At 45.5% G+C, this 144,179-nt stretch overlaps 1 protein-coding gene across 1 annotated transcript; it reads right to left on the bottom strand.

Annotated features, from left to right (window-relative positions):
* Positions 1–75,034: 75,034 nt before the first annotated feature.
* GPR50 (G protein-coupled receptor 50) lies at positions 75,035–143,601 on the bottom strand. Its single transcript, XM_075007791.1, has 2 exons — positions 143,427–143,601; positions 75,035–75,891 (listed from the first exon to the last, which is right to left on the bottom strand). The coding sequence occupies exons 1-2, from the start codon at positions 143,599–143,601 to the stop codon at positions 75,035–75,037; spliced, it is 1,032 nt and encodes a 343-aa protein (XP_074863892.1).
* Positions 143,602–144,179: the final 578 nt, after the last annotated feature.

Genomic DNA, 144,179 nt, shown 5'->3' with positions numbered 1-144,179 from the left:
AATTATCTTTATGCTTACAAACCGAGCACCTTTGACATGGGTTATGCTGATCCACAGTAAACACGGGGTGTCATCCATAGGCCCGATTTTACAGCCATTTCAGAGAAGAAACCCACTTTGAAACCTTCACAACTATTCTCATTTCTGCTTCCTGCCAACTCCCAGCCTATTTGAAAGGACAAAAAGATAAATTACAAGCAAAGTGCATGGAGCAGTAAAATATTAGGGTCTCAGTTTCTGCTATACATAATTTTCACTGTGCTTCATTGATTGAGGAACATTGATACATCTAGTCTCATGTAGCGTAGGCGGTGAGCTGGAGTTCCTATTTCCTATGAAAAAGGAAAAAGGACACCCGGGTTTTACTGAGGTCAATCACCATAAGTACAACTGAAGTCATCTCACCTGAAATTCCCAGTGAGATATCACCACATCTGCAAAGGGCTGATCGCACCTGGCAGAATGTCATTCTAAGTGATGAGGGAAGGAATTGGTACTGATCTCCGGAGATAGAAAGGAACAAGCTAATCAACACCCACTGTCTGCTTTTCCTTCAGAGACAAGCAGCACCTGACAAAAAAATAGGCACTGATCTCTGAATTTCTAGGAGAGAGAGTCAAGGCACAAGACCAAGAGTCCTGCTATTCCATAACAAGTTGTTAGCAGTCTCTTCTGATAAGAGGTGTCCCTTAAATGAATCCATAGCATGTCTGTCTCCTCTCTAGCATCCCTTGCTCCAGTGCTAAGAAACACCATGAACTATATTCCACAGAAGAGGCGTAGGAGAGGCATAGAGACATTAGCCTTTGTAGCTGTACTTGAAGGGTGAATGAGTCTCAGTCGCTAGCACAGGGGTGTGCAAAATGGGAGGCAGTCCCCTTGGGGGGTGAGCTTTTGAGAGGGGAATGCACCATAATCAGCTGCTGGTCTCCAGCTCATCCATCTCATTAAAATGTTGAAATATGTTACTGTTTTTACGTCTGGGTATTCCCATTCATAGACCAATTAATAAAGTTTTACATTCTACGGACCTATTTTCTTACCCGTGCCAAAAGGATTTTTCCATATGAACAGAACCAAAATCTGTCCTTTTGGATTACTCTAGCCCGCTTGGGTGGGGTGGGGGGCTGTGCTCATTGCAGGGACAAAAATGGGGCCCGAAGTAAAAAGTTTGCTCATCCTTGCACTAGAAGACAAGTGACAAAGCAGCAGGTGATAACAACGACAGACTAGTCCGCATTTAAGTCTTTACAGATTGCCTTGGCAAGTAGGATAGCACTCCCCAGACATCCATATGGAGAATGATGTAGTTAGTCACAAGGACCATGGCACGAAAGCTTATGCTCCAAAAGATCTGTTAGTCTATAAGGTGCCACAGGACTTCTTATTGTTCTCGAAGATACAGACTAACACGGCTACCTCTCTGATACAAACTCCTGCTGACACTCAATTGTCCTCAAAGCAATTGCAGAGAACCACACACCAGCCTGAGGCTTGTATGCATGGTTTTCCCTGCAAGCTGAGGGCTTGGGCAGCCACCCAGGAGAGATTCGGGTGCAACCCAGTTGATTAGCAGAGCACCCACGGTCGCCCACAGCCAACAGTTTCCACTGGTGGTGCACAGCTGCAAATGCCTTCATGCACATAAATTGTATTCCATGGAAAAAGTTACAGGGACAACGTTCTTGGCTTTAGCTGCAAAAGGCAGAGGTGGCTCACGCAAAGATTCCTGCCACCACCCACCCGCCTAGCTGCGGTGTCTGCTGAGTTAGACCGACTTTGGTATTTACTAACCCATGACTTTGTTAAACCTTCTACAAACCCTCAGGTCCCCTTTAAACCTAGTATCTTGAGCAACACAACACCACAACACAAGACCAAAACCTGGGGACGTGACAATACCACATGGTCCTATGGCTCAATCCTGAACAGTGCTGAGCACTCTGAGCCTGACCCAGCAAAGCCCTTTAGCAGATTATGGGAATGCTCATATGCTTAAAGTTAAGCATGTGCTTAAGTGCATTGGGGCTGGAATTCTCAGTAACTTGTGGGATGGTGCTTTAAATCACTTCCAGGGTGATCATTTTAGCCTGAATTTTTTTTTTTTTATATACCACCATACTGATTCTCAGTTTTGTTTTCTCTCAGTTATCCTCCTTTTATGGACCAATAAACAATGGGGTAAATTCAGCTGGTTTTCAGCAAGGCTCTTAGGCAGGACTTTGCTTCTGCTGAAACCATTCCACTTGAACTTCTCCATGTGGATAGGGTCTTGACCCTGGGAATCTGCAACACTCAAGTGATCCCAGGGGCTTCCTCTGCTGGCCAATAGAACACCATCTTCCTCTCAGCCCCAAGCTGTAGGGTCAGCTGGCTGGTTGAACAGGGACATTTTGTGAACCTGAATGTTGCTGAGGTCGTGTTGTCAAAGCATGATCTGTTTTGCTTCCAGCTTCATACCAGTATGTCAGCACTTCATTTTTTTCCAAACTGATAATAAAACAATCATTTAAGTGAGGAGAATAAAAAGGTCCAACCAGGTGTCCTTTTAATTTTTGTTTAGGATTTTAATGACGTTGTGCTATTGGTCCCTTGCAAACCAGCCATATTGGAAGCAGAGGAAATCATCTGTGTACAGCAGTTGTGGGCTACTTGGGGCCTATCAAGTAATCAGACTGCAGGCTGTAAGACCAGGGGCAACACATGGGGTGTACAGGGGTCCCATGCACCCCCTAATGTCCCCCTGCCTGCCCCCCACCATCAGGCCACACCACTCCAGGAGAGGGACTTCCCCTGCACTTACTGGAAGCAGCAGCACAACACTTCCTGAGGAAGAGGCAGTCGGGGACAGAGAAGAGGTGGGGTGGGGGTGAGGTATGGGTTGAACAAGGGCAGGGCATTTGCAAGTGACCAGTTCTCCCCTGCCCACTGGAACTCCCCTCACCGGCTGCCACTGCATAAGACATTTTGGGGATGCTGACTGTCCGCAAGCACCATCCCCTGCAGCTCCCAGGGAACAGAGAACTGCGGCTATTGGGAGCCGCTGGGGGTGAGGAGCATGGTGCCCACAGACCATCAACATCAGCACAATGTCTTGCAGCCCACAGTAATGTGACCCTGATGGGCTGCATGTGGCATCACTGCTGGAGAGTGTTGCTGTCAAGTGAAAGGAATAATCTTCCTAAGCAACTTCAAAAGAATTGAATTCAGCTGCCAGGCACTGCTTGCGTTAATCTCCCTTTTAAAAGAAAGAAAATCCTTTAATTAAGCACCACGACAAGACTGCGGATTTACTAAATGGTTCAAGCCCACGCGAGCTGGAGCCATTCAATCCAGGAATATATAACTCAGTAGAAAACTTTAAAGGGTCAGTTGCACTTCAGCGCCTGGTGTCAACTGACAGCCCTGCATCAACAGCTTGGGCTTAGCTGCCCCAGCTGAGGACATGGCTCTAAAAGTAGGAAAACAACATCTTATTGAAGTGGAGATTGGGGATAAATCAACACATTATGCCACGGACTTGTATTAAGTGAAACCGCAGAAGGAGGTCGGATGGCTGGAAAACCTAAAGACAAGATTGTGACAGCAAAGAACAAATATCAGAGGGGTTGCCATGCTAGTCTGTATCTGCAAAAACAACAAGAAGTCCTGTGGCACCTTATAGACTAATGGAATTTTGTAGCATAAGCTTTCGTGGGCAAAGACCTGCTTCAACAGATTGAGAGGCCGGTGTGTACCCAGAAGCCACCTGCTAGAAGACAGGCCTAAGAAGGAAAATAATAGAACATCACTGACCATCACCTACAGCCCCCAGCTAAAACCTGTCCAGCGCCTCAGTTATCTACAATCCATCCTGGACAATGAGCCCTCACTCTCACAGACCTTGGGAGGCAGGCTGGTCCTTGCCTACAGACATCCCACCAACCTGAGAGAAATTCTCACCAGCAGCTACACACCACAGTAACTCTAACTCAGGAACCAAACCTTGCAACAAACTTCGGTGCCAACTCTGCTCACATATCTACACCAGTGACACCATCACAGGACCTAACCACACCAACCACACCATCAAGGGCTCTTTTACCTGCACATCTGCTAGTGTAATATATGCTATCATGTGCCAGCAGTGCCCCTCTGCCATATACTTTGGCAAAACTGGACAGAAAGAGTTTATTAAAAGAATAAACAAACACAAATTAGATATCATGAACGGTAACATACAAAAACCTGTAGAACACTTCATTCTCCCTGGACACTCAGTAGCAGGTTTAAAAGTAGCCATCCTGCAAAAAAAAAAAAAAAAAATTAAAAACAGACTCCAAAGAGAAACTGCACGGCTGCAATTTGACACCATCAGTCAAAGACTGAACAAAGACTGGGAGTGGCTGTCCAGCTACAAAAGCAGTTTCTCCTCTCTTGGGGTTTACAGCTCCACATCAGCTGCTGGAAGAGGGCTAATATCCCCAATTTCTGACTGAATTGACCACGTCAGCTCTGGCCTTGCTCTTGATTGGAATTGCCTCCTTTACATGAGCCTGTATCATTAGACCTGCCTCTGGAATCTCCATTCCAATAGATCTGACGAAGCGGGTCTTTGCCCACAAAAGCTTATGCTCCAAAGCTCTCTCTATAAGGTGCCACAGGACTTCTCGTTCTTTTCAAGGAAAAATAGTCAAAGTGCACAATGAGGCAGAGCAAGGAGGAGGGAAAATTTCATTGGCCCATGAGAGGTGGTCTGACAAAGATATTTAAATAGCTGCTTCACAGTAGCAGTCAAATGACAGGCTCTGCTGGAAATGCAGCTCACATGCCTCAGTATCACTTGTGTTTTCCTCCTGCCCACTGGATAACTACTCCTGCAGCTAACGTTCTGCAGCCTTTTTTCAGACACACTACTCTGATACTTCAGATACACCTAGATGCCTTCCCCCTTATGAGGATGACACTAACACTCTACTTTTACAGAGTCACATTTCCTAAAGGCTGATATAAGGTTGAGATTTCTTCTGAAGATGGGCTTGAAACAAAGCCCTGGATCTGAATATCCATCCTGTGAAACTTTCAAGGTGTTTGAAGTCCAAACCCCAGTTCTGATCCTGAGTTTGCATATAACCTCTATCTTTGTAACAGTCAAACTGAATCCCTCTATCCATCTACCCCTGGTCCAAGTGAGTTGGAAATGCAAGACCAAACTACCCCTTCAGCTCAGCTAATTTCTCCACAGGCCCATACATTTTTATTTATGGTTTAATAAATATAAATCAAATGGAACTATTTGCATGCTCATAAGGAATAGGCATGACAGTGAATTCTGATTATTGCACTCCACTACAACTACGGTCCTATGTGTCCTATGTAAACAGACAGCATAGTAGAGCAGGTGTCAGCAACATTTCCCTGGCAGAGACCTGAAATTTGACCCTTTGATCTCTACGTATGGGCCGAGGGCTGGTGATACTTTATAAAGTCACTAATAGTTCTACTTACAACAGCTTCATTAATACATAAAGATGCAGAGCTTTACCGTGCAGGTGGTGGTTGGTAGCCTTAGCTGGTCTTTCGTTAATCCACAGGTGGGATGGCTTTGAGCAAGCTCCATGGGGGAGGAGGGGCAGGGCTGAGCTCCTGCCTCATGTGCCGATGAAAATCAGCCCATGTGCCACTCTTGAAATATATTCCTTCTCATAACACAGGGTGGGGTCCCTTGGCTCTGTTTGTCAGAAGCTGGGAATGGGGCGACAGAGGATGGATCACTGGCTGATTATTGCTTTCCTGCCTGACTTATAGGTCAATGACATGTCTTATTCCTTCCTGTTTCATGGCTTTGTTTTGCCATACATTGCAGTCTCAGGACTTAGCCTCTAACCCTGGATTATGCTTGCCTTTCTGCTACTGATGGATAAACTCACCCAGGTCAAGTAAGACTTTCCCACTGACTCTCTTCAGTCAAACCCTAATTAAAACTTTCCTGCAGTTCACATGTTAAGGAATTCCCCAGTTCCTCCTCCTACCGTCTATCCATTCTCGATTCCTTGCTGTAGGCTTCCTCCTACTCCAGTCCCTCCCCTGCCAAACTGTTCCACAGGCACAACCGCCCACCTGGTGATCCCAAATCCCTCTTTAACTGCATCTTGGCCTCTCACCCACACTGAGAGGAGGGCCCAGGAGTCCCGCCTGCTCCCAACACACTCTCTGCACTTTGGGCCTTACTAGGTCCATACTATGGTCCAGATTCTGGGATTCCCCTGAGCTACACTTAACTTATACTAGGGCAGAAAGCAAAGGTGGTTTAGCACCAGATTTATGTCCCACTTCCCAATCATTGGATTGCCTGACAACCGATCCAGTCCTCAATGCAGAGCAGCCTTTAGAGGTGCTCTACTGTACATCCTACATGATGGCTCCCAGGGGCCATTCTGACGGCCAGAGCTCACCAGGGCACAGGAGTTACTCACTGGTGCCTGAGCTGTGACTCCTGCTCCATCTGATTATACAGAAATGCCTTTCCAACAAGAATGCAATACTACTGGGGGAAAAAAAAACAAAAATTAAATTTCAGATTAAAAGCTGTCCATATTTTGCATAGATTATGGAATGATTAAAACCCGTTTGTTTTCCTTAATGACAAATTTCCTGCATTCTGTCAGTTTATTTAAATAGAAAAGGCAGGGAAAATAACTATAGTAACAAAATCTTAAGTAAATATTTAATCATTCTGTATTTTTTCAGGCATGTCTCCCAGACCTTGTGTTCTTTTAGCATTTCTAACAATCAGTTCCTGGTTCCCGAAGTCAGGAGATATTTTTGTTTATTTTTCTTTAGCCTCAATGGATACAGCAGCCATTGATATAATCAGATAAAAGAACTTGCCTTTATGTAATAAAAGAAAGAGTTCTTATTTGTTCCAAAAAACACTCAGAGTAGTCCTTCAAATGCTGTTGTCCATAGTTTGGGAAGCCAGAGAAAGAAATCTTCATAAAGTCACATGTGTGAGAACTCTGACAAATAAAATTGACATGCAATTCAGAAAGCCACAGAAATCCCAAAGACTCAGCGATATTGGAGATTAAATTATAAAGATTAATGTCCTACTTTTAATTCATCCATTAGGGATCCATAAAACAAAGTCACAGCTACAAAACAACTTTTCATAAATAGACCCCAATCCTACAAGCACCTACGTACACACTCAAATTTAACACACACACACAAATGGTTCCAGTAAATTAGAAATATTAAATTAAATTAGATTAGAATTATTACATTCTAAATTCTTAAATTAGAATTCTAAATCATTAAATTAGAATTATTGAAGTAAAGGGGACTTAAGTCTTAGGGCATGTGTAGATGTAGCCTATTTCGGAAGGGGCATGGTAATGAGCGAGTTGAGAATGTGCTAATGAGGTACTACCAGGAATACGCAGTGCCTCATTAGCATAATGGCGGCCACATGCAATTAAAAAATGACACTTTCCTAAAACAAAATAGGAAGAAGGGGCTTTCGAAGTCTGGGGTTCCTTTCGAAAGGCGGCATGCGATTCAAAAGCAGCACTTTTGAATCATGCATGGCCACCATTATGCTAATGAGGCACTGCATATTCATGGAAGCACTTCATTAGCATCTTTCCAACTCGCTCATTACTATGCCCCTTCTGAAACGAAGGGGCTAGGGTAGACATAGCCATAGTGCCTAGCTATCAGAAAGGGAAATATGGACAACCCAGGGAATTACAGACCAGTCAGTTTAACTTCTGTACCAGGAAAGATAATCTTGCAAATTATTAAGGAATCTATCTGCCAACATCTGGAAGGTAATAATGTGACAAATAACTGCATGGATTTGTGAAGAATAAATCTTGTCAAACCAACTTGATAGCTTTTTTTTTTCTTTTTTTTGACAGAGTAACAAGCCTTCTGGATAAGGGGGAAGCGGTACATGTGCTATATTTAGACTTTAGTAAAGCTTTTGATACAGTCTTACATGACCTTCTCATTAAAAAAAACCTAAGGAAATACCATCTAGACGCAGCTACTATAAGGTAGGTGCATAACTGGCTGGATAACCATTCCCAGAGAGTAGTTATTACTAGGTTGCAGTCATGTTTGAAGGGTCTAACAAGTGAGGTTCACCATTCTGTTCAGCGTCTTCAACGATTTACATAATTGTATACAGAATGTGTTTATAAAGTTTATGATTGATACCAAGATGGGAGAGGTTCCAAGTGCATTGAAGAAAAGGATTATAAGTCAAAATGATCCGGAAAAACTGGAGAAAATGGTCTGAGATAAATCAGATGAAATTCAATAAAGCACAAATGTAAAGTACTCCACTTAGAAAGGAACAATTAGCTGCACACATACAAAATGGGAAATGACTGTCTAGGAAGGAGTACTGGAGAAAGGGATCCAGTGGCCACAGTGGACCACAAGCTAAATATAGGTCAAGAGCATGACCCTGTTGCAAAAATACTAAGCACATTCTGGGATCCACAAGCAGGAGAGTGGTAAGCAAGATACAAGAACAGTCTAAAAATCAGAATCATTCTGTTCTCAAATCATGAAAGTGCTTGGGTAGGACAAGCAGCAATGGGCTTCAGTTGCAACAAGGGAGGTTTAGGTCAGACATTAAGAAAAACTTCACAACAGTCACGGTAGTTAAGCACTGGACTAAATTGCCTAGGAAGCCGTGGAATCTCTGTCATAGATTTTTACAAGCAGGTTAGGCACCTGCTGGGGTGGTCTAGAATAATACTCAGGCCTACCAAAAGCTCAGGGGACTTGATGTGGGGTCGGAACAGACAGCCTCTGCACCAAAAGATGACTGAACATAACTACCACCAGGAATGGGAACACACACAAACCTGTAGGGGAACACTTTAACTTCCCCAGACATTCAATAAAGGATTTGAAAGTCACCATTATCTACAAAAAGAATTTACCACAAGGTTACGGAGAGAGACATCTGAAGTGGAATTCATTTCCAAATATGACACATTCAAATGAGGCCTTATCAGAGATCTCTGATATCTTATGCTTTACAAGGGCAATTTCTCAGCCTTTGTTATTGGCAGGAACGGCACACATCCCACTTAATTTGCTTCATCTACTGGTCCTATTAGTGACAGGTAACAGCTTTTTACCCCTCCTTCCCCACTCCCCTTCTATATAAACCCTGGATTCTAACTAACTGGCTGCACCAATAAGCTGAAGAAGTGGGTCTTACCCACAAACACTCATGACCTGATCAATTTGCTCGTCGTTAAGCTGCTACAGGACTGCTTGTTATTTGTGAAGCTACAGACTAACATGGCTACCCCTCTGAGAATATTTAAATAATTAGTTAAGGAAATTCAGAACAATATTCTTTCAAAGTCTCCTGCTGTGAATTGGCAAGGTATTCTTCCAATGCAATTGTTATAAACTCCCAACTGACACTACATTTTGATTTGAGCTGTCATGTCAGAGTCTACCCAGTCACGTTGAGTTGCATTACATCACATAGTGCACCTCGCAAATGAAACATGTTTTCCCATTTGACTGTCAGAGCATGATGCAGGTATGTCTGTGCATGGCCAGGAGAGTGATGTACAGAGCCCTACATTGGAACTCGAGAAGCAGTCAAGACACACCAATAACTAGGACAGCCAGTACATGATGCTGTGCTTTGCCATTTGGCTGGCCTACAGCAAGCAATACATTACACAGAGGATATATTTGAAGGCATGACACAGGACAGCCTGTGGAGTTGAACAGAATCATATGTTCAACATGTTACAAGGCTGTTCCTGAAATGTTGAACTTGGTGTCGCTTATGTTTCAGAAAGCTGAAGACTAATTCCTGATAACTTCAGAGGAAGATGACAAGACCCAGACCACAGCTGGACAATTGGGAACTGGGGGTAAAATTTCCTGCCTGACCCCTACAGAAGCCCTGAAGCATGAGACTTGATTGCATTCATTGTTTTAATGCAGAACTCCAAGTGTTATCAAAAGGCTGAAGGCACTGCAGGCAATCCTGTTCTTCACTTGACTTCTGGAAGAAGAGAATGAGACAGGGGGTATATAGAGTCACACATACCAAGGGACCACTACAACCATCCAGACTGATCACCCACACACACAGGCCAAAGAGTTTCTCCTATGCTGTGGATTAAAGCCTCTCTTTTAGAAAAATCTCGAGTCTTATTTTAAAGACTCCAGGGGATTATGAGTCCACTGTTCCAATTCTTAATTCCCCTTGCAGCTAGGAAACTGTATATTTGAATTTAATCTTACTTCATATACCAGTCATTAAATCTGGTACACCCCTTCCAAGAAGGTAGAAGAGCTCCTTATTATCAACTCTTTTTTCCCCACCTGAAAGTACTTATGCACCGTGAACGAGACACCTCTCAACCCTCTCTTCGATGAGATGAATAAACTGATCTCCTTAAGCCTCACTTTGTAGGGTTATTTTTGGGTCCCTGGCTCATTTTTGTGTCTCTCCATTGAACTGTCTCCAGTACCCCACATCCTTCTTGAAGTGTAAATTTGGGGCAAAATCCTATTCCAACTTACATAATGGGATTGCACAACTTTACAGCCTGCAAGTATGAGTTAAGCCATGTCAAGCCACTGCACTGTCTAAACAGGAGATCTCTGAGGAAGCCCTCAGTGATATCCTATAAAGAAGCTGAGAAAGCTGCAAATTTTCCTACTGAGTTCATTAAAATGGAGTGGGTATTTCCCACTGGCTACGTCTACACGTGCAGCCAACATCGAAATAGTCTATTTCGATGAATAACGTCTACACGTCCTCAAGGGCCAGCAACGTCGATGTTCAACTTCGACGTTGCTCAGCCCAACATCGAAATAGGAGCAGCGAGGGAACGTCTACACGTCAAAGTAGCACACATCGAAATAGGGATGCCAGGCACAGCTGCAGACAGGGTCACAGGGCGGACTCAACAGCAAGCCGCTCCCTTAAAGGGCCCCTCCCAGACACAGTTGCACTAAACAACACAAGATACACAGAGCTGACAACTGGTTGCAGACCCTGTGCCTGCAGCATAGATCCCCAGCTGCCGCAGAAGCAGCCAGAAGCCCTGGGCTAAGGGCTGCTGCCCACGGTGACCATAGAGCCCCGCAGGGGCTGGAGAGAGAGCATCTCTCAACCCCTCAGCTGATGGCCGCCATGGAGGACCCAGCAATTTCGACGTTGCGGGACGCGGATCGTCTACACGGTCCCTACTTCGACGTTGAACGTCGAAGTAGGGCGCTATTCCTATCTCCTCATGAGGTTAGCGACTTCGACGTCTCGCCGCCTAACGTCGAAGTTAACTTCGAAATAGCGCCCGACGCGTCTACACGCGTCGGGCGCTATTTCAAAGTTGGTGCCGCTACTTCGAAGTAGCGTGCACGTGTAGACGCAGCTACTGTTCTGCAGTCAAGCCTGCAGGCCGACACTGTGCATAGTAGAATGGGCTAGACACTGTTAAATTTTGGAATATGGAGAATTGCCTTTCAGCCCATCCAAATACGTCAATGACGTCTTTGAAACCAGCAGCATGTTTCATCCTGTCTTGCTGAGGTTCTGGCTTCACACTAAAGGAGACCTTAGCAATCACTGAGGATTTCTCTTTTAAGAATTAAAGTTGCATTTGCTACCCTGAAAACAGAATTTTTTTTAAAGTGAATGTAATTGAGCACCCCGGGGTGGGGCGGGGGGAGTTGCAGTGGCAGCTACTTCACCCCACCAATGGCCAGAGAACAAAGAATCCATCATTGTAGAGAACTGGCCTTGGAATGAATGAAGAGAAAATGGCTTTGATGCAAGCTGTGTCTGCTGGAATCAAGAGGAGGGACGGAAGCCACCCCAGGAGCAGATTCTCTCACTACACTGCCGACCGCACAAGAGGATAAGGCTGGGTCTACATCTAATTTTGGGCTCCGTCTTATATGGACTGAGCCCTGACTCCTGCTTCCACTAAAGCTAACAGGACCCCAGCCTTTCAGTGGTTCTTTGTCAGTTGTCATCAGTGACACTACAGGGACACTTTAAGAGAGGACAGGCAGAACACGGACTCTAGCTAGAGTGAATGTTATTGGATTGAGTGTATGAGTGGAACAGGCTTTTATTGGACACCACGCCACCCTGAAAACTGAAGGGCTTACAGTCATGCCACCCCGTAACTATAGAACATGAGCACTCCGGCTGTTTGCTCTTTACAGAGCTGATCAAAGTACAGATGTGTATTACAATTCCCCACGATACAAGCTGAACAACTTTTAGCCTCTTTGGAACTTTATTAACAGCTGCTCAGACACGTTAATATCGCCTCCACTTAAGAAACTGTTCTCTCAGTAGACAGCCCTGGGTTCTTCTTAGCCTTGCAACTTTGGGTTTGATACTGTAATAGCCAGCTCTACAAGAGAGAGTGCACCTGCTGTCCTTGGTACGCTGACTGATAGGTTTTTTCTAATTTATTTTCCTTGGGAATTTCATTGTTCTGTCCCCTACTGGAGTGGGATTATGAACAATTTTCAATAAACAATTTTTTTTGAAAGAGCAAGTTGTGGTGAGGACAGGACTGAAGAGAGGAAAGGAGAAAGTACTGGGTTTGTAGTGGACAAAGATAAAAGATGATAATGCAAATTGATCAGAAGAGCTATGTGGGGGGGAGCTGTTTTTCTAGAGGGTGTGAGTGTAAGAATGTGGGTCACCCCTTGCAAGTTTGACTGGGGAGATAAAGTAATAAGTGTGTGGTGCTGATGGCAAATGAAAATTAACATTTTATAATGGGATGAGACATTTTTGCTTAAAATGTACTTGGGAGGGGCCCTAACATATGCAAGTTCCCACCCACCCACCCACCCACACACACACAGTGTGGCTTCTAATCATCACACACTCCCAGTGTTCCCTCTATTTTTTTCCATCCATGGGCAGAATACGTTTTATGTCCACCGAGACGTAAGCGGCTGTGCACCACCAATAGACATACATGCTGCCCTCTCTGGGGGGCTGTGGGCATTCTGTTAATCAGCTCAGCAGCGCCCCAATCTCTGCTGGGGGGCCGTCCACGCACTCAGCTACCAGAGAAGAGTGCACGCTATGTTCAGCTTTGCTCTAAAGGCCTTTAAAGCACTTCAGATCCCATGAGAACAGACCCAAGGGCTATAAAATATTTCAGTTCAAATAAGCCCAGTCTGCAGTGACTCATTCCAAAGTGTCAAAGCTGCAGAGAGCCTCCCTTCCTTATCAGCAGATAAGAATTAGTCTTATTAGTCTTCAGGATCTCGGTGCAGAAGGATGCAGTACTTCATAAATAAAACATTGAGTCTTTGGGGACAGCTGGGAAAGCCAATTAACAAAGCTAAATCTGCACATTAATCGCAGCTGGCGTATCCCTGCTTCAGCCACCAGGCGAAAAGCATCTCAGAAATCCAAGGTGTAATGTCCTCATCCTTCCCTCCAGAAGAGCAGTCGAGTGGGATTAAGGTCTGGAATGGAAGAGAAAAAGGTGGGCTGAAGTCAGGCAGATCTACAGGAGAGAGGGATGCACAGCCCCTGTCCGACCAGTGCACAGCTCAAGCCAATGCTCCTTGTCCAGCTCTTCAGGAGCACAGGATTCAGCCACAGTTTAAGGGTGGAATTCATGTATTTGCAGATGGTCAGCATGAGACTTTCCAGGCCATATTAGCACTGCAGGGCTCCAGCAGGCATGAAGGGGGAGGATCACTCCAGCTGTGAGTGTTCTAGGGTGAGCCTCAGGCACGTTATTTCTGTACAGAGACCTGCACAGCGACAGCAGAGGGCTGTGCTGAACCGTTGTCCTATCTGTGGGCCAGGAAGAGGAATTTAATCCACTCTGGCCCCTGCAGAATTCTCCTCACAATGCCAGCTGGTGACTCAGCGTTTACTGGGGGAAAGCTGGACCTAAAGAGGGGGAAAAGCCACCTAAAGACACTGCCATGGCTCAGCCACGTTGCTTCAGATTCACACTGATCTCAATGTAATACCCTGTTATAACTATTTCCCATTAGCACGTCTGCTGATCTCTATCCTTAGGGATCATATTTACAAGTATTTCATTTTCTTGTGCTTCAAGCCACCACTATCTTGTCCCCAGCGCTGGTGTCATCTGGAACCTGCAAATACTCCATGTTGTCCATGCACTTCTATACAGGATGGTCCAATGTAGGTCTTTTCCTATTCTCATTGACTTCAGTAGAAGTGGGATTGGATCAGATCTATACTGAGCATGTGTCAGAAGACCATTAAGGGAGGATTTTCCATGGCAGAAGCTGAAAGCACAAAAGTCTCCCTAGATTTTTTTTTAAATCTGTCCTTATCTTAGCCAGTTTCCACTTGTTCTTCCTTCGGTCCACGTACATCTCCTCTCTGTTTTACACTCACAGTTTTTCTTCAGGTGACCTCCTCTTACTGCAACTGTATCCAGCGATGCAATAACAAATCTTAGAATGCTAGGGCTGGAAGAGACCTCAGGAGGTCATTGTGTCCAGCCCCCTGCCCAAAGCAACAAACACAAATGAACATTTTGCAATTTCCTATGTGAGCTAAAACCATGCCTGCTATCTGAAGACCCTGCATAGTGGACTCCAAGTTACGCAAGGGTTGTGTTCTTTGGCAATCTGGCGTAACTCAGATTTTGCGCAAGTCGGGGAGAGCCAGGAACCAGGTGGCAGCCTGGCTCCCGGCTCTTCTGGGGTTGTGGGAGCTGGGAAACTGACCAGTGCACCATGCTGGTTAGTTTCCTGGCTCCCGCAGTGGTGGGGAGCCAGTGAGAAGCCACACTACTGTGGCTGTCTGTCTCCCGGCTCCCCCAGCTGGGGGAAGCCAGGAAGAAGCTACACCACAGTGGCTGTCTGCCCTCCCAGCTTCCCCCAACTGGGGGAGCCAGGCAAGCAAACAGCTGTAGCAGAACAGCTTCTCCCTGGCTTCCCCCAGTTGCGGGAGCTGGGGGCTGGAGCGGGGAGCTGGCAGAGGAGCTGCACTTCCCACCAGCCCCAGCCCCAGCCCCAGCCTCTGGGAACTCCAGGATTTCAACTCACGTTAATGCAAGTTAAGCGCAAGTCGAAATTGCATATATCGGGGTTTATTGTATTCCTACATCTGGTACATAGGGGCTGCTGTAATGCTCTGTGTAGGACATGACATCGTAATCTTATGTATATATATATTATGTATATTACTACTGACCATTAGTGATAGGAAAATTAACAAGCCTATCAAAACATAGATTTGGAGCAAGGGATTTGTTAGGATAATTGTCAAGAGCAGCTCCCTGAGAAAGTTTTTAACTGGCAACATAATTTTTGTTTATATTGATGCCATGTCTGCCAGCACCTCAACCTACTTCCAATATCTGATGACTTGAATACTTAGAAATGAGCCTGAAGAGATCATGCAAACCTACTGATTATGTGAAAGTCACACATGCAATAGAGGAAAATCCTTATTCCTTCACTGTTACTTAACTTTTGTAGCATCTCTCTGTAGTGGCTTACCTTTAGGTTCTCTGAATAATGCCACCAGAAGCCTTTACTTTCTACTTTTTAATGATTTGTTCTCAGATATTCATTTGGGCAAACAAAAGATGAAGCTGAGATACACAGAGGTTTTTTGTTAATTTCACTTTTGTCTATTTTTAAGACTTAAAAAAATTTTGCCAGGTTGTGATGGATGCTTGTATTTATAAGTTTTGAAAATGGCTCTGATTTGAAAGATGTGCCATTTCATGGTCCGATGAGTTTTACTCTTTTGAAAAAACAATGAAAACAAGGAACAGAGCTGTTGCAATTTAAAAGTTGGCTGCCCTGTTTAACCAGTAAACAACATCTATGAAATTTCACAGGTGATTTGACTATGAGCTTAAATATATATTTAAATTTTAGAGTTGTTCCAATCTATTGAGTAAATAAGGATATTTACAAACATCTAAAATACAGAGTTCATTAGATATTCTGGAACATGACTGTATATTAAAATGCCATGGAGGGCACTGGTGTGGGATTTAAAAGACCTGGCTTCTATCCTGAGCTTTGTGTCTGACCTGCTGCATGAATTCCTTTCTTGGTCTTGTTTTAGAACATGTCTACACTTCCCCACTTCTTTTCTTGGTCTTGTTTTAGAACATGTCTACACTACATGCGGCAATCAAGCCAGTGGGAGTTGATTTATCATGTCTCATATAGACCTGATAAATTGACTGCCAAGAGCATTCTCCCATCGACAATAATATTCCAACTAAATGGGATTGCATCATCTGTTGAATTACCGTTCTGAAGATTCCACAGTAAGCAGGCCTAAGGATATTAACTGCAGCTATGTTACTGAGGTAGGTGGAGTTGTGTAACTGAGGTTGATGGCATACAGTAGTGTAAACAAGGCCTTGGACTATAAGTTCTTTGGGGAAGGCACTGTCTGTTACTATGAATATACATAACATCTAGTACAATGAGCGCAGCACACAGAAAGCAAGAGGCGCTTCTGTAATACTGGTAAGTTTTGTGCCTCTGGCACAAAACGTCTAACCCCATAAACCCTTCTGTATGAGAAGTCCTATGACACCCAACAGTATTACATCTGTGAGGAAGGGTTTCAGGATGGGGCTTCTTGAAGACACTGAATTAAAAAAGTTACTGGAATGGTTCTGCTCCCCAAAAAACTTACATCGACTTATAAGGGAGCAAGATTGGACAACCTGCTCGTGTGTGATTTGTCCTCAGAGACTAGAATCTATGACAACAGGACTTGAATCAGTAAAGTCAACTACAAAGTCTCCGGTCCTAATCCTAATAAAGTGCATGGGATTTAGGAGCAGATAAACCCCAAGCCTCCTTTTTTGGGTGCAATGGTACAAATGCCCATGCACAGGCAGCTTTTGGGGAGCTACTTTTGCAAACCTCTGTTCCTATTAGTTAAAGCGGGGCACGCACACTTCAACAAACTGGTCCTGGATGCTGGTAAAATCCACAACACCAAAGAAGAAAAAACACACAAAAACAAAACAAAACAAACCCCATCAGAACCTGAAGAAGAAAGCAAGCTGATTTTGTCTATGCTGTTTTTGTATCCCTGTTAACTAAGGAAACAAGTGTCAATGCTCAGAACATCATTATACTCTATACAAATAAAGATCCCCAGGTCTCACTAACATCAGTTCTGCCCACATGCAAAGCACAGGGGTATGTGCCAGATGATCTTCAAAACACTGCCACAAAGGAAAGAGCAGAACTAGTCAGGAAGAAGCAGAAATATTTTTCAATCAGATTAATTGCCGTACATTGCTTGAAATGTACAAACTCTGAAACTGGTAGGTAGGAGTTGGACTGGCTTTCTGCACCAGGGTGAATTTTTACCCTAAGGAAAAACATAGTTATGTATGTACAGAGAAAAAATAATTTTGTGGTTGAGAGAGCAGAACAGAAATCAGGGAAAGAGTTCAGATTAGGGAATCCAAATCCCAAATCTCATTGCTCTGTTGCAGAGGGCGAGTGCACTTAGACATTTTCCCACTAAAATCTCTCCTCAATTAAAAAAAAAAAGAGGGATAGAGAAATATACAACGATTGCAGCAATTCAGAGAATTTTTAGAACAAACATGGTACGTTTTCAAGTCCCATAAGCCAAACTAAACTACTGCCTAAATAGTCATGGAACCATGGTGCTGGAAGTACCTCATAAGTACTGCGGCAAGGCCAAGGGTGCAATACATTGGAGGTGATTAGCTCCTGGCCAGTCGCCGGCACTATATTTACCTGGTTGTCAGCAGGTACAGGTGCTTGCAGATCTGTCACTAGAATCTAGTAATCACTAGAGCTAGCATCAGCAGGTAAGTCAGAAACCATCAGTCAACAGGGTGGAATCAGGAGTGGAGAGTCAGGCTGGGGTCAGAGACTGGTGATCAGATGGTAAGGAGAGGTCTGCAATCACAACAAGCCAACAGCCTGAATGTGCTACCCAGACAATTTTCTGGCCCACTCTCCAGGGTTAAACAGTGGGCACAGGCCAATCAGAATGCCACAGGGCCTTCCTTTTGGGCGGTACTTCCTGTGGCATATGATCCTCACAGTACTCCTTGACAAGCACTCTACAAAGACCCCTGGTGGCCGTGCAGGGACATCAGCTATCAGAGTTGCTTGAGACCCTAGTTCTAGTCCCATGGTTCCTTACTCATCTACTTTATTTTGGTTCTCTGTGCTTTAAATATTGAGTCTGTTCTGGTCTGGCTATGGTCTGAAGAAGTGGGTCTGTCCCACGAAAGCTCACCTAATAAATTATTTTGTTGGTTTTTAAAGTGCTACTTGACTGCTTTTTTGTTTTGATAGCATTTACTGCTACTGTGCTTAAAATAGGTTGATCCTTAACTGCTGTATAGTTCAGTTTGGCCTATTATCTCAAAGATAAATAAATGAAGGACACATTTCAATATATTATCATACTGATTACTGGCCAAATACAACCAGGTACCTAGAAGATTTTATGAACTTTTTGAGACCTTGAAAATATGGTTACAAGCATTACATAAACTAGATAGATAATTTTTTAATGATCTGCAAAAGAAACAACATTTCTGGAGAAAAACATCTTGAATCAAACAATTATAGATTCATGAAAACAGCTAACAGATGGTGTATAATTATTATAATTTACAGATTTGATTGGTGGCAGGGGTAAAAAGTCAGGTTTATCATAATTAACTCCTTACCGCTGTAGGGACTATTTAAATATATTTAAGTCAATATCCAGGCCTGATCTGTTTCATTAAGGAGGGGGAAAAAAAAAAAGGCAAAGATTAGTACTAGCGGTATTGCTCCTCCCTTGTAAAAAGATGTTCTGAGGTTCTATATTTCTTTTAAACACAGCCTGCAGCCAGGGAGTAGCTTAATTTTAACTGGATTTAACTGTCCCCCAAGATAGCTAATACCATCAAATCAGTGACACGTGTTGAAAGCTTATGTTAATGTGCTCAATTCCTTTGTAAAGGGCTTGAGAGCTGCTGATGAAAAGCACCATTTAAGAGCTACTATTATTGATACCACTTTTCAATATCACTTCTACTGAAACTTAATCAGCCAGGTCACCTGTAGAATTTCATTGGCTTTGGACTGTCTAGGAGATGCACAGCGCTAGGGGAGCTGACATCCTCGCTGGGCCCCAGGGCAAGGAGGGGGCTGGTTCTGTACTCCCATAAGGGGCAGGGCCTTGGGAGGAAGGGGTGGGGGCAGGACAGCCAGCCTCCAGTACTGCCCAGACCACAGTGCCCCCATACCCAGCCCGCAGCGTTGCCTGGCATGAGCTGTGCAGTACTCCCGCAGCAAGTTAAAGGCCTGACGGCTCCGGTGCGACTGCTGTCAGCCAGGAGCCTGGGGCTCTTTGGAACTGTCAAGCCCTGGGGCAGTTGCCCCTTTTGCCCTCCCCCACTTTGATTGGCAGGCCTGACCAGCACAATGCATTCTTCTTCACTGGCACAAAGGCGAGTGAGAGTTGCAGAAACCCTTCCCTTAAATACAGAGAAAACAAGGGGGAATTCTGGGGGACAAGGAAGAAATTCTACCAAATTATCCTACTCATGGCTCCTGTTTCTGTGATTAAGGGCGGGCGTGGTCGGACCAGCCCAGGGCTTGCTTTCCCTAAGCATGAGGTAGATTTTAACTGAGAGGTTTTCTACGGAAATTTAACGATCCCATACCCAGGCTACCTCTACACTAACCTGGAAGATTAATCCACTCAGGATTGATCTTCCAGGGCTCAATTTCAAGAACCTAATATGCACACGTGAAACTGACCTCTCGGGGGCCGCAGTCAGCCCCTGCACTCCTGGCAAGATGTGAGGAGGAAGGGAGGTTGATGGGAGAAACTCTCCTGTCACCCTTCCCCTGTGTAGACAGAAAAGTTAGCCGAGCACAGATACGTTGATTGTAGCTATGCAATTAGTAGAGCTAGATTTGCATATCTGAGGTTGACTTTTTTAATCTAGTGTAGACGTAGCCTCAGAAATTTTGCATATGTGGCGCTTGCACCTGAATCCCTTTGAGGAACACTCTGGAAGCTGGATAACAGCTATGGTAACATTTATACTCTTGTCTCTATCATAGAGCTCACTTTCTTCCTTTCTATCTCCTCTTTCTTCTGTCTCTCTTCCCCACTCTATCCTGGTGGATGGGCTGTAATATAAAACTCTGGGTGTGTGGCAGCTGAGTAAGGAGATAGGTGGGTAGGGAGCTGTTTGCCTAAGTCATGGGAAGAGAGAAGCACATGTAGTAGAACTGGGGAAGCCGTGTCTCTTGCACCAAAACCACAGTCCCCCCTTACTGTTGAGTCAATGAGAGCTACAAAAGCTCAGCGCCTTGAAAAATCCAGCCCTTAATTCCGATATCTTTCGGATGCCACAGGCCCAGTTCTTCCCTCAGGCCTACAGAACCACATCTGCATCTCCAAGAGCCAAACAGGACCTGTACACACCTCTTAATCCATGTTGGAAAAGTGGACTTCATTCCCCTGGGCATTTTAGGTCTCCACATACATTTGAGTTTGCAGCAATGGTTTGCTCGTTCACAATATTCTCCATATACTTCATTCTGAGCTGATAATGGTTACAGTCTGACATTAAAGACATTCCTCCAGGAAAAGAGCAATATCAGCACCCCAAGGCTCAGGCTTCACTGCGTATGAAGCAGCAGCTTTATCCAAACTCAATAATGGCAAACAATAAAGTGAACAGATAATTACCAGCAGAGAAACTGCTTTGTAGTTTTTTTGGAAAGGTTCCATTAAAGTAATTGTTATCCAGTGTGACACTCGAATACATTTGGAATGGTTTGTGAATTTTATTTTTATGTAAAGATTGCCAAAGTGCTAACACAGAGATCATTGTATTAATGAGTATTAACAAGCCTTTGGATGGGACTGTAATTTTTCATATGTAATGGCATTTTCACCTATATATGTGACATACCCAATGTGCATTTAACAGGGCTGTTTTGCAGCTCAGGATCCGCTAATAAGAATAACCTGGCCAAACTTTGCTTGTGAGTTTTACCCTGGTGTGAACCTAAGACTTACCCCAGGGTTAGACACATTCAAGGGACGGCAGAGTTTATTCCAAAGCAATCACAAAGGTGACTATTGCTTCAGCTCTACACCCAAGTTTCCCTTTATTTCTGATGCAATCTTTCCATGCTTTACGCCCCAATGATCTAGGGTTGGCCTGGGAACCCCACCTGCTCTGCTCACAGTTGTCATCAATCCTCACAAGGGCTTCCTTGCAGCTTATCCCTCTTTCTGCAGGAGCCTGTAGCTGGAAGTGCAATTGTTTGTCCTGCAGTAGCATCTAGAGGCCTTACTCAGAAATCGGGGTTAGCATAAAGCAAGGGCCTGTCCTATATGGAGAGTTTTCAAGCGAATGGTGCATTTGTAGCATCATGTGGCTAGGAAATACTTATAAGTAAATGTCTGCAGGCTCAGGCCATTACACAAATGCTAGAGAAGCTGAAGGTAGAACTACGTAGATTTTTCTAAGGATACACCTCTACATTGCAGCCTGTGGTGTGAATAGCAGCTGGCATAGATAAAAATGCTCTAGCAATACCTCAGATAGCTCACTACATGTACAGGCGTTGCCCCTCTCTCGGCCGACACTCGCAGGACCTGAGCAGCGCTGGATGAGAGAATTTGCCGGGCCATGGGAAGTCAATATTGTCTAGCAGAGGCGTCAGCAAACAAAATAGCAGGAAGAGCCATTTTTTCCAATTTGATTAAAAAACCTCAGTAATTCGAGAGCTGCAATGCAGGTGAATATGAGACGGCCCTTAATAAATAACGTCAAACCAGACTCTTTGTAACCCCCTATTTTAGGAAGGGTGCACGCACGATGATTTGTAATGCGATATATGTTTACAGCAGGACCTTCACAAACCTTTTACAGATTCTATTTCCTCACACTTTATGTGTGTGTTTGTCCCACTGTCTTCCTGACTTTCACTCCTGAGCCCTCTCTCTCTCTTTCTCTGGAGGATGCTAGGGAGAGTTATCCAACATTTCGAGATCACATATCGTTTGCTATTTAGATATTAGTTGTTCACTGTTGGGCTTTAAAATGTTCATAGTTTAGCGAAAATTATCAGGAGGTTTTGGGTTTTTTTTTTCCCCTTTAAAATTATAACATCAGGAGCCTCAAAGAAGTCGTTAAAGAGCCACAGGTGGCTACAGAGCAGCAGGTTGAAGACCCCTGGTTTTGCACATTACCAACACTGCCACTGCTTACTGAGCTCTTAAAAAACATTCCAGGTTGAATTAGAGCTAAATAAGTGCACAGAACACTGAGCCAGGACTGGTGGTTGTAAACAAACTTTATAGGACCATGGGAAGCTTGCCCACGCCCATGACAAGTGGTCATCTGGCTAACTAAAATCATGCTGGATTATGGATGTTACCGGATGAGAGAGTTCTGAATCAGAGAGGTTCAACCTCTAGCAGTAAGCATGCTAGCACATGGGCTAGAGCTGTTGTTCCCATCTGTGGTTCATGAACCCTTGGGGGTTTGCCAAATGGCACTGTGGATTCTCAGGAAAAACTCCATAATGCAGAAGGAAAAGTGTTTGCACACCAAACCAGATCAATGTAGCCAGAGTAGGCATGTTCTTCAAGTAGTCAATGCTCAGTCATTCTCTGTGGTATGCTGGTTTCCTCCAGTGAAATATGAATGAATCTTCTCATTTGCTAGATTTTTTCATTTCTTAGGGTTCCCAGTGCCTTATTTTTATCTGACCTGTGGTACACCCAATAATGGACAAGTGACTGAAAGCTGGAGATGAAAAGACACAAGGAAAGTAACAATTGACATCAGCTAGCGTTTTGTGAAATCCAAAAGTGCAGAAAAGCTAAGTCAAATGACCATGATGGTCTTGGAAAGTCACACAAGAAGAAAAGAAAACATGATGATTATGTAAAATAGGGCTTTACACACACTGGTGATCCAGAGTGTCATTTGAAATCTTGGCCGAATATTGCCATTTTTATAACTATGAAAAATTAATAATGTAATGAGAAATAATGTAATAGTAAGGAGTGTGTAATAAGCATGCCACAAAAACACATTTCATATTTCCAGGATCACTGCTTTTATAATTTATGGTAAGGCAGAAAAATCCCTAGAAATATTCATTTTTAGTGGGGTTCGCCAAGTTTGACATTTTAATGAAAGGGTTAAGTATCAAATGTTTCTGCCCTTCCACTAATGAGAGGGGAGGTTGCTCACTCAAACAAGAATTCACAGCAAATTCTGTCATTTCATAACTAGACCATAAAATTTTTTCTGTTCACAGAGTTGCAGAAAACAGGATTAATGCTGGGAAGATACCAAGGGGAAGAGCTCAGTCCTAAGGGTGTTATTACTCTTACTGTAAAATTATCCAACACATAAAAGCTGTCAAGCCATGAATGGAAAATACATCTGGAACAGTGCAGGATCCCACCCCGTAACGCTGCCCAAGCTGATCACGCAGGCACAAACTCCTTCTAAACAGGATTCCTCCTCTTTAGGAATCGCTGCTAACCTTAGTCTGTCACAGTTTGAATTTGCAGACCTTCAGACCATACTGCAAAGCTCACTGGTCTAGTCTGGCACTGGGGATAGCCAGGATGTTTGGGGGAAGCAGCATCTTTGGGAAGGTTCTTTTTGGTTGACTGTCCTTTGGGACAAAATCTGCTAAGGGCAGGGACACTGAGTGGGAAGATAAAGGCAGTCATTACCCTGGGCCCAACGATATAAAAGAGCCCAGGGCTCCTGGCAGCTACTGCCACTACCGCAGCAGCACTTGCCAGAGCCCTGGGCCGTTTAAATCACCACCAGAGCCTGAGGCCTGGCCCTCCCACCTCTCCTGGGCTCAGAGCTGAATCACCATCTCCTTCCCACCCCGCCCTGCCCAGAGCCTGGCGATGGAAGTAACTTGTGCTTTTAGCAGTTGTTTAGAGTCCCCAGCTGGATGCTCTTGGTACATAGAGATCGAACTAAATAAAAGATGCATCAAATAAACCTGGGGGTGGTGGGGAAACAGTGTAAAGTGTAATAGAGGTTTGAAAAAAGAAGAGAATTGGCTATACAGAGCGATACCCAGGTTAGAGTCCAGGTTGGAAACTAAACAACCCCGCCCACAAAGAACCCAGCTTGGACCACAGCTCACCTTCAAGAGAAAGAGCAGCCTGCACTTCAAGCCAGTGATCCGCAGCCATATTTTTATGGTGGGACAGACATTCAAGAGTTTCGCCCCAAGCGCCTCACCAAACAGAAGCCGGATCTGTTACTTATGTTCCATAACATAACAACTGAGCGCCCATTCCAGTACCACTGAAGTTGATGGGAATCTTTCCATGATGTCAGTGGGTACTGGGTCAGGTTTTAAATAAATAAACCTGAGGAACCAGCCATCCAAAGATCCGTTTTCTGCATCAGGCTAAAATAAGACTGCCAAGGCTGGCCAACACAAGGCTCCGTGACACCAGCGTGCTCAGTGCCTCAAACTGCAGTAGAATTCCCCTCACTGATGATGAGCAGAGTCTAGAGCAGTGGTTCCCCAACTTCTCGGCGTCACACCCACCCTTTTGATTTTTGAGAAACCCTCACGCCCCCACCAACTCCTTTTTTTTTTTTTAATACCATGGGCCAGCCACCCCAGCTGCCTGTGATCCTCCTGCCTGACCCCTCCCCTCTCCCAATGCCAGGCATTGCCAGCCCCTCATCTAACACATCCTCCTCCTTTCCCCCCCACGCACACTCACCTTTGCAGGAGGCAGCTAGCTCCATGTGGGCCTTTGCGGCTGCCTGCTTTTTATATTGGCTGCACTGGGTCGCCCATGTGAAATAGCAGGGGCTGAGAGCCAGCAGCAAGGGACAGCTCCTTCTTGAGATGGGGAGAATTACTGGGGCGGGGGCTGGGTTGCCTCATACCTCCCCCCACAGAATTTCTTCACACACCCCAGTTTGGGAAGCCATGGTCTAGAGGAATGCTCTCAATCCTTCAGTGAGTAGTTCTAGGGATCTCAGTATGACTTTGCATACAAGAAAAAGCAGACAGATTTGGTTCAATAGCAATAAAGCGTTCAGGCCCTGCTTCACAGAAGATGATTAAGCATATGCCTAAAATTTAGCATATTCACTTGCTTAAAGTTAGGCACTTCCTTGAGTATCTTGCTGAATCAGGGCCTTAGAGATCCTTGGAGGAGGAAAAGACACGTACATGTGTTAAATCATACATCAACTCATTTTATGATTAGTACTATTCCGAGATTCATCTGACTGCACATTTACTATTAGACTCACAGGTAGAAGTGGTGAGTCCATTTACCTCTAAAGTCCAGAGACTGCTGAAGCTGTTGGATGATTAAATCCTTCATAGGATATTTATTAAAAAAAAATAATAATTAGTAGTTCTGGAAGATGTAAGAAGTCTTTTCTAAAGTAAAATGAGAGGACAGGCCCCGATGCCCAAGCAAACTATTCAGAAAACTCCACAAACCTTTTCCCTAAGACCCTGATCCTGCAAACTCTTACACGAGTAGTTTCAATGAACCCATATAAAAGTTACTCAACGTGAGCAGAGGTTGCAGAACTGACTGAATGAAATGGGATAAGTCAAGTTATGTGCGTAAGTGTTTGCAGAACCAGGGCCTAGCACTAAAACATTAACTCAACATGGAAAATGTCAACAGTTTCCGGTTTTCACAGCAAAATACAGAAGCCCGAAGCAGAGGAGCACAAACACTTTTGGTTGGCTTTGGCCTGGGATATTGCAAAACAGCTTTGTTAGTTACAACTGCAAAACAAAATTCTGGCCTGGGTCTCTGACTGTGCTACTTTGTGGCTAAACTGCCAGAGCAAAAGGTAACTCACTGCCTGTGGAGCAGCCCTGAAGCCAAACTGTTGCTCAGCTGTGATTAGTTCCTTGATTCTGCCCCTTTCCTTTCGCAGAAAGAGAGGGGAAGGGTGGGCTGGGAATTCTGCCTCATCTTCACACCAATAGCAGATCTCTTCTTCCATCACACTGGTACAGCCGGGCTGGCCAAGTGCATGGAGAAGAACACAGTGGACAGGACTAAGGTTCCACCAATGCCAAATCCCAGAACGGCAAGACGCTGCACCACAAAAAGCTCTGTCCCTGGTACAGATCCCAGAAGACAAGAAGGGAGCCACAGATTCCAGTGGGCTCTGTTAGTCCCCTTTGCAAGTGCTCAGCAGGCGTCACAATCTGTGTCAACTATACTCAACTATTTGGTTCAGGCACAAAGCTCCTTTTTAGCTGGGAGCTGGATTCTGCATGACTGGTCCAACCAAATCCCCTTCTCTGCTTCTTGATGGGCCTCCTCGAATGAAATTTGTTATTACTATCACAAGTGATAAACCTTCTGTTGAAATGTCATCTCCAGGTCATTTTCACCCTAACAGGAGCTAAGAATGCCACCTAGAGTTACAGTTGCCTGACACTTCTGATTCGAAGACCAATTTGCTTGTAGCTTTTCACAACATCAACCATTTGGGCTGAATTCTGCCATGCAGTGGTCTGCTTCAGGATGGATGTTTATCACCTTTCCACTAAAATGGTTCAGAAGAAGGAAATTAAGGAAAAATAAATTGTTCTGCCCACGTTAAAACAATTTTGTTAAGGAGCTTTAGTTCTTCCAGGGCTCTGATATTTGGCAGGTAGGTTGCCTTGGGATCAGAGATGTGCCTTTTGTGGTTTCAGGGAATTTCACCCAAATTTGGCCAAGTTAAGAGCTGCTGAAAAGTCTATACAGGCTCCAGTAGAAAGACATTAGACAGACATCTAAATTCTCTTCAGCATCTTTCTGCACGGAGCATGCGCCAACCTCTCTCAGCTCCTACATATAAAATGGATTGTCCACAGGGTAACTGAGGTTGCTCCATCCACAGGAACCAAGAGCCAGGAGTTTTCTACTCTCAATGACTGCCCCCAGGCAACACAGAGAAAAAGGGGGCAGCACATTGACTTCAATGCAGACGAGTGAAAAATAGAAGGGCCTAGGAGAAGAGGAGATTTTAAAAGCCAGACAGTAGGAGGGATCTGAGTGGTAGAGGGACTCAGGGAGGGAAATGTTGAATGTGAACAGAGTGAGAAACTCCCACAAGGAAATTCATAATTTTGTATTCCATGCCAGGCCTGGACTGAGTGTGATGAATAAATCCTGGGACCATACACTGAACGAGGATCATTAAGAAATACTGAAGAACAATTCACTCATTGAATGAGGCACGAGACCTGTGGCACAAAGGTAACATGGGATCATCCCATTCAAGACTGTTTCATAATACGGAAGCATAAGCACACAGAGGCCGAATTACTTCTGGCATTTCCTCACTTTGGAGCGCTTGACTTTGCAAATTGTTTGCATTAACGTTTTGATGTAATAGATGGCATTCCTAATCACAGGATCATTAGAGCAAGAATCCTAGATAAAATATTTATATCATGTCCTTCATTATAACAGAGGCATCCCTCAAGCCCCCCTCCATTATGCTTCCATTCCTGCACAATCAATACTAATTACATCCACTCTGTCATTGCTTTAGTGATGAAGAAAATTACTATAATGATAATGGGGTAATAACAATATTTTTCTCATGCACATTTATAATTTGTGTTAATTGGTGTGTTTCAGGTGCATTAGTGTAGATGCTATCCAGAAACTAAGGATTCCTATGAGTATCCAACATCGACGGGTAGAGATTCTGTCCTCAACCCTAAGCATTACAACATCTAATGCTTCTAAAGCTCACAAAACAGTTCAAGAGCAAACTCTTTGATGAGTGCTTGGAAAACTGATGATGTATCATTAACAAAAGAGCTCTTGTACATCTTTCTGTAAATATTTTACATAGTGCAATATTGAAATCTGTATATTTGTTAGAATTTCAGTACAATCCTGTCACCTTTCTCCTTCCTCTTCTTTTCACTAGATTTTGGTTACTCTGGCAGCGATAAGTTGGAAATTTAGCAGTTTTCTATGCTTGGAAAATGGAGGATTAAGAGGTTTAGTTATTAAGGCCTCCGTTCTAGTAGGTGTTGAGTACTTTGAATGATCTGCCCTGCATTTGCTCTTATCACTAGATCTTCTTAATACATGTTGAACCTCTCTGGGGACCTGACCGGTGCAGGACAAGAGAATTTGCCAGACCACAGGAGGTCAGTATTGTTTAGCAAGGCAGGGCAAGCACAGTGGGCACTGTGACAGCTTTGCTGTCCCTTGCGGGGTAGGCAAACCCACAGCAAGGGCAGGGAACAGCTGTTCAGACGAGTTCCTTAAGTGCGCATCTCCACGGGGCTCAGGCACTAGCATTCGGAAGGAACTGGTGCCTTGCAGCCCTGGCTGATGTGGTTCCGGGTGGTCATTTTGCTGAGAGAGCATCCTCTCTGTCTGGCCGCTCTGTCAAGAGGGCAGATTGCTCTTTTGGTGGGCTTTGGGCTCTGGATGCCCTCTGTCAACAGGAGTTTTGTCAGACAATATCGTCCGAAAAAAGCATCTTTCAACGAAACCCCGTCTTACTGACGCTTCCTGTACTTCCCCTCTCAGTCAGTCCTCCAGGCTCCGGCACCGCTGGAGTCAAAAGAAGTTTTGCCAGTGACTCCAATGGAAGCAGGATCAGGCTCCTCATGTTCTAATGCTGAGCATGTTTTGCCTGTGTGGTTCTGTGCATTGGGTTGCTGGCTGCTTTGCAGCCCAGAGACAGCATGGAACTCCGTGACCTTCCTTCTTCAACATAACACCCCGCTGCAATGCCACTGAAGGTAGTAATGCTCCATTGCCACCTACTGCATTCCTCCCGCCATACTCAAGAGCAACCTGCTCAGGCTCGATCTTCTGGGGTTCGGTTTCCTGTGCCTGATGCAGACACATGAAATTGACCTATCGGGGTCAGCAGTCGAGCCCTGTACTCCTTGCTGCCACACGGAGTAAGCGAGTTCAACGAGAGACACTTTCCCATCAACCTCCTTTAAATGAGGACGGCCAGGTAAGTCGATTGCAGATAAGTTGATTTTAGCTCCACAACTGCCATTGCTAGAATTGCATATCTGTAATTGATTTACCTGCCTAATATAGACCAAGCCTCAGCAGCTGCTGTTCAGGCTGGCATAGCCTGTTATCCACCTCTGCAGAAGCCTAGTTAAAAATCTGATGTATGGCCGTGAATAGAGAGTTCAGACTTTTCACTACTGCTGAATGAAGATGTCAACGTTTTAAAAGGGAACAAAGGTAAGGACATCACGCTCCGTGCATAAATGGCATAAAAACCCTAAAGATAATCACAAAAGGCTGTGAGCGACTTCTTGTGACATATTTATCAAGATTATGTAGCACACTTGCATCCAGCATTATAAGCAGCAGGAAGCGTAACTTTACTTGGCATATTCAGCCGCAGGCCCGATGGCTGTGCATTGAAGCTCGGGTGACCGAATCGCAAGAGTGAAAAATTGGGACGAGGGTGGGAGGGGTAATAGCTGGCTAGATAGAGACCAAACGCCTGATATTGGGATGGCTGGTTGCCTTCTCTGAAGCCAGGCCAATCCATGCGTCTGTAACAGAGAGAAGTACGGGCTGCCCCAACATGGAATAGTCTCAGTTGCCTCAGCCTTGCCTTGCCTGCTGCTCCTTCCCTGAAAGGACAAGCAAAAAAAAAAAAACAAAAAAACCAGATGGTCCCTTCTGGGCAGCCCCCTAGCACCAGGGCCAACAATTTGATATCTAATTGTGGAAAGCAGTACAGAATACAACAGTCAAAATGCAATGCCAAAAGCAGAGAGTAGTGAAAAAAGCTGCGGATCCAACACGGATCATCTGATAGAGCCAACATACTATATTCATTTCTATATTACTGCTGGCCCTCTGCTGGAAAAGCCACGCCAGCCATTGCTGACTGTCTGGCTAGGGTGCAAATGGTGTGAGAACCATGTGGCAACCACCCAAGTCTTGCTGTAAAATATGTGCCTATGCCAAAGCCAACAGGAATCTTTCTACCTAAAGAAAAACTGATCCATTGGTTAGGGTACTAGCCACAGTCAGTTCTCTGCTACAGATTTTCTGTGTTCCTTTGGGCCAGGCACTTTGTCACTGTGCCTCAGTTCCCTATTTCACAGGCGTGTAGGGAGGATAAATACATTAAACATTGTGAATTGCTCACAGTAATAGGGGTCACAAAAGTATCTTAGATAGGTTCTAATGGGCTTTGTACAGGCCTGGTCTCTCTCACTACTAAGGCAGGAATGTGCTCGCTCCTTCGTGACAGAACAGCAGCTATTCTCTCACTAGAATTAGCCAGATTGCCCTGGAAAAAGAGGCAGATGAAGAAACATTTAAAGTACATTGTGTGCGGATGGTCCCGTACAGGCCATGCAAGCAGCAGAAATGGATTCTTACAGTCTGAAAGGAGGAGCAGTCTCCCCCCTGGAGGCTGACAGACACCGAGAAAGTGCCTGAAGAAGACAATAAATTAGGAACAAAGGGAACTTCTGAAAAATCCAAGCCCAGCTGTCCATAAATCCGATATTTTTATTAATATTTTATTTTTCATGTAATGGGATTTTGGTCTAATCTAGCTGATTGGAAAAACATGTCTCTCCTGCATTCTGAGAAGCTTCCCTTGGAAAAATCTTTGAGCAATAATGTTTTGCTCATTAAAAGAATTTTCTGGGAAAATTGAATGGGACCCAGGGCGCCGACTAAAATAAAGAGGAAGAACGACATAACTGTGCTCTGTATGCAAAGTAGAAGGTATTTATAGGCCCTGTATGTGCAATGGCAGAAATCCTCCCTGAAATCCATGGTGCTGTGGATTACCCTATAACAAGTTACAAGCAGTTCTGTAGCAACTTAGAGGCTAACAAATTTATTAGGTCATGAGCTTTCGTGGGTAAGACCCATTTCTTCAGGTGATTGGAGTAGAAAAATAGAATCCAAGGTTTATATAGCGCGGGAGAAGCGGAGAGAGAAAAAAGGGATTATCTGTCACTAGTAGGTAGTCACTGATAGGTAGTTATTAGTTGTTACTGCAGACTAACATGGCTGCTCCCAAGCCTATAGCAGGTTGTATAATACGACACTACCACCATTTTTAGGGGAAAAGAGTGCAGTCTTCACTGATTGGCACAATTATGCTTAACTGTCACCAGATTTGCTCTTAGAGCCATTTTAACTACAGACTGGGTTTAGTCATTTTATATGTTCTCCATTCCCAAGACAGGCCATGAATATTAGCCATTTATAAAACCATAAAAGAGGAGCCGCAGTAGCATAATGTTTGCCCCAGACACATCCTGGGCACCTTTTTTATCTTCATTGCTACTGTGCTGTAAATTAACTACTGTTCACCTCTTGAACAGGCATACTCACTGGCAAAAAAAAAAAAAAAAAAATCGACGTAGCCTGCTAATGCAATTAGGCAATGCTGAGCATTTAATTACAATGAGACTCATCCATTGTGCACGCATCAATTCCCAGTGCTATGAATCGGGGTGTGTTGTAAGAAGTAATCAGATCTTGTCTGGGGAAAAGTCATTATGAGGTAATTAATAAGTGCTAGGGCTGACAGGAAAGTTTCATTTTTAAGAGGAGCAATATGGAGATGGTAATTTATTTTCTCTGGAAAATAATGCAGGTCAAAGAGTATCATTATATTAATTAAATGGTTAAATTCACAGCCTAATGCAGCATACTGCAGACTGATTAGCCTATTGGTGGGCATGTACGGGGGGGGCCTCGTTATAAGTTGCTTCGCTAAAAGCCATTTTGCATATACTTCGTTAAGTAATCCAGGAAAGCAGATTCATTATAAGTCGCACAGATCTGCACTTATGTCATTTAGTGGCCGAGGAACCAGAAGCCAGGAACATAGCAGAGCTTTGTGGTGGCCAGGCAGCAGGTGCTGTAGTGCAGGGGTCCTGGGAGTGAGCCCTGAAGTCATGGGGAACTGGCTTCTGATGGCACAAGCCATTAATTAGATGTTGGGGGAATGATGTAGCCACTATCACAGTGGCCGCTTTTGGAGATGTCGGACACTTCCATCCACCATCAATGTGGCAGAAAGCAGAGGGCAGACTCTCTGTCCTTGAGCGCCAATGAAGAGGAATAGGAACTTCTCGAAATCCCAGCGGTAAATATGTGAGTTAAACCACCCCGTGACTACAGAGCATCTTCTTGTTAAAAGGAACAATCTTTCACTTCACCTGGTTGTGCTGAGAGACACGCAAGAGCTGATCTGGAGAGACGGGTATTTTAATCAAAGCAGGATAATTGTTCTTTGCAGGACTTGGTGCAGGAGGTAGGCACTCAGAGTCGAGTAAATGGTTTCCCAGATTGGATAGCTCCTTGGGGAAAGACTTGGCATCTTCAGCAAGAGCCAACAAGAAGGGTCTGTTGGCCAAAATATTTTCTCAAGCTCGGATGTCTCATTTTTTGAAAATTTATTCAAATTTTCTTTTGAGTGCGTGGTGCCTGTGATCTGCATTTACACTTTTAGTTTGGTTTTACACCGGGAAGAACATCCAGGACCTATGCAGAAGTGCAGTAGATTAGAACTGAAATGCAGCATGGGGAAGTACACATGGTACCTTTTGATATTATTCCTGGCTTTATTCAAGGCTGAGAATCTTCCACTTTTGTGAGCACTAAAACAAATCAAATGCAAAGTCTCATAGTAAACCAGCATAATAACCTGTTTGATGTGCTGGCACAAGATGCTGGATGAGCCAAACAGCTAAACTTCAAATAATGACATATTTTCCTTTGCTGTTGGCAGTGTAGTTGCAGCCAGTTTGATCCCAGGAGATCTGGAGAGCAGCAGTGTATGGCTTAAAAGCTTACAACTTCAACCAACGGAAGTTGGTCTAATAAAAGTTATTATTTCCCCTGCCTCATCTTTCATAATTTCCATTTGATGGATTTAAATATTGGGGCACCAGCATCATTTTCAATTTGGAGCAGCAGAAGAAACCAGTGAAAGCCTAGAGGAGTCACTCTGCCAGCAGATACATACACAGTAATTAATATAATTATAATATAATCCCTCCTCAGGCAGCGGCGGCTCCGCTGGCTTGGCCATGTCCATAGGATGCATGATGGAAGGATCCCAAAAGACATCCTGTACAGCGAGCTAGCTTCTGGCAAAAGACCTCCCAGACGCCCCCAATTGCTCCACAAAGACGTCTGTAAGGGGTACCTCAAGGAGGTAGACATCAACCCAGATAGTTGGAAGAGCTGGCAGACGACCACAGCAGCTGGAAGCAGGAACTACACAAGGGCCTTCAGAAGGGCGAGATGAAGATCAGACAGCTGGCAGAGGAGAAGCTAGCCCATAGAAAGGACAACAAAGACCTGCCAGACACCCACTACATATGCAGCAGATGTAGCAAGGACTGTCACTCTCGTGTGGGCCTCCACAGTCACAGTCAATGCTGCAACTGACGATCTTAAATGGGAGTTATGAAGGGCGTGATCCATAGTCTACGCAGACTGAAGGATGCCTACTTATTAATATAAGCTAAATAGACGTATGATTCCATTGGCAAAGGTACCTTGAAACTGGGGCACAAAAACTAGCACCACAAAGTGCACAAAAACTACCTGCAAATATATGTGCTCTAGTCCCAAATGAGACTCCTGCATAAAGATCTATAAATATCCACAGCTTGTGGGGTAACAGGAAGATATTCTGGCTCCCCAATACTGCCAACTGATTCAGGGCGTCTCTGGTGTTTACAACCAGAGTAACTATATCAGTATGTTAAGATCATGGTTCCTTGATTCTGCAGCCTGCAAACTGAACTAGTAGAAAACTAAAAAGCAGTCCAGTAGCACTTTAAAGACTAACAAAATAGTTTATTAGGTGATGTGCTTTTGTGGGACAGACCCAATTCTTCAGACCATAGCCAGACCAGAAACAGTGGGGTTTTTAAGGCTTAAGTGATGGTCCCTTCAGTATAGTTAGAAGCCCTACTCCTCTGTTACTACTAAACCACTCACCTGCGTGAAAGCGATCCCAGTCTGTGTCCATAAATGCTCCATGCACTGGCCTGTGCTACAGCACATTAAGCACAGCAAGCCAGGCCCGCCTGGGGATTTAGCCATTTTCTGACCACTTTGCGCTATGTTTATGTTGTGTCAGTTCTGCAGTTTGCTTTGAGGGGAGAGCTCGTTACCGTGCATGAGTGAACAGCAGCTAGCCGCGAAGAGCGAACACAGAAAGGGAAAGTTCATACGGTAGCTGATCGGATGTAGGGCCTCTATGCCCCGCTGTGGTACAAGTTACCAGCGGTACAGATAACAAGCAGTCCTGGAGCACCTCAAAGACAAACAAATGTATTAGGTCACGAGCCATTTTCTCACTTCGGCGCCTCTCAGACAGGCAAGAATGACGCACAACCGGGCTTTCCCCTGCCAGCCCACCATCTCCCAGAGCTAAGCAAACATTACATAATTAAGCTTCACCATGGCCCTTTGTGCAGGTAATATCTGCAGTGAAATAACTAAAGCACAGAGCAATTAAGGAGAAGACTGTGCCTGGCTGTTTGGAAAGCAGAGACAAGGGCCAAAGGAACCGATCTTTGTATCCCTATATGGAAGCCTGCCATAATATGGGTTTTGTGTGCTCCTGATTGAAAGAACAGCGTAAGACTGGCCACTCCAGCATCAGTGTGGTTTGTCCTCCATGCCGCCCCTCCAACCAGGACTCCACAGAAGGGAGTGGTTGCTCTCCCTCCTTGGGTAAGGATGGGACAAAATAGCAACATTCACCTGCATACCCATGGAGCTCTGGGATACTTCGTCCTTGAAGCACAATACCTCTGCTTTAAACTGAGGACACCATCACCCATTGTGAAGCACAATGCATCCCAGCTCTGTGATATATTAGATCAATGAAAACAGCTGAGACTGAAAGACACAATATAGCCCTAAGTATGTAAATCACTCCAGCTCCCACAGCTTGTCTGAGGCAAAGTTGGGAATCAACCCTAGATCTCCTGACTCCTGTTCCGATGCAAGACCACCTAATTCACTTGCAACACAAACTGGAAACTTCAAACTTCAAATAAGACCCCATCAACAGGGGTCGACGACAGGACCATGACAGTTCGATTTAGCATTTCCCCACAAAGCAAACCCCAGAAGATCAACCACAATGATGAGACTCAGGAATTATGGGTTCCATCCCATGCCATGAAGGAGAATATGTTCAGGGACACAGTCCTTTTCCCAAGGTGCATCCTTTCTGTAGCACCGCTTTCCATCTCTTCCTGTCCTGTCTTTCTGGTTCTTTTGTCACCATTCTGTTCTCCTTGCCTACCCTGTCCCATGACCCACTATACGGCCTACATCTACACTGACCACAGAAGATTAACCGCTCAGGTTCAATCTTCCAGGGTGCTGTTTTGCTCATGCATGAAACAGTGCATTCTGGGGTCAACACCAGTCCCAGAACTTCTCACGAGTCACAAGGATTAAGGAAGTTTGATGGGAGAAGCACTCCTGTCAACCTTCTGCTGTGAAGACAGGCATGGAAGTTGACAGCTGAAAAGTCAATTTTAGGTATGCAACTGGTGTACCTAAAATTGCGTATCAGCTGTTGACCTTCCAAGTGAGTATAGACACAGTCTCAGTTTCTTTGCCCAGAGAGTCCTAGTTCCACTCTCTGGGCTTGCTATGAAAATCCAGATCCTGCCCCCTCCAGCCCCACACATTCCCATCTCCCCACTCCCAGCTGTTTGTCCAATCAGCTGTTCCCTCCCTCACCACCAGTCACTACAGTTGGGTCCAGGCCCTCTCAAACTCACCTCCCACAAGCTCCTCATCTGATTCCAGTCTCCGCTTGCCCTGTGTCTCCCTCCTACCTTCCGTTGCCATGGTGTGAAATAGAGATAATTATTTTTACAATACCCATTTCCTGTGCACGATCTGCAGCTAAGGCTGCATCTACACTTACCTGGAAGGTCAACGGCTGCTGCACAAATTTTGGTACACCAAATGCATTCCAAAAAATCAACTTTGCAGCCATCGACTTCCATGCCTGTCTTCATGGCAGTAGGTTGACGGGAGTGCTCCTCCCATCAACCTTCCTCAATACCATGCTACTCAAAAGAAGTTTGGGGGTTGACATTGATCCTGGAATGTGCCATTCTGCACATGCACAAAACAACACCCTGGAAGATCAAGCATAAGTGTTCCATCTTCCACGGTGAGTGTAGACCCAGCCTAAGTAAATTAGTTGAGTGCCCATGAGATTCTTGGCTAAGATATTCAAAGGGCAACTTCCAGCTGAAACATTGGTACCTCTCCTCTTCCTAGTTACCTTTTGAAAAGCGTTATCACACAACTGTTGTATTTCAGCGTCATTTGAACTTCCCTGTATTGTTCAGTTTGTGCATGGACTGACTGTGTAAATGGAGACCTGCAGGGGAACACAGTCTTTCAGTTTCCACTGAAACAAGAACACTTCACAGAGAATTGATTAAATATTTATCACTGAGCACAAATGACAAATTTCCAGAAACTTTGATTGGACAAAATGTTTACAAAGAAACCCCTCAAAAGTTTCAACTTTTCAAAAAGAAAAAAAAAAAAACACTAAACCAAAAAAAAAACCAACCCAACCTACAAACCAGGACATTGTTTGAGCTCAGGATGGGTCAGTAAACTGAGGCTACGTCTACACTACATAGCTATTTTGAAATAACTAGGCAAGCGTCTGCACTCTGCATGCGCTATTTTGAAAGACATTTGAAATAGTGGGTGCATTATTTTGAAATTGGAAACCCTCAGTGTGGGAGGAATAGCTGTAGGGTGAAAATCCCAAGTTCCTGATTCATATTATGGTTTCTGTTAAGAACCCTCACTTTTATGCCTACATTTCACAGTCTGGTATAAGACTTAACCAGACTCATTGCATGTAACATGGTTCACAAATACAGCTAGTGTGAGAAGGAACTTACAAGCAAGACCATAGCTTTCTCACAGTCTGGAGAAAGAGGAGGGGAGGCATAGCTCAGTGGTTTGAGCATTAGCCTGCTATATCCAGGGTTGTAACTCCAGCCCTGGAGGGGGCTGTTTAGGAACCTGGGGCAAATAGATTTCCATGCTAGGTGTGATAGAAGCCTTATTATGAACACAGATTAAAAAAAATCATCTCAGAGACTCATCTAGTCTTGCAAGATTTGAAGGAGATTTCAGCCCTTCCCAGCCCCATTCTATATCCTACTCCAGTCCTGAGGTTTAAGCACCAATACTTGTGCAGGCCTTTGCTAATTTTGAACAATATTTATTATTATCACAAAAGGCAAGAAGAAAACTTGTTAATTTTCACTCATCACATAGAAGACTAGTCCCCACTCTTAAAGGGTGAAAGCATAAAACGCCTGATGGAAAAACAAAGAGAGAAGGAACAGGGGAGACATTAGCATGAGTTGAACAATATGGAAGAGCAGGATCAACCTTATATCAGATGCACACCCTCACCTACCTCAAGAGTTCATCACTTCTTAGGTAAGCTGATTTGTTTTTAAACTTCCATGACTGGTTATCACAGTGCTCCATGTGCAACCACCACCTTCACAATGATGGTTCCCAACGTTATAACTGTGGTATGCCAGTAGTTCTTATGTTCTCCAGAACTCATTTCCATTCAAAACAAACCAGCAGTCCTGTAGCACTTTAAAGACTAACAAAATAATTTATTAGATGATGAGCTTTTGTGGGACAGTCCCACTGCTTCAGATCAGTAGCATTTCCAGTACAGTCTGACTGTTGCATAGTACAGACATCAAAAAAATTTGAAATAAAAACTGACAAATCAGACACGTAAAGCTGAAGGCGGGGTGAGGGTTCCAAGATATAAGTGTCTTCCCTGAGATCCTTATGAATACCACAAGAAGGGACACAGTCCTTGCAATGCGTGAGATAATTGCTATCTCTATGGAGACCGGTTCAGAGAAAAATGTAACATTTTACTTCTTCATACAAGACTAAGATCATCTTTTTTGCTTCACTACCCATAAAATTAAGTCATGCTGTCAATTTCTCTTCTCAAGAAATGCTAAAATTGAACTCTGCTTGTAGTGCAGGAGCCGAGCAGGTGTTTGGACAGCTCAGTTTTGTCTCAGTGGACACACACGTAACAGATTAGTTTAAGATTCTATTACCCTTTCCATCTGTTCAACGTTTCTAGCCTATAGGTCTTCATTCTTCCCAGACACAGGAAAGAGACTCCTGTGGGACAGAGAGGATTCCTGTGGGTTAGGAAGCTAACATCAATCCAAAAATGAAACACAGGCTGAAGCTCTCTCATCCGGCACCCTCAGGACCTGACTGGTGTCAAACTAGAGCATGTGCTGGACCACAGGAGGTCAATATTGTCTAGCAGCATTACCAACATTTCCTCTGCTTACTGGGCTCCTAGAAGACATTTGGGGTAAATTACGGCTAAATAACAGCACATAACTGCACTGAGAGCCAGGACTGATGGCTGTAAACAAATTTTATGGGACCACGGGAAACATGACGACACCCATAAGTGGTCATCCATCTGACTAAAATCATGCCAGATTATAGACGTTGCTGGATGAGAGTATTCTGAATTAGAGAGGTTCAGTCTGTACGGTTACACAGGTTGGAAAACAGCCACAAAACAGTACAAGGAACTAACCTCAAAGCTAATTTCAAGTGATAATGGAAGTCCCATTGGGTATGACCTGATGAGCAGAAAGGGTGCACTTTTCAAGTCGTTATCTTGAAAATCCCCTTCAAGACATCCAAACGCAGCTTCAGATTTTCAGAGCTGTTGCCCCATATTTCCCTGCAGTTCAGACCGTGGGGACGTAAATAGCAGCAGTTTGTGCCCAACTGCTGCCTTGTAACTTCTTCCTGTGGACACTGTAGGCCTGTACTAGAAGGTTCCTAGTTCACACCAATTTAGTTTGTGCTCCCAATCACTGTGCACCATGCAGGAAGCAGCGCCCCCTCTAATTCACTGTCTACCTCCACTGAGGCTATGTCTACACTAGACTAAGAAAGCCAACTGCAGGGACGCAATTTAGCTACACCAGCTGCTTAGCTAAAATGGATGTATCTGCACTCAGCTTACTTGGCTGTCTGTGCAGGGGAAGGTTGATGGGACAGTTTCTCCCAGTGACCTCCCTTGCCACATGCATCTTGCGAGGAGTAAAGGGGTCAACTGTGACGTCTGAGAGGTCTGTTTCATGCTTGTCTCAGACATAGGAAATCGAACCCCGGAAGACTGACCCTGAGTGGGTCCTCTGGGGTAGTGTAACCTGCCCTGATATAACTGTATTAGCCATGCACAAATATAAAACTGCTGAATTTATAAATTTTGGGGAAAAGTCCAGTGGAAAAAATTGATGCGAATGGGGCAAATCAAGGCAGGTTTTACTGTGACATTCAAGGATATTCATGGAGCTATTCCCTTGCCAAATTTACATCTGTGGCCCCCACTAGTGTTTGGTTCCAGCTCTGTACTTAACAAACAAAACATCTGATTCGAATGACCACATGTCCCCATGGCAAATAAGGGATGTCAGCCTCTGGGGCTGGGGGGGCTGCTGACCTTGTCAGGACTCTTTGGTAATAGAGGCAGCTGTCCGACAGTGAGGCACTGGAGATGAGGGCTCTGCAGCATACTGATGAGAGGGAGTAGAGGACGTTAGCTCCACAAGCTCTTGGCTAGGGCATGTGCCAGAAATAGGGGCTCTACAGCCTCCTGGCAGAGGGGGCCAAGGAATGTGGCAGGGGATCCCTGGCACCAGGAGCTGCTATGCTGGGGAACAGGGTAGCTTCCCCACAGCAGGCAGTGCGTCCCTAAGGCACAGGATGCTGGGGAATGAGGCAGCCACCCTGTGGCAGACCTTGCCAGCAGAGGTGGCTGCCGCTATGGTGTGCTGGGGAATGGGGCAGCTGCCCCACAGAGGAGCATCCCTGCAGCAGGAGCTACCACCCCATGGCACAGGGCACTGGGGAGCTGAAGCTGCTTTGAGACACCTGGTGCTGGGGAACAAAAACCCCTCAAAATACAAGACAATTTGACATTTTCATTAAAAAGTTTGTGTTCTGTTGCAAATTAGCAGCTGAAAAACAACTGACTTTCTGAGGCCAGGTCTACACTAAGCAGATAAGTCAACTGTAGATACTCAGTTCTAGCTTTGGCAATTGTGTAGCTAGAATTGACTTATCTGCAATTGACTTACCTGGCCGTCCTCACAGAGGGAGGTTGGCAGAAGAAAGTCTTCCATCAACCCCCCGCTTACTCCTCACGATACTGAGGAGTACAATGTGAGAGCTTTAATAAGGGACTGTCCCAGTAAAAACGGAACAGAGGGTCACCCTACATCTGACCCTCTTCTAGCACAACCCACTCCTCAGGCTCAAACTTTGCTGAATTGATTTCACTTCAATTCAAGCCAAGCTTGGAAAATTTTAGTCCAACCAGCAAATGTGAAGCAAAACTAATGAGCCGCTAAAATCAGAAGGATAGCTTGGAAATGTGTATGCCACCTTAACCATAGGGCTTGTCACGAGGATGCAACATAAAAAAAAAAAAAGATAATTTTAATATGTCGGCAGTTTATGCATACAGCACCATCTCCAGTAAAACGAGAACGTGGATGTTTTCCCCATAAATTAGCGGGTTCAATCAAGTTATTGTGCATTACAAATGGATTCATTTTGCTGTTTTTCTATACAACATTATGCAGTCTTCTTAAAGATGCTCTGACTTCAGTGCTGACTATCTTACTCATTACTCAGGCAAAATTCCCACTGACGCTAATGAGAGTTTTGGCTGAAGAAAGCACTTCAAAGACTAGGCCCTGTGTGGGTGGGGAAGCAAGGGGAAGTAGAATGGGATTGGATTCATTTCCATTTCCCTTCCAGGTGCAGGGGAGCCAGCAGAATTGCCAGGCCCCTCGGCAAGTGGCGGAAGGCTCCATGCTACTGGAGGGAGCAGGGCCTTGGGCAGAAGGGACATGGCTGGGCAAACAACCCTCAGCAGCACCCAAACTGTACCACGTCCCTCCTCACTGCCCTGAGCACGCTGCGTGGGGCTCCCGCAGCCATTTAAAGGGCCTGTGGCTCTGGTAGCAGCAGGAGCAGCCAGGATCCCCAGGCCCTTTTGACTTGCTGAGCTCTGGGGCAATTTGTCCCTTTAATCTCCCCACCTCCACTGGTGGGTCTGACTGTGTGGTAAGAGTGAGGATACGTCTATACTACGCAGAAGATTGACCTGGTCTTCTGAGATTCAACTTTGCACACCTGGTAGAGACATGCAAAATCGAACTATCTGGGGTGGCAATCAACCCCTGTACTCCTCAATATCATGAGGAATAAGGGAGGTCAATGGGAGACTTTCTCCCGTCAACCTCCTTCTGTGAGGACGGCCAGGTAAGTCGATTGCAGATAAGTTGATTCTAGCTACACAATTGCCATAGCTAGAGTTGTGTATCTACAGTTGACTTATCTGCCTCGTGTAGACCTGGCTTCAGAAAGCCAGTTGTCATTCAGCTTCTAATTCACAACAGAACACAAAACCTGCCCTCGAGCGAAGGCACCATGGGGGACAATAAAAGCCCAAATGAGAGATGTGCTGATACAGCCATGATCTGATTTCCACTCCACCTTCCTTTGTTATACCAGAAGCCTGATGACTCTCACCCAAAACACAGCAGTTTCTGCCAGCTTCTCCCCCATGACTCAACAGCACCACATGCTGGAGTGCCCTCTTATTACCAGGGCTGCCAAGCATCCTGTCCAGCATTACACTGGTGCATTTAGCAATGTTGTCACACACTTCTGAGGCCCCCCCCGAGATGTCATGCATCAAGATGGGCTGCTGGAAGAGGCTGTAATTGCAGCCAGAGGACACTGTGTACCCTGCTTTGCCAGGCGCCGGCAAGCTTCTGTGTCACCCCTTTTACTGTTCCATCATCTGGATCAAAGAGTAGCTGGGAAAGATGACAGGGATTGTTGCTGTTCTCCCCCACTATTCTGTCCCCCTCCTCAGCCAGCCGCCCCCAGCCCACATTCAATGCACACCCCATCCACTTCTTGAGCTTTGCATCTCCGCTGCATGCCTAGAAGATCTGGACTTTGCTTGTCCTGGTGACATGGAGGGCAGCAAAGTTTCACTGTCTTTTGTTACCTCCTTTGCCCTTCAACTTACAGAAACTTCTTTGCCTTCAGCTTTACGCAGACTAGTAAGCGACCTTGAATTTTTCCTTGCTTCCCTCCCTTGCTCGTCCTCTGCAAAGCTTCAATGCATTCCCTACCTTCAGTAAAATACCATACACTCTCCTCTCAGCCCATACCTTCCTTTACCTTCTCATTAATATCTATGTTGTTCCCTCTTGCTCAGTGGGAAATAGCATAAGTGGGTACAGAGAGGAAACAATCGGTATCTTTACAAAGTAAAGCCTGTGCTCTTTACTTCTTCATGTAGCAGAATTAAAATATCTACCACCTGCAGTAATAGAGAAGGGTAAGTTTGTCCTGAGTCATTAACATAAAACCTGAGTCCTAAAGATAAGCTTACAATAACCTAGCTTCTTACAGAAAAAATGCTGAACAGTCGCGGAAAGAAATGAAGCGTTCTGTCCTTTTTAATCCTGGTGAAAGACAGCTGCTGCCGAAACAAAAGCTTAGCAGAACTTCAACAAAACCAAAAACGTTTTAAGAGATTTTCATAAACTAGTTTCTGAGCCCCCTTTTCCAGCCTATTTTGCCTGACAACAATATATTATCCACAACTGATTCATTTTTTTGTTTCGTGTAATATTTGACCATAATAATGCAGATACAGTACAAAACTCCTAATTTTGCCTAAGGACTGATGTGGAGTGGAATCAAATTACTCATGTCAAAACATAGCTATTTAACAAAAAGCCTGTGCTCCAGGGCAACAGAATAGATCAACTGAACTCTAAGTATCTGGGAATCGTTCAGATTCCCCTCATCAAGTTCTGATGAAAACAATGCTGATTTGGAGATGTGTCACTAGCTAACATAACTACAAGCCGGATGTCAGTAAGCAAGGAGTTAAAATGACAGAGATGGGCCCCCCGAATGGAACTGCGGATTCCAGTATGACTCTAAAGAAATGGACATTCAGAACTAAACATCATCTCTCAGGCCTTGAAGGGGCTGTGATGATTTAGTGTACGGCTGTACAATGTATATGACAAACTATAGGCCCCAGTTTGAGAATGCTGTTTGGATTGTAAATTGCTCTGCACCTTCGTTGTTGCCTTGTAATCTCCGTTTTGAGCTGTATCAGAGGGGTAGCATGTTAGTCTGTATCTGCAAAAACAATGAGAAGTCCCATGGCACTTTGAAGACTAACATATTTTGGAGCATAAGCTTTCATGGGCAAAGAGACGCTTCCTCAGATGCAATCAGGTGCCACAGGACTTCTCGTTGTTTTGAGATGGGATCCCAGGAGATGGCAGCAGAGATTGTGCGTGATCCTTGCTGAAGGCAAAACCTAGGGCAGCACCGACGTTGATGTTCTTAGGGTTACCATGTTTGGGCTTTCACTAAAGAGGACACCCCTGAGACAAGAGTATTTCGGTACCAATATCTACCAACTTAACTTGTATTAGTGTACAGGAGTCCACAACCCCCGGCGCAGGTGCCAAGAGTGGTGCACGAGCCAATTTTTATCTGCACACAAAGTGGAAGCTCAGCCCCGCCTTCCACCCCCATGCAGCACCCCCATGCAGCCGGGAGCTTGCTCAAATCCAGGCCACCTGTAGATTAACAAAAGACCAGCTAATGCTACCAACCACCACCTAAATGATAAAATGCTGCATCTTATTTATTAATGAAGCTGCTGTAAGTGGGACTATTAGTGACTTCAAAAATTACCACCAGCACTCGTACCTTACGTAGAGATCAAAAGGTCAAATTTCGGCACTCTACCTTGGAAGGGTTGCTAACCCCGGTATAGCATAGATAGTACAATAATACAGTGTGAGTTGGTAGATAGTGATACAGATACACTCCTCTTATTCTTTTTTACTGTTCAAATATGGTAACCCTAATTCATATGGAAGCATTCTAGGATATGAGCTAGTTGCAGGCCATAGGAACCACTTGTCCAAGGTGAAATATAACTGAACAACAAATCTGGCAAGAGACTTCAACTGTCTGCAGTCTTTGCAGCCATGTTGGTCCCAGAATGAGAGAGACAAGGGAAGTGAGGTGATATCTTTTATTAGAACAACTGGGGGACTTGAAAAAGCTCTGTGACACTTGAAACCCTGTCCTGTCCACCAATATATGATGCTCCAAGAAAAGATTTTAAATGACAACAATGGAGGTTTAGGTTGGATATTAGAAAAAACTTAACCATCGGGGTTTTTAAGCACTGGATGATACCAATCAGGGAAGGATTGCAAGTACTTTGGAGGATAGAGTTATAATTGAAAACAATGTGGACAAATGGTTTGAGGTAAATAGGGTGAAGTTCAATAAGGAGAAATGCAAAGTAGTACATTTAAGAAAGAACAATCAGGCTGACACATACAAATGGGAATTAACTGTGTAGGAAGGAGTACTACAGAAAGGCATCCAGGGGTCATAGTGGACCCCAAGTCAAATATGAGTCAACAGTGTGACACTGTTGGAAAGAAAAACAAAAAAACAAACAAAAAACCCCAAAGATCCCCTCATTCTGGGATGCATTAACAGGCGTGCCATAAGCAAGGCATGAGAAGTAATTCTTCCACTCTACTCTGAACTGATTAGGCCTCAGCTGGAGTATTGTGCCCAGTTCTGGATACCACATTTCAGGAAAGATGTGGAGAAATTGAAGACAGTCCAGAGAAGAGCAACAAAAATGATTAAAGGCCTAGAATACATGACTGTTGAGGGATGATTGAAAGAATTGTTTGTTTAGTGTTGAGCTCAGAAAAGAGCAGGTTGAAAGGGCATGTGATAATAGCTTACAAGTATTTTAATGGTTCTTACAAGGAGGAGGGAAAAAAATTATTCCCAAATTCTGAGGGTAGGCCAAACAGCAATGGGCTTAAATTGCAAAATTTAGGTTGGACATTAGGAAAACTCTCCTAACTTACAGGGGGGTTAAGTACCAGAATAAATTCCCTAGGAAGGTTGTGAAATCTCCATCTCTAGCGATTTTTAAGATCCGGTTAGACAAACTCCTGTCAGGAACAGTCTATATGTTGTGAGGGCAGGGGACTGGACTTCATGACCGCTCTAGGTTCCTTCCAGTTCTAGTAGTCTATGATTCTATGAAAATTCTTTCCTGACCAAGTCAACTGGCAAATAGTTCTTGGACATCTTAGCAAGGCTTACTCTAAAAATATTATCTTCTAGGCAGTGTGCCTGCTTCCTGACCCCTCTCACTCCCAGTTATCTCTTGTCCCGATACACAACATAAAACAACCACCCTCCCACAGGGCAAGAACAGTATAAACTCAGCTCAGCAACGGAGCAGCCAGATTCAGAAGAGAACCACCATGTAGGAGGCCGCTCATTCCTCACAATGACCTCTCTGCTGCTGCTGTTTTCATTCTTTTCACTTGATTGCTACATTCCAGGCGAAAAACTGATACATGTGGGAATATAGTCAGGGGTCAGTTATGGGGGATTCTCTCACCCTTGCAGAATGAGAACTCAGTTGTGATAGAAACCTCTGACTAAACACAGCCAATGAAGGGTAGATCAGTTTCTTCCCCCTCTGGATTCTGAAGCCATTAACTATATTTAAAATAAAAAAGCAGTCCTGCAGCACCTTAAAAACTAACAATATTATTTATTAGGGGATAAGCTGTTGTGGGACAGACCCACTTCTTCAGAGCTGGAGAATACTGCTCAGTATTTTGTGGGTCTCTCCCACGAAGGATCATCACCTAAAAAATAAGGTGCTACAGGACTGCTTGTTTTTGTTTTGTGAAGTTACAGACTAACACGGCGACCCCTCTGAGACCATATTTAAAACTACAATGTAAGGGCCAGCACCTCGCCTCACACTCCATCTCTTTCCTCGTTTGTTTTCCTTCCTGAACAAAACGAGAGCGCTCCTTGCCTCTAAAGAGTCCTCCACAATGTGGCAAACATCATGGACTTTCCAGTAGGCCAAGAACTTCACACACCCAAACATCCCTACAAAAAGCTATCCTGTTGGACCCCAGCCTGCGGGGGCATCTGAAGGTAGTGGCAACAGAGCACGGTAAGAGGATGAGTAAGAGATATATAACTCCTCAAAATGCGCAATTTCAAGCTGCACTTCACTTACAATCCTGCTTGCCCTGGCCCTGGCTCAACCACCCCCCCGGCCCCGTGCACCCCCGTTGCAAAAACCCCCATGCACATGGCTCCGGCTCACTCCCCCCACCACCCTGCCCTGCTCCAGTTCAAACCCCCCTGGCCCCGGTTCACCCACCTGTGTGCCTGGCTCTGGCTCAACCCCCAAAAGGACTGCACGGACCCAGCTCACCACCCCCCAAAGGACTGCACCCGCCCCAGGCTTAACCTCCCTGCCCCCTCCCATGGCCCCAACCCACCACCAGGTTTAACCCTCCCCAACTGCCCTCCCCAACCCCAGGACTTACCTTTCAAAAGGAGCTCCAGGTGTTCCTGCTGCTTCTCTGGCTGCAGAAAGCAGCCCCCTGACTTACGCGAAATTTGAGTTATGTGAGGGTGCGTAACTCAGGGGACTACTGTATTGGTGGCCATGAAGCGGGTTGAGTTGGGATTCATACCACTCTCAACCAGGCCCAGAATCTCCCAGCAGCCAAAGTACTCTCACCTTTATAGCACAGCAGCCCCCCAAAAGCTACCCTCACCCACTGGAAATTAGCCCAGTCACAAACGGCATCCACCAGGAACAAAGCCGTCTTCCTATGGGTTAACGGGATCTACTTTTTCTGCCGCTGTTTTCCAACCGTTCCTCCTCCAGTTTTTAATTCACCAATCTCATCTCCGATTGCTGCTATAGCACGCTTTCTGGCATGAGCAAAAGACCATGCGGCAGGTCCTTAGAATGTCATCGATATGCTAATGTGCATTCTAGAACTCAGAGCCATTTCCTTGCTCTTCCTGTCTCCCTAAGGGGGTTCAATTGTAGCATTACAGTTACACTCCAGGGGACTTTTTATGACGTGCCCGTCCTTTTCCATCACAAGCCACAACTACACCTGGAGGTCTTAGTCAACTTTACTAACATTTCATTTTAAACCATGGTCCAGTGTCCTGAATCCAGGACTTGGAGCCAGCAAAACTCACCCACTAGCTATGAACCTTTCGCATGTCACTTAACTTCTCTGGCCTTTCCTATTGCCATGCAGTTTTCCCCTGCAAGGTCCTGCTGTCACTAGTAATTTTACATCTTCATTGATGGCAGCAAAGAGAAAGCTGGTACAGAGAGGCCAAAGGCAGCTTCCAGGATGTTGTCTAGATCTGCTCTGAACATAGCTACTAAAATACCTGCAGCCAGATTACACTCGTGCCTTATTCTTGATGCTGAGAGCAATGATGTGAAATTAAGGGAAACAACAATGTACAGATCTGTGAACAAAGGGTATGGGCTGAGGATAGGGTGGTAGACATGGATTTGTGAGGCTTGGGAGCCATTCCTTGCTCTGCAACAGACTTCCTGACTAACCTTTGGTAAACCACTTAGCCTCTCTGTGGTTCATTTCTCTCATGTACAGTGGGGAAAATAACATGCCCTATTGCGCAGTTGTGTTGTAAGAATAAACATATTATAGATCATAAGGTGCTCATGCAATACAGATGAGAGAGGCCATACAATTGCCTTAAGGGTTGCCATAAAAACAGCCCCGTATTTCATTGTCATCTGCCATATGGGGCTAAGACCAATCTTCCTCTTATTAGCACTGCGGCGCATCATCCATCACTAGCTTAAGTGGTACACAAGGGCTTTCTTTTTTCAGCCAAAGAGCATCATAAAAAATATTGTTTGGATTTGCTTTTAAGCATCACATAAAATGCCTGTTTCAACCCAATTTTGCATTATTTTGCCATATCAAACTGAAAACAAAGGCTTTAAAACAATGATGAACTTTGGCCAGCTGATTTTGCAACACCAGCCAGACACTGTGTTCACTTGATTTTTTTTTTTTCTGAAACAGACTCCATTACCAGGCCCACTCTCTTCCCAGGCTAACAGGAGCTGGGAGCACAGCAGGAAGAAATACAGTATGTCCCTGAGGGAGAATGAGTGTTCCAGCACCCAACAAGATTCTGGCAAACACTGACAAGGACGTATTGACGGGTCTCAAAAGAAGAGTGGTGGTTAGAAGAGTGCTGAGAAACAGTGGGAGAGGAAATTGGAAGAGCCTCTGTTAAGGTTTAGTAAAGGAGGAACAAAAAGATTGTGTGTAGCTGTGCCTGGAAGAACCAGTCAGATAGATGGTGACGATAACTGCATTGTATTCACGCTGTACCATGTCTTACAAATGTATCTAATGTACCTACAAGTTTGCCAATCCGGACGCACAGTCAAAACATTTTTCACATACTCCAAACTTGCAAAGAAAATCATTTTGTTCGCCTGAATTTTTATAACCTTCATTCCCAGGAAAACGTGTTCAGGAAGTCACAGTCGTGGAAATCTAGGCAACAAGGCCAGAACACGTATTGTTTCTACTCCTGCACATCCCTCCACCACAAATTCACCATTAGCAGAGTTGCCGAGTCCATTGGAAATGATGGAATTATTCTTTTGGTGGAGCCAAATCAGTGCTAGACTGAAAAGACACACCTCAAAGTTGCTAGAAACTTAACGCTGAACAAACTGACAAAAATAAGCATCTCCGTATCTTCTTCATCTCAGTGTTAAAAACTATACACAGCTGAAACCTTTACTCTAACCAGGAGGCACTAGAAAGCAAGGTCTGCACTGATTCCTTCCAACATCTCACTGTGAAGCTGAGAGGTGGGTTAATATTCAACAAGGATTGTTTGCTAACTTGCTTTACAAAGGGGAACTGCAGGGAATGAATACACCTGTGAAAGATTGCCCAGTTTCATTGTTACATCTTGGGTAGCCCTTTGTCATCTCATACTGAAATGCCATATTGTAACTCTCTAGGTCATATACCTCCTTGACGAGGCTTTGCCAGAAATGGAAGGCAAAAGGCCCTTTAGGAAACACACAATTTTCCCCCAAAACCGCATGACATGTGCCACTACTTTCTGTCATAGCCACGAATTCCCAATGTAGACCAACGGCTCTGAGCTAAGATGGAACTCCTCAAATCTGAGTCTTCAGCTGGCAAACGTACTGCTTGAAATAGTCATGCTGCTTTCCAGAGTCCTTACTGAACATCCTGAACACATCAGAAAAATACCAGCATGGAAAGACCAGTTTGCTCATCAGTGACTGTTTCTTTGTGGCCAACCACATGTTGCTAGCAATGGTGAGTGTTAATAGTGACAGAGTATGGCAGAGTGACAACCCTGGAGGCCCTCACTCCATTTTTATTCAGGTAAATTATGTCAGTGGGAGTTTTGACTGAATAAATACAGCTAAGAGACCTCAGAGTTATTGTTGATCCACAGTAGCTGCGTCTACACGTGCACGCTACTTCGAAGTAGCGGCACCAACTTCGAAATAGCGCCCGTCGCGTCTACACGCGTCGGGCGCTATTTCGAAGTTAACTTCGACGTTAGGCGGCGAGACGTCGAAGTCGCTAACCTCATGAGGAGATAGGAATAGCGCCCTACTTCGACGTTCAACGTCGAAGTAGGGACCGTGTAGACGATCCGCGTCCTGCAACGTCGAAATTGCTGGGTCCTCCATGGCGGCCATCAGCTGGGGGGTTGAGAGATGCTCTCTCTCCAGCCCCTGCGGGGCTCTATGGTCACCGTGGGCAGCAGCCCTTAGCCCAGGGCTTCTGGCTGCTTCTGCGGCAGCTGGGGATCTATGCTGCAGGCACAGGGTCTGCAACCAGTTGTCAGCTCTGTGTATCTTGTGTTGTTTAGTGCAACTGTGTCTGGGAGGGGCCCTTTAAGGGAGCGGCTGGCTGTTGAGTCCGCCCTGTGACCCTGTCTGCAGCTGTGCCTGGCATCCCTATTTCGATGTGTGCTACTTTGACGTGTAGACGTTCCCTCGCTGTGCCTATTTCGACGTTGGGCTGAGCAACGTCGAAGTTGAACATCAACGTTGCTGGCCCTGGAGGACGTGTAGACGTTATTCATCGAAATAGACTATTTCGATGTAGCAACATCGAAATAAGCTATTTCGATGTTGGCTGCACATGTAGACGTAGCCAGTGAGGGCCAACTCCTGATCTCATTGAAGGGAATGCAGCTGTTGCCTTTAACCTGACATAACGGGAGAGAGTCAGGCCAGATCTAAACTATGGCAAAAAATCAAGTTAAGATACACAAATCCAGCTATGTGAGCTGTGGGGCTGGCACTGATGTATCGTAAATGGAGTTTTCCCACCGTCTCCACAAGAGCAAGAGGTCAACGAGATAAATTCTCCCACAGACTTCCTTTATGTCACTAGGATTACCAGGGCCAACAGTGGAGCTCTGATGGTTTGATTTAGTGCAGCTCCACTAGGTGCACTAAATTGACCCCTACAATATTGACTACCACCAGATCGATCTTCCTGCAAGTGCAGATGTCCCCTTAGAGCCCAGTCGTGTTTCCATGGAATTGATCAGCGAAATTCCAACTGTCTCCAATGTGAGCATGTAACCAGCTGGTGCTCACCTGTCAGAAACCATTGACTGGGGTCACCACAGAGTGGACTGTGGAGCCGATGCACACTTGGCCAGGGGATGCTGAGGCGGTGTAGGTGACTCAGCCCTCCAGCCAAACACCACACACAGTTTGTGGGCTTTCCTCAGAACATAAACCCCTTCACAGATAAACAGCTCAATGGTAAAGTCTCCATGTACACTCTCTAAACAGTTCCCACCCTGGTATTGACCCATATCCCTAGGGCTTCCTCCCTACAGGCAATGGTTACGCCCTTTCTGGACCCTTCTAAGCAGCTCCATTTCCCTTCTAGAAGTGCATCATAGTCCAATATTCAGGCCTCTTCCCCAGTGGCTAAGGAGGGAGAGGACCTGAGCCCATTATTCCCAGCCCAAGGACCCGATGGCTAGCAGCTATGCACCTCTGTGTCTCCAGTAACTTTTCCCTACACTGCTATAATTCCCTGGGCCACTTTCCTATGGCCGCAACATCTTCACAAATACCTCACCCTTCCTGGAGGGCTGAAGTCTTGTACTCAGTCCCAGCATTCAGCTCCTTGTTTGCCCAGTCTCTGCCAGCCACTGCTCTGTCTGCAGTCCTCCCCCGGCCAGCCAGGAACACCATTTGCACCCCTCCAGCCCCAGCTGTCTGATTCTACCTCTGCAGCTCTTTTGATATGCTCGGTGACCCTCCGATTGGTTGCTCCCTGCAGCCTTTCCCTGACTGGCCGCCTCCTGCAATACCTCTAAGCTGCTTTGAAGACTTAGTCCCACTGCTCTTTTGTAATATGACAAGTGCGGGGACCCTACTCCTTCTGGAGGGGTCCTCTGAGCCTCACACCATGTCACAGGGCAGGATTAGGCTTTTGTGATTTTTCTTTTCTTTAATTGGAACAGACGACATCCATTTGACCAGTAAACTTTAATTAATACTCACTTCGCTTTCTGCTCTGAGGAGACGGTGCTTTTTTTTTTTTTTGGTCAGAAAAAGAAAATCTCATTCCTAACTCAACCCTCAAATGTAGCCAGCAGCTACTGCAGGCCCAGGAGCAAGGTCTGGGTGGACCCAGCTTCTCTCTCCTGGAAGGGGCAGGGCCTTGGGCAAAAAGGGGTAGAGTCATGGACAGTCAGACCCTTAGCGCCACCCAGAGCCCCGCCCCCCAGCCTTCAGAAGCCATGTGCAGTGGTAGAGTGATGCTTCCATGAAATTTCAAAGGTATCCAGAGCTCCTGGCCACCACCACTGCTACTACAGCAGCAGCCCTGAGCTCTGGGCCACTCTGAAATGCCAGGCCCCTATGCACTTGTCCCCCCTCACCCACATTGTTGGGCCTGAATGTAACATGCCATCACCAAATGCAAAGTTAATCTAAGTAGCTTCACAAGTGATTATGAAGCTTCAGACAGACATTGCTGACATGACGTTTTAGACAGGCATTCAAAGTTGTCGGGGGTTTTTCTAGGCATCTCTGAACAAGCTAAAGAATGTTAATAAAATGAAAACTGACATTAATAAGTATTAGCATTAAATGAACACCCAAGGGCCTTAAAAATCTTGGCAAATGGCTGCAGATTAAGCATTAACCAAATTAGGGCCCCATTATGCTGAGCAGCATAGACACATCATGAAAATCCTTCCTGCCCAAACAAACTTAAAATGTGAGGGACAACACAGAAAGAGTACGACCCCTGGACCTCTGAAATCTGGGTGTCATTGATCTGGGATCACCCAGGACTTGGACCCTGGCATGGGAAGAAGTGGTTCTGCATGCTACCACCCCCAGCCCTTCTTCCAGCTGAGGAGAACAGCAGCGCATTGAAGCTCTGGTCTGAAGGTTTTTCCCCCACTGCTCCCATAGCAAACTGGGGCAGTGACTAGGAGCAGTGAGGGGCACACAACAATATGTGCCCCTGAAAGCAGGGCACCAGGTAAGTGCCCCAGCCCATCCCCCTCATGCACAGACCCTACACACCCATCCTCCCCATGCACTCTCCCTCTCTCCCAGACCCTGCACACTCATCCCAGCACCCTCCTTAGTCTGGAAAACTCCATAGTCCAGTACATTATATCTCCTAAGGTTGCCAGATTAAATAGGTTCAAATATATTACTCCCATTTTACAGATGAGGAGTTGAGGCACAGATAGATGAAAGACCAAATTCTTAAGGGTATTTAAATGCTTAATTCAAAAGGGCTCCAGGCCTCTATATACTTAAAAATCTGTCCCTCAGTGATTTGCTCAGGGTCCCAAAGAAAGTCCAGAGCAGAGGTGAGTTCAGATCACCTTAATGTTACTTCAGTATTTAAAATGCACAAATATCCTGTCAGATGTACATTAGCACCCCTTGACATCACAGACCCAAGCTGAATTCCTCTGCACTTACAGCATCTCTTGTATTAGAGATGAGAATGTTTTTTTAAAAAAATATTTGCACCACCCAAAAAGCATTACTTAAAGGGACAGCCTTAGCAACACCTGATACCCACCACACTTTAGTTTGTGCATGGACTAACTATTTTAATGTGGACCTTCAGGGGAACACCGTATTTCAATTCCCACTGAAACAAAAACAATCTAAAGAAAATTTATTGAACACTTATAATGTAATGCTAATGGCAAACATTCAGCAAGTTTGACTAAACAAAAAGTTTTTCAAAAAAAAGGTCAAAAAAGTTTCAAATTTTCATAGAAAAGAAAAACTAAAAACAAAAAAACCCTAAAATGTTTTGGGTTTTGTTTTGTTGGCCTAAGTATTTAAAAATATCCCCTTGTATCTACTTACCCATTTTCCAGTCATTTAGGGTCTGATCCTTCCCTATCAAAAATCCACAGAGTTGCTATAGATTTCAACAGCACGCTTTTGACATTGTTTGAGTTCAGGATGTGTCCATGAACTAAGCAGAGTGAGAGTACTGAGGATGTACATGCTGCATTACTAATGTAACCCTTCTGCCAGGAGGAGTCGGCAGCAACCAGGGCTGGGTTCAACATCTAGGGGTTCCTTTTCATCCATCTCACATAGAACTGGCTTGAGTCCCCACCCAGTAGCCTGGTAAAAATCACACACCCTGGGTGTCTCGGAGAGGCAATGCTTCTCCATTCGCAAGCACAAAGTCTGAGTGTAGAAAAACTTTTAATGAAAGAGGCAGAAAAGTCATATGGCACAAGCTTGGGAAAATACCACACCCAGGGTTCATAACCAGCCCCCAAATAACTGTCCCAGCTCAAATGGATTGATCAGCGTCCTTTGCCTCTCGGGTCACAGCTCAATACTGTAAGGATTCAGTCCAGACACACAAACTTTCTCTGCATCCACCTTCAAATGCCCCGCTTACAACTCTGTCCAGCCCATGCAGGCCCTGACACATCACCCTGATTCATTCCTTCATTGAACCTGAGGCTGATGCCACCTTTGGGCTGATCCAACTTCCTGTTTGACCCTGCCAGCTGCCCCACTGGCCACCCACCGGCCTGCTCCTGCCAGCCACCCACTGCTTCCCCTACTAACAGACTGCTGTTTGTCCCACTGGCCACCCGCTGGTCGCACCTGCCAGCTGCCCTCTGCTTCTCCTACCGGCTGCCTGTCTGCTGTCTTGTGGGTTTTGCTGTAGGCAAAACCCTGTGATTCCAGCTCTGTGGCTTCAGCTACCAGTGATTTCAGCTCACAGTGGCATTCAGCTGTGGGCCTAGCCACAGCATCTCAATATCTACCAAGGTAGATTCTTGCAGAATAAACTATACACCCAGCTTTAGATCTATCTTTGAACAGTGGGAGGGAGAGCTAGTCAAACCAGTCTTACAGCTGTATAGCCAAAAGGATCCCAGCTAGCTGATTCAACCACTATTCCTCCCCACTTCCACCTCACAATGCTTAGATGGAGAGAGGTCTGTGCAATCCATATCTTACACAGCAGTGATGACTGCCCTGTATCCCCACATCAACTTCAAGGATTGGTGAGACACCACAATTCTTACACTAGGTGATATCATAAATTGTGACTTTACAACAACGCATTGTTTACAATAGACGAAAACTCATTGCTTCACCTGTTCCCATCAGGCTTTGTTTACAAGGCATTACATATGTACGCCTTTGCATTTCCATGCAAATGATCTCTAAACGACACATTCCCCAAATCCTTCAGTAGTATTGAGCTTCTGCTGGCACGTTGCTTACACTAAAATGATGGCTTAAGTGTGAGAACAGTGTCTTCTTCATTCAGGCACAACTTTCTGGATTATTATTTTTCCATAGCAAACTAAAATCAAAGGCTTTAAAACAATGATGAACTTTGGCCAGCTGATTCTGTAATGCCAGCCAGACACTGTGTTAACCCAACAATGGCCAATGACTCAATGGGTTTTCTTCTGAACCAGACTCCATTTCCAGGCCCACTCACTTACCAGGCTAACGAGCTGGGAGCATAGCAGGAAGAAATACCGTATGTCCCTCGGGGAGAATGCGTCTTCCATCACCCAACGAGACTCTGGCAAACACTGAAATGGATGTATTGATGGGTCCCAAAAGAAGAGTGGTGGCTAGAAGAGTGCTAAGAAAGAGGGAGTTGGAAGGGGAAATGGAAGAAGAGCCTCGGATAGGCTTAGTCAAGGAGGAATAAAATTGCACGTACTTCTCAAAGCTTCCAGTGTTTAGGAGCACTTAAGTCTGAGATTTTTGACTCCTAAACAAATGGCAAAGGTTTTTCCTAACTGCCCAGTTGCCACCCTGGACAAAATTTTTACAGCTTAATTAATAGACTCCTGGGAACAGATGTTTATAGTGGAGATGCTAAAAAACCTATCGGGGTGTGAGTAACACAGCTGTAATAAATCACTGTCATCTGAGATGAAGCTCTGACACAAATAGGAGATTTGGGAAGAGTTTTTGTTTTAAGTTTTGAAAAAGTAGTTGCAGCCAGCTCAGAAGCTAAACTAGATCAAATTTGTTAAGGGTCTATTAAATAAAAGAGAGTATTAACTAAAAGAAGGAGAGAGACTGTGTTACAGATCATACACATATGCAATGTGTTATCAGTTTGAGCGTGTGATATAACAGTGTTGGCGCATTAGCCTTTCATTCATGTTGAAAAGATTTTTTTTCCATTTGATCCACTGTGGATTAAATTAATCCACTCTTACTTTACCCTGCTGTAGATGTTTATCCCCTCAAAAGCCACACACAGGTCGGCACCATTGCCAATATATGCTTAAGAAAAGCCCAGGAGTGAGCAGAGCAGGACAGGGACAACAAGGAGCATGGACGCTCTTTTGCTATTGATGAACTCTTGGCCCCTTGAAGTCAATGGGAGTTTTGCCATTTACTTCAATGGGATGAGGATTTCACCCTCTGTTTTTAGTGAGATGCAAGATGGAGATTTTGTTTCTCTCCAGGTTCCTATATGAAACTCATCACCAGGATTCCTGAGCAGAATCCAGAGATTTAAACCTTTTGTTTGCTCTCTCTTCCTGAGGAACCTAGAATCTTCCCTGGAGCTAAGAGCCATCTCATTCAAGAGACCAAGTTCCACCTGTGTTTTACTGGGGCAGATTGGATCACTGCATCAAAGCAGCCAGCAAAGTAGCACCAAGAATCCATACTTGCAGGCTCTCAGCTGCAGAGCTGTGGCCTCTGGGGCACCGTGGTTCAATTAAAGTTTCATCAGCTCTACAACAGCTCAAAGTAGTCAAACCATTTTTCTTCCACAAAGCAGCATTTTCAAGGAAATTAAGTTCTCTCATAACATTTCCATTGCCTTCTACCCATGAACCTGAACCAGGATCCAGACTTCTGGCTCCTTTGCACTAGGCCATGTTTCACATTAGGAAACTCTCCTTGCCATAGACAGCTTAGCAAATACCAATCAAAAGAGTGATAGACAGGAGTGATGTTGGGGGAGGATGACAATCACTGCCAGTACAAGGAGGGGAGAGTTATGTGACAATTTGATAAACTAAAGAGTAATAAGTCACTAAAGAGTCACCAGGACAAGATGGTGTCACCCAGGAGTTCTGAAGGAGCTCAAAATTGAAGACCTATCATTTAAATCAGCTTCTGTATCAAATGACAGCTAATATGATGACAATTTTTAAAAAGGGCTCTATGGCAATTACAGGATGGTTAGGGTAACTTCAGTACCAGTCAAGCTGGTTGAAACTATAGTAAAGACAATATTGTCAGACATAAGATAAATATAATTTGTTAGCATCAACATGGTTTTTGCAAAGAGAAATCATACCTCACCAATCTACTAGAATTCTTGAAGGGGTCAACAAGCACATGGACAAGGAGGATCCAGTGCTTATTATGTATTTAGATGCCCAGAAAGCCTCTGACAAGGTCCTTCACCAAATGCTTTTTAAAGGCCCGGTCTTAGGGCAAAGTGAGCAAAGCAGTTGCCATGGGCCCTGTGCCTCTCAGGCCCCGCGCTGCAATTGATTTCAGCATCCACTGCCTACCAGCCAGACCCAGCTGTCAGTGTACTGCGTTGGGCCTTGCCCACTGGCTCTGGCTCCTAAGCAAACTAAACTGTCATGGGATAAGAGGGAAAGCCCTCTCATGGATTGTAAACTGGTTAAAAGACAGGAAATGAAAGGTACGTATAAATGGTTAGTTTTCAGAACGAACGGAGGTAAACAGTGGTGTCCTCTCCAGGGACCTGTTCTGGGATCAGCCCTCTTCAACATATTCATAAATGATCTGGGAAAAGGGCTAAGCAGTAAGATGGCAAAATTTGCACATGATACAAAACTACTGTAAATAGTTAAGTCTCTGGCAGACTGTGAAAAGCTACAAAAACATCTCTCCAAACTGGATGACTGAGCAATAAAATGGCAGATGAAATTCAACGCTGATTAATGCAAAGTAATGCACATTGGCAAGCGTAATCCCAACCATACATATAAAATGCTGGGGAATAAATAAACTGTTAATACTCAAGAAAAGATTTTGGAGTAAAAGGCTATTTCTCGGAAAAGATCCAGTCAATGTTTGGCAGCAAGCAAAAAAGCATACAGAAGGCTGGTGCTCATTAAAAAAGGGATAGATCAAACAAAAATATCTTATTGCCCCTCTGTAACTCTATGATATGCCGGTATTTTGCATGCAGATGTGGTCACCCTATCTCAAAAGAGAATATTGGAATTAGAAAAGGTTTGGAAAAGGGCAACAAAAATTATTAGGGGTATGGGAAAGACATAACTAAAGGGAGATATGATTAAATCCATAACATCAAAACGGGTGTAATCCAAGTGCTGTTAACTCCTCCTCATAACACAAGAACTGAGGGTCTCGAAATAAAATTAATAGGCAGTAGGTTTAAAAGTACCAAAAGGAAGTATTGCTTCACATAACAGTCAACCTGTAGAACTCCTTGTCAGAGGGATGTTGTGAAGACCAAGATTGTAACAGGGTTCAAAAAAGAACTAGATAAATACATGCAGGATAGGTCCAGCAAGGGCTATTAGCCAGGAGTGGGTAGGAATGGTGTCCCTGGCCTCTGTTTGCTAGAAGCTAGGAAGGAGCAACAGGGAATGGATCTCTTGATGATTACTTGTTCTTTTCATTCTCTCTGGGGCTCCTGGTACAGACCACTGTGACAGGATACTGAACTAGATGGACCTGTGGCCTGACCCAATATGGACACTTATGTTCTTATGCTTAGAGGGGGTGGGATTATTCCTACAAGGAGCAGACCAGCTTCACATCCATCATGCAGGAAACGTAGGATATTTCCTTCATACTATTGTTTTAAATTTGTCTAGACACAGCTCTCGAGAGGCATGGCTACGACTCCCACAGAGGTCTGTCACCTACAGCTTTGTAGGCACTCTACACCTTTTTTGCCTATTTACAGATGGTTTCCCCTCAACTCTGCTGTAAAATATAGAACATAAGTTTCTTTCTGGTTTTTGTTTAAACTTGTTTAACAGTTGGATATATTCCCCATGCTCTCAGAAATAAACTTGAGGAAAAAACAATTACCTGGTAGCTTTCAGGAAAAAAATGAATATTAAACACATACATAAATTATTATTTGTGTAACAATAGCAGTCAATGAGAACTAGCACAAATACATGTACAGAGGGACCAATTCCCCTTTCTTATAGTGTAGGCCGGGGCACAGCATGACCGGCTTTTCCTCCAGCCCTCTGCTTTCTCCCACATGGTCTGGGATGCTGCTGTCGCCAAGGGAATGCCTCCTCCACCCCACACCGTTGGGCCAATCAGAATGCACAGAGGTCCTGAGTCAAGCAGTGGAGGGTAGCTGGCAAGTTCCCAGCTTGATAAGGTACCCTCCCCCCAGCATCCCTCCCCCTTCAGTGCACCCCCTGGAGCCCCACAGCACCGTCTTCCAGAGTGTCCCACTGCCTTCCTGAGTGTTTGTCCCCTCCTCCCCTCCAGCAGCCCTTTCTGTGGTCCTCCCACACGTTGGGGGAGGGGTGGGGGCCTCCAGCTAATTGCAGGGCTGAAAAGTGGGGCCCAACATAAAAAGTTTGCTCACCCTGGTGTAGACGTAATCCTAGATACCTGAAATTGAATCACTCCTAAAAAGCCTGGAATGGTACAAATAAAATAAAATAAATAAATAACCAAAAGCCTTTCCAATTCAGAAGGTATCCATCCCACAAACAGGATAGCTTAAAGGAACAGTCACTGACTTTAAGATAAGAAAGAACTGGTCTGGTCACAACAGTATGACCCTGTGCAGAACAGAGATCTCAATAATTCCTACACTGCCTTCTTAAGCAGGTCTAAATGCTGTCCCCATCTAAGGTCATAACTGTCTGACAGCTGATTTAGTTATTTTTATTCAGACACATTAGTGCTGATCAGATTAATAATCTGTGCAGCAGTTACCATAGTAATCAATTTAAGAAATGTTATTTTTATGTAATTATCCTTGTATCATTACATCACTTCTCCCTCCTCCTTTCTGTTGTTTTTAATATAACTTGGAAGTCTGTAATAGTCAATTGCTAGCCAATGCAACTGTCTCTGTATTGGGCCCAGTTCTCCTCTTACGCAAGATTTATATTAGTGTAACTATGGAGGCCAGCAGAGTTATCATTTAACACAGTTGTGAAAGAAGCAGCCCCTTGTATACCTTTTTAAATGAGTATAATAGTATTTTAATCTATTCCCATGTATGCATTCTCACAGCTTCTCATGTACAATTACTACATGTGTCTGATAAAGGAATCCTGTAACTGAACATATTACTACTAACATATTCACCAACATAAAACAAAATGGGCTTGATAGTAAAATAAGTGTAAAACAGGAGTAGCTCCACTGAAGTGAGTGCAGTTGTATACGTTAGCATAAAGCCAAATTTAAGTCAGATCAGAACAAGGCCCAGCAAGTTCTCTGGAACAACTAAGTCCAGCAAATGTAACTGAGGGAATTAATTAACTGGTTTGATCAGGCACCTTAATGAGCTATTGATGATTATAAATGTAATGGAATTAAACTCTCCATAAAGTCTGCTAGGTTCAAGCTGCCTTTCAAGGCACCTAAAAAATACTGTTAACAGTCTAGGCAAAACAGCATGCTCAGTCCCAGGTGCCACAGGACTTCTTGTTGTTCTCAAAGATACAGACTAACATGGCTATCTCTCTGATAACAAATACAGTGTTAGTTCTTATGCAGACTCTCACAATTCCATCCTTCCAGCCTAAAGGGGGGAAAATGAGAACAGCTAACCAATAACCAATACCAATAACTGAATCTAGCTTTTGTCAGCATACACATATCCATGGAGAGCATATCTGAAAATCTGAGGTCAGCATTTGGGCTGTGCATTGAAGTAGAACTCGATGAGAACAGCTTGATTGGCTAGAAATGAGTAATTGAAAATACTGTTTGTTTAGAGCTAAGAGTCTGAATGTGCTTAGACAGTAAAATGAGTGATCTGAGTTGGATATAAGTGTTAGGTTGCTTTAAATGATACTTTCACTATTTTTAGTAAGTATACTTGAGCAATCTTAGCTGAAGCTTGCTCAATTTGCTAGTATATTTACTCAAAGCCCAGAATGGTTTTCCTTAAATAGTAAAAGACAATCCCTTTGTTTTTACTATTTGTTTTTGTTGAGTTGAAACCAAATTGGGAAACTGAAGAGTAACTATATTGCACTTATTCCTTGTGTTTCCCATTGTGTGATTAAGTTTTCCAACAACATGCAGCCATTGCTTGGGGTAACCTAAAATAGCCATTGGAGCATCAGCACTGCTGCATATTATTCTAGGAAAAACTCAGATAATAAAATCTCCAATTAATGATCTGAGAAATTCAGGAACCAGATCTCAAATTATCCAAATTGGAAACATGTTAGGACAGAGGCCACTGTACTTTTGGGGAGTGGAGGCGAATATAACCTCAAAACCAGCTTTTCCATCTCATCTGGAAGACTTTACTTTCAGCAGTACAGTGGCTTTCTAGTAGACGTTCTCCAGTTGATCCTAATTACAGTAGGGTCTTGCCATTTGTGAGTGCCACATTTGCAAATTCAATTATTCACGAGTGTCCTCCTTTCCCCAGGAGCCCACCAGCATCTGCCACTTCCCAGGGCTCCAAGCCCCACCCCCATTTGCTAAAATCAACATCCACGAAGGTTCTGAACACAGAACTCCCGCAAATGTTGAGACCCTACAGTAATATTCGTTATAACGTAGCCTCTTTTGGCAGATCATAAATAATTTTTAAATTGTTCATTTTTCTGATTGTTCTAATTCGCTCGTGCTAAAGAGGTTTGCATATGCAGTATAAGCCATGTGTCATTTGCTAACATTTCCCCTTGGACTATATAAAGCAAATGACTGATTAGTACAGAATGCATGTATCCTAGGGTATCAAATGGTATTAATATGAGCTCCCTGGTGTTGTTCCTTTTAAATAGGCAAATAAGGGATGAATCATTTGCATTGTACCTTCAATGTACATAGTCCATGAGAAGACAATTTGTTAATGATTATAAAGTTTTAACTTTTTGAATCTCAAACTCTTTTGTCATAAAACAATCATTATCTGACACCCGCATTGATCCCTTAATTTACTGCAACTGGGAAAAATTGTTTAAATGATTAACTAAATTTTGCACATCTGTAAACAAACAGCTAACTGATAAAAACTGAAAGCATCTATATCATTCATCATTTACAGGTACTTAACTCTACCAAGCCTATTTACAGCTAAAGGGGGAATACATTTAGAAGAAGATGGCATAGTGGTGATTGTGAGGGTTTAAAATGTAAAAAACCTTGGGACCAGAGGACAGTCATCTAGATGTTTAGAAGAAATAAAGACAAAACAGAACCAAACCCTAGTATTTTTATGGATTATTAAAAAGGAGCCATGTCCTGGAAGGGAGGTGAACACTAGCACTGTACACGTATGTTTGAACAGGTGCAAAGATGATCCCCAAAACTTGGACCACTACTAAGAAAAGAGAACACTATGGAAAAGCTGAATATTTGTGAAAAAGAGGGTTGACTTCAGAGCATGGTCAATGTGCTAGTAGGAACAGGCTCCAAATTCAGCTTCCCTGTATTTTGTGTTCCATTGCTTGCACACCTCCAGGTGTATTCCTGTGTTTTTACACAATAGCACCTTGGCCTTGAGATCTTTTGACTGAGGTGTTAGGGTCAGCTTCATTTGTCAGCAGTTGCACTTATGTTCTGGGTTTTGTCCCAGATACTCCTCTGACATTGGACTAACCTGGGTGGCATAACTGTTGGAGGTAATGTCTAGGTTTATGGTGGATTCTAGTTCAAAGGTCTTGCTCAGGTAGGATGTAAGGGAGTGCGATTCCCCAAGGCTAAAAAGGCACAACTGTAAGTGTAAATCCAGTCAATTGTGCCATCTGCAATGGCTGGTGATGTAAGAAATCCTCTTCCCCATTTTACTGATGGGGAAACTGAGTCACAGGCACACCGGATCACTTGCAGAGCCAGAAAAAGACCCCAAGTCTCCTAACTCAGCCCTGTGTTCTAACCCCAAGATCACAGCCTCATTCTTTCCAAGTTGCTGTAAGTGACACAAAGTCAAAATTAATTCCAAGTACTGAGTAAAAAGCAATACGTATTAAGGTTGGAAAAGTAAACAAACTGGAATATAAATCAGTGTATTTGATATGAATTAAGTTTGCTCAAGAAATGGACTTGATCTACTTGAAAGGGGCTAGAGCATAACTTTGGAATGTTTTGAGTAACTCTGGGCTTCCATTTTCAAATAGTGTCTGAGCTTAGCTTTAATTTACTCTTCTTCACTGAGCTATTTCTCAGCCTAATGTTCCCAGGAAGCCAAATACAAAGTCTACGAGACCTCATTAAAATATTAATTAACGGTCAGACTAAACTACAGATGCACTAAAACGAAAATATTTTAAAATGCTAACTGCTGCAATCCCTGCACAATTACTTAAGCAACTTAATGGAATTTTACAGTGATGGGAAAATAGGGACTGATTTGTAGGTTAAATAGAAACAATCCATTAAATTAACGGTTAAAAACTGATCCTAATTTCACTGCAAAATCCAGGGCCAAATCTGACATAACTCCAATGATAGCAACGAAGGGTCCTGTGGCACCTTATAGACTAACAGAAAAGTTTTGAGCATGAGCTTTCATGAGCACAGACTCACTTCATCAGAAGTGAGCACCAGCATCTGATGAAGTGAGTCTGTGCTCATGAAAGCTCATGCTCAAAACTTTTCTGTTAGTCTATAAGGTGCCACAGGACCCTTCGTTTCTGTTACAGATCCAGACTAACATGGCTACCCCTCCGATACTTAACTCCAATGATGTCTATGGAATTACACCATGGATAATTTGACCCCAAACATTAAAACTTGAATTCAAATACACAGAAGAAGTCAAAGAATTCAGAGTTACGGCTGAAAACCTGGGAAGATGCTCTATTCTGATAGAGCTATAGGAATTGCCATATAGGAAAAGAATTGCCCAGCTCCAGGCAAGCCTATTACCAGATATACAGCCCTGGACAATATTATAATGCTGTTCCATAGGAGGAAATTTCTTTCCAGCTCAAGAAACTGATTACCACTTCCCGGAAGCATGAAGGTAGAAGATTTTGTGAGTGTCTGAATATCCCATTTGTGTTTAACTTGGTGGTTTTTTTTATTGTTTTGTTTGTTTGGTTTGTTTGTTTTTAAAAAGTCACTTGCTTGGAGCTATTTTTGAAAATGAATAACAAAATGCTTTGGGGATACACATGCCCCTAGGTGAGCAGCGGCTCTTAGAAACTCCTGCCTCCTCGGAAAGTAAGCATTTGGGGGACAGCCTATAAAAAGTGCTCTAACTCACAATAACGATTCTTCTTTGTCTCTGTGTACTTGAAAGTCTAAAGGAGTCTGAAGAAAAGAGAAGAAAAATGAGGAGTTTGGAGCTGTGCAGGCCACCATCCAGGAGATACACTTACAAGTAAATTTTCTTTCCTCTTTGGGCACTGTCACCACAGAATCCCACTTTTGCCTCTCAACTTCCTGGATATTGAAGGAAGCAGACACAAAGAGAGACCACAAAAAAGGCTATTTTTGTATTCCTTTCAAACCAGAGAGAACTCACAAGTTCTAGGAATTGTGGAAAAGACCTATTTGTAAGAGTTCTAGCTCGCTCTCTTAATTAGAGAGTTCTTGATCCTCAGGAAGAAGCATCTGCACATTTAGATTCTTATCCAAACAGCATACAAAATGCCCAAGGTTGTCCTATCACTAGATAAGTGTGCTAACGGTGACTGTATTGCAGCACCTAAATCGCCTTCCCAAGCTAATGCAACCTCTACATTTGGCAGGGGGTGGGGCATTGAGAAGACTGAAGAAAGGAAACCATTCCTTCACAGTTCTGTTACCCAGATCACAGTGGGATTAACTTGCAGCAACCAGCTGCTCTGGGTCTGTCACACCACCCATCTCAAAGCCAGGCAAGTTTTTCAAACCCTACTAAGTTATTAATTGAATTTAGAAACTTATTAGCAGATCAATTTCTGGATGTTGTGAAGAATTATGCTTCCATTAAATTTTTGGTGATGCTCTTTTTGGTTTGGATACAAACAATTCAATACTATATTAGATATGTTCTCTTGGCTATACAGTATTCTTCTTAGAATACAACAAGAGCAATGGATATTATAGACAGGCATCACAAAAAATAAGAATTACAGAACCATATCATGGAGCTTTCATTCATAAATGTGTGATTCAGATTTTTACAGACCTTATCAATGACTATTTGCATACCCCCCCTCACTGTTCTTACAAAAAAAAAGCCCTCTACTACACTTATCTAGTTATAATACTTGAAATGGATTTTTCATGATGAATATTTCATTAGGTTCATTCATTTACATTTTTCCAATGAGAAACTGAGTATTTCTGCACCTGCTCATTTTACCAGCTGCTTTCTTGGTGCAAGTTAATCCTGGAAGCAATTGCATTAGGACAAACAGCAATTTCTAAAACAGTGAATGGCACTGCAGTTTTGCCAATGTTGCTGAGCATAGAACCTGTTTCTTTTATAGTTATAGCTTTATCAGCCAGCAGCCAAACACTGCAGCAAACTAAATACAGTCTCTTTGTTAAAGACAATTCTATTCATTCATTTTCACTGAACTGTAGTAACTGGTATGAGTCATTGCCCAGATTCTGAAGGATCACCACTAACATTTTAATATCAGAGAGGTAGCCGTGTTAGTCTGTAGCTTCAAGAACAACAAGAAGTCTTGTGGCACCTTATAGATAACAGATATTTTGGAGCACAAGCTTTCGTGGGCAAAGACCCACTTCATCAGATGCATGAGTGGGGGGGTGGGGGGGTTTCAGAGGGGTATTTAAAGAATGGGGTCCCAGGAAAAGGGAGGGCCAGAGCTAACAAGGTCTATTCAGCAAGGTGGAAATGGCCCATTATCAATAGTATGTACCAAAAGAGTGAAAAAACAAGTCAGATCAGATGGGGATGTGAGCCATTGTCAGAGTCTAATGGGGAGATATTAACAGCCAGGGCAGAGAAGCTGGTTTTGTAAGCTGCGAGCCACTCCCAGTCTCTGTTTAATCCTTGGTTAATGGAGTCAAATTTGCAAATAAATTGCAGCTCAGAAATTTCTCTCTTTTGAAATTTCTTTGTTTCAGGACTGCCACCCTTAAATCTGCTACTGAGTGTCCAGGGAGATTTAAGTGTTCTCTCACAGGCTTCTGTACATTACCATTCCTGATGTCTGATTTATGTCCAATTATTCTTTTACATAGAGACTGTCCAGTTTGGCCAACATAAATTGCAGTAGGGCATTGCTGGCACATGATCATCAGCATCAGCATCATCAATAACCGTGGGCTCAGAGCCCGTTGCTTTCTGATGCCTCTCTCACTATTTCCTTCCATCTTTCCCTGTCCAGTGCGGAGTGGCTTAGTTTCTGTAGACTAGCTCCACACCAATCTACTACATCATCTACCTATTCTCCGTGGGGTCTGCCTCTCCTATTTGAACCATCCATTATGCCAAATACTAGGGTCTTGATTTTTCGTTTGTCATTCATTCTGCAAATATGTCCAAATAGTTGTAGCTTCCGTTTGACAACCTTCTGCAGCGGGTTCTCTTTCGGCTGTATTTTCCTTTATAATTCCTCATTGATGACCTTCTGCATCCATCCTATTCTCAGAACCTTTCTATAACAACTCCTTTCGAACACCAATATTCTTCTTTTCGAATCTTTTGTTATCACCCATGTCTCACATCTGTACAACATGCTACTGAATACACACATTTTCAAGATGCCCAGATTCCTTCTTAAGCTAATTGCTTTGCTTTTCCAGATCTTATCCATCGCCTTCAAACTCACTCTTGCTTTCGCTGTTCTAGTCGCTATTTCCTTCTTGCAGTCTAGATGTGCAATGACACATGGGCTACGTCTACACATCTACGTGGGCTACGTATGTGGGCTACCCTATGTGCAATGACACATGGGCTACGTCTACGTCTTGCAGTCTAGATGTGTAGATGACACATGGGCTACGTCTACACGTGAAGCCAACATCGAAATAGCTTATTTCGATGTAGCAACATCGAAATAGGCTATTTCGATGAATAACGTCTACACGTCCTCCAGGGCTGGCAACGTCGATGTTCAACTTCGACGTTGCGCAGCACCACATCGAAATAGGCGCTGCGAGGGTATGTCTACACGCCAAAGTAACACACATCGAAATAAGGGTGCCAGGCACAGCTGCAGACAGGGTCACAGGGCGGACTCAACAGCAAGCCGCTCCCTTAAAGGGCCCCTCCCAGACACAGTTGCACTAAACACCACAAGATACAGAGCTGACAACTGGTTGCAGACCCTGTGCCTGCAGCATGGATCCCCAGCTGCCGCAGCAGCAGCCAGAAGCCCTGGGCTAAGGGCTGCTGCCCACGGTGACCATAGAGCCCCGCAGGGGCTGGAGAGAGAGCATCTCTCAACCTCCCAGCTGATGGCCGCCATGGAGGACCCGGCAATTTCGACGTTGCGGGACGCGGATCGTCTACACGGTCCCTACTTCGACGTTGAATGTCGAAGTAGGACGCTATTCCGATCTCCTCATGAGGTTAGCGACTTCGACGTCTCGCCGCCTAACGTCGAAGTTAACTTCGAAATAGCGCCCGACGCATGTAGCCGCGACGGGCGCTATGTCGAAGTTAGTGCCGCTACTTCGAAGTCGCGTGCACGTGTAGACACGGCTATGATGGCATATATTATATTAGTAGATGTTCAGGTAAAGGAGCCCCTGATGGTATGGTTGATGTTAGGTTCTGTGATGATGTCACTGAAAGCCAAATTTTTTTATCTCCCTTGTATTGCTGAATTTGCAGGAAAAGCAACAGAGAAAAATAAATCACAATGCTCCATGGAGAAGGTTAGCGGGAAGACAGATAGCAATAAGTTAACTTTAACACATGGCTCAACTCTGAAAAGCAAGACTGAACAAATGTCACCTCCTCACTCAGAGCAACTCCCTGTGGGATATTCTGTACTATAGAACCTCAGAGTTACAAAGATCCTGGCAATGAAGGGAATGCTGAACACAACATTATGGCTGATATTTCAAAAGTTTACACCTGAACAATGACAATACAGTATTGAAACTTTACTATGCAGAATCAAAATGCTACTTTTAAATTTTCTTAATTTAAATGAAACATGCATGGGAACAGTTTCCTTATCTTGTCAACTTTTTAAACTTTCCTTTTTTTTTTTTAGTAGTTTACATTTACCATAATACTGTACAACATATGCTTTTTGTCTCTGTTGGTGCCTGATTACATACTTCCAGTTCCAAACAAGGTATGTGGTTGTCTGATCAGTTTATCACTCTGGTATTCCTAACTCTGAAGATCTACTCTAATTTTTTATTTTAAATAATAAATGTTAATTTTTACACCTTTCCACTCCTCTCGCACTGCACCACTATCATGTCTATGAGAGAGAGAGAGTTTGAGTCTATGCTGACTTTCATGTCAACAAAAATTTTAACTAAGCTCCAACTGCAGGACTAAATTTCACCTACGCGTAACTAATGTGGAGCAACTGTCACAATTCTATAGGGCCAGTCCCAATGTTCAGGGCTTTGTCTTATATAGGGGCCTATTACCCTCTTAGCGCTGACCTGATTTTTCATGCTTGCTATCTGGTCACCCGGAACCTGAGGTCAACATTTTAATACAATGGGAAAACAAACTCCAATGCAGTCAATGAAATTACACATGGGATCAATTTATCCTCAGTGCGGCTACAGAGACAGAGTGGCAGAGGTTACATTTTTATTAGTGTTAGCCATGCATTTACCAGAACGCACCCAGCTGGACTCTCTGAGCCCAGGGTGAATTTGCAGGGCTGGTATTGAAAAAAAAAAAACAAACATTCATACGCATTAACCATACTGGTCACTGACACCCAGTAGACATGGATTCTCAAATCACAGCAGAGAAAATAATTGTCTCTAACTCTTCACTTTTCATCATGCAGGTTGTCTGGTTAGTGAATGAAAAAAGGCATCTGATCCACATAACAGACATGGTTCAAATTTCAAACTGTGTATTCAACCGTAACATTCTCACTCATTTCACTTACTTGAGTCATTCAGTTAGAGAACAGAAAAAATATCACGTTACCAGCCCAGCACTGACTGATTGTGTGGCTACAGAGTGTTATCTGCTCACCAAGAACCAACTGCTGAAGAAATTTGAGACTTTCAGGAACCATTTGCTGACAGAAAAGAGGGAAGTTTGTCAAACAAATTATTCATTGTGAATTATTTGCTGAGCTCAACACAAAGAGTCATCCTTGAAGTGCAGCTCTGCTCCGTAACACTTGTCTATCACATTTCACCTATTAGCCACTTCTAGACTCCACTCTTCTAACCAGAGTCTCTGTACGTTAACTTGCCTTAACTCACATGCCACCTAGCGATGCTGCTGTGAACTGCAACCGTTTATCTATTTAAAAGACCTGCTGGAGACCATTACTTAATCACAGTGCTTTCTAGGAATCAAAGACAATTTAATCTCAGAGCATGCAGGGAAGTTAATTTTCTCAAGGAGAAACTTGGAAGTCCCACCACTGCCACATAATCACAGCAGTCCGTAGAATTCTAGGCCTGGAAGACACCTCGGGAGGTCATCTACTCCAGCCCCCTGCCCAAAGCAGGGTCAATCCCAACTAAATCATGCCAGTGAGGGCTTTGTCAAGCCAGGACTTAAAAACCTCTAGGGATGGAGGTTGCAGCGCCTCTCTATGTAATGCATTCAAGTGCTTCACCGCCACCCAGTTAGACATCTGGGGGCAAATTTCCAAAGGGGAATGCAGTGGTGGCATTCACACAAATGTAGTGCTCAACTAGCAGCCCCTCTTCTCCAGTTTCACCCACAAAGCCTTTTCTTAGGCACAAGGGGCTAGAGTTACGAAAGAATCCATGTGCCTAAGTCCCAGAATCAGGATCCACTGGGAGTTACACAAGCCCCATTCAGCTGCCCCAAACACTGATTTTAGGCATCTAAAATCAATCAGGGTGTGTCTGCCTCTGAACATATGCACTGCCACTCCACGCCAGGCATCCAAATACCTGTCCCTGGTGCCATGCATGGACAGGGTGAAGACAGGCATTCCTCTGGCTAACTCACCAGCCAGGCCTGATCTGGTAGTGCCCTCAGACCTCACCTAGACAAGCTCACACCTAAAGATGGCAGTGAGGAAGACCTTTACCTCAGTACTCACATGGGATGTGGGAGTCCACCCCCACCAGGCCGCAGAGATCTAGTTCCCACTCCACTAAAAGAGACTTGAACAAGGATCTGCTACTGCTCAAGTGAGTACCTGAAATAACATTATGTCTAGAGATTCTAACAGAAGTCAGAGACACCATCATGCTTTCAGACAGACGCTCTTACAGCGATAGTTTAATAATACAGGTTATAATCCTACAGTCCCTAATTATTCAGGACTCCTGTGTAAGACCTTACAGGTGATTTTAATACCCCAGTGTACGCATGCCAGATTTCAGAACAAAAGTGGATCTTTACTGCACGGAGAACACACTGTTCTAAATACCAGTTGTGAAAACCTGTAAGTAGCACGATGTATAGCCTGCTTCTGCTATTTTAAGAAAGAGTTCTGCTGCACCAGCGCAGCCCTATTGATAGCTTTACAGAACCTCTCTCAGGAGAGACCACGAAATGGACAATGAAGGGATGTAGATGGCACCCCAAAATTTGATGGCTAAAGGACAGCCACACAACAAAGAGCCCTAGACATCAATGGCAGTTCCAAGCAAAAGGGTTCTTCTGTCACTTATGAATGATGCCTCATTTCACAATTAATCCTGTACTCCAGTGTCCCCCTGTATTGAAGGTGGACTCAAACTAAAACCGTGGATCTTAACACACTCACAGGTTTTAGGGCGTTCCCACTTCAGGCTGGATTTTCACAGCTACGACCCATGCATATCCCAGAAGAACTCAGTTCCTACAGTTAACCAGCTCTACCTGCTCATACCCATTCACTTTCTAATCATAACCAGACACCAAGGACTCATTTCAGATATTTATTTCAAAAAACATTTGCTAAAAAAACAATAATGCTCCAAGGCCAATATTACAGTTTTGATGGCTAAAGGGAATAAATAGTTTTCTTAATGAAGAGTAATAGATCAGCAGAGTGAAGAATGCTCAGGCAAACAGTGAAATGGAAACAGTAGGTAACGTGTATTTGTATATAAATACCTTAATTGCATTCTTCTTAAATAGATTAAGTAACATTCATTGGCATGATCAAAACATACTACAGGTTGAACCTCTCTAATCCGGAATGCTCGTCTGGAAAACTCTGTAATCCAGTATTGTTTCAGTTAGCCCGACGACCACTTATCATGGGTGTGACCAGTTGTCCCATGGTCCCATTAAGATGGTTTACAGCACCAGTCCTGGCTCTCCATGTTCAGTGCTGTTATGTATCTGTAATTTACCCCTAAAATGTCTTCTAAGAGCCCAGGAAGCAGCATAAGTGTTGGTAATGTGCTAGACGATATTGACTTCCCATCTTCCAGCAAAATCTCTCATCTGGCATCGGTCAGGTCCCAAGGACACTGGATGAAAGAGGTTCAACCTGTACTTCATAGCAACAGATTCATCTCCCTTCATGGCAATAAATTCTCTCACCCATGACTACGATGGCATAAATTCAGTATTCAGTTAATGCAGAGTAAATTGCTTATCTGTGGTGTAAGGAGATCCCTCCCTTTTTGCCTATAAAAAAGTTAACAAAATAAGTTCCGAGTACCCAGTCAGCACTCTCTTTTTAGGCTTCCACAAACAGAAATTAAAGCCAGGAACTCCTTCTGAGGGCATGCGAGTCTATCTATTCTTCTTCCAAGCACCCTCAGCATCCTGGCGCTATATTCTCCTGTTGAAGCTGTAATCTCCATTTTTAACCTCCTTTAAATTGCAGGCGTCCAATCCAGTTGGTGCAGCTTGGTTCAGGATTCCAGTCATGACTGCTACCTCACCATGTTCACCTTAACTTATGCTGAGATATGTAAAGGGCTTCTGAAATGATTGTCCTACAGCAGGATACACTATGCTCCTTAAAGGGACCCAATCCCACTCTTGCAAGGTAGGATCAGGCCTTGTGCTCAGAAGAAGCTGCCCAGGTGATTGAAGGACCTGCTGGTGCAGTGGAGTCAATGTCTAGCACTTCCCTTGTACAGAACTGAGTATCTTAAGCTCTCGTTGACCTGACTGTGGGCTGCCAGTGCTCAACAGATGCAGCAAGAATATGGCATGGTCACGGGGGCAGTTCACTTCTGCAGTAACTGGGCTGGATGCTCAGGAACATGATACCTCCGATTTCTACAGCATACAGCTGGGGTGCTGTTCTATGGAGGCAGTCCAGGCTCCATAATGTACCTCCTCTTCCTTAAAGGACTAGATCAGATACTCCTAAGATTTGGCTGCTTGGGACGTCTTTGGGGCGACAAAGCTCTACTCAGACTTGGACTGGTGGCTATTTCTGATGTTACGAATAAGAAATAGTGCAAAAATGCAAACTTCAGAAAAAAGAACCACGCGCTCCACCCTTAAAAAGATAGAGTCCAGGAGATGAACTCTCCACAGCAGGACAGGGAGAAGGAGGAACATCTGGCAAATGTTAAAGGATTCCATACGATTCTCTTAGTACACCAAATGTGCTCTTTTTGAAAGGAGATTATTTGCAAATGTGATTCTAACAAACAACTAATCGCCCATGTACAACTATAAACACTGTGCAACTGAGCTTGCTGCACAAGCACACCTTGAAAAATATACCCTGTGGTTATAAGTTCCTTAGGGCTTATGGCCTCCAAGTTTGGCTCAATGCACGTTTGTTCCCACAGAATTATACGAATCCATTCTGGTGGGTACAGTTTGGAATAAAAAGGACCAGTTCCCACATCCTTTAGAGGGATTGGACACCCTTATTTGGCCTTACTCTGCAGAACCAAAGGCCAATTTCTAAGAACATGATGCAACTTAACCCCTATGATGAGATAATTGTGTCAAGCATTTAAAACACAATCACATGAAGTGGCTGACATGTCTGAGTCTGAAAACGTGCAGCAATGAGCTGTCATGATACCCTGTAAATACACCACTAACTGGTATTACAATAAGCTATGCCACATGGCAGCTGTTTTTGCTTATTTAGGAGATGAGCCATGCAAATTTTTGGGGCTCAGTCCCTCAACGGATAACTTCCCACAACTCCTCTCCTGCATAGATTCAGCGGGCGGGACATCCAGCAACTCTCAGAACGCTCTGAGGGCCACTTGTGGAGGGGCAATTAGGCATCTGTGGATGCATATGGGCACTAACTGGAATTTTCACAAGGGTTAAGTGCCATATTCCCATGAACAGCAATCAGCATTAGGTGCTTAACCTAGCTAAGTGCTTCTGAAAAGCCTATTTGGCTTTGAAAATCTTGGGCTTTGTGTCTCAGAGGAGCTAAATCCTGCTCCCATTGAGATCAACAACAGCAACATATTCATTAATACAGAACTGGGTCCTTTCCTTGACAAAAGACAGGGTCACATTCAGTTGTCTTTATTCACTTGAATAGTCCCTGGGGCTAAACTCCTCATAAGGGACAGACATTGCCCCTATCAATTTCAACAGCATAGCTACTATTGATTGCAAGAAGAACAGGCTCAGTGCCATTGTTACACCCACATAAAGTCAGCCCAATTCAACTGGCTTGAATTGGAGCTCACAAGGTAAAACTGACAGCAGAGGTTTGCCCCTTGATTTAGCAGGACTGCTCAAGATCAGGAGTAGCCCCGCTTTTGTTCTGTTACCAATTTTTTAAAAGACCTCTCAAGAAGGAGCACAATTTGGTCTAAGGGTAAAAAGAAAAAAAAATCACTTCTACTTATAAAGCCCTCCAACAATTTTTAAAAAGCCTTTGCTCTGCCCTGTGTGAATATATTTCACTCATAATATGGACCCACAAGATACGGCAGTGCATTGACAACAACCTCGAAGGTGCAGAGGCCCAGCTTTAACTAAAAGTGGCACCACTCTTTTTTCAGGAAGTGTAAATATTTTTACACATCTTCCACCACCACTTACACATTGCAGCTCTGTGCAAAAGTAGTTGCATTTGCCACTTGGCTCTTTCACTGCATTCACAGCCTGGGCCATATGTGACAAGAGATGTTCGGGATGAACAATTCCTTTTCTTTCTGACTTTGTTTGCAAGTATAAATATTATTTTCATGGAATTCTCTTCTGTATTTATTTATTAGAAGTCTGCATCTGAATTAAAAGGATGGGAGTCTGCTACATTTCATTACTTTCACATGTCAGGAAGATCTTCTGAGAGCTGTTTGGAACGAATGCTGGCCATGACAGAATATTGCCTAAAATTAGAATTAGGCTCTGAACCTCTTCCTGCAATTATATTAGGTCATTAGTTATATTCTTATTCATGGCCTGGAAAAGAAAGTGCAAGTATGTTCAATAGCTATACAGATTCAATTAAAAACAGTGCTTTCACCTTGCCTTGCTTTTAGCACCCAAAGACACAGTGGAAGCTGTCATGCCCATATTTTGGGACTGCTGACAAATTATTACTAACCTAACAAGATACAAAGTTAGTCATGCTCAAATCTTGTAAAATTGGTTAAGTGTTACTTAATTAGAGAAGGATGGAGTTAAATTAAAAACAGAGGGCTAATTTGCCAGTTCCGATGGTTTCAACTACAGCTGCATCTACAAGGGCTTTGAATGCTTTGCTTCTCATGAATTGTTAGTACCCATGTGGCAATGGCATCAAAGTCAGCTAGGCACCTGGTGAAAATGGTAGAGGACAAATGAAGTCAAATCTTTACTCAAAGCCTCAGCTTCTCTGGGATTAAGTTTGTCAGCAAGGTGCTTTGATGCCATATGTGGAAAGACCAGGGATTTAGCTCTTGAATGAGTAAGGGCTGGCAGTACTGGACACAGTGCTCCCTCCATGGGCAGAATAAATTTTGTTATGTGTACCATGTGCACCACCAAAGAAACACCTCTTTCTGGCAGTAGGCGCTCTGCTAATCAGCTGGGCAGCACCTGAATTTCTCCTGGTAGGCCGCTAAGCACTCAGCTTACAGGGAACACTGACTGGGCCCCATGATGTTAGCTTTGAAATATGCTTGTAAAAACACTTTGGCATACTATGTACCCAACTGTCTCCCAGAATAAATAGCCCAGCTCTGATTCACAAGTGTACTTCAGCTTGGTGGTTGTTGTTTGTTACGACTGGGGAGGGCTTGCTTTTCAGTCCGTTCGACATGTCGATGAACAGCAACCTTGGAGTCCATAGAGTCAGTAGTATTCTTCTGTACTCCTTCCGGAAATTCTGATTCAGAAGCCCGTATATCACAGCATTGAGACAGCTGTTGAAATAGGCCATGAAGTAGCTCAGGACAAAGAGCCACTCTGGGATTTTTGGCGCAACTGCCGAAGGATTAATGGAAACGGCAAGACCAATAAAGTTCAAAGGCCCCCAGCACACCGCAAAGAGGACAAAAACCACAAACATGGTCAAAAAATTCCGAACGTCAGCTGCTCTCAGCTTCTGCCTGGAGTCTTGTCTCACTCGGTGCTTGACTTGAATCACCAAAATCCAAATCCGTAAGTAACAAAATGACACTATGGAGAGGGGGACTATAAAGTGAATCACCACCACTGTTACGGTGTACGATGTACTTACAGTCTGGGCAAAGGTGCAGGAATAAATTCGGGGATCATATTTCAGGGAACCAACAAAAAAGTTTGGCACAATTGCCACCACAGTCAGGATCCAGGTCAGGCAGAGACAGCAGAAGGTGTTCCTCAGGCTGAAGAGTTTATCATAGCAAAGACTGTGGCAGATGTAGCAGTATCTGTTGATGGCTATGACTGTGATGTTAAAAATTGATCCAATGACGCTTAAGCCCATGAGGAAGCCACTGATCTGGCAGTGAATGTTTCCCAACGTCCATCCGTTATGGAAAATGGCACTCAAGATGAGAGGATAAGGGTACACCGCTACTACTAGGTCCGCTACAGACAGACTGACGACAAAGATGTTACCTACAAAAAAGGGAGAAGAGAGATTGTGGCAGGTTAATGTAGGTTATATGTATCTACGGGGAAACTACAAACTCCAGTTTGTTTTCTGAATGCCATTTTGATTATAAAACCGTTCTGAGCAATATTTCCTCTATTTTTTCCCATCCAGGTGTGGAATACGTTTTGTAATGTCAACTGACGCACAAGGGGATGTGCACTATCAATAGAAACACATGCTAACAGCTCTGGGCACCCCGACAATCAGTGGCATTTGAATCTCTCCTGGGGAGCTGCCCCATTGAGCAAGCTTACTGTGTACACTGGTTCTGAACCTATCCCTGAACCATCTCCATTTTAAACCAAACACAGCGGACCCCTGAGATACGTGCACTCAAGCTGTGCAAATCTCGGGTTAATGCCACTCAGAGGAGCAGGGAAACTAACCAGCTTTGCTGCACTAGTCAGTTTCCCTGCTCCTGTCAGTGGCAGCAGCTGAGATGCTGCCACACACAGGAGTGGCTGCCACCCCACAGGAACAAAGAAACCTCTTGTCAGGGGCAGCAGCCTGACTCGGTGACTCTCGCCCCCCAGCAGGAGCAGCCTCCCTGCTCCTGTCAGTGGTGACAGCCCAGAAGTGGGCTCTTGGCTGCCACCACTGACAGAAGCAGTTCCCTAATTCCTAGCTCCCCTCCACTTGCTGGATCCAGGAAACTGACCAGGGCTGCTGCCCAGGTCGGTTTCCCCACTCCTGTCAGTGGCAGCAGCTGAGAGCCTGACTCTCAGCTGTCACCACTGACGGGGTTCCCTGCTCCTGTCAAGGGCAGCAGCCAAAAGTCAGACTGCTGCCCCTGAGAGGAGTGGGGAAACTGACCAGTGCATCAGTGCTGGTCAGTTTCCTGTCCCCTGTGAGCAGCCAGCAGCCTGCCCACCGCTCACTGGAGACAGGAGCTGACCAGCACTGGTGCGCTGGTCAGTGTCCTGGCTCTCCCAAGGTGTGCAAAATTTGCTTACATGAGGTTGTGCAAGAACGCAACCCCTGTGCAAAGTCGGGGGTCTACTGTACCTCAGATGGTGTCAGGGGGTTCTGCAGCTAGCAGAAGGCTAACAAAGAAAAGAGCATAAGGGTCATTTACCTGGATGATCTTCCATTCAAATAGAAGTTGCTTAAGACCCTAAGCTTATCTACTTCCCAGAAAGACAGCTTTCCCCAGGGTGAGCTTTTAACCAAGCAACAGATCACTTGGTGAGAAACTTGACGCAGATGGGATGGTTACCTAATAAAAGGGGTGGTAACACTTGGAAACGACCCTGATCACATGCCAAAGAGCTCATGCATTAGTGAGGGAACAGACCGGGATTCGCAGGCGAGTTTTGTTTTTTGTGATTCTGTATAGCCCTTTACTAGGAATCAAGTGTGTGTTCACAAATTCCATTGCAGTCTGTGTGTCTGTTGCTTTCACTGCCACCCAGTCCCAAAAGGGGTCCACAGCATCAGTGGAGCTCTGGCAGAGAGCAATGGCTGCTGGAGAGGCTTGGGAGAACTGGTATTTGTTTTGCTAACGGAGCTGGCACTTGTACTGCAGGGTCACCACTACTAGGAGGTAACGAAGGTGGTGTCAGACATGCAGTCTGCATCTGGAGTGCACCTACAGGCCCAGAGCCGGAAATAAACTCTGCCCGGCCCTAGTAAACAAAGAGCACATGGGACCCAAGGTTTGAGGGGTAGCAGATTAGCTTTGAGAAAGTTCGCACTGGAAAATTAATTAGGGTTGTAAAAGAGACAATTTAGTTAGCCTTGCATGCACACACTGGGTGTCTTCAACAGAGCAGCTGTGGACAAAAACAGTAGCAGTCAAAGATCAATGAACTTCTCTTTTTACACTCAATAGTGAGAACGCCACACTTCTGATCCTGAGAATTTCCTCGTTAATAGTCTCACAAAAATATTCATATTTGTGTGTACAGCACAAGGGCCTCAGAGCCACTTAAAATGGACAGGCCAATCTCTCCATTACACCTGTGCAAACTCAGAATAACTCCACTGATGTAAGTGGAGCCACGCTGGATTGCCACTGAAAGGAGGACTAATGAGCGTTACATAATAATGTTATTCTATATTCATTCTGCGACCTCCGTATGATAATTGGCTCAGCACAAGAGCTCAGTTTTCTGAGTTACAGGGAAATCAGCAGGGTACCTTCAGAGAAGAGCTCTCCTGCTTGAGCTAGCAGTAAATGTAGGGCACCAGCTCATGTGAACTAGACTCTAGAGGGGGATGAGACCTACGTGCCATAGGCCTGTTACATATCATAAGGTGTAAGTGGATTAAGATGAACCCTGCGTGCTCTCTTCACAGTTTGCCAACTCAGAACTACAGGTGGAGTAGGGTTTTGGTGGGATCCTGAAACATAGTGAATGGGGGCCCCTGCCAGCTCTTTCTGCCAGCTGTCCTCCTCTAGCCCCCCCGCCCCTCCACCCACACACACACTCCTACCAAGGAGCAGGTTCAGGGCATGGGGGCCCACCCTGCTGCACCTGCCAAACTGGGGAATGATTTCAGTGCATGGGGCCTTGTCTCACCCCACCCCTGCTCCCTGGCTGGAGATGGGTGGTTGGAGACAGGCAAGCCCCTGATCCCCAACCCAATCCCCAGCAGGAGTGCCAGGCAGGTCAAGAAGCAGGGAGTCCATTTTGCTGGGGCTCTCAGGAAGGGACCCTATTGGCCCAGAGGCTAATCCGCCAATGCTCAGATCTCCTGAGGTACAACTGACAGAAAGGTTACCTCTCTTTCCTCTGGAAATACTATGGTTGCTATGAGGTCTTTTTCTTACAGTCTCTGCCCCCATACAAGAGCTGTATAACCTATTCCCCAGAACATTCCATAGAGCGACCACCCTACGGCAGCAAGGAGGGAAAGCTACTCTCAACACCTGTCCAATCGGACAAGAGTTTGCTATTGCCTTGCCCACAAACGCTTTCAACATTAAGGAAATACACTGACTTCTAGAAAATGTTAGAAATGAAAAAGCAGCTCAGGAGAGGTTGGCAGGCCTGAAGATAGGGACGAGAACTCCAAAAGCAGAGCTGCTTCGGGAGACAAACCCCTTTGGATTTGGTCTACTTGTGGTCTTTTTCTGGAATAGTTATTCCGCTTTAAATCTGAATTACCTTTCACGTGTAGACAATTTCTTATATTCCAGCACCAGTCATCTTGTTCCTTTCAAAAGAGAAAAAACTCTACAAGGCCAGACTGGGCAGAGCACAAGGCAGTTCTCAGTCAAGAATGTGATCAGGTACCACCTGAGTGCAGCATGAGGCAAGAGGATAAGATGTAACATTGAGGGGAGGAGGAGGAGGAAGAGGTGGGATTCACACTATCATGTGCCAGAAGTTCAAGAAATAAAGGTGTAGAAGCAATAAAGGGAAGAAATAATCCAGGGATGATAGAAAAGGAGCAGAGTCCATCAAAATGCCAAACATGTTACAAGCAACTTTTCAAAATTTTTTAATTTTCAAGTTTCCCACTAAACATTTAAAGATTCTCACTAAAAATTGCTAAAAAAAATCCAACGTTTGAGAAAAGTAGAATTTCTTTTTTGTTATAGATTTTATTAAATAAATCCAAGACGACAATATTTGTATTCATTGAAAAGTGATTTTTCACTTAAAAGGTTCAGAGACTAGAAACAGTGAAAATGTATTAAACCAAAAGATAACTGGGAAATTACAGGAGTTCTTCTGTCCTTTACGTTCCCTCTTTTAAATTCTTCCTTAAAACCCACTTCTCCTACCATGTCTGCCCATGTGGCTCTCTCCTCCCATGCTGTCTTGGATCTGAACCATTTCCCATGTGGTATCATCAGTAGACAGTGAACTTTGGGGGCAAGGCCTTGCTTTTCTGCTAACAATGCAAAGTGCAGTGTAAATACAACATGAGAAACAGGATGAAGAGGAGGAGAAGGAAGAAGAAGAAAAACAGAGAAAAGATGGTCAAGATCCCATATCAGTTCACATTGCAACCCAGGCTAATTTTGCCAAATCTGATACATTTTGAAATGTGCAAACTATGCCCACCTGGCTTGATAATCAAAAGGCCAGTTTATGGCTACTTCACATAACTAGCAAGAGACTGAGCTCATGGCATCCGTGAACATTACATCTCAGACAAGCATGTTTGCCAGGTATTCCACTGGGTAGGCTGGTGCTTGGCTTGTTTCCCACAATAGCCTGCACTTGGCAGCCTGGATAGACCTGCAGGGGAAAAATGCGGCAGAGGGGCTAGGAAATGCTATGACTTTCCAAATGAGCATCCATTAGGTTCAGAGGGCTGAGCTATCAAAGGTAATAGCCTCCCAGTATTGCAAATCTTGGGAATCAACAATGACTCCTCAATGCTGGTGCTCCTGTCTTTGCTGGTATGAATGAAATGAGCACATCCCTGCTGCCAGAGTTCTACAGAGGAGCAATCATAGAGATGCCCACAGGGCCAGCCACAAAGAGGAGCTGATAATGCCCTTTAGTCCAATCAAAGAGCAGCTCAGATATGGAATCACAGAACCATAGAATCCTAGGGCTGAAAGAGACCTCAGGAGGTCATTGAGTTCAGCCACCTGCTCAAAGTAAGATCAACCCCAACTAAATCATCCCAGCCAGAATTTTGTCACCCCCTCTCCAGGTAACCCATTCCAGTGCTTCAACACCCTCCTGGTGAAACAGTTTTTCCTAATATTCATCCTAGCTATCCAGACTGTGGAGTCAGCTAGAGACAGTGCACTAGGCAAAAGCTACCTCCATGTTTCTATCTACTTTCACCCTGCCCCTGCATTGGGGAATTTCTCTTGTCATCCTCAGTTTACCATGAAAGGCAAACTTTCATTTTTTAACCTGGGGTGGTTGCAAAGATTGCTTTTCATCTGTCCACTGGTGCAGTGGTGTTTTACTGAGTCGGCAGACAGAAATGTGGGGGGGAATCTTCTGCATTTTTCAAGAAGGTGCTGGAAGGGAGGGATGGGCGTAGGTGGGCTCTAGTTTATCTCCTTCCTACAAGAGAAGTTCCCACTTTTACTGTTTCTGCACTTTCCCGCACCCTCAAGAAAAGGTCATGAACAAATCTACCATAAAAACATAAAACCCCCTCCCATCCATTAGTAATTTTTGCTTATCACCCAGACAGTACATTATTGCACAGAACAGTGTTTCTCAACCAGGGGCACACATACTTTTGAGGGTACATCAATTCATCTAGATACTTGCCTAGTTTTACAACAGGCTTTGAGGAAAACACTACTAAAGTCAGTACATCTAAAAGTTCACTCAGCCAATGGCTTGTTTCTACTGCTTCATATACCTTACGCTGAAATAAGTATGATATTTCTATTCCCGTTTATTTATTTGATAAGATGGTAGAAAATCAGCAAGTTTTCCGTAGTGGTCTTCTGTGATATTTTTGCAAGTAAGTAGTTTTTAAGTGAGATGTAACTTGGTAGTGTGCAAAACAAACTTGACTTCTGAAAGGGCTACAGCAGTCTAGAAAGGCTGAATGGCACTTGTTTCAAAACCTCAGATTACCATAGGGTCATGCTTCTGAGCCAGTAGTATGCATACCTTTAGGGCAGTGATTTCCAACCTATGGGTCCCTGACCCAAACATGGGTCACCATTACATTTGCTAAGGGTCACCATCTGGGTGGCTCTGAGCTTCACGTGGCTCTTTAAGGAGCCATTTGTGGCTCCAGATGCTGCCACCTGACTCCTTCTCTGGATCCAAGTCCTTGTACAGCTGTAGCGGCAGTGCAGCAGGGTGCAGTCTGGGGCCGTGAGAGGTTTAAGCTTTGGGAGGGCAGTTTGGAGTTGAGAGGGATTTAAGCGCTACCTCCAAACACCATGACTCTGCAGATAGTGCTACCCACCCTCCCTACCCCATGCACAGCACCACCCACACGCCCTGAAAAAATTATTCCTAGGGAGAATCTCTCCCTGCCATGCCCCCGGTTTTGAATTGCCTTGGGTCACAAGGTCTTACTGAATTGTCAAAATGGGTCACCATCTCAAAAAGGTTGGGAATCGTTGGAGGACACAAGAGAAGCGTGAGTATACTTTTTAATTTTTTTTTTTTTTGGAATAAAAAAGGTTGAGAAACACTGGTACAGAACATAGATATACTAAAACAGAACTGTGTGAACTTTACAGACCTATGGGACAGGACCTGAAGAACTTGAAATATTTACATGTAACATGGCAAGAGGAAGCTGACAGGAGGAGGAAGAAAGATCACAATAAAACCATGGGATTGCTTGGCATTCCAAAGAATCAGCTCCGCTGTGCAATGGGTTTGTCGCATCCTGTTTAATGACTTTAGCATCACTGAAGTGTATATACAAGTAACAGAGACATTAGAAGCAAGGGAGAGAAAAGTCACACCTGCAGTAATCCTGGCAAAGAATTCATGGCTGGGCTAGTATAGTCTAATCTAGACAAACTGCTGCAGCAGTTGGAATAACCCTTAATCTAGATATCCCCTATCTGAGACAGCAGACTTGACCCTTAAACCAAACAAAATTCAGCAGAAAGACTTTTATTGACATCAGGGAGCCTTGAATCAAGCACCGAACCATTTTGCAGCCCCTGGAAAAGAGTGGTGGTGCCAGGCTGAGTCTGGCTGATATTTGCTCACAAAATGGAGGTGGGGAAGGGGTGAGTTATCTGATCATGCTGTATATTGGAATACACAAGAATGTTTGTTACTCTGACAGCGTTTTCTTTATGCGTCGCTATGAGCGTCTGGCTGGGGAGGAGGAGGAGATGGCTTTATTAAAAACCCGATTTAAAATAATAAAGGCATCCCATTAGTACTGAGACACACTCCCTCATCTTAAACCAGCCTCCCTCCTGCTTGTTCTGGCTCGCCAAAATCTTTGCTCTCATGCCTGACAAAAAACCCGGTGCCAAGAGGACTGATGTCAATCCTGAAACCAAGGTCAGGAATTTTAACCCAAGCGCTGTTTCAGAAAAACAAGCCCTGGATTTATTTTTAGTGGGAAGCTATTTCTCATTGACTTTGTGGAGGGTGTGAACTTGAAGTCCTTTTCCATGGCAGTCAGCAGCAAAAAAGTCTTGAAATTTACAAAATATCAAAGGCAGAGCTCTAGAAACTCCAGCAGCGTTACACAGACTTAGGAATCAGACTAATCTTGTAGAGTTTAGTCGATATATGCAAAAGTTTTAGACCTGGGGGCTACAGTTAAACTATTTATAAAACGGGGCCTGGTTTTCATAAGTGCTGAGCATCCACAAACTGAAGTCAGCAGGAGCTGCACATAGTGAGCACCTTGGGGGAAAAACAGTAAACAAAAAAATCAGGGCAATTAGGCTTCAGGCATAAATTTAAGAACCTATCTTTAGACCATACTCTGAAAGTTTTGCTGATATTTTAAGTCATTAATATTTCTTCCATCAAAAGGAACGGACTTCGTTCCTCCCAATGAACTGACAGCATGGGGTTTTTCTCCACATAGTGAACCCTTTCATATCCAGCAGCCCTGGGACCAGGAGGTTGCCGGATATACATATATTCTGCATAATGGAGAGGTCTACCTAGCAATGCATAAGACTAAAGAAAAGCAGGATTAGCTATTAAGAAATACACCAAAATGCATGCAGAGTACTTTATTTACCAGCAATAGCCCTGCTATAAACAGACTAATGGGAGGAACGTTGTCCGCTATTCCCTCCCACCTGTGCCAGGCTCCCCCGGCCCCAGCCTGTCACCACAAAAACATATAAAACCCGCCGCCGATGTAGGAGCTGCAGGATGGCTCACTGTGCACAGCTGGAGGTACCTGGCTGTGCGGCTGGAGGCTCTTCACCGCACGCAGCCGGAGGTGCCACCACACAGCCTGAAGGAGCCGACGCCATGTACTCAAGGGTTTTCTGTATTGTACGCTGTAAACTTACACTGTATTCACTGTATTTATTTCTATTTACTTTCCCAATACTGTACTTCATGGAAAACACAACTAAAATTTACTTATGGTTAAAATGCCGGTTATTTGAGAGTTCCGGCTGATAGAATGCCGGATGTGAAAGAGTTTACTGTACAAACAGGCACCAACAAGTGAACAGGCTGTACATGGACCCTTATTTCAAGTTAAGTGCATCTTCAGACTCTCAGGCGCTCTGTGGGGGCGAGATTTCTAAAGCACACTAATGTGCTGCCCATTAATTGGTCCCTGCAGACCTTCTTGGTGCACTTTAACAGTGCTGTTTGAAACAGTATCGGGTTAAAATCCACTGGAGAAACTTATGTGCATACCAACAGTGTCTACCTGGACCAATTAATGTGCAACACGTTAATGCACATTAGAAATCTCAGCCCTGTAGAATGCACTATGTCACCGTGCAGTCAAGCCCTTATTTTGATTTTGCCTCAGTATAATTCCTGATGGACTGTTGCCAAAGACACTCTGCTTCTGAAACGTGTGTTCACACGGATTTGCCAAAAAAACCCATGAATTAAACCCAATTTTTTTGGTGCCAGTTCGATTATGTGGAACACCTCCTCATCCTGCCCCGCACACATCCCTGATGATTAAATTCCTTATTTTTCCCAAAGGTTTTGCACATCTGGATTTTGTTATGAGGTCCGTCCTGTGCCCCTTACTGAGTCCCAGTCAAGTTCAGCCTTCCAACCTAATTTTAAAAGGCGCACTCAAGTGAGCGTAATTCAAAAGACAGAAACTCACTGGTGGAAATGGCCGTAGCTCTATTGGCATCAATATGGCTACCTCCGTTTACACCAGCTGAGGTAAAATGTTTCTGATAGAGCCCTCCAGCACTTGTGCAAGCAGTCCTATTGAGTCCCACCGGATACCTGGCACAAATAAGAACTCCACGTACAAGCAGACAGGGTGCTAGCAGGATGGGGCCTCATCCTGAAAATCCTGACCCACGTGAAGAGTCCTCACGCACACGAGCAGACTAACATCAAAGGCACTGTTTCTGAAGTCAGCCACACACTGAGGTCAATGGGCCAGGTGTCAATTGCTTCCTTACCCTATAGTAAGTGATACAGCAGTGGTCCCCAGTGCAGGATGGGACCACCGTGGTCCCCAGTGCAGGATGGGAGAGGCGACCCGGCTCCGGGCCCGGGAAGGGGCAGGACCAAGAGCAAGAAGGGTTGGTGACAAGGACAGTCAACCCCCAGCACCACCCAGACCACAGCGCTGCCGCTCCCCTAAGGAGCCCAGAGCTCCAGCCTCCATGGCTACCACAGTAGCAGCAGCCTGAGCTCCTGACCTCTTTGAAACTCCAGGCCCTGGGGCAACTACTCCCCCGCCCCCCCCGATTAGCAGGCCCGAAATGAGATCAGAATCTAGCTCTATGAGACTGCTGCTAAGGGAAGCAGAGTTGTGCAGGATGGGGCTGCCAACCTGAACAGACTTCTGATTTATAAGGCTCCATTTAATATTAAAGGTAGCCTAGAGCTAATCACTCAGTTACTACTACAGAATCCTTTTAAATCCCCCCACCCCCTTAGGCACTTAGGAATCCTGCCAGCAAATACATTTATACCTTCTTCGCAAGAACTTCTCCTAAATCACCCATACGAGTTGTAAATTAGCCTGGGGTGTATTCTGATGTCTTGTAAGAGAGAGCCAGTGTATCAGTCACAAGTATCAGAGAGGCAGGTGTGTTAGTCTGTATCTTCAAAAACCACAAGAAGTCCTGTGGCACCTTATAGACTAACAGATATTTTGGAGCATAACCTTTCACGTCTCATGCATCTGACGAAGCAGGTCTTTGCCCACGAAAGCTATGCTCCAAAATATCTGTTAGTCTATAAGGTGCCACAGGACTTCTTGTTATATCAGTCGCAGGCAACCTGCAGCCCAAGCACCACATGCAGCCTATTGGGGTCTATGTTTGGCCCACGAGACATTTTGTTTACCAAAGCCCACGTGCAGGGTTGCCAGATTCAGCTGCTTTCCATCTCCATAGCGTTGTTCCTACCAGCATTACTAAAGTGCCACGCACATAAAGCGAGGGCACGTGAAGGGAGGCGCGTGCTGACTGTACACAACATTGACTGTGAGAGCCGTGCGCTCCCTCCACATCCAACCAAAGCGCTGCTACGGTTCAGTCGGCACACCTGGCAAATTCTCGGTATGTAACACCAGCACAGCGAGCAAAACGACCCTCTCCCAGGAGACTGAATTGGTTATGACAATCTTGTAGCCCACTGAGATGAAGGAGGGCCACTCATGCAGCCCACTCACTCGCCTAGGTTGCCTGCCGCTGACATATACACATAGCGAACATAATGGCCATGGACACGCAAGTTTTCGGCTATACTAGGCACACCAGTAATACATGGTTTTGATGGTAATCCAATACAAACTGAAGTTATTACATGTCACCAGAAATCCAAACAGCTATTAAAATTGGGTTTAATGTGGGGATGGTGTAATACAGCCATACTTTAGCTCTTTAAAAGCTGCATGTTCTGCTCGTTGCAGATTGGATCCAGGGGCCCAACATTTGAAAGTCTTCTTTGGCAATCTGCCAGCATTCCTACAGCTGTACCCAACTTCCATGCACATGTGCATAATTTTCATCCTGGAGAATAAATGGCCATCAAAATACAAACAGGCACTGTATTTTCACTGTTCACCTTGAATTGATAGAAAACATTTAACACTTGAGTTCTACTTGCTCAGCTCTCTCCTTTCCTTGTAATTACAGAGGCACTAATTGTGCGTCCACCTTTTGCCCTCCGCTTGCATCTTAGGAACCCCTGAAATAAACACTGGAAGGCAAAAACCTTCACACTTCCCCCACTTAGAAGAAATTGACACCCTCTAAACTGGCACTCTTTGATACACCTGAACAAGTCAGATGAAAGGCAAGTAATAACCTTGTCCTGTTTTCTCCTTACAAGGCTCTGCTTCGGCACGTACAGCCTCACCACATTCCTTCATTGAGGAAGCTGAAATATCGTTAAATTATGTTAAATTGAGGATTTAAAAAAAAAAAAAAAAGACACCAATGTTTCTTAGATGCCAATGCCAGAAGGGACTGTTGTGATTATCTAGTGCAGGGGTAAGCAACCCCCAGCATGTGTGCCAAGAGTGGCACGCAAGTTGATTTTCCATCAGCACAAGCTCAGGTCCACCCCACCTCACCCATGCAGCTGGGAGCCTGCTCAAAGCCAAGCTGCCTGTGGAGTAACAAAAGACCAACTAATGCTACCAACCACTACCTAAATGGTAAAGCTCCGCATCTATATTTATTAATGAAGCTGCTGTAAGCAGGACTATTAGTAATTTTAGAAATAATCACCGGAACTCAGACCATACATAGAGGTCAACAGGTCAAATTTCAGCACTCTGCCTTGGAAAGGTTGCTGACCCTGCATCTACTCTGATCTCCTGACAGGCCACAGAACTTCCCCAAAATAATCCCTAGGGCAAATCTTTTAGAAAAACACCCCAACCTTGATTTAAAAATGGTAACTGGTAGAAAATCCACCATGATCCTTGGTAAATTGTCCCAATGGTTAACAACTTTCACTCTTAAATTTATGGCTCATTTTGAATTTCAATTTATTTAGCTAGAACTTCCAGGTTTTGGACCATGTTGTATCTTTCCCTGCTAGACAGAAGTTACCATTATTAGATAGTTGTCCCCAGTGTAGTTCCAGACTGTAATCAAGTCATCTCTTTGTTAAGCTCAATAGACTGAGCTCCTTGGGTTTATTGCTGTAAGGCATGCTTTCTAATCTAATTTTTGGTGACTGTTTTCTGAACTCCCTCCGATTTATCAACATCTTCCTAAGATACAGTATTCCCATAGAAGTTGCACCAGTGTAATTATAGAGGTAAAATAACCTCTCCATCCCTTGTCAAGATTCCTGTTTATGGGTCCCAGCAATCTCGACCAGTGCCTGGGGGGGTGTGGGGGGGAAAGGTGGACGTACTGAAGGTGGACAAGGAAGTAGCATGTGGGGACAAGCCATTTAGCAATTAAAATTTTGGAATGGCCACAGGATGGGGTTGGGTGGGGGAGGGCAGTGCACATCCCAAATGCCACCATGAGTCACCTATAAGTTCCAGGATCACATTAGCTCTTTTGACCAAAGCATCAACTCGGAGCTCACATTAGCTGATTATCCAAGGAAGCAGTGACTCTGCAAAGATTTAGGGGTGGCAATGGATAGAGTCCTTTATCCTCTAAATATGTCCTACATTCTTTGTTGTTGGATGCATACACTTAGTCATATTCATATGCATATTATCTGCAGCTTGAGAGTAAAGGCAGTGTTATCTACCAATAGTTCTGTTCCTTCTGCAGACAAATGTGGCAACTAACCCTGAAGCCTCCTACCCAATAGCTTTTATCACAGAAGTTAAAAAAAGAAAAAAAAACACTGATAAACTACTGGCAACTTGTTAGTTTGAGATTAAATTAATCTGTTTGTTTCATTAAACAAAACTACTAAAGAAATCTGTTGGCACACACAAAAGTCTAGTAAAAATGCAACAAAATACACAATGACAAAACCAAAGGTTTAAGGGAGTAATTGATTTGTCAATCTCCTATAAATGTCATATCAAAGGCATTTTAAACAACAACAAGTTTCCACTCTCAGATTTTACAGAGAAATAGAAACACGTGTGGAAGAAATATAAATTAGAATTAAGACTAAAGGACCAACAGAAAGAGGTGAATCGAAGGTTCAGCAAATAATTTCACCAGCCATCACTGGGGAGGACCACAAGGAGGCTTATTACAACCAAACACATGTTTTTTAACATACCAAACTTGTGCTAGCTGCAAAATGGAAACAAATGCGTGCCCCCCAAGCAAACTGTGAAGTCATAAAAGCTTTGTTCAGCACATGGACAACAATCTCTTTCTTAGCTTTCACATTCTCCCTCCTCCAGTGTCTTGACCAGCCATTTGATTAATGTTCACTTGTATGTTACTGACCTCTGTTCTACTGATATAACGTATCAATGCGCTAAAACTCAGGATGAGTCATACAAATAGCTTGCAGAAAGCTATATTAGCTCCCATCTTTCATGTTCTAGAGCTAGCTCAGAGCACCAAGACTCGGCAGTAACAACTGTCAGCTGCTACACGCTGGGCTAGTAAAAGTAGTGCTATTTTGGGCCTTGCGCTGCAAAGCCTCACTGTTGCGTGTCAGCCTTGCATCATTACCTCAGGCCTGGTCTACGCTGAAATTATATCGTCATAACTATATAGGTCAAGATGTAAGAAAACCCACGCACACCCTTTCAGTGACAGAACTGTAACCACAAACCTTCCCCCAAAGAGCACTTCTGACAGCACAGACAATGTTGTTCAGCAAGGTTGTGTTCCTAGACTGGCAGAAAAACCTACCAGTATATGCTTCATCTGCCTTAGGGAGTTTTGCCTGCATAGCTATGTCTACAGAGGCTCCATGGTGTAGCTATATCCTTAACAGGGCTAAACAGTCATGTGGATAACGACTATGATTCTGAGTAAAGAGGTTTCAGGAATTGTCCTTCTTTAAAGGGCTTGTGATCCACTCCATTATCACATACAAATATAGTGTTTCCAAGACACTGTTAACAGGTTGAACTTCTGAAATCCAGGACTCTCTGGTCTGACAACATCTGGGGCCTGGCAGGACCCTGGATATTGTCGGAGCAGAGGGCCTCTGTGGCTGGGAATGGGGGCCAAATGACAGTCTGTCAGACTGGAGCCCTGACTGGGCAGCCGTTGGCCCAAGGCCTCGGCTAGGGAGCTGTGACTGGAAGCCAGCAGATGAGACGGGAGCCAGCACCCCACGGCCAAGGCTGGAAAGCCAGCAGCCAGTGATCTGTGGCTGGGGACAAGGATCCACAGCTGGGGCCAGGGATCTGGCTGCCCAGGCTGGAAGGTGCCCAGGCTGGCAGTTGGGAGCAGGCTGGTGGCCAGGAGAGAGCTCAAGAGTTGGGGGCTGGAGGCCAGCAGGGGAGCATTGACTTCCCCTGGTCCAGCAAAATCCAGAGTTCAGGGCCACTCAGGTACCCAACCAGGGAGGTCAAACCTGCATAACACACACACATAGCATGGGTGTAGGACACCGGCCAAACGAAAGGTCTATGTAAGTCAGGTTAAGTCCATACCTCACAAATGCTCATTTGGTACTCTAACAGCTCATTTAAGAAGTCAATAAAAAAAAATCAATTCTCTCAGGTTATTACATCAGGATTTAGGTTAGGCTAAAGTGTAGTCTCATGCAGTTTAACGGGAAATGTAAATGACCTGCCAAATGTTCCAGAATTTTGAGTGTGCAGCATAACATGATCCAGAGTTGATGAACAGACAGTAAAGAGGAGATCTCGAAATGACCTTGGCCTCCTTGGGGGGTAAGGTTAAAGGAAGTGGAAATATCTGAATTCAAAGGACACAGTGAAGGTCCCTCCAAATACAAAAGTTTAATGCTGATACTCCAGGTTAATTCAATTTTTCCTTTCTTGCAGTGAAGGGCCTTGGAGATATGTTGGAATAATTCAAAAGTCATTGGGAGGCCTGGGGTCAGTAAGTGGTGGGTAGGCTTTGAGGTATCTACTTCAGAGTTTTTTCCTCCCTTTAATGACCATTCTCTAAGATAGAACTATGAGTGCTGCTTTTTGCATTAAATGAATGCAGGTTTGGTCCCTTTCTAACTGACCCTGCTGCTTCTGCAATTGAAGACTTGTCTACACTTGCAGGCTTTTTTCAAAAAAAAAAAAAAAAAATTTTTTTAATGTGGTGCACTCACATGGCCATGCACAAAGAGTCATGCTCAGAGGATTTCCCCTTGAAATAATAACTCCAGCTCTGCAAATGACTTTTGGTCGACCCCAACCCCCTTTAAGATTGAAAATGAGTGTGTTTGAGCAAAGCACAGCTATAATTGGCTCATGTGAAGACTCCTTTTCCAATGTTGTGGCTACAAACTGAGGCTGTAAATGAGAACCCTCCATGTCTCAATTCTGTGTCTGTGTGAATGTGATTTTTCAACTTTACTTATTTCGACTTTGGCAGGTCGAAAAGAGCATTGTTGGAAAAAGCATACAGCGTAGACCCAGCCACAATGATCACACTATATAGTCGGAAAGTCTTCAATGCAAAGCCTGAATTTCCATCCAGGCTTTTGGGATAGTCATATATAGCGTCACTTTTCCACAATGACTGTTGTCATCATTAATTGTTCTCTTCAATATATCAGGATACTGACTGGCTGCCTGCCTGTTATTTAATACTAAATGCAACGGTAAGGAGGACACATTTCTAGTGAGGAATAAAAGCTCTCATGGTATACTGTGGAAATTTGTTTATTTCTACTAAGCACTTGGTTCTGATTAAAGTTTTCATCTTATATCCTGTGTGTTACTCTGCCGAGCTGCTGGAGACAAAAAAAAAATCTGTTACACTACAAAATTCATCATTTGCTCTGATTTTTGACTCAGTTCAGATCTGTTTAATTTTGTCACTCAAACAAGATCCAGATCCTCAAGTACTATAATTCAGCATAACTGCAAAAGCAGAGATGAGCATCTAGCCCACTTACTTGCAATGGGTGTACTCAAAAGGTTCATTGCATCATTTTGCCTAGAAAGACCAAATTTAAAAAGCTTCTCCAAATCCCATGCCTTCCAGTCTGCACTACCAGACTAGGAAAGACCTGATGACAGGTCTGCTTATATGACTTCCCATGTGCCTCATATTACATCCCATCGAGCCAGAAAGATGTGGGGTTTTTCCATGGTTCACCGGCGCTTCTACTCAGTCACGGATGCTTTATGGAAATTTAGAGACTTGCATAAATGAAGGCATGTAGTTATATTATGCAATACGCAAGTTGTGTATTCCATGGACCGCTAAGAGGTCGAATGAGTCCGTTTTGATTGAAGCATAGTGTAGGAGATCGTTGCTAGTGAGAACAAGGACAAGACAAGCAAAATTTATAGGACATGTAATGAAGAAATTAGGACTTGGAACACCTAGTAACAACGGGGAAATTAGATGGTTAACTGGGCAGGGCAGGCAGCGAGAGAAATTATGGGATAGTATTACTTCCTGGTTATGGTGCGGAAACACTGTAAAAATGCTAGAAAGCACTCAGAATAGACGGGGTGGAGGGCCGTCATCGCCTACACCAGTTGGCATGGCACTTAAGGAAGGAAGGAAGTTATATTACCCAACCTTTAAATCTTCCAAAAAGCCCCAGTTCAGCCTTGATTCAAACAGGAAGCAACCATCTGGGCAATTTTCTATTTTCATGGAACCCACACATCATGTTGTCTGACCTCCTGTAGGAACCTAGAATTTCAGCCTGTTATGCCTCCTGTATTGAGCCCAGTGACTGAGTTGTGGTAAAGCGTATCTCCCAGAAAGGCATCCAGTCTGGATCTGAAATCTCAAAAGATGAAATATCCATCACTTTAGAAGTTCCTGTTTTCATGCAGATTGGTTCACCCTCACTCACAATTATCCTTTTTGCACGCAAGCCTCAGATTTTTTTAAAATATTAACATCTGCTATTTTTTCCTTTCATTTGGCCAATTTTGTTCTTTTATTCTCCATTCTGAGACTGAACTCCAACCAGTGCATGTTCCTTTCACTTGTTTTAGAATGTCTGGGCCTTAACCTCTGCCAGTCCCTCTACTGGGGAGTTGTTAATATTGCTACTTCTCTGGATCTCTAAGCTCATCCCTTGTTTCTGTAACTTTTTTCCCCTTACACATTTGTTGGAGTTGGATCGTCTAATGACAAAGGTGGAAGAAGAGGTATTTCCAGTGCTTTTTTCCCTGTAAAAAAAGAGGAGCCGGTACTCAGCCAGCTCCCTGCCCACACCCACCCCACCAGGGGTTGCATGGCTGGGACCGTCAGTGGGGGCCTCCAGTTCCTGGGCTGTGCTCCTTCAGACAGCGCAGGCTCCGGCTCCTGGCCCCATTCTGCCACAGAGTGCAGGGAGCTCTGGCCCCGGGGCTAGGAGCTGAGTGGGGAGCTGAGCCCTGCTGGCAGCCCCAGCCGCGGGAACCTTGGCCGAGGGCAAGAGGATCCCACAGCTAGGAGCTGGCTGGGGCGTGGATCCCCACCAGCAACCCCAGCTGCAGGACCCCTAGCTGTGGGGAACATTGGTGTGAAGGTGCCCATACTCTGCACTGGCACGTACCACCGCAAAAAAGCACTGGGTGTTTCTAAGCTGGCTATCAGCATATGGCCCCAATCTGGAGGGATGGATGGGTAAATAAAAGTGCTAAGAGGCAACTCCAGCCAACGTGCCTCATACCCCTCGATTTAATTTCAAAATACACCAAGTGCAACCATACAGTTTAAGACAAGCCACTGGTAATAAGCCAGTCAGTCAAATTAACTCCCCTCCCATTGCCATTTTCAAATACCTGTGAGGGGAGTGGGGCAGATGAGTTTTCGCAACATACGCAGGATCTGACGACCTTCAGGGCATTTTAGAACAAGGCTGGGAAAAGAGCAAATTTCTAACCCAAGAAACCCTCATGGTAGCCGTTGAATTTATATCTCTGGAGCTCCAGCCCGAGTGCCTTTGCTAGCTGAACTGCAGCAGTATGAGAGAGTTTCAGTTATCAAATTCGACAAAGGATTCAACACAAATACTGTGCCTGAGACTGCTAGCTATAGAGGGAAATATCATGGGAGACCTTAGGTCTTCATAAAAAGACATGATATCTCATGGAAGCAGGGATGCTAAACTCCTTGCCCTGGCCAATTCAGATCACTAGGTGGCCCACCTATGCTTCCCTCTGGTTTCAGCTGAACAGAGTGCTGAAAACCATAGCAGAAGAGTATTGCTGTGCTCCTTTAAAACAGATCTCACGTTCCAGCCCAGACCTTTCAGGGATGGATGAATGAATAAAGTGATCATGCTCATTTAGCTATATATAGTAACACACAGTCAAACTCTACTTTCATATACTCGGATGCAAATCCATACACACCGACTAGTCAGGTTTGTAAAACGCTTTGAAAGCCTTAATTGATGAAAAAAGCATGTATATAATAACTTTCATTGGCATGTGTTAGCATTCATTTACTCCTGGTAGAATTGTGAGCCTAAAATTTAAAAATTCTATGCACACTATATTAAAATTCTGCATATTTCATTTGTCAAAATAGCAGTGTAAATCAGATCCCTATAACTACATGAATATCCACTTTATAGTCTGCGGATGTCAATGTGGATATCTGCAGCTCACTTTACCAGATGTGGATGCAGATGCAAATTTTGTATCTAGAACCCTGCAAATTTGCAGGTATCCACTTTATATCCAGGGATGTAGATACAAATTTTGTATCCATGCAGGGCTTAATGTATAATCATACCTGTTTCAATTATTTTGGTAGCTAATTTTTAAAACACCTATCAACTAGTGTATTGGCAGCAATGCACATAAACATGCACACAAAAAAATCCCTGGGAGCAGAGAGTTAAAGAAACTACTAGGACAACCCAGTTCCTGTTGTTCTGCCCCCCACATCTCTCCTACAGCCTAGCTGTGGGGGGACCCCTCCAGCCCACACACCCAGGATCCAAACTGAAATAACCTGATGCGCAGTCCTGGGCTTATGTGGAGTTTCCAGGATACTACCTCCTCCTTTCAGGGTGTATGAGGAACTGCAGCATCTGAGAACCCTCCAGTTCCTTTCCTCTCCTCTGGCAGTGATTTCTGTTTGCAAACAGGGCTCTGCCAGGTCCGGCAACCCCTACTGGTGTCCAGCAGCTCCATTGCCAGGCCAGCTGAAGCAGGAGGGCCAAAGGGGGCAATTCAAAAGGGTCACCTGGGGCCTGCATCCTTTCCATCACTGCCGGAGCTCTGGGTGGCTCTGAAGGCTGCCTATGGAGGCCAGGGCACAGCATGGCATGCTCCGAGCAGCACTGAGGACTTGCTGTCCCAGCCCTGTCACTTCCACCCGAGGCCCCATGCCTTCCAGGAACGCAGAGCCAACACCCGCCACCTTGCCCAAGGGCCCAGCAAGTCTGTCGGCCCCTTGCTATCTGCAGCCCATTTCAGGGGAGAGGAGGAATTCCATGCACAAAACATTAATTTCTGTGCAAAATTCTTCACTGCACCAGGACGCAGAATTCCCTGAGCAGTAATTCATTGCATTAGTGCGCTGCCACTATTTGCCATCTATCAGGACTCTGAAGTAGTGTCTGAGCTCAGTTTTAACAGTGATCCTCTGTTACTGCTGCTGATTGACGTGTATTTCTATTTAGAAGAGTAGTCATGTGCTGGTATCTGCTTCCTACTGAACAGGGCTGTACCCAGTGTGAATTCAGACACAGAGCTAAACTTGTGGCCAAGTTTAAATGACAAATATAAAGCCTGATTATCCACTACCCTGCTATAAAATCTGGTTGACGTTTCCCTTCCTCTGTCTTCCATGTCTGAAGAAGGAAGATGGCCTCTTCCCTTTCTCCCCGAGAAACCTACCCACCCTGCAAAAAGCCTAAAACGTTCACAAAAACCTTCAAGAAGTTTTATATTTAGACAAAAATGGAAAGTGACCAAAAACCATCTCACATTTTTCATCCTTTTTCTTTTTCTCCCACTCCACATATCCGTTCTCTCTCCTTCAGAGAGAAAGTGAAACAAAACTTCAAAAATTTTTGCGTTATTTATTTATGAAATCTGTGGGGGAGGGGAAGAAAACGTCAATAATTTTCATTCAAGAATGTCAGTTTTGAGGCCAGCACTAATTGTAATAATGTTTACTCATTGACAATTGAGCAAACTGGATGCAGAATTATCATTCTAACAGACTTCTCCATCAGTGGAAGATGACTTTACGAGGAATAAAGCAATGGAGAATCAGGCCGATTAAGGAGAAAGCCATAAATCATGAAGTCAGCTGTTACAATAGGTATTAATTTGGCCCATTTGTTTTGGTCCTAGAGCATAAAACAAACCAAAAATTACAGCTGGCAGAAAACAGCACAGATCACATTGAAATTTTTATGTGCACGAACAAGCCTTAAGCTATTTTACTGTTAATCAACCACAACAGAAACTTCATGATTAAAATACTGTACAAACAACTGAATTTGTTATGTCAGATCCTTTCAGGAAAAGGGATGACAATTTAATAGGGGATCTATTTAAATCCTTAGGACAAATAATTTGAGTCTTTCACAACATTAATATTTGATAAAAATTAATTAATATTTGTAGCATGAGTGCAAAACAAGCTTTATGAATGATTCCAAAGCCTGCGATACCCATTGAAAGATCTTCTGTAGGCATCGACAGGCTGCCAAGGAAATGTAAATCAGAAGGAAAATGAAATGTCAACTGTATTATTATGCATGCAAAGCGTTGTACTCCTGGGGTTTTAATTTGAGAGACAGTCAAATTAAGACTAAAAACAGAACTGAAGAGAAAAATTAAGACTTTGAAATAGCTCCAGAACCTTGCACCCCACTCTCCCCTCCCCCAGCCCGAGAAGTTTGTAAATGTTTCAAATCTAGATCGACCTGCTGCTGCTGAAGTCCCTCTGCACTGGAACAAGGAGTGCAGTTACAACCCTTGGCTTGTAGTGTTTGCCATCGCACACAGGGTTCACAGCGCCTAGAACTCTAGGTCTGGAAGGAACCTCAGGAGGTCATCGAGTCCAGCCCCCTGCCTACAGCAGAGTCAACACCAACTAAATCATCTCAGCCAGGACTATGTCAAGCCGGGACTCAACAACCTCTAGGGATGGAGATTCCACCACCTCTCTGGATAAAGCATTCCAGTGCTTCACCACACTCCTGCTGAAATAGCTCTTCTTAATATCCAGCCTACACCTCTCCCTCTGTAACTTCAGACCATTACTCCTTGTTCTGCCATCTGTCACTACTGAGAACAGACTCTCTCCATCCCGTTTACAGCCTCCTTTCAGGAAGTTGAAGGCTGCTATCAAATCACCCCTCAGTCTTCTCTTTTGAAAACTAGATAAGCCCAAATCTCTCCGCCTCTTCTCAGAAGCCTTGTGCTCTAGCCCCTTAAATCATTTTCATTGACCTCCGGTAAACCCTCTCCAATGCGTCCACAGTTGGTTCAAGGGCTTCAGCGCCCCTCCCCTATACAAATTGTTCCAGCAACCTGCTTGAATATGCAAATCTTGGTGAGATAAAACTGATTCAGCTCTGTTACTCTGCTTTATACACAGGCTGGGATTCTCAATGGAAGAAAAGCAAGTTAGGCACCTAGTTCCCACTGTATGCCAACGGAAACTAGGATGACTTTTTTGGATGAAATATTTTCTTTTTTGGTCAAAAATGCAGAATCAGCAAAAAAAAGTTTTGCAAATCCCCCTCCCCCCCAAAAAAATTAGATTTGACATTTCTAAACGTGTTTTAATATTGTTCCCAAAAATAGTTTCAAAATTTCCTTTAAGCTTATTTTAAAATCAAAAACCACAAATGCGTTTAGTTTATCAAAACAAAAGTATTTTCTTCACACACACACACACACACACACACACACACACACACTTCAGTTTCTCAAAACAGCCAACTGTCAGGAAAAAAAAATCCTTGATCTCAGCCCAAAGGCTCAGACAGCTCTGCATCTCCCTTTCTTTTGAACATTGCAGACCTAGTCTATTACCACTGACCCTAGTGGCTTAGGTGATCTGTGGGTACACTCAGGAAGCATAGTGCCCCCTTATATCCCTGCCAAAATTTTAATGGTTAAATGGCAGGCCCCCATATGCCCCCTCCCTGCACCCCCCCCACAGGCACCAGTTGCTTATGACCACTGGTGTTACACCAGATGCACCAGCATTACAGAGCAAAATCTAGATTATGGTATAATAAAGACGAACTATAACCAAGCCTGCCAATGGAGGAGTGGGGCCAAGGAGGCAACTACCCAGAGGCCAGGCATTTCAAAGGGACCCACAGCTCTGGCCACGGCTGCTACTTAGGCAGTGGCTGGGCTCTGGACCCCTTTGCAGGGCTGGCAGCGCTGCTCTGCCACTCTGTACAGTGTGGTGGTGGGGGAAGCAGTGCTGCTGACTGCTTTAAGGCCCACCCCCCCAGCCTTGGGCCTGCCTCTTCCAGGGCATAGAGCCAGGCCCTCCTCCCGTGTTGCCCCGGGGCCCAGCGGGGCTGGCAGCCACCATAACAGTGTTACCTTCTATGCATATTTACAACTCTAAAATACCGAGGCGTTCAATAGAGCTGATACTTTTCCCACAATAACTCCAAAGTCTTCGGAGAAACGGCAATGATTTGTTCAAATATTACCCACTTTACCTAAAACTTCATTTTAGCAAGCCTGACTTTCGGAGGGCACAGCCAAAACCGAATGAGTCAAAGCACAACAGATACAGTAATTGGTAACGGTGACATGCCTAACTCTTCTCCACTTTATTTGTCACAGGGTTGGATAATAAGAACTGAACTCAACATAGGTCAAGAAGAGATTAATGACCTAGTTGCCACTGAAGCAGGAAGGGAGAGAAAAGATTATCTTGCCCTGTGTGAACGGGGGAACCTTGCTGTCCATTGAGAGTAGACTGACACAGCAAAGCTATGTTGAAATAACTATCCTAGCGTCTACAGGACACAGCTGCTACTTCAAAATAGTGGTTGACTTATTTAGAAATTGCTAAACCTCATGCCCGTTTCTACATGGGCCACTTCCTTTGGAAGTGGCATGCTAATACACGGAGCAAAAGATGTGAATGAGGCGCAGATGCAAATTCCCCACGCCTCATTAGCATAATGTCACGTGATTTGGAGCCCGGAAGACTGTTCTTCTGGACTCCAAAACACTGTGCAGAAGCGCAGCCCTCGGAGGGGCTTCCAGAAGGAAGTCCTTCCTCTGGAGGCCCCTTCTCCCCAAAAATTTTCAGGAAGAGGGGGCCTCGGGAGGAAGGACTTCCTTTCAGAAGCACCCCCCAGGGCCGCACTTCTATACGGCATTTTGGAGTCTGGAAGAATGGTCTTCTGGACTCCAAATCACATGATGTTATGCTAATGAGCCGTGGGGAATTTGCATCCGCACCTCATTAGCATCTTTCGCTCCGTTTATTAGCATGCCACTTCCAAAGGAAGTGGCCTGTGTAGAAACGGCCCATTTCACAAGGCACAGCATCTATTTCAAAATAGCTATTTCGAAATGGGTGCTGTTTAGCCAGGGCATAGAGCCTATTTCAAAATAAGCCACAGTGCAACCAATGGCTCTGTTTCGAAATAGGCTCTGTGTGTGTAGACAATGTATTTCGAAATAGTTATGTGCTATTTCAAAATGTATTTTTGTGTGGCAGCATTATTCCAAAATACGCTGGTTTGGAATAACTATTCCAGAATAAGGCCACTGTGTAGACATTCCCTGCAAGTTGTTTCTTTTTCATAATACCAAGCTCTCAGCTCTTCTCAGTTCCAAGCTAGTTCTGACTCTAGTAACTACAGGAGATTCGAGAACTACTGGCCGATCTTTAGGCCTAGCCATGAAGAATGCAGCAGCGACTGTATCCTACATCACCATTTAGCAGCTTTAGTCATTAGAGAGTCTCAGGGCTCGTCCACATTACCCCTTGCCCTTCCACGGGGGGGCATGTATACGAGCCCAACTGGTGAACAGCAATGAGGTGCTGCACTGCATATGCAGCACCTCATTAGCATAATTCTCGCCGCACCAACTTCAAAGTTGCTATCGAAGTGCCAGCAAGCAGTAAGTAGGCAGCTTCGAAGTTCCCTTACTGACAAAATTTACACGTGCCCTAGTACAATGTTGCAGTAGAGCAATGGGGTGCTATAAGATGTCCAATTCCAAGCAACTGACGTCAGTGGGGAGGTTGGGATAGAATGGATCTGGAATTTCTGATGGTGATACCCCATTTTTTGTGGGTCCAAACCACAGTCTATATCAGAAGTTATCTGCATCCACCCAGTTACCTGCAACCAGAGTGTCAGTTAGGTCATGCTGAAAATTTAGCCCACTTTAACTTTAACTCAACTTAGCTACTCTAGTTCACCAATTTCCTTTTTTTAAAGAAATATTACTCGAGGCATCCAAAAAATTAGCTGCTTATTCCCAGCCCCTCACCATCATTTTCTCCACCCCACGCTCCCAGCGATTCCTTATCTCAGGTACGATCCACAGCAAGGTTGTTTGCTGATTTATCAAAACTCAACATTTTAGTTCACCAATGGCATATTCATGTTTCAGGCAACTCAAAGTATTATTATTATTATTTTAATAATCCATCTCCTTTTGAGATGCTGCAGTACCCAAGAAAACAGCAGAAAACAAACCAGAAAATGCTGACTCCTTAGGGGCACTTTACAAATCACATACCATTGAAAAGAGGCAACAAATGCAGAGTTTGTTGCTACAGGTTTTTAAAGCAATAGGATTTTCAGCCTCCGCCAAGATTGAATGCTATCAATGAAGATTGTTAAAACACACGTCATTGAGAAAGTCACCATGACCAACCCACAAGGTGAGCGGCTAGGATGACAGAGTGACAAGACATCTCAAACGCAGGCTTAGTCTGCATTAGAGAGCTTTGCAGCAATCATGTCAGAAAAAATCGACAAGGTGCATTTCCAGAAGCCAGTGAGAGCTTTGAGAATGTTGACAAAAGCTGACTAGAGCCCACTAAAGAAGCATGGCGGTGTCTTTAAAAAGGGCAATTAAACCAATAGCTGTAGCCCCGAGTGGCTGGGCATGCCCTTCTCTTTCATGCAGAACGCAGACACACCAACATTATGCCTGCTTATTCTGCCCAAGAAACAGCCCTGAAAGTACTGAATAAAGTGGGAAGGGACCACATCTCAGTCACATAGCATCACCCATAAAAACCAGGGGATGTTCTGTAATGCTGGGGGAGCATAATAGACCCAAGAACCTGGAAATAAAGTCACTGACTGGTGCAAAAAGTTAATTGGTTGCAGAACTGCTCTCATGCTGCTTCAGAGAGATGATACATGGGTAACTCAGCAAGCATGGCTAGGAGTGGTACAGATGCAGCACTGCCTTGATATCGTAGAAAGCATCTATGGGATCAGTGGAAGGGTATTTTCCCCCATTGCATAGGGGTAATGATCCTCTTGGCATGAGGGCAGCTCAGTCAGTGAAAGAATACTTCTGTCCACTTAGCTTGGTGATTAGGTTGGCTTAACTACAGCTATTGGGGTGTGAATTTCTCACCACCACGAGGAACGTAACTAGGACCGATCTAAATTTGAGGCCGAAACCAAGGGGTAATCAGTGCGGTGCCACCTTCTGCAGATGTGGACACAGGAGAAGCACATTTAACTGGCCGCATTATTTATTCCACCTTTGTCACAGATGTTGAAGCACGCAGTTCAGAGTATAACGAGAACATGCCACATAATTGAATTGCTAATTAAGACAGCCCCACAGAAGGAACCGGAGTAGGTTTGCTGTCCAAACCAAGAAATGCCAAGTCTTTCCTTTACTCAGCAATAAAACATTCTTCCCAAGGAGAACAGCGCTAGTAACAAAGTGGAAACTCACGCCAAGTACTGCCGTTTGATATTTAAGGTCCTCATTACGCATTTGGTAACCAACTGTGATGTGGTAGATTTATACTAATGACAAAGAACAGCTGTGAAAAGGGTTGTACTTCATTAAAGCTCCATAGGACCATGCCAATCTAAAAACAGGCTACTAAGGCTACGTCTACACATGAAGCCTACATCGAAGTAGCCTATTTCGATGTGGCGACATCGAAATAGGCTATTTCGATGAATAACGTCTACACGTCCTCCAGGGCTGGCAACGTCAACGTTCAACTTCAACGTTGAGCAGCACCACATCGAAATAGGCGCTGCGAGGGAACGTCTACACACCAAAGTAGCACACATCGAAATAAGGGTGCCAGGCACAGCTGCAGACAGGGTCACAGGGCGGACTCAACAGCAAGCCGCTCCCTTAAAGGGCCCCTCCCAGACTCAGTTGCACTAAACAACACAAGATCCACAGAGCCGACAACTGGTTGCAGACCCTGTGCATGCAGCATGGATCCCCAGCTGCAGCAGCAGCAGCCAGAAGCCCTGGGCTAAGGGCTGCTGAACACGGTGACCATAGAGCCCCGCAGGGACTGGAGAGAGAGCGTCTCTCAACCCCTCAGCTGATGGCCGCCATGGTGGACCCTGCTATTTCGAAGTTGCGGGACGCGCAACGACTACACGGTCCCTACTTCGATGTTGAACGTCGAAGTAGGGTGCTATTCCCATCCCCTCATGGGGTTAGCGGCTTCGACGTCTCGCCGCCTAATGTCAAAGTTAACATCGAAATAGCGCCCAACACGTGTAGCCGTGACGGGCGCTATTTCGAAGTTAGTCCCGCTACTTCGAAGTAGCGTGCACGTGTAGACACGGCTTAAGATAGCAACAGTAGCCAAAAAACCCAAGATGCTAAACCAGTGGGAACTCAGAGCGAAAGACCCACATTTCCTCCTTTCCTGTTTAGTTTTGAAATATAGTGCAGTGAAATTGTGAAAAGAAATCTTAATGTTTTAGCAGTGCAGTCCTAACAGTGATGCAAGAACCTTGTAAAGATTTTCTTAAACTCTACACATCCAGTGTTAATTAGAGCACTCCCATATTAAAGATGTAAATCTTATCAGATTAGGTTTTTCCTTCATTTTTGGTATCATACATTTCGAATTAGCACAGCAAGGATGATTGGTCTTGACCTCTGTACAGATTAGACAAATATGACTGTTGTAGATTAAAGGAGGGAGGATGAATCACATTTTAGCAACATTGGAATTCCTGAAAGGGAAAGAACTACGTTCTTCCAGGCTTGTTGAAGAGTGCCCGTTCCCATGCAATTTTTAAAACTGTATTGTAGAGTAAGAGTAATGGGTTCATGGCTGTTGTATTATCTAGAAGTGCTCAGGGCCACACAGTACGTCATTCTGCATTCTTTATCCCTTTGGTAATGTGACAGGGTCAGACTAGAGGGCCACAGAAGGGAGATACATTAGCCTCAGATTAAATAAGTCCCTGTTCCCAGAGTAAAATAGCAAGGGCTGATCCAGAATGAGCAGGAGGGTACAGGCTGGGGCTGAGTGATCTGGACAGCAGTGGGGTGTAGGAGTGAGCTGCAGGTGGGAGGCATCTGGGTGGTAAGAGATGCGGGAAAGGGGTGAGGTGGGGATCTGACCAGCAAGGGGTGCAAGAAAGATTGGGGGGTCTGGCCGGGGGGGATGGTGCAAGATCAAACTAGAAGAGCAGGCTCTAGAAGAGAGGGGTCGGGGCGAAGGTGAGGCAGGAACAGGGTGGCGGTAGGGAGTCTGGATGGGAGGGGCACAGTCAACAGGTGCAGGGATTAGGAGACAGAGCTGCAGCTTACCTCTACAGCACCCCCCATGCACATGGCTCTGCACCCTCCTGCACTGCTCCCAGGCACCACCCTCTGCTGCTCTGATTGGCCAAAATTCCATTCAGTCAGAGCAGCGGGACAAAGCCTCCAGGCAGTGCTGCTGGTGCCCTCCCCCATGTCCCTGGCTGGGGGAACAGCTGCAAGCAGCAGTGGCACCACACAAAGCACTACCTTCCCCACCCCTGCACCCACACACGCAACCCCGAGCCTGAGAGGCTCCTGGCTTCCCACCCTACCCCCACCACCGGCCAGGTGCTATGAAGGGGAGCCCCCAGCCTCGGGGCCCAGATCCAGGCAAGCTGTGGTCCGGATCTGAACCGTGAGTTCCCCACCCCCACATTAGGAGGTGTGTTACAGCACGTCTAGGAATACCTCGGCTAGCTCAGGTACCGATAGCAGCAGCACAGGCAAACACCCAAGTAATTTTCTCAGGGTCCCCACATGGGTTCTTACCAGTCATGCTGGTGCAGCTTGACTGCTATTTGTACTCCCGCCAGCTCGACCAAAGTTAGCTCACGTATGCTTGCGCATGCTGCGGCTGCACCCCCGGCCTGCAGTACAGAAGCAACGTAAGAGTGCAGTTCATAACCTTGGTCCCCTGAACTCATGGAAGAGAGACAGGCAGGTTAGTCTATATTCTGTCAAATGGCAGAACCAGGCACTGGACCATCTCTGGCAGGTGTTTGCCTGAACTACTTTTAAATATCTCCCGCAATGGAGATTCCACAACCTCTCTAGGCAATTTATTCCAGTGTTTGACCACCCTGACAGGAAGGAATTTCTCCTAATGCCCAACCTCAACCTATTTGGTGAGATTTAAGCCCACTGCTTCTTGTCCTAGTCTCAGAATTTAAAAGGGAACAATTTACCTCTCTTTCTTTTACCAATATCTTATGTGCTTGAAAACTGTTACATTCTCTGCACACCATCTCACCAGTCTTTGCTTTTAACAAATTAAAAACAAAAAAAACCAAAACAAACAAAAGCAAACCACCTCAGTCTTTCCAACCTACCCTCATCGGTCATGTTTTTTAAACCTTTCATCATTTTTTGCTCCTCTTTGGGCTTTCTTCAATTTGTTCACATCTCTCCTGAAATGCGGTGCCCAGAACTGGACACATATCTCCAGTTGAGGCCTAATCAGTGCAGAGAAGAGCAGAAGAATTACTGCTAGTTTCTCACAACACTCCTGTAAATGCATCCCAGAATTATGCTTTTTTCCCCACCCCCCAACAGTGTCGTGCTGTTGATTCTCATTTAGCTTGTGATCCACTCTCACCCTGAGAGCCTTTCTGCAGTACTCCTTCCTAGACTGTTACTTCCCAGTTTGTGTGCATGAAATTAGTCCAGCCTTCTTAAGTGCAGTACTTTGCAATTGCCCTTATTGAATTACATCCCATTTACTTCAAACCATTTCTCCCAGTTTTTCCAGATAATTTTGAATTATAATCCTATCCTCCAAAGCACTTGCAAGCCATCCCTGATTGGTATCCTCTGCAACCTTTGTCAGCGTATTTTCTATGCCATTATCTAAATCATTGATGAAGATACAGAAAAGAACTGGCACTCCATTTGATAAGCCCTTCCAACATGACTGTGAATCATTGATAACTATTATCTGGGAACGTTTTTCCAACCGGTTTTGCACCCACCTTACAGCGGCTCCATCTATATTGCATTTCTCTAGCTTGTTCATGAGAAGGTCATGAAGACAGCACCAAAAGTCTTATAAAAATCAAGACATACCGCCCTTCCATTTCCCCCCATCCACAACATTTGTTGCCCTGTCACAGAAAGATATCAGGTTGGTTTGACACAAATTGTTGTTGACCAATCCATACTGTTACTCATCTTATTATTTTCTAGGTGTTTGCAAACTGATTGTTTAAATATTTGCCACATTGTCGTTCTGGGTACTGAAGATAAGCTGGCTGGCCTGTACTTTCCTGGGTTGTTCTTACTGCCTTTTTCTATAGATGCGTACTAGATTTACCCTTTTTCAATACCTGGAATTTTTTCTGTCTTCCAGGACTTTATAAAGATAATTGCTAATGGCTCAGCTATCTCCTTACTTATCTCCTTGAATATTCTAGAATGTATTTCCCCATATCCTGGTGACTTTAAGACATCTAACATGCATATGTAATTTTTAACTTCTTCTTTCCCTCTTTCAGCCTCTGATCCTATCTCATTCTCACTACCATTCCCTGTTAGGCATCCAATCACTACTAACTTTTTCAGTGAAAACAAACAAAAAGTCAGCACTTCTGCCATTTCCACGTTTACTACTATTGTTTTGCCCTCTCATTAGGTAAAAGAGCAATGTTCAATCTTCCTCTTGCTTCAAGCGTATTTGTGGAATGTTTTCTTGTTGCTCTTTTATGGGTACGTCTACACAGCAGCCTTATTCTGAAATAAGCTATTTGGGAAGAGCTATTTTGGAATAGCTTATTTTGAAGTAATGCTGCTACAGGCAAAATGCATTTCAAAATAGCACTTAGCACATCATATCCCAGCCCAGCAGTGCCAACAACCACGGTGGGTCCCAGGGCAAGGTATATGGAGGGCCAGCTCTGCATCCAAAAGGGGCGGGGCCAAGAATGGAAAGGGTGGGGCCAAGGGCAGTTAGCTCTCAGTGCCACCTGGATGATGGTGCTGGGTTCCCACTGCCCCACAGCTGCACACAACAGAAGCATCTTTGCCGCAGCATTTTAAAGGAGCCCAGAGCTCCAGAAGCTGCTGCTGCCAAACTAGCGGTGGCTGGAGCTCCAGGCCCCTTTGAAATGCCAGGCCCGAGGGGCACCTACCCGCTTCCCCCCACATTGGTGGGCCTGATTGCCACCCATCTGCTGTGCGTCCTGTCCTAAAGATATTGAGCTGCCATTAGTTAGAGAACAGGAAACAAGTGGCAATATATGGCATTGCCAAGAGGTTCTGCTGGCAGCAAAGTCAAGCAGTGGCAGGGAAGTTAATCCTTTGCCATGACTTGGATCCTGCAAACACCTCCCACCCAGCTTAGTGCCTACTGCCCTCAGTAGTCCTCTTGCAATCAATGGGATTACTGGAGGGTAGCAAGCAGGGTTTCCTGTGAAATATGCACTTGTGCAGCCACTCAGGAGAAATTCAAATGCTATCCAGCAGATTAGCAGAGTGCCCACAGCTAGGTGTTTTGTTTATATTGGTGGTGCACATTTGCACATGCTTTGGTGTGCATAAAATTTATTCCACACATGATAGAAAAAACCTGTCCATGGATGAAAACATTAGAGGGAACATTGGTAGCAAGTATTATCCCCAGTAGCGTTTCCAAGATCCAGCCTTCTAAATAGTTAAATTGACACAAAATGAGAGTGTGTAACACAAAACCACTAACTGTAATCCAGCCTCCAATGCAAAGTGTAGACTCAGCACTCTCCCTGAATGGAAATTGAAGCTGCTGCTAAGAAAGGGGTGTCTCCCAATTACACACATAGGCTGTGTCTACACGTGCCCCAAACTTCGAAATGGCCATGCAAATGGCCATTTTGAAGTTTACTAATGAAGCGCTGAAATGCATATTCAGCGCTTCATTAGCATGCGGGCGGCAGCCGCGCTTTGAAATTGATGCTCCTTGCCGCCGCGCGGCGCGTCCAGACAGGGCTCCTTTTCGAAAGGACGCCGCCTACTTCGAAGTCCCCTTATTCCAATGAGCTCATGGGAATAAGGGGACTTCGAAGTAGGTGGGGCCCTTTCGAAAAGGAGCCCCGTCTGGATGCGTCGCGCGGCGGCAAGGCTCGTCAACTTCGAAGCGCCGCTGCCGCCCGCATGCTAATGAAGCGCTGAATATGCATTTCAGCGCTTCATTAGTAAACTTCGAAATGGCCATTTGCATGGCCATTTCGAAGTTTGGGGCACGTATAGACACAGCCACAGTAACAAAGGCACTAGATGTGGTAATGGACAATTACAATTGTATTCCCAGAAACACAGTCCCATGTGTTTTTCAAACACTGGTCCTTTGGCAAAGAGAAAGTTGTTGCCAAAACGATAACTAAAAGATGGATTTTAAGAGCATTGTAGGGCTATGTATCTAGTTTTAAAACATTGCCTGTTTGAGCCCAGGTGCTGCAGAAAGCTAGATGGATTAAGTAAGTCCCTCCCTCTGGGGCAGAAAAGAGGCAGAAAGCACCATGCATCTGCCAGTTAGGGACTGTGGCCTTGATGGCTCCTTTGAGCGGTTGTGACTACTTTCTAGCCTATGAAAGTTTTTAAGAGGCCCTGCTGGCAGACCACATGCTGTTATACCTCTTTACAGGCTTGACTTTGAGAGTTCTCTGCTGCCGCCGCTGCCGCCACCGCCTCCACTTAACGTCAACGGGAGATGAGAGCTCTCCCTTTAGAAATTGAGCTACTACTAAAAATATTCATGTGGCGAAGCAGCCTTGGGTGTTTCGAAGGAGTCTCATCAAACTAGACTTCTCTGTTGGAATACAGGGGCAGGTCAGTCCTTGGCAGAAGGCTGAGTTACATGAGAAAAATCAGAAATGGAAGCTTAACACTCAGAATTGGATGGTCCTTTCTAAGGGACGAGATTTCACTTTGCGTTTAAAGAGGATGTGTTGTGGAGCGCTGTTTATCGGCATCCCAATAAGGGGACACAGCGTTAGTCTTCTCGGTTTGTTATCTGCAGCTGAGCAGCTGGAAGATTGAGACTGACACAGATCAGTCACTCACTCCTGCTCTCCTGTGAAGCTGGGGACAGGAGGGCAGGAAGGTCAACACTAACAGGAGCAGAGCCAAGGAAAGCACCTGTAATGATCTTGGAAAGACACCAATACCTTTTCCCTGACCTCCTCCCAGGGTCCCAGATGAAAAACTATCCACCTCCAGCTTCACCCATGTAAGCCCAGAGCAGAATGAAGCATTCTGAAGGTGTGGGCTTAGTGTAAGTTAAGAAGATGGGCAACCTTAGGCTACTGTTAGACCCTTCCTCACCTCCCCATCCTTAACTAGACAGAGACTCTATCACCTCATGCGTGGACACAACTGTAGTTGCTCCATACTTTTCTCCTCTCCAGATTAGATTCTTTGCAGCCTGCTCAACCACGGGCTGACCATGAAGCCCACCCAGGGACTGCAGCTGATCCAATATGTGCAATGACCCGCAGTGTTCCCTCTAATCTTTTCCACCCATGTGCAGAAAAAAAAAAGTTATAGATAACGAGGCACATGCAAAGGCGCATCACCAAAAGAAACGCAAAACCTAACCGCAGGTGCTCTGCTAATCAGCTGAGCAGCATCTGAGCTTCTCCCGAGTGCCTGCACAAGCTTTCAGGGAACACTGGTGACCTGAAGCCAGGTAAAACCCACTGACAAGAGCATATCACACCAGTGCTCCATGTACTGGCTGCTAATCCAGCTCTGAATCTATATGATGGATCCAGTTCTTATCTTTAGAGATCTCAATGGTTAGGACCTACTTATCGCAGGAACAGCTGCTGTACCATGATAACTGGGTGATATGGGAATGTGCCAGTGGTGGAATGTGGGTTTGAATGGGTAGGGAGGCAGTGTGCTCACTGCATGGCCCTTCCAGGTACAATTTGCTACCACTCGAAGTCCAACCTTGCCACCTTCAAGACAATGCAAGACTCGTGTCCCCCTCAGACCAAGTCTCAATCCTGCTGTTACTGAAGGCAGTGACAAGAGTCCTATGGATTTCAAAGAGCAGGACTGGGCCCTTTGCAGTTGGCATTACTGACGTGAGCCAGGCCTCAAGGATTTTAGCTATTCAGGAGCTCTGTCTCAAGGGGCCCAAGACTGTTCCCATTTGAGTCAACGTACACTCCGTGGGGCGCATTACACTGAGTGCCACAGTAGACACCCTGTAGCATGCTTTGTCCACAAAGTGCTGCCATGAATCCCAACAGCAGGAATTTTGGAACGGGCCTTCCAGAACTAAATGCAGAGGCTGCAGGTCAGTGTTCCCTGTAGGCTGAGCACTTAGGTGGCCTCTTAGGAGAAATTCAAATGCCATCCAGCTGATTAGCAAAGCACCCACAGTTGGCAGCATATGTTCCTACTGGTGATGCACATCCACACATGCTTTGGTGCAGGTAACAAGATTTATTCTGCACATGGATGAAAAAAGTTAAGAGGGAACATTGCTGCAGGTCCTTGAAATCATCAGGCTGTGTGTCTTTGGGTGCATGATGCACAACGCCCATCCCACAATAACTAGTTGTGTGAGGCCTCCCCCCGCACCAATCTGCTTCCCTTCACATCACCTATCCTAGCCCTCAGGGCCAGCCACAATGCTTGCACCTGGTTCAGTAGGCTTGCAGCATGGACCGTCTACCTCTTCAACCAGCAACAGCAGACTTGGCCTGGAGCTGGCCCAATGGTAGGCCAATTTCAGCCTTCCCAGAGCAGAAGTGGAGAGCCTTGCATCATATCAGTACTGGATGCGGTCAGAACAGTTAATTCCATTCCATTTGGAATGTGCTCCCACAGCAGCATGTCAGTGAGGAAACCAAGGTAACTCCTACTTGATTGGAGCCTATTCACATGGGTTATATAACACAGACCATCTATTCTAACTTGTGTTGGGACCCTCCTCCACAGAAAAGTATCGTATTCCCCATTTCATAGTTTAAGGGTCACTTTGTTTCCTTTTTGAACTCCAAATTGCATCAGTCTCGGAAATTGGTATGTTTTCCTTTCAAGAGATTTATCTTGACTCAGTTGTATTATTTCACCTGATAGATAAGCGATAAGGAAGGATCACATTGGAACGGACCAGGGACAAGTACTTTGACCGCATTTCCCATTACATACTACAAACCTCATTTTAAATGGAAGAATTATTTGGAAAGAAATGGTTCTGTCAACATTATTTCAGATCCAATGAAGCAGAGCTATGATTCATGATCAGTGGAAGATTTTTGTTTTATTTACGTGTTTTTCGTTGGATGTGGCTTTTTGGCTTACGTCAACTTTGTAACTGCTCCAGCATCCATGTAAACAATGCTAGAATGTCAAGTCAAGGGCTTGTTTTTGAGCATGTAGGGTTTCATCTAAGATTAGAGAAAGAGAGAGAGAGAGAGATTTATTCCGTAAGAACCCCTTCAACAGTATACTTTATTGAAGGTCCACATTCCACAACCTAGAAACTCTTCTTGTTTCCAGGTCTCTTCTTCCCCCTTTACCTCTTATTCTTTTAACTTCTGCTAATTTTTTGTCCCATATAAATCCATACGGTCTCATTCAATCCTATGATGCTCCAATGAGAGGATACTCCTGTTATTCTATGGTTTACCCAACCACCTCACATTTTGGTCCCCTCTGAAACTTGAGTCTGTTCCTTTATGGCTTCCATTCAAACCTGCCAATCTTCAACACAAATGTGAAGAGTAGTCTTGTATGCACGGGAGACCTAGCATACTAAAAAGTCTTCAAATCACAAGCTACAGACATTCGTAAAGAAAAGCCTGAGGTACATCCTTTGCATCAAATGGTAAGACTTGGTCACAAACAAGGGGCGTGGGAACAGAGCAGGACAAGAACCACTAGATGTTCAAATCAAAAGAAGAAAGTGGAGCTGGCTAGGGCACACTCTGAAAACCATCACCCAGCATGGTCTGTCAAGCTCTCACATGGAACCCACAAGAAAAAAATGCAAAAGAGGAAGACCTCAGACAACATGGAGAAGATCTACTGAGACTGAAAGACAGTAACTGGGGTACTCCTCGGGTCAGCTAGAAGTATTGTCCCAAGACAGAATGAAACAAAGGAAACTTGTAGCTGGCCTATGCTCCACCCAGAGGACAAGGGTTTAAGTCCAGCTCTACATACTGAGTGAATTCTCTTACACTTGGACAACGTCCACTGAATCAGTAAGATTGTGACAGACTTTCCAACTACCACTACATAGAATAAAATATTCAGATACGTGAGCAGCCACGTTTCATTGTCAAAAAATATTTAACAAATGGCTCCAAGTTATTAGGAAACATATTATCTTACCTTATTATTGTAAGTGTTGTAGCACACATTATGATTGCTCCTCTATTTCTAAAGTCAACACCAGGGGAAAAAAGTTAGGTGGGAGTTTAAACTCTGAATTGCTTTTAGATATGTGATAAGTTTTACTGATTTAAACAACCTTTACCCATTTTTATTTTGCAAGGGCATTTTAGTTCTGTAGCTGATCTTAAGAAAAGGCCTCTATGGGTATGTCTATACTGACCAGAAGATCGACTCTTCAGGGCTGATCTCCCAGGGTTTGATTTAGTGCACCTAGAGGGGACATGCTAAATCAAACCATCAGGGCTCGTCAGTTGGCCCTGATACCCCTCATTGTCATGAGCAGTAAGGGAGGTTGACAGAGGAGTTTCTCCCATCGACCTCCCTCTGTGTGGGTGGCCAGAAAAAAAAAAATCTGTCTATGATATCTCGATTCCAGCAATGTAATTGTTGTAGCAAGAACTGCTTATCTTAAATTGACTTTTTGGCCAAGTGTAAAGAGGGCCTAAGACAAGCTGTCAGCAAATAAATCTACTTGAGGTTTAATCCTCACCGCTGTGGTCAGTGAGAGTTTTGCCATTGACTCCATAGGTAGATGATCTGACCTATTACCTTGGTCTCTGCAAACCATCTTCAAAGTATATATTCAACATACTTGAGTAGTAAAATGTTCGTATGCAAAAAAACAGTTTTACAATGAAAAGGGATAAAGAGCCCCAAAAGTTAAATAATACAAGATAATGCAAATGGGTTACTTGAGATGGAACTTTCAGAAGTTTCTACCAGCTCTTATATGAGGAGTCACATGTATATTTCTGCAATTTGTGGACTCAAACCAATGTTTCCATTACAAGATGTTTTAGCATTAGGGTGACCATCCGTCCTGTATTTGGGATGCCAAAAAACTACTTATTTTTTAAAAAGGAACTAAGCATCCCATATTTGGGCCCTTCCACCACTGACCTCTTCCGCCAGCAGCTGCTGGCCAGAGAGCACTTAAGTCACTTCCCTGTGCCTCAGGGAAGTGTAGGCAGCTGCTGCTTCCCCAGGGCTCCCACTTCCCTGGGACTCAGGGACAGTGGCTGCCGCCTCCTTCTCAGCTCCCTAGGGCTTGGTGGAGCCTGGAGGAGCCACCCTCCCCGCCGTATCTCCCCGTCTCATATTTGGGACAGGGAAATATGGTCACCCTATTTAGTATGTTACATGAAAGGTACAGAACACTAAAGCAAAATTATCAAAACAAAAAAGCAGTAGAGTAGCACTTTAAAGACTAACAAAATAATTTATTAGGTGAGCTTTTGTGGGACAGACCCACTTCTTCAGACCATAGCCATATCAGAACAGACTCAATATTTAAGGCACAGAGAACCAAAAACAGTAATCAAGGTGGACAAATCAGAAAAAAAATTATCAAGGTGAGCAAATCAAAGAATAGAGGGGCAGAAGGGGTGGGGGAAGAATTAGATTAAGCCAAGTATGCAAAAGAGCCCCTATAGTGACTCAGAAAATTCCAGACTTGGTTCAAACCACGTGTTAATGTGTCAAATTTGAATATAAAAGAGCTACCTGACTGCTTTTTTGTTTTGATAGTATATAGACTAGCACAGCTTTCTCTCTGTTACTAAAGCAAAATTACTGCAACCTGTAATTTCTCAGACTCACTGCATGCTGCTGTAGTTGTAGGGTTTTGTAAGCAACTGTTTTTACATTTCAGGCTGCAGCTGGCATCTCAGAAATCCTTGAGAGGCCAGCAAAACATCATCTGTGTTATTGCATGATATTATTTTTAAAGAAGGTCATTGAATGCCATACCTTAAAGAGCCTAGAAGGTGAATATAAATTGCATCAGCCTCAAAGTAGACACATCACATCAGACCAGCGGTCACCTAGACTCATATCTCATCACAAACTGTAGTCAGTACCAGCCATCTCAAAGGAAGATGCAAGAAAACCAAAAATGTGCAACAATGGAATAATCTGCTGTAGCGGGACATTTCTTCTCAATATTACAGGTTGGCTTATACCCTGAATAAAGGCCTAAATAAAATATTCCACTTACAGTACATACACATACATATGATAGTATAGCCTTTAGTTTAAAATAGTATCCGACAGGTGCATAAAGTATATTGCTGATAAGCAGCCATATGTAACATGGGTAAAATGTAGATAAGTCACTAGTAAGTCATTTCTGAGCACCATTACGTGAATATACGCAACCAGAGACTCTCACTGGAGAGCTGACACAGAAAGCTTACCCTTAACAGATACTTGGTGGCTAACTGGAACTACAGGTTATGTCAAGAAAACAAATTATGGGACTGCATAGGGAGCAAAACTGGATAAAGAGGAAAGAAACTGCAGCTGTTGTCAGCACATGTTCCAAGAGCCTAGTTTCCAGCGACAACCAGTCAAGAGTCATTAACTCATGAGCCCTAAAGTGTTGGTGAAAAATGCAGCACTGAAATACACAGGGATAATAAGCAGGGTCTCACTCCTCTCCAAAGTTAAGTGTGCAGCAGTAACGCATGGGGCTCTACGAACTCAAAGATCACACATTCACACACCTCATAGAGCTGGAAGGGACACTGGGAAGTTGAGTCCAGTCCCCTGCCCTCTTGGCAGGACCAAACACCATCCTTTTTGTCTCTTAGATACGATAAATTGATCTCTGAGCACTCTCTTGTCAACTCTGGTACTCCACCAAGATGAGAAGAGTAGCTGGAGTTGACAGGAGACCAGACTCATCCCACTCACCCCCTATACCCCAGTCCATGCCACATGGAAGATGACATAGTGAGCCTGTCAAGTTCAGCCACACTATTTGGGTAGCTGAAGTCACATAGGGCAGATTTATGGAGGTGAGGGATAGAGTAGTCCAGGTCAGCTGAATTGGACTGTGGGATAGCTTAAAGTATAGGTGTTGGGAGTTGGACTCGAACCTGTACTCTGAGCCCCCACCTTTGCAGAACGTCAGAGCCCCAGTTCACCCTGACCTCAAAACACTTACCCAACAGTCCTATAGCCCCCCAGTCTGAATCAGCTGACGGGCCAGCCGCGGCCATCCCAAGAGTTATAAGGCAGTGTAGCCAGCTTCCCCTTTTACAGGCAAGGAAACTACCAGAGTGATATGATGTGTGTGACCAGTTTGGTCCTATGGAGAGATGAAGGGCCAAATGCCCCTCTCCTTTGAAGCACTCTGTGCTCTGACTTGAGTGACTCTGGATTTGTGCTCCAATGGAAGCAGCATTTCCCTCCTAATTACTACGAGAGTGATGACTATTATGAGTTCTGAAACAGACTAAATTACAGAGCATTAACAAAAGGGACACGACCAGGGCTGCAGACTGATTGGAACTGATGGATTTCTCCACGGTTTAAAAATTCCTTCCTTGTTTGGTATTCTCATCTCATTCCTGTAGCGCTGTATTGCTGGCCGACAGCTAAAACAGTCAATTTCATTGCAAACTGAAGCCTTTTGAAGCATCTGCATTCAGAACGTGCCCAGGAATTGTGCTAACCAGATCAATCAGTGCTTATTGATTTCTTTCCGAGCTCCTAAGATAGATGTTAGCACACAGTGTTGGAAGACAGTTGTCTTTTGACACACAGTGGCTACGTCTACACTAGCCCCAAACTTCGAAATGGCCATTCAAATGGCCATTTTGAAGTTTACTAATGAAGCACTGAAATGCATATTCAGCGCTTCATTAGCATGCGGGCGGCCGCGGTGCTTCGAAATTGATGCGGCTCGCCGCCACGCGGCTCGTCCCAACGGGGCTCCTTTTCGAAAGGACCCCGCCAACTTCAAAGTCCCCTTATTCCCATCTGCTCATGGGAATAAGGGGACTTCAAAGTAGCCAGGGTCCTTTCGAAAAGGAGCCCCATCGGGACGAGCCACGTCAATTTCGAAGTGCCGCGGCCGCCCGCATGCTAATGAGGCGCTGAATATGTATTTCAGCACTTCATTAGTAAACTTTGAAATGTCCATTTGCGTGGCCATTTCGAAGTTTGGGGCTAGTGTAGACACGGCTAGTGCTGCATTTAGACTCAGTAAAAGTGCCAAGCATTAGGACCATGATGTTAGATAAATTTATCAATAAACTATCCAGCCACTCTATTTTATACTGTAGGTTTTGGTCCAATCCCTATCACGCTTTCAATTTTTACAGCAACAAAACCTTCCATTGGCCCAATTCAGGTTTCACTTGCATCACCATAAACATCTCACTGAAGTTAATGCATTTATTCCAATGCAAGGCCTTTGTAAGAATCAGAATCTGGGTCAGTCCCACAGACAGAGGGGAAGGAGTCAAAAGGAACAATTGCCCCTGGGCCCTTTAAATTTGCTGCCGGAGCCTCTCACATAGAGTCCTATTCTACACTACTCTACAAGGCAACATGGTTGCATCTGAGCAAATGGCATACAAAACAACAACCTTTCCTTGGTTAGCTTTTTACTTTGTACAACCCAAAGCAACAGCACAAGTCAATAGAGAACCAAATCGGTGGTGTTCAAATAGAGACATATGGGTTTTCATTACTTCTCCTGCCCAAGGAAACATTCTAACTTTTAACCTGGTTCAATCAATTAAATGAACACGTGATGTGTGGATGGATATACTCCTACAGAGAGCAACAAAGCATTCCCCTTAATAGTCAGCATTATGTGATTCACTAACATCTGGATATTAAAGTGTGTGAGACTCTGAACTCAGACATCCCAATGGACAGATGCCACCCACCTGCCCTCATCTCACTCGTACATTCCTGCTCCCCAAGGAGGACACACGCTGAGTGACATCTCCAGCTTTGAAGGAAACAGCTGGTACAACTCACTGGCCATCCAGACACTGACAAAACGATGCTGCCACTTTTGGAAGGGTTTTACGATTCTGACTCATTTTTAAAATAGAAATGTATTATGTTTATTATGTTAATGCTTGTGGAGAATGGGGCCTGATCGTATGATGCACTGTGTGAATATTTGAGACCATCCCTGTCCTGCTGAGCTTAGAACTTAGATAGATAGGACAGAAGACAGGGATAGAAGAACACATGTACTGTTTTTATCCCACCTTCCAAGCCTGCCCGGCTCACCTAGGCTTTCTAGCTCAAGTTTTGCAGAACCCAGTGCTGCACGCTTAGCTGGAGACCATGGGGATGTCTGCACTGCTCACTAAGCCTGGGCTCTGGTGGAGGTTTGAACTCAACCAGCAATGTGCAGCCAAAAATAGAGAATGGGCCACAGTAGCCTGCAACCCACTGGTGCTCCACAAGCAGCTCATTGGGGCTCCCCCACCCCCTCAGCTGCCCCTCCTCCCCCATGTGCCTCACACACACTGGGGCACCCAAGCCCCGCACTTCCTACTCATCTCCTGCCCTCCCAGCACTTTCACAGCCCTACAAATTGCCTGATTCATGCTCCTCCCTCTTCCTCTCAGAGCTGGAACAGCCACAAACAGCTGATTCACCCTGTTCCAGTTCTGGGCGGGAGGGGGAGGAGCAGAGATGAGCGCTAATCCATGAATTCACAGCACCCCTTGTCCATACACAAGTAAGTCTGACTAGGGCAGCAAACCCTCAGGACCTGGGTCCTAGGACTCTGCTGGGTGAGACAGAATCAGAGCCCAAGTCCAAGCCCTGTCATTTCACAGCCTGGGTGCAAGCCAAGCCATGGTTCTGAGTCAAAAGTTCCCGGTAATGCGGTATGGGGTTCTTAGCTTGGGCATGAGGGCCAGACGCAGCAGCTGTCAGCCCAGGGTTACAATGCAGCAGGGATGTCCAGCACAGACTTGGAAACACCAAGCTCACCCATCCAGATTTGACAGAGCCAGGCTTAGCGAGCAGGTCAGACATATCCCTAGGTTTGACTTAGTGTTTGTGTCTCTCTTCACAAAGCTACCTGAAGGGGAGTTCCAGAAAACACCAAGAGTCCATTGTAGTCATTTGCTGGAGTGGGGAGAATTTAAAGAAAAAATGGACTTGCTTTTAATTCCCTTAAAAGAATTCTTGAGTGAGGTCATACACCATGGATGGAGAAGACCATACACGTTAACCAGCAACTGATAGGAACAGACCGGAGAAAGCCAGAACACCCTACACCACTAACTCAGTTACTACCAGGTCCGGGCCGACCATACAGGCAAACTAGGTGGTCATGTAGGGTACCCGGTGGTCAGGGGATAACAAAAACCCAGCCAGTGGGAGTGGCGGGAGACAAGTCTCTAGGGAAAGGTTTCCGCACCTGGCCTTTGCCTCTGCTGGGGGCGTGGAGGATCCAGGGAACAGCAGTGCTGAGCCTTTTCCTCCACTGCCAGGCAGAGCCCACCAGGCAGGGTCCTTAGTGCTGGCTCCCTGGCTGCTTCCCCCAAATTATTGAATGAGAGGGGGTGCCAAAGTCATACCTCACCTAGGGCGGCCTGGGGCCAGCCCTGGCTGTGACAGTTACGGTGTGGATTACTTCAAGAAACAGAAAGGAGATGACTAGAAGAGGAACAAGTGTTTTAAAAGAGTGGATGGCATATGCTACTGAAGCCTGACCACTGGCTTCACGTCATTCCCCAGACTGGAGCTGCCTTGGTCCCTCCCCACTGCCCTCCCGAGAGTGACAGCGATCCAGTGGTGTACTGGAAGGGTGGAGATGAAAGCCATCTAGAAGAGGGTCTTTAACAAAACGGTCAGTCAAATAATTATGTCCAAGAGCTCCTCACCTAGGAGATACCAACCTTACAGCCCAGAGCAGAACATCTGCAGGAGAGGAATTCAAAAAAACAGCCATGCTTTTAAGATAATGATTTAATTAGCCAATCCTCAATTTCTGATTAAGACTGACCAGCAAAGAGATAATATAAGCCAAAATCCACTCCTCACATGCATGAAGAACACTGAAGAGGGAGAGAGAGAAAAAATTACCGTACAATATTTTTAAAGAGATGGATCCTTCTCCTATCGTCCAGCCTTTCTGAAGAGCCACATGTCATTCCAAAACACCCACAGGTCCCTCAAGCAATCCAGTCCACCTATAAAAGAGGACCGGGGTTGTTAGACTGCCCTTTCCTGGGCTACTTTATAAGGGGCGCTTCCGATGAGCAGGGCAAACTCAGATCGGTTTGAACTCGTACAACTCCAATGATCATCTCGCACCAGCACTCAGCATAGCCTCAGGAGACCACTAAACCTGGTCGCCCAGTAGAGTTTCACACCAGTGCAATCCTGATCCTGCTACACATGACGGTGACATGTCTGGTGACATTCATGCAGGTTGCACCTCTGAAATCTGGTATTCTCTGGTCCAGCACCATCTGTGGTCCGGCAGGACTATGGATGTTGCTAATCCAGAGAGCCCAACAGTTCGGAGCAGGGGCTAGCTGGGAGCTGGGCCCAGGGCTAGCTGGGAGCAGCGGCCCAACAGCAGCTGTGGAGCCACAGACAGGGAGCAGCTGACTGGCAGTAGCTGGGGAGCCGCCACTAGGGAGCCACCAGCCCTCCCCTGGCTGCAGCAGGCCCTGCTCCCAGCTCTGCCATGGCTGACCCGGCTGCCAGCCCTGCTGCAGTCTGCAGGTAGCCTATCTGGGGCCAGCAGCAGGGTGCCAGCTGGGCAGGAAGTGGAGCCAGGGGCAGTCTGAGGGGCCAGCAGCAGGGACCCATTCCTGCTCCAGCAAAGTCCATTGTTCAAGACCAGTCCAGTCTCAAGAGTCCAACCAGTTCCAACCTTCAGTCAGTTTTCCTACAGAATTAATCAGACAGCACCTGGATTTTCCCCCTTATTTTAAAATTCATTTTACCTGGGTGCCTTTTTGTTTTCTATTTCTATATTTTTTGCTACATTTTACTGACTGGGTCAGCTGCTTTAGAGTAGACCAATTACTGTTGCAGGAAACGCAGAGGACAAAACAGCTTTTGAAACCAATGCCTTTTATGTCTTTGTTAAGTATATTTTACGCCACCTTGAAGATTTTTGCTGGGGATGTCTCACAGGTACTTTGAACTTCAGATTGCCTCCTTCTTCTCAAGGTACCACCAACAGAGCCTGGTAGAGACATTACCACATTATTAACACATCACAGGTATTAGGAAGATACAGAATAAATGTGAAGTCTCAAAGACTTGACCCTAAAGGATTGAAATCAGCTTTTTCCAGGAGCATACCCATTACAGAAATCAGAGAGTTAACCTCTAGGCTGCCCTACCATATTTAGGTAACCCTTCAATGTTTCAGAATATGGAAATTAATGGATGTCGTCTCATGAATTGTAAATACTTGGTCTTGTAGACCATGTAGGGGAAAAAAAAAAAATCAAGAAAGCCTAGGCTGAATCCAGAGGAATTCTGGAGTACAGCTCCACCTCTAAAGTTTGGGGAAACATTTATCATACAGGGAAGACAGATGTGAAGAAAGGAATACAGTGTCAGAGTATTCAGACCCCTGTTATTAAAACAGTTCTGCATTACTGTACATTTCTGACATGTGGCTTCAACAGCAGATACCTTGGCTGGACTTTCTCTACATGTCTAGGGTATTTGGATCAGCCAGTCAGACCTTTTTTTTGAGACTTTTTTTAAGTGAGTTAATTTAGTGCTCATGAAAGATGCCAGCTGCACAGTCCTGAAGAATTAAATCCTGTTTATCCACTCAGCAAAAGTAGCATAACCAACAGCAGTGCAAATTTCTTCACAGTGCCTTGCAACAACGTGCCTGTGCTATCCACAGAGGCCACAGACAGAAGTTCCGGTTACCAAGCCTATGCAGACCCAGTCGAAGGGTAAATAACGAGAACAATGTGAGTTCATATCATTGTCATGGTGTTTTCCTTTGGCATCGACACCACACACTGAGGCTGGGATGATATTTGCTGTATTTTTTTGCCTGCATGTGAACAGCTGGACATATTCTGGCCTCAGTTGTTACTAATATTGAGAGCACATGGTCAACCTCACCTCTGTGCAGACAGTCAATACACAGCCCAATACAGGCTGGTCCCTAAAGCATTCGTGGCTTAGGTAGAGATTGAGCCACAGTGCAAACGACGCTAACCGTCCCCCATGCTGCACAGAACAGAACGGACATAAGGTCTACCAGGCTGGCATGCGGCACTCACCCCTCCCCGCATTGGGGCAGAAGGAGACACTGATCTACCACATACACAGCCCAAGAACTCATGTGGTCTCTACAAATCTCTATAGCTCTCAGGAGAGCCATAGGAAGCATTAGGACTAACTGCTTCCCCCTCGCCCCAGCGGAGACAAAGCCATGGGGCCCGGGACTGCCGGGTACCACACTGAAGAGGTGAAAAGCTCCCTCCATTCCGCATTCTCTTACTCCAACCCAAAGTCACTTGCACCACCAGAGCAGAGAATGTTACCCAGCATCCATTGGGCCTCTGGTCTCCAGGAACCATCCCAGCCAAACAAGTTGTTCTACCTGAGCAAAGTAACATGGTGCTGTGGAATCTGCGCCTCTTCTTTCAGTGGGATGAGTCTGCCTCCCTCCCGCCTACCCACATCATAACCACCGTGAAGATTAGAAACTAATCAATACAGAACACAAGCCGCAGTCACCCTGTCAAAGCTGGGTGAGAAAAAATAGCCACATTCACAACAAGCCTTCTACAAATCATAAATGTGAGCTACTGAATTTCTAATATAGGTGTGTTCTGGTTGGAAGATGTATTCTCAACCTGTGTTTCAAGGCTCTCATCACAGGTGCTGAAGACATGGACACCACATAACTGAATAGAGCAACTTGGCTCTCCCTCCAAGATACCAGGCATGGAAGTTCCAGAACAGTCAATTCATTGATTTCTTGTCACAAGTAGGACGACCAAGATGACTCAAGACATCGCATCAATTTAACAATCGCTTCTCTGCAAAAATGTTTCACCTCTAACTGTGATTTGCAACACCATAATTTAAAGACAAAAATACGTGTTTGCTTGGTGCATAATTATTGACATACTTTGTTCTCCTGCAAGTTTCTAAATGGTCTTTCTGTGCAGCAACAGAGCAGTGAAGAACATTTTGGCAGATGGGACATATAAATTCAAAAGAACAACATGGGGCTAGGTTTTGGGCCTAAAACTACTTCAAGCACATACGAGTTACCTAGATTTCAACTGCATGGCACCTTTGCATTAACCTGTGCAGCAAGGTCAGTACCACTCCCGGACCCCAGGCCTCTGTTCAGCCCACAGTTCCAGAGATTTGGGTACAACAGTACACATTCCACTTGTTCTTGCCAAGGTTTGGGCTTCTGCCCCTTGGTTCAAAGGGCAGCTTGTAGGACCCCCCTGGTCTGCCTGGGCTGAGTAACCAGTCCTTCCTAGCCCCTGGCTGAGCTCTGGGGTTACCAGAGAAAGGGAAATGAAATACTCCTTGTGGGTGCTCCTTGCCTTCCCTGCTGTCTCTGATTGTTGGTGTTCTTCTCAGCCACTCTCTCCTTATCTGTACTAATCTCCTCACTTCTCTTCAGCCTCCTCTTCCACTCTCTCTTACCCTCCCTACCGGGTGGATAGGGGGTGGGTGTCTTTTTAAAAAGCCCATGGCAGCCTCAGGAGGGATCTGCCGGCCCTAACTGATTTATCGCTGCTTCTTCCCTGCTCCCACTCTGCCTGCGATAACACCTGATTAGCCAAGGCCATTTCTGCGTTTTAGAGCTGCCTCCCTCCCCTTCTAAGTCAGCCCTCTGGCCTGACCCTGTCACACTTGGCAATGAATTTTCACTCCCATTTTTAAACTGTTATTTTTGTTGCCACCTTAAACATCTCTCAGTAGCTGGCCAGACAGCTATAAAGTGGGTCATTTGCTACTCAAAGTGCACACATGAAGCTTTGAATCTGATGTGTTTTGTGCCGCCTCTTTCCAAGAATAGCATGAGGCACCTAGGAATCCATTAAAGCAGAGGCTCTCAAGTACTTTGAGCTGGGGTGGGGGGGGGTGTCTGTGAGACAGACCCTCAGACTGGCTCATTTCATTAAATGAGCTTCTCTGTTCCTTTCAGCATTCGTTATTCTCAAAGGGCCCATGGACAGATTCTCTCATGTGAGACATATAAATCCCACACATCTGCTCGACACAGAGCATTCACACCTCACACAGCCTTTGGATTGGCAAACGCAGCGGCTGGGTGCTTTCATGGGACTTTGAAGTCTGAAACTAGGAGATAATCCAGTTGTAAGCAGAATACCGGGGCCGTACACTGTGATCTCTCAACTCTGCACACGTCCAGCTACAGTAGAAAACAATTTCCAAGGATGAGGCTGATCGTTTGAGACGATACGAGAAGTCCTGGAACGTGAGCATTAGAAGACCGTTGGACCCAGGAGCTGAAGTGTCATGACAAGATCTAGGACAAGTGACAATATCACAGAACAGGGGAAGGATTAAAAACCACAGCCGGGTAGAATTATACCTGGAGTGAATAGGAAGTTCACATTATGTATCCACACTGGCCCTGGAGGTGAGGCTGACAGTTTCAGGCTAACCCTACGGAGAATGCCAGGAGTCTGGAGAGGACAAAGGGAAGGATGATAGCTTCCTGCACCACATTAGGCAGGACCATCCTGGCCAGTAGTAGATGGTAAAAGCTCCCTGGGCCACTGCAACTTGTTTGAGAAGCCAGAAGCAGCAGTGGATGTAACACAACCATGAAGGCTGGAAGCCATTTTGATGAAAGGCAGGCGGAATAAATTTCTGTAGACGCTGCCTCTGCCCACTCCACCAGTAGTCTCCTCACCCTTATCCCAGTGGTGCCACCGTCCATTTACTTTATTGCAACTCTTACCTACCCAAGGCACGGGCACAAGAACAAGACCAAAGTACGTGGATTAAAGACACAGCACTAGGTACGTGAAGCACCCCGACGATGCTGCCACCCAACGCACTCCTCTGAGCGAGAAGACAAATGACAAAGCATTGCACCTGAAGGATGCCACATACAAGAACCTTCAGGGCAGGTGAGCTGTCACCCGCCACTGTCCTGCAAGCCCTAATAGAGGAGAAGGCATGAATACACCAACGAACTAAACGCCACACTGCTGCCATCCAGGCCTGCGCATAGAGGGAGTCCAACACTGAAGCTGAGCACTGTGTTAGGTAGGTGAGGGGAGATTCTTGATCTGTGTGTTTGATCTTCAGCAATGAATGCAACAAGATTTAAGCAGAAGCCCATCTGCAGAGAGAAATTGCCCAGCAGACCTATCATGCAGGCTGGAATAGCTCTAACTCCCCACAGACAGTATTCCAGGATGAAAGAGACAATTTCAGGGGTATTACTCTGAATTAAACCCTCATATACATGATGGGTCAGGACCCCCGCACCCCACCCCTCCAGAGCATCACCTGATGTGCTGAGACCTCGCTGAGCCTGTTTCCCCTGACAGCCTGGGCACTTTGTCACCCCCTCTTGCTTAGTCCAGCTCTCCAGCCTGCTTCAACCAAGATACAGGGACAGGGTCACATCCCCAAGGCTGCAGACACAGACTGTAAGCAGCAGAACATGGGATCTTTTCTCAGCACTCAAGTACACAGCTCCTCTAGGAGCAGAACCCTAGAGAAATCCAGCTTATCTTCTACAGAGCTCTATACAGTATACATGTAAGAAATTTACCCTCTTTCACAACATACAGAGATACACAGAGACGCCTTCCTGCCTCCTAGGTAACAATTACTTCCACCAGGTTTAGTAATAAGCAAAAGTGATTTTATTGTACACAAAAGGTAGGATTTACGTGCTCATAAGAGATAGCACACAGAACAAAGTAGACGCCTAAGCAAAACAAAACAGAATTTGCAAACTAAGCTTACACACTAATGAAATAGTTCCGTGTACCATCTCACACCCTAAATGTTGTTGTAATAATCATCTTCACAAACCAGACATCCCTGCCAGCCTGGGCCCAGTTCCTTCCCTCAGTTCAATCTCAGTTCTTACTAAACAGTCATACCGTGGGTGGAGAAACCAGGGAGAATTCCACCCTTAAGTAGGTCTTGCATAAGGTTTTGCCCTTTGTTTCAGTGGCCCCCTCCCAGCTTCACATGGAAAAGTACAGCATTTAAGATGGACTCCAGTATCAGAGGACATGGTTGCATGTCTCCAGAAGGCCCGTCTTCATATTTCACGGGCTGACCTACACATCTGCAGGAAGGTTCAGCTCCATTGCCTCTTGTAAATGGCCCATCAGAGCCCTGAAGTGTAATCAGTGGGAGTGACCCAAAGGATACAGATAGATAGCTCCATAGTCCTAATTCGCCTTACAAAAATCACACATGCGTGCAAACGGGATAATCATGTCCAGTAGATCACCACCTTTCCCTTGAGGTGCTCCATGAGGCATTAAGCATATCTCCATCACGACAGTCACATCACGAGCACATGGAATGCCCCGTTATAGAATTCTTACCTAAGTGCCCTGAAACGAGAGCTACAGCAATGGCCTGGTACAGCTATGACAGTATAAATTATATTGCTGTCATCCTCCTGGTCCCTGCCCATGTACACAAGCCCCTATCTGACAGTTGCTGAGGCCACACCGCTATTTACTGATCTAACGTCGCCACAGGTGCTAAGTTATATGGGCCCCAGTGAGCGTGGTCCTCCCCATCCACTCCCTCCGAAGCTTGCAGCCTCTCCCTCTACCCCCTCCCCCCATTGCTTCCCCCAAATTCCCTCTCCTTCTTCAGCTCCTAAACTCCCTCCTGGAGACCACACCTTCCCCACCCTCTCCCCACACTCCCTCTCAGAGCTTTAGGTGGGAGGGAGAGTGAGCAGGGGAGGGGTGTGGGCTCGGGCCTTTCTGGGCACAATACATTTTTTTGCAAACCCGCCTGCCCCAAACAAAACAAACCACTCCTACAACCCTCTATTTACCCGAGTCACACCCTCTGCAAAGCAAGTAATCCTAGAGAAGCAGATGAGACTGGTTCACCAGTAAGTACTAGTCAGAGGAGGGAAGTTTCATGCATTAACGTGTTAAAAGGCACATCAGACTGGTTGGAAGGGCTCCGAACGCCAGGGATACTACCCAGCTTTTGGATAGAAACATCATTCCAGAACTTGGTGCCGGCTCTTAGACAGTTTTCAGGTGCTGGTTCCAGAACATGCTGATTTGGGCACTTCGGGAAACCTCCTTTTCCTCTGCGGTAAATTGGAGCAAATCTATGGTCCTGCTGCCGGATTACATTCAGATGGCTGGAACAAGAGCAGTTCTGCCACCGAATTACTCACCGTATAACCTTCTGCCAATTCACATCACACCCAACTACCTTAAAAGGGTTCAGAACATGATTAAAACCTTCCTTTGGGAGGCAGAGAGGCCAGGAGTTAGAACAGACTGATCAGAAACCCATAAAACAAAAAGGCAGATTAGGGCTTCCAAATATAGAACTGTATTATTCTGCCAACTGTCTCCCCTCCTGGCACCTTTCCTTGGGTCTGCCGAGCCAATAACTGTGCAGCTACAATGAGCAGCTCTGCAAATGCCACCGGGTGCCCTAGTAGCCTTCCTCGTTTCACTGGGGGAAGAGTTAAGTAAGCCAGTATTAATATACAGCAGGAGCACGTGTGTGGAAAGGCACACATAACGCTGCTTTGCAGGAATGAGCTCATCATTCTCCTCTGGAAAACTGCGAGAAACACTGAGGCAGTGTCCTTTGGTTATTGGGAATGAGAGATGATCCCTGCCATCAGGAAGGCAGACATCTGCATTCCTGCAAAATGAAGTTCTAAGATTTTTTGCGTTCACCACAAAGTTAAGCTGTGCGCTGCTCCCGCCCCTCCTCCCCTGCAAATCTACACACCCCACGGTCTCACTCGATTTTGGTGGTTCACGCGAGCTGGGAGAGTGAGTTAGAGCCCACATCTTGCTTCACTGGCAAAGAAGGCTGGTTACACCCATTGCGTAGAACAGGAGTCAGCAACCCTGGCATGGGTGCCAAGAGTGGCGCGTGAGCCAATTTTCATCGGCAGGCAAGGTAGAAACTCAGTCCTGTCCCTTCCTCCCTCATGAAGCCAGGGACTTGCTCAAAGCCAGGCTGTCCGTGGCTTAACAAAAGATCAGCTAATGCTACCAACCATCCCCTGAAAGGTAAAGCTCTGCATCTTTACTTATGCATTAATGAAGCTTTGTAAGTAGGACTGTTGGCATCTTTAAAATAAAGTATCAGGGGCACTTTCACATAGAGGTCAAAAGGTCAAATTTCAGCTCTCCCTCTGGGGAAGGCTGCTGCTCCCTGCTCTAGTGGAGGGAGGGAAATCTGCACTAGGACTGAATAAACTATGAAATGTTAGTTTCACACACACACACCCAACACCCCTCTTCAATTTTCCTCATGACGGTCATGCTGATATCACACTGCTCACTAATTCAAGTTCCAATGTATTCACTGTCAAAGGCTGGCTGTGTTGGTTTGTTTTCAGCCAAACACCAATGGATCCTGTTACCCGATGTAACATTGACAGGCCCAGGGTGCCGACACCATAGGAGCCCTGCACTCTACCACATGAGCTAAAGGCCAGCTGGCTGTCAGCCTAAGCTGTACAGCAGAAACTTCACTCGCACCAGATGAGGTCTCAGTACCTCTGGGTACTACATGCTTCCCTGGGCTAAGACAGCACATCCTCAGCTTCTGAGACCTTACAGCAGTTCTTCCCAGCCAACACACCAATTGTAACAGCAACAGACCCAGGTTGCCAGCACCAGGGATAGAACCTATGAGCAGAGGGTCTAAAGCCCGGCACTCTACCATGTGAGCTAAAGGGCAGCTACTTCACTCTCCCCAAATGAGATCTCAGTACCTCCGGCTACTACACTGAGAAACAGCTGCCCTATACCAAAAGGCAGAGCAGTGCATGTTGCAGGGGAGGCAAACAGTCCAGACTTTCCAGCTATTGCAACCTAGATTAAACATTACTGAATGCACGGTTTTCAGGTGAACATGCCTCACCTTAAACCACCTTAGCAGCTTCCAGCACCTGGGCTCTGAAAGAGGACACTGACTTAATTTGCAGTAAAACATGTAAATTTTGACATTAGCCATTGAGTAGGAAAACTGAATAACCAGTTGACTGGGTGCAAGGTCTCGTCCACCCTCAATTAGCAATATAGGCAGTGGAAATAGAGGACACAATGCAACTTGGAGTCTGAGCCCTGCCCATTGCATGCTGGCTGCATGGCACGTGCTTGGCAATGCCAGCCAAAAAAGGACGGGTATTCTCATGGGGCACGGGCAGGTTCTGAAAGAAGTATATGTTATTTCAGCAATATTATTGAAATCCAAGAGTGACTGTTTTGAATGTTGTCTAATCCATTTTCCTTTAGACCTGCCAAGATCAACACCGGACTTTACTCGGAAAGTATTTCATCAACCAGGGGAAGTGCCCCTGCTCCTCAATCTCAGCCTCTCTCAACCTATGAGACCCTGTGACGGAGCCTTCCTGATTTCCCCCATTCTGCCATGTCCCTTTGCCCTCATCGGGCCCTGCCATCAGAGCCCCCCACCCTGACCTTTTCCCGTGCTTTTCTCAGGAGGCTCACTTACCTTCCTTTGGAATTCTTCCTCATCAGGTCACGGTGGGCAGAAAGTCCCTTCCACACCTTGGCCTTCTGCATTGGATGGCCTTGCTGCATGGAACCATCCCCCTCTCAAGGCCAGTTACAGTGTTCCCTGTAAGCTGAGCACTTGGGAGGCCACCCAGGAGAGATTCCGGCGCCACCCAGCTGTTTAGAAGAGCACCCACAGCTACCTGTAGCCAGCAGCATGGGTTTCTTTTGGTGGTGCACATCTGCACACTCCTTCGTGCACATTATAAAAATTTATTCCACCCCGGATGGCCAGTAAGCCTCAGTCCCAGGCCTCTGGTGCAAACTGATGCTGCAAACTTTGCTGCTGATTCTCAGCCTGAGAGAGATCAAAAGTGAAGGGTTGAGGGCCAGGTTGGGAAAGGGGGGAAATTCCTGGCAGAGAAGCAGCGAGGCCACCACTGGTTCAGCGACTGGGGTGATGGCTCAGCTCCTCAAGGCGGGGTGGCGACTGGGATCTTTCAATAGCTGCCCAGCAGAACTGATGGAAAAAATCTCATGGAACTGTTCTCCCATCAGAAAGTGCTGCTTAGCACCGAAGAGTTTTGCTGGAGCGTGTCAATTTTGATGGAACTGAATAGAAAAGTTCCAAAACAATTGAAAGTGAAGAATTTCATTTGCCTGACTCATCCTTTCTGACATATTCATGTATGGTTCCTTCAGCTTTTAGATCATCATCAGAACAAAACAAACCCACCAGGTCATTTCAAAACTTTCTGAAATTTCCAATTCGGTCCCCGCACCCATGTTCTACAGAGGTAGAAAGAGATTTTTTAGATCACAGGAAGGACCAGAATGGCTCACAGCGGAGCCTAACATGGAGACCTGGAGATGCTTCAGAAGAATATACAAGAATAGCACAGCAACAGAGGTGCGATGGTCTGTTTTCTCCACTCTCCCACCACAGTCTAATTTTTATCTCCAATAGTTGGAAATGGTCTTAAGCCCTGAGACAGAAGCTTTACAGTTATTCAGTTTGCCTCTCTGGGCTTATCTATGCTACATGGAAGATCGATCTGGTCAGGGTCGATCTTCCAGTGTTCCAGTTCATGCATGTAGTAAAGACATGCATAATGATCTGTCTGGGGTCAGCAATCAACCCCTGTATGCCTCACTATCACAGGCAGTAAGGGAGATCATTGGGAGAAACATTCCCATCGACTTTCCTTAGTGAAATCAATGAGGTAAGTTGGTTTCTGATACACTGATTCCAGCTACGCAATTGAAACCAACTTAATCCCTTAGTGTAGGCCTAACTTCTCTTCTCCTTTCTGCAGAGTTCCCTCCACAAGGGCATCTCCTTCAGCCAACTCAGGCAACATACCCAAGCACGGTGAATAATGTCAACAGTCAGGCAACTCTGCCACAAACACCCGCAACATTCAGAGCTAGAGTTACTTCCATTCTTGGAGGCTGTTCTGGAACTGCGTTTGGGTCTAACTTTAAGTCACATTTCCAACAGCCAGTGTTACTGCCATTATTTTCCCCTCCCACTCTGTGAACTACATTAAGAAAAAAACTCAAGTAACAGAGAACGCAAAGTTAAAGATTTTCTGTTTATGGTTTATTTCCTCCCTAATACAATTGCCTTACCTGAGGATTACTCAGCTTGGATCCACTAGAGTTAATTAGCCTGAAAGCAATGCACACAAGAAATTGATAACACTAAGGTCAGAATTTTGTAACGTGACTAACCCAGTGAAGTGTATCTGAATGAGCAGGACCCTACCAAATTCACAGTCCATTATAGTCAATTTCACAGCTATAAGAGTTCAAAATTGGCCAATTTTACCCTGTCAGCAGTTTAAACTTCCTGGTGTTAGGGTGGGGTCCCAACTCAAAATGAGATGGTGGGGGCAAGGTTGTAAGCCTCGTGTAGGGAGGTCATGGACTGACACCCTCGCCTCTGTTCTGCCTTCGGATCTGGACTTGGAAGCTCGGTGGTTGCTGCCTTCATGCAGCTGCAGGAGGTTTCAAGAAGTAAAGGTGGGTTTGATCTTCCCTGTGCTGCTGGGTTCACCCCAGAGAGGGGCCCTCGCTGCTAGTTTTGGCCAGCTTCGGAAGGGCGATACTTGTTCTCTCTCATTCTGCACAGCTGTAGAAAGCACTGCACTCCCTGCCCCACCTGCAGCTGCAGCAACCTCAGGCTGCTGCTCAGTCGCAGACAGCACCCTGCAGCAGGAGGTGGCACCCCGACATGGATCTGGTCTGGTTCCCACCCTCCCACTGCCAGAGCAGCTTGCAGGGGAGGGAGAAGTCCTGTCCTTCCCCTGCCCAGTCGGAGCCAGGAAGCCCCCTTTGATGGGGAGCTTCCATGAACAAGGAGACTTCAGATTTCATGGAGAAGGGCTCTTTTCACAGCCTTGGGATTGGTAGGGCCAACAGGTCCGAACAGAGACGCAGCCAACTGAGGAACGGAACTGAGCAGGCACTAGCCCATTTATCCCGCTCGTGAACGCTGCTGGCCTTTTCCAGAGCCATTGCTGGGAACTCAATTTACCTGATTATGTTGTATCCAAGAGCAGCTATTGGCTTGTTTGAGCTCACATAAGGATTTAGAGTGACAAGTGACCCAGTTTTCTTTTGCCTGTCCCATTCTATGTCTGGTACTGTCCAGGTTAGGGCTCAAATCATCAAAGAGCCCGATGCATCACCTCATTGTCTTCACTATAGGTTGAACCTCTCTAGCCTGGTGCCCTCAGGACCTGACTGGTGCCAAACAAGAGAATTTGCTAGACAACGGGAGGTCAGTGTTTTCTAGCACATTACCAATACTTTCCAGCTTACAGGGCTCTTAGAAGACATTCAGGGGTAAATTACAGCTAAACAACAGCACAGAACACTGAGAGCCAGGATTGGTGGCCCGAAATAAGCTTTATGGGACTACAGGAAACTTGGCCTCACCCATGATAAGTGCTCATCCAGCTGACTAAAAATCACGCCGCATTACAGGAGTTGCTGGATGACAGAGGTTCAACCTGTAGGAACCAAGGGCAGGCAGCCACCACCTTGTATACTGTAACTTTGTAGGATCAGGGCCATCGATTGCAAGGTCTGGGGAGCAAAGGCTGTTCCTTCTGACGTATCCATCAAGTACCCTCCCCACTTTGTAAATATATAGTGACATTTTCATTGTTAATGCCTTTGTTGTAACTCCATGACAAAGATTTTAATGTTAAGATTAAATTTAATCATTTTTTCCGATGACACTATCTACAGAAATAAAACCCTCAACAAGGCACTTAGGGACAAATACAGACAAAGTGAGCAAAGTGATATAATTTAGCCTCCAAGAGCCTAGAAAACAAGTTAAGGCTAGACAGCACCTAACACAGAGGTCTAGAATTTCAGAGTCACCAGTTTTCACCATTGGTTTGAGTCTTGCAATCAGTTGGTATTTTTCCTTTGGCACAATCATAAGATTCCCAGTTTCTAAAACATGAGTTTCTAGTCATCATGATTACAGAGAAAAACTTGAAAACATGAATTCTACATGCTCCAAAACCAAAAGGCAACTAAGAGCCTCACTACTGCATGTTGTTTTCAAACAGTCTCCTGATATTTGAGCATTTGGGGTCTGTGATACTATTAGTATCAATGAGCTAGAGAAGGAGTAGCCCTTTCCTCCTCTAATAAATTCCTTTTCCTGGGTCTGTGCCCACAATGCTCCTTTATAACCAAGAGCTGTAAACAGGTCTAAAGGAGAATAAGTTAAACCAAACTAACCCAAATTCAGGATCTATTCATGCTGCACCATTGTATGACTGCCAAACACAGACACTCCTTTCCCCTCCCCCCCGCACAAAAACTGCCAAAGTGGAATGACTATCTGTGATGCAGATGTTTATGGTCACTCTGGACTACAAACTATCAGGGATGTCGTCTGCAAGAAGGTGCCTTATGTTTTTAGGACATGTCGCAAGAATGCCAAAAGACATTCCAGCTAGCACCATTTTCCAGGTGGCTTGCAATATCCACGATAAAATCCCACCACCTGAGAGGTGGAGGTGGCCTATTCCACGGGGTAATCAAATCTGTTCTTATGTTGGGCTCTCGGACTGTCAAGCCCTTGCAGCTGGGCAGGAATGGACCCAATGGCTCACGACTGCTTCAGCTGGCTGTTTGGCTCAGCAGTGAAGAAGAGAAACCAATCCTTCCATGTCACCCCTAAGCCCAAGCTCTCCTTTCACACGTGAAATTCCATCACTAAACCACCAGTGACTAAGAGAAGTGCTTGAGAGCCAAACAGGCTCTGCCTTCCTGAGGGGACAGTAAATGAAGTTGACACAGTGGAGGCGTGAACGTGAGACTCAGCACGAAGTTCATTCATCCGACAAACAGGATTTCAATGGGAAATTTTCAGTCCGAGCCCTTCAGCAGGCAGCGCCTCGGTCATTCAAGCCCAGATGGGAGGCTTTACCAAGCGGGGGAGCGGTTGTACAAGACAAAGCTCCGTTCAGCTCATTGCCTTGGCTCTGCACCCTCTAGAGAGGAACTGGCTCCTTGCCGACAAGTCATCTAATGGAACAGAACTTTCACGTTTTTGCTGGGGCAGCCACCGGGAATCATTCCCTCTCCAGCCAGTTTATGGCACGGCCCAGCCCTCGCTTGTAGCCCTTGACTGCCAGGGGCCCAAGGAGGGGACTGGCCAGCGCTGGTAGAACATTAAAGAGGGGTTGCAGAGTAAGGCTCTTGAGCATGAAGGCCATCAGAATCACTAGGGAGGAAAGCAGAGAATTACCCATGGCATAGCCAGGTCAGGAGATGTGGGTGGGCTGGCAGTGATGGGGCCACCTCTTCCCCCTTCCAGGTGGCCTTGCCAAGGGGAGGGCCGGGAGAGATGCTGTGGCCGGGGGCTGCCATAAAAATGAATACCCCTCCCCCACCTGGCATTCAGAATTTGCCCCATTCCGCCAGGGATTCCCACTGGGGAGCTGGCCACAGGGGCTTGCTCCACTCCACCCACCAAGCACTACTGCCAAGGATGGGATCAGGGGCTTGCCCCATTCTGCCCAATGCTCCAGCCAGGGTGTGGGGTTAGGTGCATGGTGGGTGGCCCTGCCCCACCCAGTGAGTGCTGCTGGTGGTGGGGGGGTGGCAGGGAGTGGAGTTGCAGCATGAGGCCTTGTGCTACTCCTGCTGGGGAGTGGTGCCAAGACACAGAGGCTTGACTTGCTCCACTCACTAGGTGCTCTCACTGGGAAGTGGGGGTTTGCCTCATGCTGGAACTCCAGCCTCAGTGTGGGCTTGGGGGCTTCCCCTGCTCCCCCTGCCCAGGCGTCAGACCCAGAGTGCGGGAGACAAGCTCCAAAGGGGGCTGCACGCAGCACAACACTTGGAAACATTTCATTTTGGGGACAGGCAGAAGGCCAGGCTGGTTTGCCTCTCCAGGGCCTGATGTTTCATAGAATCAGGGAACCGGAAGGGACCTCTGGAGGTCATCAAGTCCAGGCCGCTGAACTCACGGCAGGGCCAAGCACCCTCTAGACCAGCCTTGACACACTTTTATCCTACCTGCTCTTAACAATTTCCAGTGATGGAGAAAAAAGTACTTCACTGGGCAACGTACTCCTGTGGTTAACCCTCCTGGCAGGTAGGAAGTTCTTCCCAATGTCCAGCCTAACCCTCCCTTACTGCATTTTAAACCTGCTGCTCCTTGTCCTACCTCAGAGGTTAAGGAAAACAAATTTTTCACCCTCCTTCCTCCTAAGTACAATTTAGTGGCTGCTACAAGGAGATTGGGAACCCTCCGACCCACTCTGTTTTGCTTTATTTGTTTATAGAAATAGTGGTTATGATTTGCATTAGAAATATTGGCCTCAACAGTTGGGAATATTTGTGCAAAGTCATGCTCGAGCGCCACAGACAGTTTGACGTTGCTAGCTCCAGGGAGAAATACTTGGCATCTGACAGAAAACCAGAGCTCTCAGGAAGTGGGCTCTGCCTACCAGGCCCTGTCTGCACACAGCTTGCCCCCTTTCATTGTGCTGCTGTAGTTATGTTCGGCTCTAGTGGGGAAAAGGCACTTTGGATAAGATTACCATCTTTTAATCACACAAAACTGAACAGCATTTTTTTTTTTGGAAGAAGGGTGTTTTTCAAATCGGTGTTTCCTTTAAAAGGAACCCCGTCTACAGGGCTAGTTTGCAATTCAAAAAGCAGCACCTGACCCTCGGTGTGGCCAGGATTATGTAACTGAGGTTCTGAATAATCATATCAGTGTCTCATCAGCATTTTCAACCAGCTTCATTTACATGCCCCTTCCATAGACGTAGCCCAAATGATTTGAACCAGCTCCAAGACAATGGCTGTGTCTACAGGTGCTGCCTCTTCTGGAAGAAGCGGCATGGTAACGAGCTATCTGGAAGATGCTAATGAGGCACAGATGCAAATTTTCTGTATCTTATTAGCATATCAGCATGTGGTTCGGAGTCCGGAAGAAGCTCTTCCGGATACATGTGCAGACATGTAGCCCACAGGGAAACCCTCCTTCTGGAAACCTCCTCTTCCCCAAAACTTTGAGTTTTGGGTTTCCTTCTGGAAGATCCCCATGGGCCGTGCGTCTGCATGTGTACTTTAGAGTCCACAAGAGCTTCTTCCAGACTCCGAACCACACGCCGATATGTTAACAAGGCATGGAAAACTTGCATCCACACCTCATTAGCTTCTTCCGGATGGCTCATTACCATGCTGCTTCTTCTGGAAGAAGTGGCACCTACAGACACAGCCAATAAGTTCTGCTAGCTAACTGAATCTTCTACTGGTTGGAGAACTCTGTTTGCTACCACTTATTACATGAGTTGTAAGCATGGTTATAGACAAATACATTTAGAGCCCTAACACTACAAACGTCTTAAAAGTAGATGGGAGCCTAGGTCCTCTGTACAAAAACATCTTATTCTGGCACCATGGAGGCAGGCTTCATCCTAAACTGAGTTTCAATGTTATTTGTTGAGGACTGTCTCATGGCCACATCCACTGGGGCTCTTGAAGGATTGATTTTGTAACTGAATGTGGAAAAAATGGGTTCTCTCACTATTGTGGTTGCAGACCCCTGCATGGAGTCATTCAGCTTGTCACAACACTAGGGGAAGATAAATAAGTCCACAAATAGAGAAAGCTGGGTAAAATAGACCAGTGCGCTGCAGAGCTCGCCCTTTCCTCTGACACCTTCATTTCAAACAAACATTCTGCCGGGAAGCACAAGGGATCCATGTGAGAGGAAATCACACTTGTAGTAGCCTGCAGCATTAGGGAGAGTTGCAAATACAAATCATAAGACTAATACACTCAGCAGCCAGCAACAGCGCTAGAGAGACAGCCCAGCAAAGTTTCCACAGAATCTTTAGCACCCTCCTAAAAACTGGCATGCAAAAGTGAGAGTAAGACTTACGTGGTAACCATGAAAGTAAGCAAATGAAGGTGTTGAATTAAAAAAAAAACCAAAAAACCCCTCACCTGCCCCCCAAAAAATAGACAGATTCATCGCTCTGTATTGTAGCGATTTTTCATAACTATACATACAGATGTGGGGTGGGGAACATAAAACGTGACTTTGCCAGAAAAGCAGCAGAAGAGAAACTACAGTAAAATCTTTGTTATCCAGCATGTTGAGGGAGTAGACTGGGGGTGGAAAACTGACCCACAATCCGGATCCAGCCTGCAAGCTCGCCTGGATCCATCCCATCCCATAGCATCTGGCCCCTGGGGTGAGGATGTGGAGTCATGAGCCTTGCAGGCAGGAGTCAGGCAAGCCAGGGCTGGTTCGGACCCATGGACTCTGCCTGGCGGGGTTGGAAGAAGTGGGTCCATGTGCTACTGCCACTGCTGCCTCTCTCCCTCCCACAACTGGGGGACACCAGCACCCAGAAGTGCCGCCTGTAGGCTTCCCCCCACACCTGCCACTCTGATTGGCTGGAATTGCGGCCAGGAGGAGCAGCAGAGGCAGTCCATGGGAGTGGTGGGGGCCATGATGCCATGTGAGCCCCAGTGAGCTGTGCTAGGTGAGCACCCCCCTAGCACCCAGACCCTTCACCCCCAGGCTGCTTCTGCACCTGCTCCCACTCAGACCTCTCACCAAGACACCCAACTCTCCAGCCTGTTCCTGCATCCCACTCCCACCCAGACCCCACACCCCAAGCCAGCTTCTTTGTAGCCCACTCCTATGGCCCCACCCCAGAGCCTGGGGAGCCCACTAAATCTATTAACTCTGCCCCCCCCGGTCTCTGGGGCTGGTGTGCAAGGGGAATAAGGGCTTCTCACTTGTGTGTCCCCCCGCTGATTTTTCTCAGGGTCAGTGGCCCCCAAACCAAAAAGGTTCCCCACCCCAGAGCAAGGGGTGCCTCTTAAAGTAAAGAGTCTGACTAACTCAGAGTTACGCTTACCAATGGAACACCAATGTTCAAAGAGTTAGAATACAAGAAAATAGTGCCCAGGCACTCACCAATCCAGAAGTAGCACTGCCTGCAGAGCAGTTGGTTTATGAAGAACTACTTTTCTGTACTGTAGATTATCTTCGGACGATGCGTCACCGTGGGCGCTACACACTAGAGGAGCGATACTTGTTTGGTGGGGACCAGGCCAAGATTTTGCTAAGTGGTCACGGGTCACACTTTTCTAGGGAGGGGTGCAGAGTCTGGGACTGAGGTTGGGTGCAGAAGGGAGCTTGGGGTACAGGAGAGCGTGGGGTCTGAGAGGGAGTTTGGATGAAGGAGGGGGTTGTGATCTGGGGTAGGGGTTTGGGGTGCAAGGTCGGGGAGGGGCTATGGATGCAGAAGAGGATTCTGGCCTAGAAGTGGGGGAGGAGGAGGTGCAGAGTCTGGGGGGTGGAATTGGAATGTGGGGCAGGGGGCGAGGAGGGTGCAGAGGGTTTGGATGGTGACTTGGGGCACGGTGCCAGGTAGAAGCTCTGGCTGGGAGGTGCTTACTTAGCTGGCTCCAGGCCAGTAGCCAAGTGGGACCCTCAGCAGGACCCCTACCTGCCACAGCCTGAGACCACTCAAAGGAGCTGGCTGCTTCATGTAGGTTGTACGCCACACGCTTCACCCCCAGCACAATCTCTCAGCTCCCACTAGCTGGTTGCGCCGTATTGTGTCTGCTGCAACACATACCCAGATGACTAAAAAAATACACTTAACTTGCTCTCTCTGGGATGATTCAGAAGGCACTGCTGGGTCTCGCAGTACCTCAGTGTCGTCATAATCAAGTATCATTGCTGCCGGAGGAGATTGGGATATAATGACCCCATGACACACCCGGGCAGCTGCTTTTCCGAAGAAAACCCTCAGATTTGCTTGCTCACTTGTCCTCTGCTTCTTTGTGCAAAACATACCCCTGCATAACCTCCTGGGTGCTATACTAGATTGAAGCTGTCTACTAGGAGACCTCCAGACATGTCCGTTGATAGAGCTTTGCAGGTGGTCAATTGCCAGAAAACACAGCTGTCACTGCATGGAGCTCAGCTGCGTCTCCAGGGCCTTGGTGAGTGGGCACAACGCTTACCGTCAGCTCCTTTCGTTATGTCACATGTGTATCTTTCACACACGCTAACTGGGGGCTTGACGGTCAGGCCTCGCTCCCCCTGCAGAGTGAAGCGAGTCCCCCTTTACTGCACGATGGGACAACCGCTGTTGGTACGAGAGCAGGAACTTCATACCCGCTGCACTTCACTGTGAACAGGTGAGCCAGGCAGCAGCAGAGGGGGCAGGCACCGGGAACGCAGAAGCCCACAGATGTGCTGGGCCTCTAGGCAAGGTGGGGAGGGCAGGCTCTGCATTCTGGGAATGGGAGGAGCCTCAGATGGAAGGGGAGGGGTTCAGCAGCCATCCCTCAGCACCTCCTCCCCCCCACACCCCTCCCAGCAGCACTCACAGCTGCCTGGAGACACTGCTCAGGGCTCTAATAGTGCTTTAAAGAGTGTGGGGCTCCAGCCCCAGCCCCAGCCCCAGGCCATTTTGAATCACTGGGCCCCAGGGCAATTGCCCCCTTTGCTCTCTCATGTCAGCAGGCATGACTGGGAGGGACCATAGCTCTTCCCTGCCTCCCTAACTTGCTGTCCACAAGAACTGGCCAGGTGCAAACCAGCAGGATCAGGTGCTAGTCACCAAAGAATTCTGAACAAACTCAGATACGAAACCACAGAAGTATTAACTGTGGTACGTAACCAGGTCTGCCACCAAGGGGCGGGGGGGAACCAAAGGAGGTAAATGCCCCAGGGTCTGGGGTTCCCAGCCACCTCTGCTACTGTGGCAGTGGCCAGAGCTCCAGGTCCTTTAAAATCATAGCCAGAGCACGGCTCCATACAGCTCCAAGGGCTGGGGGCAGAGAGTACCGAGTTCCAGGAGGAGCTGAGGGTTGGCTGCCCTGGCCCTGCCCCTTCTGTCCAAAGCCTTGCTCATTCTAGGGGCATGAAGCCAGTCCCCCCATGCACCATGTCTATGGACCCACGGAAGCTGTTGGCCCTGCTGTACGTAACCTATGGCTTAAATCAGACAACTGGTTGATAAATAGAGTGAGTCAATTTTTAAAAAAAGGTACCAGAGATGACCATGACAATTGTAGGCCAGTAAAGCATAAACTTCAGTATAAGGAAAATCAGTTGAAAGCATAGTAAATAACACACTTGTCAGTCACACTGATCATCATCATATACTGAGGAAGACTGAACAGCTTTTGTAAAGGAAAGTCGTGCACCACCCATCTACTAGAATTCTTCAAGGGTGATCCAGTGAACATAGTGGTGGACAAGGTACACTGGGACTTTCAGAAAACCTTTGACAAAGTCCTCACCAAAGGGTTGTAGGCAAAGTAAGTAACAATGGTATCAGACAGAAAGTTCCTTCATGGATCAGTAACTGGTTAAAAGACAAAGGGTAGGAACAAACAGCCAGTTTTCACACTGGAGAAAGAGATAAACAGATCCCCCAAGGATCTGTACAGGATCCTTCAACATACTCAAATGTTCCAGAAAACGGGTAGTCAGTGAGATGGCAAAACTGGTAGAGGTACAAAATTACTCAAGATAGTCATGTCCAGAACAGACTGAAGAATTACAAAGAGATGTCACGAAACTGAAAAAAGGGACAACAAACGAGCAGGAGAAATTAAATGTTGATAAATGCAAAATTATGCAAATTGCAAAAACCTCATCCCAAATATACATAAAAAGTGACAGGATCTAAATTACCTCTTACCACTTGAGAAAGAGACCTTGGAGTCATATGGATATTTCTAACATCTGCTCAATTTGCAGCAGCAGTCAAAATAACCAACAGAACGTTAGGAACCATTAAAGAAAGGGACAGGTAATAAGACAGTAAATATCTTGATGCCATTGCAGAAATCCATAGGACATCCACCCCTTCAACACTGTGTACGATGCTCATTGCCCCAACTCAAAAAAGACAAACCAGAAGTGGCAAAAGCCCACAGAAGGGCAACAAAAAAAGATTAGGGGTAAAGAACAGCTTCCATTCAAGGAGAGATTAGAAAGACCAGGCTGTTCATCGTGGAAGAGAGATGACTGAAGTGGGATATGAAATCATGCATGGGGCGAAGTGGGACAGGGTTATTTGCCCATTCACATAACACACAAACTAGGGGTCACCCAATGAAATCGATAAGCAGCAGGTTTAAAACAAACACAGGGAAGTATGTCACACAATAGTCTGCTCTGGAGCTCATTGCCAGGGGACATTGTGAAGGCCAAAGTGCATAGTGAGTGTTCAAAAAAGAATTGGCAAAGCTCATCGAGGATGGGTCCACATTAGTCAAGATGATCAGGGAAGCAAACCCATGCCAGGTGTTCCTAAATCTGACTGCTTAGAAGCTGGGACTGGATGACACTCAATGAATCACTCAGTAAATTGCCCTGGTCTATTCACTCCTTCTGAAGCATCTGGCCTTGACCACTGTTGGAAGACAGGATACCAAGCTAGAGGGACCATTGGCCATATCGGGTCAGACCATTCTTATGTCCCCATATATCTGCATTAAACACATTCCCTTTATAAGCCCTCAACCCTTGACCCTAGCTAGTCTGAAGCTTCCTTTTTGTACACTTTAAGTATGATTGACTTTGAACACTCTGCTTGCTGCTGCCATGGTGATGTGAGGTGGTGAATACCAGGTTTGGTTAGGACCTGTGGTGGGCATTGGGCTAGTCAGTCCTTTTGGGGGAGTTGGGCGGGACAGACTTCATTCATCACCACCAGATTTGCCAAGGCTGAATGGGATCTTTTAGCCCATTTACATCCATATGAAGCGTCTCCTGCCCTCCTTCTGGTACAGACAAAGTAGGGACCAGGTTCTCCACTCACACTGCACTTATATCCGATTGACTTTAAAGTTGCTCCATTCATTGTAAATAGGGATACGGGGCGGGGGGGGGGGGAATCATGCCCACTGACTACAACAGCAATTGTGCCCATGAAAGAGTGCCAAACTTGTCCTCTGCACACAGCTGTTGCTCTAAACTTGCATCTGTTGATTCCATAGTAGCCATGTTCAGACTTTGTAGACCATTTAATAAAAATCTTAAGAAGGCAAATGAAGATTTTGTTTTCATGGGGTTTATTAGCCACTGATCCCTCTGACATATTGGAATCACTGAGGCTTTGGAAATAGCCCCTCTTGTCACTTAGGCTACAGCTACACTTCCATGAAGATTGATACGCTGGAGGTCGATCTACCAGCGTTCAATGTAGCACACCTTGAGGGGACACGCTAAATCGAATGATATGGGCACTGCCTTTGACCACAGTACTCCTTGCAGTTGTGAGGAGTAAGAGTTGACTGGAGAGTTTCTCCCGCACTGGGGATGGCAGCAAAGGTAAATTTAAAATAACATCGACTCCAGCTATGCAGTTCTCTTAGCTGGATTTGGGTAGCTGATTTTCAACCCTAGCGCAGAGCTGGCCTCTGAAAAACCTCTTGTTATTCATATTTAAAAATTCCATTTTAACTTGATTTTCCTGAAAAGCAGCACTAAACATCTGAAATACAATCAAATGACTGAATTTTCCCCCTCTATCGTTCTAGTAGTCAGAATGCTCCAGTCTCTGATTAGCAAGTTTCTGTAAAAAGCATTCTCCATCGCCAATTCCCAGAAGCACCCACCAGAAGATCTAATTTTCAGATTCTGAAATCAAACCAATTAAATCAGTCTGAATATTTTTCCTAACTTAAAGTTCAGGCTCCTGTGCATTTGAATTCACATAAGCTTGGTGCAATGTTTTCAATAGAGTGACTATTGTTTGCCACTAACTTACTTTAACGCCAAAGTAACTCTGTTGCTTTCCCTTAAGTTAATACAGACTGACACAGGGGTAACAGAAGTAAAAAGCTTCCCTGTGTTTTTGTTAATTAGTATGCAGATAGAGATTGATATCTAAATCACTTAACTAGCTGTAGAGCTAAAGGTTGTTTCACTCCCTCTGCAGAAACAGACACAATGGTGCAGTGCAAGGCAGTTCAATGAAGTTTACCCTTTATAGAGCTGCTGCAAAGAACACAGTTACTGCAAGATAATTTCTAGACAACTCTTTTCACCAAGCAAGGTAAAACGAGGAAAAATAAATACCATGTTTAGAAATTACTACAAATTAAACCTCTCTGGTCTGGCACTCTCAGGCCCTGACCGATGCCGAGTGAGAGAATTTGCTAGACTTCTTACTGGGCTCTTAAAAGACAGGGGTAAATCAAAGCCAAATAACAGCACAGAAAACTGAGAGCCACGGCTGGGGGGCTGTAAAGACACTTCATGGGACCAAGGCAAACATGGCCACACCCATAAGTGGTCATCCAGCTAAATAAAATCACGCCTGATTATGGATGTTGCCAAACAAGAGAGTGTGCTGGACAAGAGATGTTCACCTTGTAAAACTAGTGACGGTGCTAGTTTTCTTGCCATTTAAAAAAGAATCAAAAATAGTTTCAGCCATGTAGCCTGAAGGCAGACATGTCAAGGGAGAAATGTTTTAAACACAGCTTTCAAGTGATACATTGACATGCAACTAAAAAAACAAAAAGAAAACAACTTTACTCCATGTTTATCTGGTTATCACCAAATGCAGCAAAGATCAAGTATGCTGAATACATGTGAAGCAGAATCCTACCAGCAACTGTTTACTATTGTCATGGGAGCTCTTTTTCATTATCCCTCTTGCTTCCCAAATTGTGTGTGTCCATGCTCAAGCTGAATTCAGCCCTGCAATTCTTAGTCAAAACTCCCATACAATTTAATGAGTTTTGCCTAAATTATAACTGCAGGACCTTTATTTGCAGCTACCCCTGGGAGACGGGAAGAGAATTCATAGAAGTTGGAAGACAAGGTAAAAAGCAAGTTTGTAACTCAGCTGCAGCCTGATTTATTGGAAAGGGTGCAAAAGAATCAGTGCTCCTGAATTTTTTGTCTTCTTCTGTGTGGCATGAAATGGAGGTGGAGGTCAATCAGCTCGAAGCCTGGGATCATTAGTCGCATTCTTTGCAAGTTGCAAAGTGGGAGCCCAGTTATGCTCTATTTGCAAAAACACTCAAGAGTCCTGTGACAGCTTAAGGACTAACAGAGTTATTTGGGCAGAAGCTTTCATAGAATCAGAGCATGCTAGAACTGGAAGGGACCTCAAGACGTTATCAAGACTGGCCTCCTGCCCTCACAGCAGGGCCAAGCACCATCTAGAGTCTCTTGTCTAGGCCATCCCTAATAGGTGTCCGTCTAACCTTCTCTTAAACATCTCCAGTGATGAGACTCCACAATCTCCCTAGGCAATTTTTTCTGGTGTTTAACTACCCTGACATTTAGGAAGTTTTTCCTACTGTCCAACCTGAACCTCCCTTGCTGCAGTTTAAGCTCATTGCTCCTTGTCCTAGCCTCAGAAGCCACAGAGAACAATTTTGTCCCTCCTTTTCATGGATAAAGCCCCCCAGTCTATGCCCACATAACTGTTAGCCTTTAGGACTCCTTGCAAGGCACTTTTGAGAGCACAAAACAAAATGCAAAACCCAGCAGGGGTTACTGCATATTTCAATCCGGGTGAGGGCCCAACCAGCTTCTCTGGAGCCCGCTGACTTCACCAGAAGCAGGATCAGGCCCGTAGCTGAGAGAGGAGACACTTCAAGCTCTGCCCATAACAAGCCGGGGCAGCCATGCGGAGGGGGCAAAGCCCTGAGAGTTTGGGGCGATGGTATCTCAGGCCAAGAATGGGGCTAGAGGGCGGAGGCCGCGTGGGAGTTAGCCTCAGGGCCCCCAGTTACGGCCCGAGACGGGGGCGGGGGTTGATTAGCCCCTCCGGAGTCAGTTTGTGTCCCGCAGTCCCGCTAAGCGCCCTGCGGCCGGGTCACGACCGGCCACAAGCGCCGCTGCGTTGTGCCTCCTCGTGGCGAAGGGAGGGAGTCCCGGCGCGGGGCGCTGGGGGGCGCCGGATCAGCCAGGAGCCCTCAAGGGCCGGGGCCGCTCCGCTCCGGGACGCGGCCGGGGATGAAGCCGGGGCAGAGTTGCAGGACGCGCCCCCCCGGCCGGGGCTGGCGGGAGTCCGCTGCGGGTCTCGGCCCCGGCCCGCGCCGCAACTCACCGGCGTTGCGGAGCTTCTTGTTCCTCAGCACGGCGAGGATGACCAGCGCGTTGCCCACCACGTCCCCCACGATGGTGAGGATGAGCACGACGGCCATGGCGGTGGTGGCCCCGGCGGACGGGCGAGCCCCCGGGCTGCAGTCCGGGCAGGTCCCGTTCCCGGCTGGCGGCTCCATGCACCGTGCCCCTGGCCCCAGCCGCCAGCCTCCGGCGCTGCCTCCTCTGCCCCCGCCCGCCGCGCCGCCGGAGCAGCTCTGGCGGCCGGTCCCTCCCCGCCAGCCGGGAGCCATCGCGGCCCGACCCTCCCCCCGGCCCGCTCCCTACCCCGCCAGCCTCCCCGGGGCGCAGAGCCAGCCCGCCCGCCCCGCCTGGGGCACCGGCTGCGCCCCGGGAGGCGGGCACACCCACCTCTGCCAAGCCGAGCAGTCCCCGGCCCCGCTCGGGAGCCCTCCTGCGCTGCGTCCGCCCCCTCGGGGAGACACAGCCTGGCCGTGCCCCAACCTGCCCTCTGCCCCGGCCACTCCCCCGGGCGCCTTCTCCGAGAGCGGTGCGCGCTGCACACGGGGTCCTAGCCCCGCGCCCTGCGACGGGGCCAGAGGCGTGACCGGGCATCGGCCACAGCGCGACACGCCCCCCACCTCCGCCTCCCGGGACCGACCCAGCTCCGGAGGCGGGTGCCCTGGCAGCTCGCCAAGGGAAGCGCACCCCGCCGGCTGGGAGCCACCGCTGGGACGCGCAGGTCCCCCTGGGCCGA

This window comes from Carettochelys insculpta, chromosome 13 (assembly GCF_033958435.1).
Source record: "Carettochelys insculpta isolate YL-2023 chromosome 13, ASM3395843v1, whole genome shotgun sequence".
Taxonomy (NCBI): Eukaryota; Metazoa; Chordata; order Testudines; family Carettochelyidae; genus Carettochelys; species Carettochelys insculpta.
The sequence above is the reverse complement of the archived record's forward strand: the minus strand, read 5'-3'. Positions and strand labels throughout refer to the sequence as shown.

Excerpts from the sequence above, each read along its gene's own strand:
- GPR50 (XM_075007791.1), bottom strand. The coding sequence starts at position 143,601 with ATGGAGCCGCCAGCCGGGAACGGGACCTGCCCGGACTGCAGCCCGGGG. Across the intron at positions 75,892-143,426 it reads CAAGAAGCTCCGCAACGCCG|GTAACATCTTTGTCGTCAGT; the intron begins GTGAGTTGCGGC and ends CCTTTTTTGTAG.